The 144179-nt window shown below is 39.9% G+C and overlaps 1 protein-coding gene across 1 annotated transcript; it reads right to left on the minus strand.

The window, feature by feature from the left end:
• Positions 1-25115: 25115 nt before the first annotated feature.
• LOC117755892 (C-C motif chemokine 4-like) lies at positions 25116-27605 on the minus strand. Its single transcript, XM_034576058.1, has 3 exons — positions 27391-27605; positions 26062-26176; positions 25116-25963 (listed from the first exon to the last, which is right to left on the minus strand). Exons 1-3 carry the CDS (start codon positions 27455-27457, stop codon positions 25849-25851), a joined length of 297 nt encoding a protein of 98 aa, XP_034431949.1. The 5' UTR covers positions 27458-27605; the 3' UTR covers positions 25116-25848.
• Between the last annotated feature and the right edge of the window lie 116574 nt (positions 27606-144179).

Here is a 144179-nt window from a genome sequence, read left to right on the forward strand (position 1 = left end):
CCACAGAGTGACAAAGGCAAACACAGAGGAGGGAGGAAGAAAAGAGCGGAACCTGATTCACTCCCAATCAAATCAAAATTGAACTGTTCAATCTGATTGCTGGTTCATGCCAAAGATGTGTCAATACAGCCAAGGGGAAGAAATGCACCTAATTAAGAAACTACAGTTACGGCTTGTAGGACTGTGCACTGAACTCGTACTTTTAAAAGGGATAGTTCACCCTAAAAATGAAAATTCACACATTATCTACTAACCACTATGCCGATAATAGGGTTGGGTCAAGTGTTTCAGTCCACAAAACACTTTTGGAGTTTCAGGCGTAAACAGTGTTGCAGCCAAATCCAATACAATTGGAGTAAATGGTGACTGATTCTTCAAACCTAATGATGTCATTTACACCATGTTTTTAGTCTTAATGTCCGCTGTGATCCACATGCGAACACCGCTCCAGAGGTCGACATCAGAGGACATTTAGGCCCTTAAAGACATGACTAAATGGCACCTTTTCGAGTCGAAGTTGAATGTCGGGGCTTATGGCCGCTTTGATGACAGCACGGGAGCAGTAGGGAGGCATTTTATTTTTTTTGCTGTTTTTTCTGTTTGAAGATAGAACACCATTTACTTCAATTGTGTTGTATTTGGCTGCAATGCTGTTTACCCCTGAAACTCAAACACTTCACCCACCCCTCCATCGGCATAGTGGTGAGGAGATAATGAGTGAATTTTCAGTGTATCTGCATAATAATTGATGCTATTGGCGAGTCGAAAGTGGTCTCAGGTGTTTTTACACTTTTCAAAACAGTGTTTGTGGTCGTAGCTGGTCATAGCAAAACATCTAACGTGATGAGATACCTGGTCAAACATAAAATATATGTAAAACTGAACAGTGTACTGTATTTGATAGCCTGAAAACCAGGAAAAACTAAATTTGAGGCAATTCCCTCAAGACCTTCCAGAGATGACATGATATTAATAATGGGACAGATGCACCCAAAAACATAACGTCTCTGGTAATGGCTGATGTAAAGAAGTAAGTGAAGTGCCATTCCCATGCAGAAGTCGCGTAATTACAGGTTTAATTTGTTATTTGATCGAATTGACAACATTACTTCAAGTATCCGCCTGCAAAATTCTGGGACTTGTAGTATAATGTCCAGGCCAAATAATCTAGGACTAAAATCAGTCATAACTGGACCTATTTGGCCCTTTGGCGGCAATCAGCTGTGGACACAACATTGATATGAATTACACTGTAAAGTTCTTGTGGGTGACATACTTGCATACAGTAACTAATTTCACATGTAAAGTTGTGTGCAAATGAAGCAGATAAAAGTTAGTCAGAATTTACTCTTTTACCTCTGCTTTGGTCTCTACCAACTCCTGAGGGAAATATCTGCCTCTTTAGCTGCTAAACACTCCGCTACGTTCACCAGCTAGTCACTAGCTTTGTTTATGTTTAGTGGTGGGCAGGTGGTGTACAGTTGGTTTGTATGGCTTTTACATTAAAAGCAGTGGTCTGCTGCTACAATAAACAGAATGCAATTAGAATGGAGTTGTGGGCTACAAAATGAAGATAATTAGTTTGGTATGGCCAAAATGCTCTATAGAACAGAACAGAAGAGCTGAGTAAGTTCACTATGAGTGACCCATTGCACAGAACACATTCATTTGATCAATTATAATAAAACATATTGATTATAGTATATAGCTGTAGGCTAGCAAAGGTTTTGACTGCTGAGGTATTCATGATATCATGCCCATGTCTTTTATAAAGCTCTACAAATTGTAAACAGCAAGCTTGCCATTTAAACTTTAGCATTCAACTGCAAATGCTTGTTCTGCACCTAAACCTTCATCAAGAGGAAAACAAACCTGGGGGAAGAGGAAAAGTGTCAGAGTAGAGTTGAGCCATCGGGAGAGTGTTTTATCACATTTTCTCAGTGAAACAACTGGCACACAGGAGATTTCAGGAAATGGATAGGGTGCTGCCAACAAGCCCAGACCTGTCAACACACTCTCTCTCTCTTCTAAGTGACCCTAGAGCCCCATCATGCATACTAACAGTTGTGTGTAGAATCAAGAAATGAGAAATGTTTTCCTTCTGATGACAGTGTGACAAATCACTTAACCTTTAAAGATGTTTTATGCAATTAGAAAATGTTCCTCATACAGAGCAAATTCCAGTGAGTGGAAAAGTGGAACTGATCATAACACGTTGACTCTATACTGGCATGGAACTACTGCTTCAAAACGTGATGTAGCCAAATGAAACCACCAGCTTGTATGTTGAAACAATCCTCTCTCAGTGAGGAGTTGGTAGAGGAGTTTATCTGAATCAAAAAATTCAAAGCAGCTAATTGAATATGAAGAGATTATTAGGTTTTGAGTGTTGCTCAGCCAAAACAATAATTTGAAGAAGTCATGATGTGGCTCACATTGTGATGATTCTTACTTTGTCTCATCTGTCACCTATAATTAGTGCAATTATGATCATAACCACATTTCCCGTGAAACCAACTAATTCCTCCCCAATGAAAATGTTAATTTGGACATCTTCAGCTCCATTTGCGCTGATACAACAGCAGTTAAATGAGTAAATGAATGGTACTTGATATCATATTTGTGCATTGAAAAGAGCTACAGCTGTGTGATCGTCTTCTAATGTTACACTTATCAGTCATAGTTTATCTCCAATCAACACACAGGAAGCATTCTTTTCCATGAATTCAATGGGATTTAAAGCTTATTGCATTTAGTCATGTAGTCCCATAGACTTTCATTGACTGTCCAATCCAAACACAGCCCTTTTATGCTGAAGAACCTGATGGTCATGGTTGCTGTGACCTTGCTAAACTCATTTTTGTCTTGTGAACGCAACATCTCAAAAACACCTTGAGGGCATTCTTCAAATTTGGGGCAAACATTTACTTGGACTCAACGATGAACTGATTAAATTTTGGTGATCAAAGGTCAAAAGTCAAGGTTATGATGACCTCATGTTCTTGTAAAGGTGATATGTCAGGAACACCTATAGGTAATGTCATTACATCTGGCCCAAACATTCACAAGGTCTCAAGGATGACCTGATTAGAATTTGAACATCAATCGTCGAGGTCGCTGTAACCTCTCAGTTTGTTTCTTTGCTTTGTGAACGCGTTACTTTAACACTTTGAGAGATTCCTTTCAAATTTGGCACAAATGTTCATTTAGACTCAGATTAACTCATTAGATTTGGTCAGTCAAAGGTCGCTGTAGCCTCACAAAACATGTTTTCAGCCTCTTGAACATAATATCTCAAGTCCTGCCAAGTCCTACCAGCTGTCACTACGACTCAAAGATGATCTGATTAGATTTCAGTGGTCACCTCAAATTAGTCTGACCAAGAAATGCATTTAGACTGAAACTGCACTGGTTGGCGGAGGCAATAAAACGGATGGCAATATTTCCAGTTTCATTCTGCAGCAAGTTCGATTTTTAGGGAGGAGCACATCAGGGTCTGGCATAGGTTTTGCAGCCACACCCAATTTACTCTATGCTAATAAATAATAATTCAAGTCAAAAGTGTTAACTGACTGCTGAAACCCATGATAATGTGATAGAGGTAGAAGGTCCACAATCAAATTACAAAACCTGGATAAGTAAACCTGGAGCATTAAATGGAGGAGGGGGGAGTTCTAGAAAACATTATCATTAGTTCTTTTATCTATTTGTCTGTGTATGTGTTTGCTGTCATTTTCATTCTGCCTGTGATTGATCTGCTTACCTTTTGTATATTTAAAACACTGTACAAGCCATTCATGAAGGCTGCTCCTTTCCACACTGCAACTCATTACAGTAAAATGTACAGGCAGCCCCAGTTCCATGGGTCATGAATGATTTAAAAAAGTTAATTTCTTGAGATGTGCCTCTCTTCCCTGATCAAATCAAAGATGGCAGCCTGCCAGTCACCTGGATAGGAAAAAGGGCCACAACACGGGAAACAGATTAAACATATATTGTGTTGTGCAGCACACAGATTCTAGTTTTCTTTTGAATGATTGGCTGGATTACATTTCCACTACGCTATAGAAGGATCTGTTCTGTTGCTGAAGGATAGGTTTATCTGATGCCCACAAATAAAATTAAAAGTGTTTCTTTTTATCAGAGAGGTGTCAAAAAGGAAATAGCAGCTCAACTGAGTTGGAGCCTATTTGAACCACAGACCATAAATTACATATGTATAAGGAATTTACAGGCTTGTTTTGCCAGAGGCATAAAGCTTTTCCAAGAAGCGCTTGTCTTATCTGAGCTGTTACTGATAGTTTTATGCTCTGAATGTCAACCAACCAGACACTGTGCATGCTCCTTGTATCAGTGTCTGTTCAGCATTTTTGTCAATATGTAATGTAAATACGCTTTTATGTTTCTTTCAAGAAAAGTTCAAGATAAACAGTTGAAATACTAAATAAAAATAGGTTTTGTGTGATAACAACAGCACCTTCACCTGCACCAGAGGATCAATCAGGGCAGGTGACAGCTGTTAGAGGATTGATCCTCAGGTTGAAAAGGCAGCAGTGGAGCTGCCTCAAAGAGACACACAGAGAGACACACAGAGAGACACACAGAGAGACACACAGGACATAAACGCAGCTCATGGAAGACTGAGACCCGAGAGACACTGAAACTGAGAGACTGAGCTGCAAAGCTAGACATCCAGCAGAAACTGCAGGACTCTTTTAAGTTTGGAGTTTTGAATTTTGTTTCTGTTAATAAAGATGCTGCCAAGCAACAGTTGTGTGGGAGACCAGTTGACCATGCCACCGGGGTCTCCCACACAGCCAGAGTCTGAAGATCTGTTTGAATAATGTCTGAAGATTATCTGGAGTTCAGTGCATGTCTGAAAGCAGCTCTGCAAACAGATATTTAAAAATGTACTTTCTTGTGTCAAATGTTAAGTTTGGTTAATCATGATCCTTCCCTCCATAGTTAGTATTAACAGTTGGATCTTTTGAATTCGTAACTTGAACATTTATCCAAAAGGGACAGAAATTTGCTGCTGCACCAGTTGTTTTTACTTTCCTGTAGAGAATGTGGCTTCTGAGTTCTCACCGACTTTCAGGAAAAAAACAAAGGGGAGCAAGACCTTGTGGGAGAGATGAAGTTGTAGTTTACTGAACGAATGATTCATCTATAAAGAATAATTTCTTAAAACAAAGCTCCAGTGTTATCATGTCTCTCTTTTATCACAGCATACATGCAGTACACCAAAAGATTTTTACTTTTGATGATTAATAAATGTCAACATATTCTAGTAGTAAAAAAATAACTAATTCAATTAAAGCACCAAGGTTTCTGCAGTTGTTAAAATAACTTCTGAGATATCCTGAGTCTGATAAACACAAAGAAGAGGAAAAAGTAGGACAAGTAGCCCTAGTTTCCCCTACCTTTAAAATTGTGTGTCAGCATCAATAAGTTTTCTTTAAAACCAGTATCTTTCAGTTCGTTTCAGGCTGACAAGTGAACGCTGCTGGGAAGAGTTGACGGATGTTCCCACTGCATGGAGAACAGTTTTTATTTAAATAAATATCAAGTTTTGATAGAGTCTTGCACTTTTGATCCGGTTCAGTTACTACTTAGCACCGGTTTTGACCTAAAATGTAACTATTTCCCTGGTATCTTGTTATATTTTTTCGAGGAAACTTGAAAATAGTTTGGAATTGGATTAATACTAGGAAACAGGATTCCCAGGATAAAACATCAGCACTGTGTAAGGGAAGACTGAGGCTGAACTTGGCATCAACCAAAATATCAAGTTGGCACGATGTCACAAAGTCAAGGGTTGACAATAATGGGTTTAGTTCTGACATCTTGTAGAGACACTGAAGACTTAATAGCAATGTGTTTTACCTCTGCACTAAATAATGTAAAGGAAAGGACAAGGAGTAAGATATTATCTCCAGTTTCCAGTATTAGGAAAAGTCCAGTTGTATCATGGAGGACTTACTGAACAAATATGATCAATAAGCCCAAGAGCACAAGAGGTGATAAGGTCTCTGAGTCAGAGCTTTGGTTTGTAAAACACACACAACAAACTCAGAGAAAACATCCTCAAAATATGCACAAGGTAAAACCCAGAAGCAAAATAACTGCAAAGAAATGGAAATGACCATATAAAGAAGCAACAATGACTATGGGGAGACAAAACCAAAACCCAACCACGAAGAAAGGCCAAATGACTACAAGTGAAAACTCCACGGTCACAAAATGACAGACACAAAACACAACAACTAAAAATGATGTGACTTTCATTGGACGTTTTGCTAATATGTGGGTGAGGAGCCTTTTACATGTTATCTCTTCATGTCCTCATTCTCAACACTTAATTGTCCCAGGGTATCAAAGGGTTGACTGGTCCATACCTGATGCTCTTTATTCCTTCGTATGAAAAAATAAATACAGAAAGAGCTTTAGACCCTTTAGAGTTAGCATACAGGGTTGGTAGGTTTTTAGTTCATTTGATAGTAATTGATTACTGGGATCGGTTGGTCCCAAGAAGAACACATTTGTGGGCTGAATTTGAAGGAGACGGCCCCTGAACTGAAAAACAGCTTAAATCTGTTAAACTCTTAATTCTTCTTAACTAGATTCCAAAAATGCTTGACTGGTTTGTAAACAGATTCATCATCTGTGCTTTTCTGTGATGTGTGCTGCTTACTGTTTTATAGTATTCTATTGTAGACTGCAGGAATGGGATCTGTTCTTCGGTTATGTGAACTCAGACCTGACTTAGAAATGTGATAAAAGCAGTAACTTGTATTAATGTTTTGAGACCATGCTTGACAAGTAGCATTTTCAACTGCTAGTAAAATGAGGAAAAAAATGGGATTAAAAAATGGGAGAATGTGAGAGTTATACACTCCCTCTTTAGCCTGACTGCTGTAATCTGTAACATAGTCCAATCTGCTCCACCTGTTTGTCGTCTTTACACATAGTTCCTGTCAGTCCCCAGTCCTATTCTGCTGAAAGTGTCAACGTATTAAATTTCATGTTACAAAGTTACAGTGATTCCCTCCTACGCTTCTTTAAGGAGGCTTCAGTTCTCCGTCTGGGAGCGGAAGGCGTCCCAGCAAAGTAGAAAATTGCTTTGAGGCTGAGAGAAGAAAAAAGTGACAGGCTAGAAATAAAGTAGCACTGGACCACTGTGCATACTGGTATCTACATGAAAACGGTTCCCATTGACTCGGTAAAAATTTTACTTAAGAATTTGAGGAGCAGTTGGGTGCCAAAGAATTTTTTTCTTTATTCTGCAAGTGCTGAAAAAAAACGACAACCATGTATCAGCAGTGAGAAGACACGTTTAGGAGTCTGTCACAACTCACTTCATGCATGGCAATCGAGAGATTCCACCATCAATTCACAGTGCATTGCCCCAACGGGTCGGATCAAATGATCCCAGAGGCCTTACCATTATGACTATACCATAAATCTAGTGTATGAAATGTATCTACTCAATAGAAACAAGCACTAAATGAGATGAGTTTAAGTTAATTGTATTCAAAATACCACATTACAAGCACTTGGGTCGTTTTAAACCGTGCATTTGTTTCTTAAAATGATGTTGATGTAAATGTACATATTAAAGGAATTATTAAACACTGAGGACTGTGCTGCTACACACCTTACAGCTAGTTAGAAGATTGGTAACACTCATGCCTGTATGATGAATATAAGGAGCACTGTCAAAGTTAGGTCTTGCCTACATTTCCATCACTTGATTGTGTCTGAAACAAACCCAGGAGGCCTGTCTAATCTCTTAGTGACAGCGAGTCACTCCAGTCTGCTCTGAAGAAGCAGCACTGTTCATACGGTGTATTATAACCTCTTGTACTGTAAATGCAATGATGGCTTAAAGGGATAGTTCACCCAAAAATGAAAAATCACTCATCTACTCCCCACTTTGCTGTTGGAGGGGTGGGTGAAGTGTTTGAGTCCACAAAACACTTTTTGGAGTATCAGGGGTAAACAGCGTTTCAGCCAAATCAAATACAATTGAAGTAAATTGTGACCACTTCTTCAAAGTTAAAAAAACATTAAATGCCTCCATACTGCACCTGTGGTTTCATCCAAGTGTCCGAAAGCCCCTACATTCAAATTCGACTCGAAACAAGGTAATTTACAAACATTTTTTAGCATAAATTTCCGCTGTGATCCTCCTCTGGAACTGCGTTCAGGAGTGGGTATGAAAGCAACTGTCACCCCCACCTGCTCCAAGAACCAAATCATATTTGGTGGCAGAGAATATTAACAAGTAGCACCTTTAATGTTTTCTTTGACAACAACCCAACCTCCTTCCCAACACAGACTTTCTAGTTCAATAACTTCACCTCACTTCTCCCTGTGCTGCTGTTGCGAGTCTTACAGATACTAGAGGGCTTTGTCATTTAACATAAACATATGATGCCCCTCCAATACAGTCGCAGGGACATTTGCTTATGGGGAAGGACACGCTGTCAATAAAAGATAATTCCTTTCTAAGAAACTGCAACAAAAAGACGGTAAAAGACATATGGCAACTGTGAGATTGCATGAGTCAAATCTTTATCTAAATCATGCAGTTCTCAGTATGTAGGTTGCCAGCTCAGATGTTGCTTTTGTTTCCCCTTGACAATTGCATTTTGAAAGTGGGAACAGGCTGGAAGCAGAAGAAAGGAGAATGCCTGCCTGAATAAGCACTCGACGACAGGCTTATACCCACAGTATATTTCTGGTTAGTCTGCGGTACAATAGAACAGGCAAGATTACTAACTGGCAAAACTGATATTTACCTGGACACCAAAAGCTCCTGCGTCTTTCTTAAATTGCATATACATTCAGGATCTTGCAAGTTTATCTAGTGTTGTCCTTTGTCAAGTAGTACTTTTTTGTTTTGTCTTATTTTGTGCTCAGAGCATGCTAAGGAAACTACTTGAGACACAAAACCTTAGGTACAGTTGTATTTCAGCACAACAGCACAGGTTGATGTGTAAATGGATCAACCAGTGGACCAGCTGCAAATTCATTTAGCCATGACAAATATGTTTTTGGCTCTTTGTGCATCTACCTGCTTGGGGCTCAGAACTGGTGTCTCAATAGACAGGACAATGGTATTAGGACAGGGATGGCGTATGGAGCACACAGTTATGGGGAGAGCCTTTCAGTATCCTGCTGCAGGTACTGCTTGACCAAAAAGCATGTCATGTCAGAGGAGACAAGAAAGCTAGGGCAGGGGTGCTACCACAAAAAAAAATGTATTGCATTGTTCTTTTTCTCACCAACTCAACTAGATTCAGAAGAAGAGGGAATAGGGGCTGTTTAGGTGTTTTTGTGCCTGTATGGGATGTAGTTCCACCCTGTGCTCTCGGAGGCTGGTAATTGGAGAGATACAGAGAAATTGCACACACATGACTCGTTCTAGCTGGGAGCGATGGATCCTTCCTTTCTTTTGAGTCATGTCCACTGGGCAGAGGAGCAGAGAGCAGAGAACAGAGGCTGTTAAATCACAGCCCAATTTCTAGCTGCTCCCACTTAACCAGTCTCAGAGTGAACTGGCTCACAGCTTGCTAGGCTCCAAATTCTTGCAGAAACCATTGTTCACACAACTGTGCCGTTATCTGCAATATATTTTTAACTGCATTTGAGAGGCTGTTCCTTGCTTTTCTGTCAGAGTCAACTGGGTGTGATGCCCCTTCTTGACCCACTAGATCCAGGCACAGAGGAGCCACAGGAACTAAACTTGAAACTTTGTGCACTCCAGTTTTCTTTTCCGACAGCAGAACCATGCATGTTAAACCGACACAATGCGCAGGCTCCCTCTACAGGTGGGATGTAAAATTTGATGTTGTAAATATGAGTTGCAGCCTGAGCGTTCCCATGCACACAGCTGTACATACACATGCTTTTGTTGACAAGGTGACGCAGAAGAAACCGGAAACATCAGAAGCCAAAGAACTGTTGACATGGTAGAGGTTTTACACAAAGCACATTGCTAGTTGTGTCTTATTGCTAGCTGCTAGCTCTGGTAGTTGGTGTGTGACGTATGCCGTAAAGTGGGTGGTAATGTTCCAGCAAGGTAAACCAGAGATACAGAGTGCAGTTCCAGGCCTTCAGGGGGCGCTGTGGCAATGATAGACATGACATTCTCCTTATTATAAGGTTGTGGACCATCTTAATGATATTGAAGCTGTTATCTTAATGTATAAAAACTACCTTGTGTTGTTAAAAAAACGATTTAAGACTTAAGGTAAATGAATGGAAGCAAAGAAGGATGCAGGTATAAAATGTATCCCTGCTCTCTTTAAAAATGTCATAGTTACATAATGGCTGGCTGGATTATGTTCAAAGGTAATGAACTGCCTCCCAGTAACCAGGAGGTGATTTGTACGTTAGATCTTCCACTTGTATGTTCAATATCGATGGCATTTTGCCAAATGTGTTACCCTCGAGCATTTCTTCATTCCAGTTGCAATTCCATTTCCTATGAAACATATTTGCTGTATGCAAACCCAGTCTCAAGAGACTGGGTTTGGGAAAAATGAGACAAGGGCCTATTTCCAAAGTAGACAACCTGCTCAGTGATTAATGGTTATCCATTTCTGCTTTAGTACGTAACACTGACTTTTCATCTCATGATATCAATTGTTTTAGAGTTATTTGCAATTCATGCTCATGGACATATGAGCCCAATTTCATGACAATCCATCACATAGATGTTGAGATATTGCTATAACAACCAAAAAATGTCAGCTGGCTGGTGGCCGGAGGACATGTCAGGGGATCACCAAAGTAATTAGGATACATCACATCGACTACATACAAAACTAGTCCACGCATTTGTTAATTCTAGACTGTACTGGTGCAGTTCCTTCTAATCAAGGTGGTTCCCATAACTATAGAAAGCCTCTGAAATGCTGCAGTGTGTGTACAGGCAGGAACTAGGAAAAGAGGTAACATTTCTACCATATTAGCGTCACTGCACCAGCTCCCTGTAAAATCCAGAATATAATTTAATAGCCACATTTTCCCCTGCAAAGCCCATTAATAGCAAGGCCCCATCATATCTTAAAGAGCTCATTGTACACCATTACCCTCACTAGAGTACTGTTCTCTCAGAACGAAGGCTCTACAAAACGTACATCAGCAGGCAGAGGGAATAAATTTGCCATTTGAAGAAGTTATGGCTGGAGAGAACGTTCTTGTTCACTGTTGGTTAGCTTGTCTTATGGTTAGCATTTTTTATTCTCTAGTTTTACCTGCAGATCTCAAAGTACCAACAAAGAACCATTGGGGATCAGTTGCAAGTAACTGAACTGGCACCAAATTGATTCAAATGTGCTCAGTGCCCAACCCTACTCAACACCCATTGGTTCAGTTATTATTATAAGTCTTTTCACATTATGGTTAACATTAGTATACATGTTTATGTGGAACTTGCATTGAGCTGTTTTGTCTCAGACAATTCCTGTCTTCAGGTGAGTTTCAGAAAGTTTAAGATGGAGGAAAGTTGCAGATGTTCTCTCTGTCTCTCTGTCTCAGAGTGAGTCACCCTGTAGGCTGTAACTCACATCATCCCACACAGCCTTCCAGGAATCTCATTACATTGCCTAAGTGCATGTCTTTGCCTTTTACCTCCCTCCTTCCAACCTGTGGTACTTGACTCAACCTCTATTCCTGTCATCTTCCCCCCACTTTTACATCTCTTTTCCACTGTCTATTACTCCTCTCATGCTCATATCTGTTTCAATCTGCTTTCTTTCTGATACCTCACTGTTCTCTCTCTCCACACCTTTACCTCCCCAATCCTCTATAATCTCTTGCTCTATCTGATGCCGTTACATGGAGACATTTAGCTTGTTTTCTTATTCATTGGAATGGCCACACACAAAAAAAACACAGGGACTTTGCAATATTACTAGTTCGTTGATTTGCAATATCTTTTGCAAAATCTCCTGCAGGATTCATCCTTTGACTCATTTCTCTCTTTCTTTACCCTCTTGCAAAATATTTTGTCTAGTCCTCTCTCTGATTAATGGTGTTACTGTCTGTTCTCTGGAGCCTTGAGGAAAACATCACATACCTTTCAACCTTCATCCTCCTTTCTTCTCTCGTCCCATCATTCCTATTCCCCCTGTTGGAGTTCAATAAAAGCCCAACAAAAACCTTACATAAAGGATTCCCACTTCAAATGATTTGTGTGCCATCTGTGCCACTCAAGTTAAATTTATTTATATTTTGCATTCCATAGGCCGGTCTATGTTGTGTGTATTATGTTTGTATACTTTCTATTTTAGTCTTTTCATTTCTCACTTTTTTTGTGATTTATGAATGAGTTTCCCCATAGGGATTAAAGAAAGTATGCAAATGTATTCTTCCACCTGTATAATGTTAAACAACAGATCTTGGAATCACCACATCTATACAGAGATAACGTATCAGATCGTTCTGTATTTGCAGCCAGTTCTGTAACGTGTTGTGTTCTGTTGTGCGTAATGTGTTGTGTTGTGTTGTCAAACTGATGAAGATGTTTTCTAACTTTGCTTGTTTTGTCCACTTGCATGTGTTTTCTTAAGTCGCAGTGCGTTGAGCTCTCGTACTCTTTCCCTCCTTTCACCTTTTCCTGTCATTACCATGTTTAATTGCCATGAGAGGCCACAAACACAATCTGTTAATCTAAAGGAAAAGTAAATAGTTCCTCTACTTCTGAAAGCAAAAAGTTCAAAGGCTGACGGCGAGCATTAATCACACAGATGAGACTCAGAGGTTCAGAATTACTCATCCTGTCTCAAAGACTCAGCCGCTTTATTTCGTAAATCTCTCTCTCTCACACACACACACAGATGACAGCATGAGATCAATTCTATTTTTTTTTATTACAACTCCAACAATAAATGAAAAAGGCTGTAAACTGCTGTCCCAGTATGAACCCCAGTGACGATCACAGACATAACCACAGTCACACACACAGGCCTCAGTTGTGTATCCTGGTACAGCCACTATAACCAATTAGTGCCAGTGTCTGCTTTGGTCTGACTTCAGTGGGCCTCTGCTGCTGTCGTCCTATTGGTCCCACTGAGCTCTACAAAATCCATCAATTTACCAACCCTGCCGAATCCATTTTCAAATGTCTCCCTCAGTATCCCTTCCCCTCAATCAATCCCTTTCATGTGTGGCCAGTTGAGGGGCTTTATGCCTCTTTGTTAAGATATTCTCGATGAGTGATTAGCGCCATGAAAGGTCACGGTACTGCTACTTCTGAGCTGCCAGGTGGAAACGGTGCAAGATGTTGTTACCGAGTGTCGGTCCCTGGGTGAGAGGGAGGACGAACTGAGTCGAAAGAAAACTGGAGAAAAACAAGTTTCTGTCACGATCGGCTCCTCAGTCCCCCCCCGTCTCCAGCCCCTGTCTGTCCATTCATCTCCCCACACCTGCCCTTTTCCATCCATCCACCACATGTCTGTATACGTTCCCACCTGCTCACATGTTTCTTATCGTCTATCACCTGAGCTCCCCTGCCCACTCCCCTACTGTTCCCCGTTACATCATCAACTCTGCAGCCATTATTTCAACCTGAAATTCAACCTGTCAGTTTGCCATTTTCCTCCAGTATATTTTTTCCACTAACCTGCTACCTGTGTGTGCTTGTCAGACAGTGGGCCTGCAATGGCCGGGTGCCACTGGATACGCAAGCAGTATGTCAGTGCTTCTTGATTTTCATTTAGGCACCCATGCTATCAGGTTGGCCACATGTGAGCTGCGCTGCTCTTTTACAGATCCAGCGTCTATGGTGTCTGCGTACAGCGCATGGTTCACAGCAGAGTAGAAAGTGTCCGTTTTCAGTTTTCAAGAGGGTCGTCTTTTAGTGTGAGAGCAGGATGAGGGTAGTTTCATTCATCATCACCACACCTGCCATTCTATTGGTCGGGTCATTTTGACTGACCTGTGCAAAAAAAATCCCAGCTCGGAAGAAAACAAATTTAAGAGGTCAGGGCAGCAAATACAGGGTTTTAAGTAAAAGCATTACAAAATATGAATATGAAAAACAAGTTCTTCTCTCAAAATGAAAGACCACGCTCTTGAATAAAGATAGGGAAACAGTGAATCAACTTTGACCTCAGTTGTATTGTTTATCTTTCCAATATGTCACAAATACAAATATTTGCAACACTTCCTGTAGCCATTTAAATATAAAAGCACTGAATCCATTTATTTGATTCAAGTATGATTGTCATTGCAAGGTCAGAAGATGCATGGCTTCATACTATAGTGTCCCGGCAAGAGTACATAGGCTACTTTAATTCAAGGAAATGCAGTAGTCTTACCAGAAACATTGCATTGTCTGTAGTAACATAAACGTTGATGCAAAGAATATCAGGTGACGGGCAGTAGGCCATTTCTCCAATAGCCTCTCTCTAGCATTATTATCTGTAAGACATTCAAGGGGGTCGCCAATGCTGATCTCCTTCATGGTAGTAGCATTCATAGAATCACTTCCTTATTAGCAATTTGTCTACAAAGTAAAAGCACAACGTTCATTTTGTTATACTGAGCTAAATTACAGAGCTTTATTTTTAAACTGTGAACCCTTTGGTCTGAACATTGTGTCGAGCTGACAAGCAGTATATGAAAAATAACATCAGTTCAGTAAATAATTAAAAAAGCCACAAGACAGTAATTAAGCAAATCCAGTGTAATTTTGTTAAAAAACGTTGGCTCTAAAATTGTCACTGCAAATAGACCAGGTAGGATGAACACAAAGCTTTCTAACTTCACTATGCATCATAGACTACTCTGCAGACAACGTCCAGCACACAAACAATAAAAAGGGACAGTACATTGTAGAACTGTTTGAGGAGGACTCAGTAGCTCCAGAGCAATAACACAGGACAAGTAAACACTCCGATCCAAACAAAGCAGGTTAAGAATGGCTGCATGAGTTTCATCAATTAGCACAACTTCACTTCATCGGTCTGTCTTTATGTCTGCACCTGCCTGTGCTGCCAGGTTCAAGAGTGACTCAGCAGTTTAACTCTCCAGAGTTTACAGACCCACTCCAATGTACTTTCATGTAATTTCAAACTTCCATAAACTTGAACTACCGTCTCATTTAGAGCCGTAAAAGTTTAGCCTCCGTTGAGTTACAGTATGACAAGCTAAAGGCCCTGTTTGAATGATAGCTCCCCATAACGTTCCAGTGTGGTCTCATATCCAGCCCCCCCCCCCCCCCGTGTTGCTGTCAGTGTCTGTCTGTCCTTTGTTTCCACTTGTCAGCTCTTGGGAGAAAACCAGAGGGAAACAAATTCAGGATGGAGGAGACAAGTGAAACTGAGTGCAGTCTGTCCAAGCTTAAGATATATCTGCGTCAGTCTCCTCCCTCTCGCTGTCACTTTTATTTTCTGTCCCCATCTCTCTTACTTTGTCTCCCTTCTGTCTCTTAAAATGGGGAAAGTTTAGCTCGAGCTAAATTTAAAAGTAGGGACAGTAAAAGGACAGATGATGTTTTTCATGATAAAGCACAATACAGTGTACAAAGTATGAAAAGCTGCTACATATAAACATAGCAGCTTTATTCAAAGTCCACATGAATATGCTGGGATGATTACCCTGGGATCCAAAGAAAGGTGTTGGTGAATATGTTGAATAAAAAGTAATGTTGACATGGTAACAATACAGACACTGAAAATTGGCACAGAATATGATTTTAAAACCAGTGCGAAATGTGTTGATGTCAGGATGAATCATCCTTCCTCTGGTCTTTATGAGCTACAACCTTATTACTGAGCACAGGCTGCAGAACTGGTTATTCTTTTATGTCCCTAAACGCTACCTAAAGTATTTTAGTGTTTGTGCATAGGCAGTAAAATAGGAAATATTGCCTAAATGCCACACAGCAATTAAAGCAAGTGGTTAAATTGTATAGTGTGTAGGTGTATACACACAGGCTCTGCTCCAGTCTTCAGCTGGGCACTGGGACCTGACTCAACCGATGGTGTGTTCCCTGGGTATGTCGAAGAAGTGGGCCTAATGCCCTGTCTGAATTCACCACTTGGCCCTACCCCTTCATTTTGCGTATTGCTGTCAAGGGTAGTGTTGTCCCATTTCTCTATGTGATGTAGGGGTAGTAGCCAGCCAGCCCTTCAAACACCCCTTCAGGTTTAGTGTATTTAGGACCCCCCTAACAACGAAGGGGTAGATAGAAATTCCTGAATGCTTTACGAACGGACGAAGCAAATCAACAAGGTGACCGCTGCGGGTAAAAGTGCTCACATATGTAAGACAGAAATCTTGCAAAATAAGCATGAAAAAATGTTTAAATCCAGCGGAATGTCTTATTTTAATTCATTGAATCGCTGTGACAAGTGTTTCGATAAATTTCTATTTACGCCTTCAAAGCAAGCCCATAAACAGTCTGAGTGAGATAACGAGAATGTTTGTTTCTCCCATGTCCCACATATGAAGTTTGAAAAAAGGTCAAGCCGTTAGGCTCATGTTATAAAGTTTTCAGTGTGGGCTGAAGTTTCTATGGACAGGACTAACGTTTCATTGAAATAACTGATGTAAACATGCTGAGTGTGTATTGATCAATAGATCAATCTCTCCCTGTCCTGCAGTTGTCAGATGTGTCACCATAATGGTGTTGATATAATACGGTTATTTGATAGTGTTTGTCAGTGTAATAAAGTTGGTTGTCTGCTGATGACGTAGGGAGTGGTGTCCCAATTCCTAGGGGAAGATTTCCTTTCCTTGTGTCTGACATCTACATCCACCCTGCACCAACCAGTGTAGTAAAACAGAGTGAGGTGAACTCACTGCAGCATCGAATCAGCAGAACTGCGAGCAACATTTTACTCAAACATCAAACCTAAACCAAAGCTGTTCTTTGTGATTGAAGCTAAGTGTTTAGCAGCGTTGTTCTGTCAATCAGTTTGTCTCCCAGTCCCACCATTTAATCCAGACTGAAGTATCTCAACAGCTATGGCATGGTACAGAGTTAACATTTGGTACACACATTCATGGTGCCCAGAAGATCGATCCTTTGGTGAGTCCTGGATTCTTCCTCTCACATCACAATGGGATTTTAATTGAAATGTCTGAACTACTGGATGCGCATTAAAATCTGGTTGTCACCTTGTTTTTCATTTTTGGTCCTAACTTTATCGTGAGTAAAAAAAAAAAAAGTCAACCCTTTTGATGTATGATCAAATTTCCATTATACCTGCTTAGCATCGGTATGCTGACATCATGTTGACATTTTCACATGTTTGCTGATGTTGCATGGAGCTCAAAGCACCACTGTGCCATCACATATGCTGTGAATTAAATCAGATTGTTCCTCACTAGTGCAGTGCATAAATTCCAACTGGGAAGAGTTGTCCAAAATCAAACTGACTAAAAATCTACACAGCATGTGACCACAATGGTCGCCCACCAATATATCTGCCAGCTGCTTTGCTCACTTGCCTAAAAATTTGAGTTAAACTTTCTTGTGTGGGTCTTTTTTCAGGGGAAGTGGAAGATGCGTAGGTGGTTCCTCCCCTTCTGCTACAAAGTGTCCACCATTTTACATTCAACATTTTCACTGTTTAGAGCGCACCACTCCACTCTGGCATTTACAGTGCTTATGTGTATTGAAACACTGCAATAATCTATTTTACTTTTCTTTCGAGATGTGGCCTACAAACATCTCCAAAGCATTATTTTTTTCTGCACACAAACACAAAAGTAAAACATACAATTTGAGCTTTTACAGAATGTACAGTATATGTTGAAAGTGTTTTTTGGACACAGCTATGCACAATCAGTTGCAGTTTACGCAGAAGTAGCGAAACAATTCCCATTTGCTAACCTCCCATTTTCCATGTGTAAAAATCAAACGTTAAAATTACAAATGTATTCCTCTTACTTGAAACCATGCAAGACATGCAGGCTTCTTTCTGTTGGAGCAGATGAACTCATTACTGAAATCAGCAGGTTGTTAAAATGCCTGCAGACACAGCAGCTGCAAAACAGATTCCATAAAAAGAGAAACGCTACATTATTATTCTATGATCAAGATGTTGTGGTAGAGGACAGAGGTCAACAAGTGTGTTTCTATGTGTGATTCATCCCCTGTTTCTTTAGTAAGTTAAGTTTGGAGAGAACTGGGTCATGGTGTAAGAAACTGTTCTTCATAATCTGTGATGTCCGGGTTCAGTGGTGTAATTGAGAATATGGCGGATAAAATAATCAGGGTCTATCAGAGAGATCCAGGGGGTCCAATCCCGAAATGAGGATTGCTTAAGTTTAATGGTTATTTAATTCAGTCGAAATTATCACTGTGTCCCATGTTGCACCATGCATAAGCTATAGAGAGTTATATAGTTCATTAGAAAACATGTGGCATCTCTGGCACAAAACGAAATGGGGTGAGCAGCTTAATGTGGGTCTGTTTGGAAGTGGGTGATAGAAAAATCAATCATAAATAAACAATGGAAATTTGGCAAATTGCATGGTTTTTAATTAGCCAGTATTTTCTCCGGTAGTGATCCAAACTCTTTCAGGAAGAAACACTAGCATTGTGTCTGTGAACCACAATGTTTGTGAAATCCCTCCACCATGCAGTGATTTTTCAGCAACCATTATTATGTACAACGCATACAGTAGTTATCTAGCTGTAATTACTTATTTAATTATGATAAACTAGCTAACTACGCTATTTTTGTAGGATTACAGGCTACATTAGGTAACCCTTCTTTCTGGAACATCCACTGTGTGGGAGCCATGACGCTGCATTATCAGCTTTCAGAGTAATGTTCACCTAAAATAGAATTGTTATGAGATGCCCCATGAGAGATTATTTATATTTGGTCTCACACACAGTATTATAATCTCACACACACACACACACACACCAGTATACTCTTACACACACACACACTACTATACTCTCTTACATGTACCATCATACTCTCTCACACACAAACCTTCTATACTTTCTAACATGCATCACTATAGGTTCGGACACACACTACTATACTCTCTTACATGTACCACTATGCTCTCACACGCACTACTATACTGTCTTACATGTACCATGCTGGTATACCATGGTGAACCAGGCAGAAGAGGAGGGATCTTTTCTTCTTTACACTCCCCTGATTTATTCTTTGTACAGTCAGGAGGCACAGAGAGAAAATGATAATTACACATAGAGCCTTTAGCCAAAATATTGTCTTGACCTAAAGGGCCTACTAAAATTATCGCAATTTGTGTTTTGTGTTAAGAAATCTTCTCTCATGCGATTAGAGTAAGCCATTAGACTGCTAACAATATATTGCAGACACGAGAGTCTTGGCCTGGGTATCCACTGCACCAGAAGCCGATGTCAATACAAATCTCTATAGTGTCTTCTTTCTAATGCCACCACAAGTAATATTGATAGAGTTTCTAATCTCGAGGTAGGTCTTGGCCCTAATGTTCATCAATATAATTTTTTTTTAACTTGAACAATAGGGAACTGATTGTGTTGACTAATGTGCTTGTTGTTTCCAGCATTGTCCAGTTTACAAGACCTGACAGTTATATTTACAATAAAAGCCAAAGGTTTAGGTTCTAAATTGTATATATTTGATGTTTCTATCGACATCAGAATCTGAGAAATAAATGTTTTAGTAAACAAGTTGCTCAGAAACCCTCAGGTTTTAGGAGGTTGCTTTCAAACTGAGCTTTTAGGTTTTAATGCTTTTCAGAGGATTTCTTAATGAGTTAACTAATCAAGGAAGCGTTAAATCCGTCTCAGCTTCCCGTATTGACATTCTGCCTACAAGACAAATGTTTTTTGTCTAAAGGGTGTTACTGTACAACCATAAATCCATCCTTTGTATAAATTTGATTTCAGTCTGCACTTTCACAGCATTTTTGAAGAGCCAATCCAAGATGTGCTGGTTCCAGAAAATCCAAGCACATACCCCATGTTTTTCTTTTACAAATCCCACACCAGAGAAAAAGGTGTGAATGGCAGTTGTTAACTCGTGTGAGGTCCAGTCTGTTCAGTAGTGTTGTTCCTCTGGTGTGATTCAAAAAATACTATGCTGTGAGCTCAGTGTCTGGCACATTGCATGAAGACAACAATCCCCCACATGTCAGGCTTTTATCCAAAACTGCCTCACAAATCTGTCCTGCCATCCACCCACGCAAAAACACCTGTTTTTCTGTACACACACACACACGCCCAAAAATCACAGATAAATCACGTCAGGAGTAATTCAAACACAATCTTTGTTCTATTGCTGTTGTTTTTCTGAAATGTCAGCAACCTTCTCTTCCTCTGTTCTTTGCCTCTCCGGAGATCTGATGATATTTTCACATACTACAAACATGATTAAGTCAACAAAGTATGCGGTTTGATCAAGATGAATCCAATGGTGGTGTGACATATAGATTGTAGAGTATGTGGACATTATGTCAAACTTAACATAACGTAACATTCCCTGCAGCACAACGGCGATCGACAAAGACGATACTAACTGTTTGAAACATTCATTGATGTGCTGCTCATTTCAAATCGGATTATTCTTCTCTCTGAGTGGATCAATAACTATCAGGTTTTCAGTCGTGGTGTAAGAACAGGTGTGTGTTGGGTGAGCAGGCCTGTGTGAGTACAGCAAAACCTTGATTAAGTGACAGAACACACACAAACACACAATAACATGAAGTGCAATGACGTCTCAGTGTGAAAAACAGGAGTTGTAACATTGATCCAAAACTACAAATAGTGGCTTGTGTGTGTGTGTGTGTGTGTGTGTGTGTGTGTGTGTGTGTGTGTGTGTGTGTGTGTGTGTGTGTGTGTGTGTGTGTGTGTGTGTGTGTGTGTGTGTGTGTGGACAGTGGACAGTGGACAAAAGAAACCGCTTACTGCTGCTGTTGAGAGGCGTATGGATCCTTGAACACTGTCAAGCTACAGTTGACGCAGGTAAGATAAACAATTGAAGACGGCCTGTTGTGTCGTGCACATGATGAAAATAGACTGCTCTCTGTAAAAATTAAATTGAGGATTTTATGGCCCAATAAAATGTTTCAGTTTGTTGAAAGGAAGAGAAAATGATAAGAGACTTTTTATTAATGGAGGTGAATTGATTTGTTTGTTATTTATGGCTGGTGTCATTTTAGCCGGGTCTTGACGCAGCCTCGATGTGCACTGGAGCAATTTACAGAGGTGTTTAAGTTATAAGTTGTCCAGAAGCAAACGATTGTTCTCTCAGGCTCATTACACAAGAAAAAAAACTCCGGTATATAAACAAAGACCAGGATTTTCATCTATCTATGGTGATAAAGCATGGAGGACCAACAGTGTATTTAAAATAAAGGATTTAATTAAGTAATAACTGTACAATAAAACAATCATTGAATATGTGTTAATATATTTATCTATTAAAAGACAAATTACATAAATCACAAAGTACTTTATGTCTTATTTGCATTTAGAGTTTAGCCAGAAAGAATCTGTTTCATTTTGGAATGGATTCAATTGAGGTCTTGGATCCAGGATATTTTCCCCCTATTTCTTTAACATTGCAAGATTTGGTGTTTTACAAGATTTCTTTACAAGTTCTCAAGAAATAATTCAGAGATCTTTATGAAAAAAATAAGCATATGTGAAGTGTTGATATCTATGAACAGGTGAAATTTGGTGAGAATCTTCGATGATTCTTTTGATTTTATTAAAAAAAAATGTAATCTTTATTCAGTTGATACAGTTACAAATATTCCTTTCAACTATATGCAGAAAATGTCAGCGTTCATGGTAGTATATGTATGTGATTTCAATACATGTATACGCAGTATGGTGATAAAGTGGCCAATCAGCCTTGGCTGTCATTCTGGTTTGATATATTTTATGGATAACAGAGAGAAATTATTTATCATTAAAGAGTCAAATAATAAATTGCCTTGTAATTGATTGAATCTATTTAAGTATTGATTAATCAACTAATTTTGTAATAAAAATTATAATGCCAATTTTGACTGCTTTCATTAAATGCTTTATTACCATTTCTGTGACACATTTATTCCCCCTTAGAAAGCTATGAGCTGGCCTATAAACCAAAACAAACTTTACTCTTACACTGGATTTATATTTCTACATTCAAATATAGCTACCGATATACACTGCTTTTAAGGTCTAACAACACGTTGGGGTTACAAACAACACTGATAGATGTCAATAAGAACTGTGACAGATCAGCTGCAGCTGCATGACTTGGTTTTAGATCTTGAAGACGACACTGAAAAGCTGTGACTCTGTGACGCTGTGACACTGTGACTGAATGTAAACTCAACTTCATCACACTACTGTTGAGTCCTGTTGTATCAAACTCAACAACATTCTTATTCTCAGTCACACTGAATAAAAAAGAATGGGTTCTCTGCAGGAGGCCAGTCCTACAGATTTTCCTGTGGTGAAGCTTGAGTGTCAGATTCAAATCTTTGTGGATGACAAGATTTTTTTCCTTTTTAAGGAAACATTTAACAGTCTCCGTGCCCCTCCTCCTCTTAGCTCCTTGAAGTTCGTAGAATTAATCTTAAACCTCATTCAGATTGCATTTATTTCTCTACAGGAGGTTGGGTGACTATAACGCTTATTACATTGGTCGCTGATTTTTCTCCTCCGGGAAACAATTACAGCCACAATAACTTGTTTTTTCCTCCTGTAATTTAAATCACACCAGGAGTGACATCATACGATTTTAACATCGACAAGTGTTATATAATTTTTTCTTTTTTTTTTTCTTTTGTCGGAGTAGAGTTACACGTTTTTTTGCAAGTCTGATATGGAAAATTGTAAAACCAACATATAGGTCAATTTGATGACAGGAAAATAAATATCACAAGATCCAGGGCCTCACGTCTATTTATTTACAATGTGGCAAATTGGCATAATCACATTTTTTTCTAAATTAGCCATTTCCAATACAGAGGAGAAATGAAGTGTGATGGAAATCCGGCAAGCTCTGCACTATCTTGTTTCCTGTGAGGTCTCAGCAGTTCATTTATTTGTGATGGACATTGGAGATAATGATTTCCTCACCAAGTGTAAGTCACACTGAACGATAAACGTGTGATGACCGAGTTGTGGCTCAAGGGATGGAGCGCAATTTTCCACCAAAATCACTGCTCACTCCCTCCTAAATAGACAACATGCATAAACATAAACACTGGTAACCTATTTACACCACACCAAGCATGTACAAAACCCACACACAAACACAATACAGAAATATAGAAATAAAGTGTATTTATACAAGTGCAGTGCCCGCCCTAAACCTGCCTGTTTGTAATGTTCTCTTCTCTTGTGTTACTGCTTTGGAGCTACTTCCGAATGATTCCTTGTCATTAGTGAGTCCTCCTCAAACAGTTCTACAATATACTGTCACTTTTTATTGTTTGTGTGCAGAACTTTTTACAAACAGTCTATGGTGCAGAGTGAAGTAAGAAAACTTTGTGTTCATCCTACCTGTTTTATGTACAGTCGATGTTTTTGATAAAATGAAACTGATCACGTGTGGGGTTTATTTATAAGTTTGAAGACAAATTGCTCAGGAGGAAGTGATTCTATGAATGTTGTTGATATGGCAGACATCAGCACCCACGTGAATTTCTGTCAGTCTGATGTGGTTAAATAAAAAAAATTAACAAATTAATTAAGAAAATAATCTGGTGACGATTTTGACCCTCGGTTTGATCCAGTTGGTGACGACTGCTGTAATAAAAAGGGTGTAGAAGAAGACATGTTCAACTCAGTCCACAGACTGATGGCCCACCCCCACTGACTGCTACCGAGCACTGATCGCCTGTATAGTCACATTTTTATTAGTACTGAACGTATCACATGCCATAAATTTTGCACCACATTTTACACTGCACTTCCCGGGGCCATTAAAAATACATATGCAAAGTGTGAAGCTGATAAGATGAACAGTTCACAAGATATGTGTTTCACATACAGACAGACAGATATTCATGGTATTAGTAGGTTGATATTGCTTTTAACTAGAAGTTTGTTTTATTGCTTTATTCATTGTTTCTTAGATTAACTTTTTCAAGTTTGTATGTATTTTCTGTTTTTATGCTTGTGGTTACATTTCTTAAAAACATTTTAAGAATCCCAATCCCATTTCCCCCCTTGGCCCTACCCCTTAGCTCTTCCCCTTCGTTTTGTGCGTTCAGCTGTAGGGGTAGGGTGTCCCATTACCTGTTGGGACGGAGGGGTAGGGCTTTATAGGCCTCGAAACTGAGGTTTTTCAGACCCTCACTTCAAACCTAGGGGTACCCAGAATGCCTTGCGGTTCACCGGCAAGCTGGGAGAAAGACCCATAAATGTACAACCCCAACTCGTATGGAAAAAGGGAGCAAGCCTAAGCTGACTAGCCGTGCTCACCGATCCCTCAGACGACACTTCATCAAGAACCGTCATTTATCTATCAGCAATATAATCACATGGGCTCAGGATTACTCTGGCAAACCTTTGTCAAGCACTACAATACATCCACAAATGCCAGTTCAAACTTTACTGTTCCAAAAGGAAGCCTTATGTTAACCGTGTCCAGAAGTGCCGTTGACTTGTCTGGGCTCGAAGGCATCTGGGATGGACCATAACACAGTGGGAACATGTATTGTGGTCAGACGAGTCAGTATTTCAGGTCGTTTTTGGAAGAAATGGACGCTGTGTGCTCCAGACCAAAGATGAAAAGGACCATCCAGACTGTTACCAGCAACAAGTCCAAAAGCCAGGGTCTGTCATGGTTTAGGGTTGTATCAGTGCCTGGGTAACTTACACTTCTGTGATGGTACCAATAAATGCCGAAAAGTACATAGAGATTTTGGAGCAACATCTGCTGCCTTCAAGACGACATCTTTTCCAGAGACATCCATGCATAATGCAACAAGACAATGCAAACCCACGGCTGTGGAAGAAGAGGGTGCGGGTGCAAGTCTGGCCTGCGTGCAGACCAGACTTGGCCACAATAGAGAATATGTGGCACATTTTGAAACGCAACAACGACAACGCAGACCCCGCACTGTTGCACACCTTAAGACTTATTTGCAGGAAGAATGGGACAAAATGACCCCTTTTACCTTCCCAACTTTTTTTGAAATATGTTGCAAGATTCAAAATTGTAATAAGTGTTTATTTTGAAAAAACAACACAATTCATGAGGTCAAACATCAAATAATGTGCCTTTGTATTGTTTTTATTGTAATACAGGTCAAAGATAATTTATAAATCACTGTTTTCAGTTTAAATTCTGATTTGGGGTTGTACAAGAGAATCAAATTTGCAGCATAAACACAACAGAAATAAATTATTGTTTTCTTGTCAGAATGGGTTACTTATCTGTACAAGTACCTTGAGTCAAATCACGACTTAAAAAAACCCCACATCATCACTTCATATAAAACAAGTCAAAGAGCTCACAATGGTTCAGTGTAGAAACACAGTGGTTTGGTCTGTAGCTTAGTCAACTGATGACACCATGTGGAGTTGCACCACATTGGTCTTTCAAAGTGAATGGGCTTTGTGTGACTCCGTTCAAACGACAACAGTAGATCACAGTGTAACATGTTATGTTTACATTCTATGTATAGCTCATCCTGGCATATTTTATCAAGACTATGTAATATAATATTAGAAGTATATACCGTTGGCATGTAGTTAAGACCTCATGGTGGAGATAGCGACATACTATAAATGGACAAAACATCTCTTAGTTTAAAAGTTGAGGTTTGAAAAGTTGCAGCATCAAAGTACATCAAGATTTTGTTCACAGAAGACTCTTGTGGTGGGATTGGTTGCCATGGTTACAGGTTGGACGCCTCTCCTGGCTTGGATTTGGCGTTCAGGTTGTTGATGGTCTCTTTCACCCATGAGGCTGATGGTTTGGCACACAGCTGACGACCGTTCTCTGTCTGCAACCTGACTCACACAAACATACAAACCAACAACACAGTCAGGTTTAGTGCATTCATGTTTAGGTGCAATAATGTTAATGCTCCATTTTTCTTTCTCCTTACAAGACGGCTGGGATGGGACACCGCTGGCTAGTCTTCCTGTAGCCGATCACGCGGCCCTCAGGCTGGTTCTTGATGAAACGAAAGCAGCACTTCTTTGGGCCAGAACCACGCAGACCTGCAAACAGTCATCTATGAACAAACAACTAACCAACTTACAACAATCTCACAAACATTGCCTGTTCGTTCCTCCTTTTGTTCCCTTTTTAGTTTCCTGTTGGCCAACGTGACACCAAACCTAATGACTTTATTTTTGTCAGTGCGGAAAGTGTGTCACTGCTCAGTTGTTCCATTGTGATATTGAAAAGCTCTTTGACGTATGTAACTCTGCTGTGAGCTATGAAATAAGGTCTTGTTCTGTTTAGGAAAGAACATTGGTTTTTTTTGACATTTTTATATGTATTTTAGAGCAGATCTTCTCTGATACAACTAGTGTATGCAGTGCTGAAGCCTGACCACCAAGGAGCAGCAGAACTAGATAAAAATAGTTGGTATGGCTAATGTGTTGGCAAACAGTTGTATATTCACACATTCAGCAGAAACATTGCGACATTAGCCTTCATTTGGAGTCATTTGTATGCATTTAAGTCCAATATTCACACTTGTTTCTATTCTGATTTGGTCCACAGCAACTCTATTCTGTTAGCCTGTTGCTGACGCGTTCACATCAGCAACAAATCTTTTGGAGGATTCAGGTGAGGGGTGGTGCAGCAGACAGAGGCAGGATGTTCTGTTTTATACTACTACAGAGATCACATGTTTTTGTGGACATCAACACTTGGCGTCAGCTCTTATCACAGCAAAATCTTTCTTCTACTCGTATGGCTTTTTCATCTTGAGATATTGGTTTTCTTTGATTTTTTGCATCTGTTACATGTGAGAAACATTTGGACTCTCTGCGGACTTTATACTGGAGGGCAACAAGGAGAAAGTCCTCAGAAACTCCAGAGGCTCTCACTCTGAAACTCACAACCAGAGCCACGAGGGAGCTGTCAAACTACCATGTGAAGCTGAGCATGGCTGAGTGTGGAGGAAGCTTTAAAATATGACCATATAATAACTATGCTACAAGTAAAAATAGATAATCATATTTTTTTAATTTACTTCCTTCTTATGGGATGGTATTTGTTTCCCTGTTTCATTTCTATTTTAAAACTAGTATTTTTTTACCAGTACTGCTGACAGATTCACTTCCAATACACATCAGTCAAATAATGAAACAGACTGAATCATAGATGACTGCAGTTGTAGCATTTTAAAGAAGAGTACAGTTATTCACATCTCGCTCACTCAGTGATCGAACACAGTGTTATCAATTAAGCTCGTCCTTACCTTCGCTCAGAGTAATGGCAGCCAGCATCAGCACCAACACCGACAGACACAGACGAGCAGCAGCCATCTTGAAACGTGTGTGTTCTCTTCACAGTGCAGTACGAGGTGAACGTCCGAGTTGAGCCGTTAAGCTGTGTTGTCCTCCACTCCATCAGCTTCCACATTTATAGAGCTGAGCAGCGTCGACCGGAAAGACCGGGACTTAACAATGACGTGTCGGCTTCACCTTTGGGGATTTACCAGCAGTTTCATGTGTAGGGTGAAAGTTAATCTTAGTTCCCTAAAAAAGGTGACTATGACCTATCAACAGGAGAAAAGAAGAAGTATCACCACCTACATGTCACATGTCAATGCTCTCATTCTGACCTCACAGACCTTTTGGTTGATATGTGTGTTGCATTCTGCAGTAGCTTAGTGTAAACCACAGTGTTGCTGAAACAATTATGAAGTGAAGTGACAAATAGAGGGCAGTTTGGGGATTTCTAAGGGTATTCGCAGGAAACTGCACAGCAATGCCAATCCTACCATAAACACAGGGAGGGAGATTTCATCTTGACCGTTTGGACTTTCCCTGTTTCAGCGTTTCCCAACTTGAGGATCAGGACTCCTCTTGGGGTCTCAAGACACATCTGAGAGGTCACCAGGTAAATAAAGGTCCTCCATTTACTTTCTATTGAACTCCCGTAAGCTAGGATTTAAAATTACAATAAAACATTCAATTTCAAAGAATACAACCCACAATCTAAATCGTTTTAAGTTCATTAAACTTAGAAACATGATCTGCCTTGCCACCCAGCAAATAAACAAAACATTTTCTAAATTAAGTTATCTGAACCTGAGTTCAAGAATTATTGTCAAGACGACATCTTTTCCAGAGACATCCATGCATAATGCAACAAGACAATGCAACACCACATTGTGCACACATTACAAAGGCATCGCTGCGGAAGAAGAGGGTGGGGGTGCCGGACTGGCCTGCGTGCAGAAGACCCTGTACTGTTGCACACCTTAAGACTTGTTTGCAGGAAGAATGGTACAAAATGACCCCAGAAATGCTTCATCACTTGGTGTCTTGAGTCCCTAAACGTCTTTAAAGTGTTGTGAAAAGGAATGGCAACATTACAAAGTGGTAAATGCTTTACTGTCCCAACTTTTTTTGAAATATGTTGCAAGAATCAAAATTGAAATAAGTGTTTATTTTGAAAAAACTAAACAATTCATGAGGTCAAACATCAATAGTGTGCTTTTGTATTGTTTTTATTGTAATACAGGTCAAAGATCATTTATAAATCACTGTTTTGTTTTAAACATACCGTCCAAACTTCTTCTGATTTGGGGTGGTAGTATCTTCTCCATTAATAAGGATTTAAAAATTACGATAATGATGGAAATGATACTAAACTAAGTAATGTGGTCGTTTTTTTCACCACAACCTTTAAACAAAAGATTTTTTTGCATGATAATACAGTATTTTCACATAATTTCATATCCCCCCCCAAGACAATGCACTTGATTGAACAAGTGTATAGTAGCGATGTTACTTTAACTTAACTGCTCCTCTAATAACAAAGCATTCTGGCAGGGTTTTATACAGACCACTGCTAGCTGCCTGCTTTTGATTCATACATGAAATAATGCAGAGCATCCAAGCTTTTCAATTTCAAATGTAATTGATTCACCTGCACAGATGTTATTAGGATATTATAGGTTTGTCACTTTAGTAACTGCAAACAATAGCATTGGTTTATTTAAGATCCCAACAATGTTATATACAATCACATCCACGGCAAAACGTTTTGTCTCGTCTGTTAACATCGACGACTACTGATGACGCGTTGAGTTTTCGCGATGACTACTGATGATGTAATGGCTTCTTGAAGGGCTGTCCCAATTCGTAGGGGAAGATTTCAACCACTACCCCTTGTGACTCTGTTTCAAGGGGCAAGATAACCCTCTAGAACAAGGGGTAGGGGTAGAGCCAAGGGGTGAAGTGGGATTGGGCCTAAGTATTCCTGTACTGTACGTCACATTTCCATCTTATTGATTTGATAAACCACAGTTAATGGAGGTGATGCAGTCAGTTTGCAGACAGCACTTTGTAATAGTTGCTGCATAAAAATGCAGCAGCCAGCATTTTCTCTGTGCTCTGGGGGGTTTGGGGTTACGTTGCTCTCTGTACATTCTGTCAGGATAGTAACGTGATCAAAATCAATCCCATGAGTTTGCTCAGTTGAGCAGATGTGTCATCTCTGGGCCAGCGCGCTGCCAGAACACAAACGACTGTGCAGATGCTCCAGTGCTGGTGTTAGTGCCCTGGAAGATTGTGCCGTTTTTCTAAGACCAAGACCATCTTAATGTTGTGCCATAATGCATCAAACGTGATACCATAAAATGGTGTGCCTTTCGGCATTCAATAAATTTGGTTATCAAAATAAAATATTAGATATTAATATTTTATTATTAATATTAAATAATAGCTTTAATTGATTAAAGTTACCTCGGGGCACCACCCTTCAAAGGAAGGGAAAAGATAGCCAATTTATTGATTAAGTCTCATAGATTAAGGTTCTAACTACAAATTTTGGAACTCTGATTAACAATTAAATTAATAACTATAACCAAAATTACCATATAGATAGTTAGCTAAGTTGAAAGATATGGGGTTCTTGACAGTGTAGAGGTTGGCAAAATTCACTTATGCAACATTAATAAAAAACATTTGTGAAAGAAAAACATTTATTATGAATATAATAAAGTATAAAAACACAAATTACTAATGGTCTAATTGCTAAACAAAGATAGGTATGTGTGTATACATGTGTGTGTGTCTGTGTGAGTCAGCGTGCTTTCAAGATGGTGGCTGGCCAAAGAGATAACACCCGTCCCCCACCTATTGGAATGTTTACGACCTGTAGAGCTAATGAGGTGAAGAGTTATGCGTGTGTCTGTGTGTGTGCCAAATTAGAGGAAGTTACTAGATTGGATGCAACGAAAGACTGTGAAGAGCATAACAGACTAACATTACTTTCTCAATAACTTGTACCCAAAATATCACAACACCACAAATCAAACTTATAAACCTCACACAGAATCGAATAAACAGTCTTGCTTAGCCTAGTATAATTATTAAGCCCAGTTGTGTTACCAGTCCGTGGAAAGGGGGAAAAGGAAGTTGCTGTGCAGTTCGCAGTTTTGTGTCGTCTTGCTGGTTTCGGTTGAGCGGTATAGCTCAGTTGCTGGCTGAAGTTTTCCTGCAGGACATCGCATCGCTGCTAGGACGTTGGTAGAGCTTGGAGGGCGAGGAGGTTTCCTTGCTGAGATGAGCTGGAAGCTGCACCTTTGTGCTCCTCTCGAAGAGTTGGATGGGAAGAGAAGATGTGAGCTGGAGAAGAGGCTCCACAGCCTTCCCTCCTGTGGAAGGATCGTAGGAAGAGGCAGGAGAGGCTCGACAGCCTTCTCTCCGTTGAGGGAGTTTAGAAAGAGAGAGATCGAGGCTCAACAGCCTTCTCTCCTTGGAGGGAGTTTAGAGAGAGAGAGATCGAGGCTCAACAGCCTTCTCTCCTTGGAGGGAGTTTAGAGAGAGAGAGATCGAGCACAAGAAGCTGGAGAACCTGGCTTATATTGGCCCGGTGACCTCACAGGTCATGAGGTCCAGAGTGACCAATGGGAGTTGAAACCTGTGTCCCTGGGGGGGGGTTTCCACCCCTCTGTGTGAAGTTGATGCCCTCTGGGACATTGAGTTCCTTGCTCTGGTTTTTAATGGCCCCTGGGAGACGGAGTCCTGGAGGGACATGCTGCTTCCGGCTTTGATGGCACATGTAGGCCGAAGTGTGGTTTCACACAAAACCATGGTCCAACACTGACCTTGAGAATGTTTCCCAGACGTTTCTGTCATATTTAGAATTCTCTCCTGAATAATTCCTCACAATAAAACTTTCGAAGCAGCATGTCTTGTTTCGCTGTGTATTTTAACTGAGCTGCTTTTGATCCAGTTAGCAGAGCTGTCAGATTAGTGCTTGATCTAAGAGCTGCTAAATTAGATGTGTTCCAACAACACCTCTTTTAACGTTGCATTCAAAATACCTGGAGGTAAAGTCGTGAAAAGTGAAAAGCCAGTGGAAGTTATGTGGATGTTAGGTACATGTATGATCACTGGCCGCCTGTGTCGGAAGTAACATCACTGTCACAAAAGTATCAGTGCTGCTACTGAGGTCTTTGCTCATGACTTTACAACTTACATAACTGAACTTGTGTGTGTGTGTGAGCATCTTAGCCCCGTCTCCCAGCACTGTGCACTAAAGGTTGTTTATTTTATTCCTGGGAGAGGCACCCAGGCCAAAACTCAGGGTTCACATTACACTTTATAGCACAAACACACTTACACACACGGTGAAGAAACGATAGGAAAAGTTCATTTTTTCTTTAACTTATCTTTATTCAAGAGCATGGTCTTTCAGTGCGAGAGCAGAACTTCTTGATTTCACATTTAGATTTTGGAATGCTCTCACTCAAATTTACCCTGCTTTTGCAACGTGAGCTTGAGGAGTAGAGATGAATTCACGGATTGAAATTATCGGTCTACATCCCGCAAAAAAATTGGGAACACATATCAGATCTTTATGAACGAATTATTGAAGTTGTAAATGTATAATTTGTTGAGAACAAAAAGACGCAACAACGGTCAATGGAAGCCAAAATCATCAACCCCCCATTGAGGGCTAGATTCAAAACCACACCAAAATCTAAGTAACAAAATTGAAATTACAGGCTGACTCAACTTAGTAGTGTGTATGGCCTCTGCGTGCTTGTATGCACTCCCGACAACGTCTGGACATATTCTGATGAGTCGGCGGATGGTGTCCTGGGGGATCTCCTCCCAGACCTGGATCAGGGCATCAGTGAGCTCCTAGACAGTCTGTCGTGGTACTTGGTGGTGTCGGATACGCCAATACACATCTTTCCATAGCTGCTCGATTGGATTTAATTCACGAAAATGTGGGGGCAAGTCAATTGCATCAATGCCTTCATCATCCAGGAACTGCCTACACACTCTGGCCACATGAGGCCGGGCATTGTCCTGCACCAGGAGGAACCCAGGGATCACTGCACCGAAGTAAAGTCTGACAATCTCTCTAAGGATTTCATCCCGGTACCTAACAGCAGTCAAGATACCGTTGGCTATGACATAGGTCTGTGTGACCCTCCAAGGATATGCCTGCCCAGACCATCACCAACCCAGAACCAAAGCGGTCCTGCTAGATGATGTTACAGGAGCAGATACTGGTCCTGCTGCTGGGTTAATGACTTTCTACGGGCCTTCTTGAGAACACACGTATGGATGTGCCATCCTAGAGGAGCTGGACTACCTGTGCTACCTGATTGGGCTGCAGGTACCTTCTCATGCTACCAGTAGTGACAAGGACACTAGCAAGACACAAAGAATCAGTCAGGAAGGATAAGGAGAGAGCTATTGTCTGTGGCCACCACGTGCAAGACATTTCCCTTTTGGGGGGTAGTCTTGCTTTTGCCTCCGTTGCACCTGTTGTCACTTTAATTTGCACCAGAGCAGGTATAATTGATTCACAATCACTTTTGCTTCCTAAGTGGACAGATTGATAAAGTGGAAGTTTAACTGATTTGGTGTTATACTGTGACGATTAAGTGTTCCCTTCCCTCAGCAGTGTATTTGTGATGTACACTGGAGTTCTTGTTTTCAATGTAGTCTCACTAGTTTCTTAGTAGTTATACATAACATATATACAGTGCATACATCATATATTATATACACGTATAATAAATATTTTCACGCTTTAAGAATAAAACATTAGGTGCAAGTTAGTACGATTTAGAATCATTTAACATTCAGTGATATTGCACAAGGCTTCAAGTTGTGTTGAAAACTTAAGGTTGTGAACTTTGAAGGTACCGTATTGAAGAAAAGCTCTCAATTTCCACACATACACCTGTAGATCTCAGTACACCGACATCCTCTCGGGAGTCTGTAAGCCAACAACCCACATCAGCCCTCACAGTAATCGGATTTGATACCACAGAAGACTCTGCTGTCCGTCCTGATAGTCTGAAAATCCCACATCTGACACGTACAGTGTACAGTGGAGAATGCCGGTGCAGAGTTCACTCTCCAGGGGGGCAGGAGTGAGGCGGGAGAACTAAAAGTGTGTGTGTGTGAGAAAAACAGATGAAAGTAAAATGCTGGGAGAGATATTGATGTAAAGCTGAAAGGATCCTCTGTGTGGCTTCGCATGGGAGAGTGTTACCCAGCGGTGACCTCACAGTTGTCACATTTTATCTGCTTTCAGCAACTAAAAGCAGCGGATCCCACACAAACATGCAAAAATACTGGAGTGACACTGCAACATTAAGCTATTACAGTTGCATGTGTGCCAACATCATGATATTTACGCATTAGAGTGAAGCCTTTTAGACTCAAATGAGCACAGAAACTTGTTAAAAAACATACAAGTAGTCAGAGACCCACACACACACTTCATGCTTCACTACACAATGTTCTGGTGACAGAAAGGGACATTTAAGAAGCAACTTGAAGCCATGTTGTCATCACTGATAAATCTCTCGAGGCAAAGCCTGTATTCATTGTGTGTGTGTGTGTGTGTGTGTGTGTGTGTGTGTGTGTGTGTGTGTGTGTGTGTGTGTGTGTGTGTGTGTGTGTGTGTGTGTGTGTGTGTGTGTGTGTGTGTGTGTGTGTGTGTGTGTGTGTGTGTGTGTGTGTCGGATGAGCTGGCCTATCAAGATAAACACAGAACATAAAGTTAACAAATAACAGAATTGTATATCTGGGGACAAAGCATGGTCACTTGTCAGGAGAATAAGATCTAGCACAATTACGTTGCTAAAAACTAAACATACACAATTATACAGCCACTATTCTAGTCACTAATGAAAAACACACGTCCTGACAAATAATGAAATTCTGTATATTGTTTCCCTTGGTTTCCCAACCAGAGGGTTGGTCAATAATAAACCAAACACTTGCTGATACACATGCAACCATCAGGCTCTTTTACCTAAAAAAGTCCCGTGCTACCTCAGGCGAATATTCACTTGCAGCCTCTGCTACTCCCGTTATGTTTTGTGTCTCCTTGTGGGTTTCTTCATGATTATAACACTTAATTAGTTCAAATGAAGCAGCTTTAATTGCAGACCATTTTGACTTAAGAGTGGCCTTTTCCCCTCAATTATAATTTTGGCTGTTTAAAAATAAATAAATGTTTCTCACTTCATTATTCTTCCCCCACCTGACTCCTTCCTCCATTCTTTTTATGTTCTTTTGATTTGAAAACAGATTGGCTGTAAGAATAAATACTTCCGTTGTGTTACATTTTATTTTTAAGTCGGCTACAAGTAGCTCCCTACGGCTCTGTAAACCCAGACAGTTTAATTTAGTCTATTCAGGCTGTTAGGAAAAGGCCTGTTTCCATCAGAAATGGGCACAGTGAAAAATCACTCCTTGCAAAATAAGATGTTTTGTCACATTCACTTCATATTCTTCAAATCACAGCTACAAGCAGCCAAGTGGGAAAAATGTTCACGCCAGACTCTGACTTGTTATTCCGAATCACACAATTTCTGATATGGTTGATATGTCCCATTTGGCGAAAATATTCTAAATATATATTTTTTTTATTGGGTTAATAGGAGCTAGATTGCCACAAACACAACTGTACAGAAGTGGCTAATTTATTTAGCACTAAGAAATGGGATAATACTAACTTTTGTATTGAAATAATGACTTTATTTATTCTTTTGTTTTCACATTGCAGCTACTTTGTCCGAATGCAGCATTACGCCTGGGCCACATTTGACGGCTGCAACTTTGTGTGACACAGCAGCGTGTCTGATGTGGAGCTGCTGCGTGAGGTTTATGGTATGACAACTGTTTTTCCTTGAATATAGGTAGAGTTATATACTCAAATAAATCTGCCAGGACTCTACGGTATGAAGCTGTGCATCTACCGGTCCTGCAATAACAATAAAAATGCATCCAGTGCAGCGTCAAAGGCCTGGTGACATCAGTAGCTGACTACTCAGTTAGTGACTGACTGTAGCAAATAAGCTTATAGTTAAAATGCTAACAAGCAACATGGCAGCAAGAGTCAATCATTATAAATCTGACTTTCCATTTTCTCTCTACAGGCCTGTTTACTTGCTCTGACACTTTGCTCTCAGTATTTCATCATTTAATTTCATTCAATAACGAGATATTGAAAACAATCTCCGAGCAACTCAGCTTGATGTTAAGTTCAAAAGACATTTGGTCTATTGACTCCTGCCTCACAAATGTCTAAAGACAAATTCGCACAAAAAAAGAAATTTGCAGATTTACTTTGTGGTCACAAAATAAATTCCGACTTTGGATGTTTTCACTGCAATATTCTATCGTTTTAAAAATGAAATGTCAATAACAGTCTGTACAAACCCTGACTGTCGTCTGCACAAGTCACAGTGAGTAAAAACAGTTTTAATTGGATTTAATTTAGATATTTAGATAAACACATGTATATGCTGATGGACATTTTTTTTTTTCACTTTGAACAATAACCCTAAGTCAACATGATGTTAAACTTCAAGCTTCAGGAATAACCACTGGAGTAGAAACACATTTGAGCGTCGTGTGGAAGATTTTCATACCTTACACAATATATTAACACCTATCAATGTGGAACAGATGACTACAGCGCTCTACATACTTGAACTGAAACACATCTAACAAGATTATACGAGGTGCCTACAGTCTAATATTAAATGTACATTGTGCCTCAGGTATCCCAGTGTTCGACTCCGACCAGGCCCCGACAGGCATTCTGTTTATAGTGTCTGAACCTGACCCTGATGTTTTCCCCTGATTACAGACACATGCAGTGTAAAATTAGCCCAGCCAGCGTGACCACACCAGACCCGAACATCATTTCAAATGTGTGGGTCCACGACCAGAGCCTGTCGGGTATCCCCTAGTTCCCAGTCTGCACCAATCTGAGCATGTCAAGTGGTGCTTCAGGATACCCTGAGTAATGCTCGAGGAAGTTGTTAGGCAAAGAATATCTTGAACAACCTGCTCATTCCAGCTACTTTGACTTGGTTCCCCCAATTCATTCATTTCTTATTTAATTCTATTCATGACATTAAAATTGCATCTAATAACAGCAACATTTCTATTCAATTATTATTTCAGGTAAACAGAAAAACTCTCCCCTCCATGGCTGTATGATGAATGCACTGTTTTTCTCTATCTAATCCAAATGTACAGCATGTTGACATAAGTGTGTTAGTGTTAACAGTAATCACAGATACACAAATAAATCCTTCTAGTAACAAATATGCAGCAACAGATGGGGCAATGTGTTGTCTGCATTTGTGTATTTATGAGTTTGCTCTCTCTCTCTCTCTCTCACACACACACACACACACACATAATGAATTGGAGATTGGAAAGTGTTTATCTGTGTGTTGCAGTGTCAACAGTACTTAACACACAGATACCAGAACACACATACTTAGCACACACCACCATCACTCACTGCATGATTCTGTAACAACGTTAACTGATGATGTCATTAGAGCCAGGAAGAGATGGAGGAGCGAGGTTGAAAAGTAAAATGGGAGAAGAGAGAGAGCTGAACAGCTGAAGCACATTGACAAATGAATGACACAATAGGCACAAACACACACACGCACACACAAACACAAACAATGTATTGCACTTTGTGTTCAGCATAGTGGATTGCCTTTTGCAGCTCATGTTTCTGGACTCAGTATTTGAACACAAGTTATTTAAAAACTTTAAATGTAACGTCATTCCATATCTAGTTCTAGATGTAAAATAAATATTTAAAGAATATTCAAATGCTCAGGACATATGTCCTTCAGGTATATTTTGCATAATGCAGAATTTTCTCTCAGAATACCAGGCTAGAGTAAATTGTCTTTTATGCAGAGCAGGATTGGTTGGACTGTTTTCTGTGCTGTTTATTTAGGCAGGACAAAGCATGAGTCAGGAAAATGCTAAATAGTCTGATTTATACAAGTGCGTCCTTATGGAGTTATTATTCTCTTCTGCTAGAACTGAAATGTTGTTTTACTCAGGGTGCTTGCATTCTTGTTGAGTCTGATTTATGATCTACTAAATATTCAGTATCAACCAGAAAGTTACACAAACAAGTATATACACTGACATGCAAATACAAGTTGAATAGTATATTATACACATACACCTGCACACACTGGCTGTGATTCTACCACAACTTTCCACAAAGATTTCCCAAAGTTAGAACATTTAAGAGTATATTGAGAAGAGTTTTATGGATGAATGAAAAGGCTTTTCTTTTTTAATGGGATCTGTCATTTTTCTTAGCTCACGAAGTCGAGATAGTTTAACTTTGTTAAAACAATAAAGGTTCAATTTATGATAGCAAATGCTGTAGCACAATGTCTACAGCTAAATGAAAGTTCATCTTGACACTTGAAGTCCCTTTAACTGCACTTGAAATTAAATTTAAGAGCAAATTGAAAACCAAACACCTTGAGAGAAAATTGTACTTGTTCCAAGTAAACTAATTTAGGTCCACCAGACTCCAGCACCTTGAAAGACTTTCAACACAGTGCAGTTTGCGTCATGAGCATAAGGTACTCATCACTCTGAAGACATGCACTCATTAAACATGCATTTCCCCATGTGAATAAACAAGTTGTCAGGCTAGTAAAGCAGCATCAGTGTAAAAGGTTCCCGATGGAGATCCTGTTCCAAATAATATCAATAAACAGTAATGTCAAGTGAGAACCAGAGCTAACATTAACAGTCTGAGCTGAGCAGCTCCCAGAAAGTGGGAAAGTTCATATTTCTTTAACAAAGAAGTTAAGAGAAGTCATATCAACAATGGTAATCTAAGACCTGAAGACTGAACCTGTCATTCAGCCTCATGATGCCTTTACTGCAGTTGTTCACTGTGGGAAAAACAGTGCAGCAATTAGTCAAAGTACTTCACAGAATTGATAGTTTGCCTGAGCATCAGAAGAGGAGGTACACAGCAATGGAGGAAATGTTCCTCATTATTTATCTGTCCTCAGGGTCTACATTGTCACTGAGGCTTTAATCAGTTAAATACTCACACTTTGATGTTTCAACGCCTCCTCCTGGTTCAACAGAAGTTCACTGTTTCTTCTCTTTGTGTGTGGTCTGGATAAGTACGTGTGTGTGCGTGCGTGTGCACGCGCATGCGTGCATGCGTGTTGTATAGTGCTTGATGTGAATGCCAGAAAAGATGCTGCTTGGAAGTTATCAAAGTCATCTCATTGGATCAGTAACTCTTGCAAACTACTTTTCACATATGCCAGTGTATCAACTGTCATGCACATTACACACATACACAAAGTTAGTTTCATCTCCTCTGAGTTGGTTTTATCCATCTGTTTAGTTATTTGCACCTAAATTTAACATTTGAAAAAGGACAGCAACTCTAGATTAGTTTTCTAGTCCCAAGAGTAGAAAACATTTTGTGTTGCGCTTACGAATTGAGAGATCTGCATTTTAGACACTGTTAAGCACACAAAAGTTCAACTCATAGCAGAATAATGTCAATGTCATTAATGCGTCCAGTCCGATGAATTCAGAGGCGGGTCTTTGGTTGGACACATCAATCAGAGATGGAGAACTTGGGCTGTTATTACAGGTCCAGGTTTGGGTTGAGTAAACACTAACATGATGCAAGACATATCTGAAGAAACTGCTCGACAGCAGATTTTCAGAATTTCATTCACTCATCCTAAAAGCCATAAGCCGACCAGCGTCCACCCATGTTGTGTGATGATGGTGTTGGACAGTGTGATGGAAATCTGGAAATACAAGAGGCTGGAACACCGAATTTGTCTTTGTGTATTTTAATGGGGGCTTTCTGCAGAAAGGATCAACACAGAGAGTCACAAGGATCTCAGAGTGAAGATGCAGGACAGTCAAATGCAAGGATCTTATATAGGAGAACGTAAGGCTGTCTCTCTGAACCAGTTCAGACTGGTTCTGTAGGCGCAGGTTGAGAGAGGAATCTAAACACAGACAACTGATTTACATATGTTTCCTTTGGAGATAGAGCAGACATAAATTCAGTTCTTTGGAGAGTAAATAAGTGATAAAAAGGGTCTGACAGTTTTCAGGTCATACACAGTTCAGACCATAAAACAGTTCAGGTCATAAAGTATTTGGACAGGTTGTATATGTATGTAGATACAGGTCATAAAATTTACTTTTCAACTACAACATAGGTTTCAACCCCACTACAACAGCATGCTCTGAATTTAGTACAAATCTGAAATATTATTACAGATTTTTTTTTAAAATCTGAATAAAGCAGGCAGGAAGTGCATGAGCATCCTCCATTTCACTCTGATTCTCAATAACAGGACAGAATGGTATGAAATATAAAATAATAATTACGGCCATTTCCTGTAATGTGGTGCATTGTGTCGCACATGGTGATCTGTCACGGTGTGTGGGGCAGTTGGACCCAGACGCAGAGTTTAAACTTAAAGTGTAATTTTAATACAAACGAGTCTTTAACGGACAAAACAACTGGGAGCACAAAGGGAGAAAACACAGGAAGCTTACACGGGGGATGCAGAGGTGCAGAGGCTCAGGAGACACGGGATACAGAAATACAGGGAGAGCAGGGCAGGAGATCACAGACGACAGGACAGGAGATCACAGACGACAGACCAGAGAACACAACCGACATACGACAATAGACATACGATGACGATCCGACAAGGACAAAGGGAAGAACCGAGGCTTAAATACAGACACACAGGGAAGGCAGGGGCAATTCGACACAGGTGTAACACATGAGGACTGGTGCAGACAATCACAGACAGGAAATAAAACTAGATATGAGACACAAGAACCCAGACTACAAAATAAAACAGGAAACAGAACCCGGAGTGTGAAAACATGAAACACAGGGATGTACTAATAAACAGAAAACACTTTGGAAACGGAGGAAACTAAACATTGACAAGTACAAAACCCTGACAGTGATCACACAGTTAATTCTTGACACAATGTGAAGACAGCTTCAGCCAAGAGACAGAGGGTTAGAAACTAGAGGCAACTGTCAATACTATCGCTGACCACATCAGTACAAGACTGCAGCAATATTCCCAATGTCTTGTTCTTGTGGTACAAGTGTCCCGAATGAGAGGCAAACCATCTTTAAAGTGCTGCTCTTTGAAGAAATTGAAAACTGGAGCCCAGTAGAGGAATGTAATGCAGCTTACCAGCTTCCCAGATAACAGTTTGCCAACCCGGGGAGTAGTCCATGTGTCACTGAGCCTCTAGCACCACTTACAATATTTTAAAAATGAAACATATTAATGTGGATGTAGGCTTAAGGCCATTTTAGATACAACACGACAACTGCTTTGCTCTAAAACCTATTCAAAGGCCTGCTGTGCACAAGGATGGTTTTTCACTGCGTCAAGCAAAGTACACATGCAGTGCGTCGCTCGACAAGCTTTCAGCCTGTGCCTGGCTTCTAGCACAGAATGCACAATGGAGAAAAAACTGGTATTGTGCATGTCTGAGTTCCCTGAATTATTAGACACAAGTTTGCATGTACATAAAGGCTACAACAAGCAGGCACGTTCGAGTGTTTTAACATAGATCTTGTTTATAGGAAGAGAAAATGTGTAAAAAAAAAAATAAAGAGCTTAATTTGTTTTGAACCATGCAGCCAGTATCGAAAATCACTCTTTATCTGAAAGGGCCTTTAGAGTGCTGAATTCACATCATCATACCAAGCTTACAGTTTCTCACTCTTAATTCATAATCTAAATCCAGATTCTGAGACAAATCAGCATCCACCACAGATATTAGAAATGGAAGCTTATGCAAATTTTAACAAAATTAAGCAACAATTACTCTTTAGCACAGAAAATCTTTAAAAAAAAAAAGAAAAAAGATGCTGTCTATCTAATAAGCTCAGGAGCTCACAGACATCTAGCTAGCTTAAAGAAAGCTTTATTTATGACCTCTTGTTGAATTAAATCAAGTACAATCCTGTCACCAAAATGCTAAGTACATTGTCGCTCATCAGCTTCAGTAGTTCAAAAACTAGCCGTGTGAATGTCAATTTAGCTGCTAACACATTTGTGACAAAGGGAGGAATTTCACAGAGCCACTACCAATACTAATGCAAAGGCAGCAGAGTTAATACATCACTTCCTGCCTCTGTGTGCTGCACCCGGCTGCTCCGCCTCTCGCCTGAATAATGCAAAGGATTTGTTGCTGTTGTGAACGCACCTGTGCACAAAAACCTCCCGCTGTGTTGTGCATGTGTGAAGGGCAAACTGCTGGTAAACTCTGCAGCCAATTCTTTGGATTTTACCCGGAAGTCATGTCGGAAAATGGCTGTAGTGAAACAGGAAAGGCATAGGTGTGTATCAATGGCTCAGCACTATTGGAGTGTCACATAATGAAAAATATCATTGACAGTATTGCCTAGACATGGGCCTTTCATGTCTCAATGTGTCAACTCAAAATGTGTCACAATGACTAATTTACATGATGTTTGCAACATTTTTCTCATCTTCAGTGCACAGGTTTAAAATCATCACAGTGGACAAACCGTCGAAACTCCTGACACTGTGAACACATTCTCCAAACTGATCTCTGATGCAAGCTGCAACACTCGCAGCCTCACCAGCTGTCAGACAATGGCAGTGCCATTAACACTGTCGTGAACATATTGTCAGCAGTTTAACAGTGAACATTATGTTGATGTAAGCGAGTAAGAGAATCATCTCTGCCAACTGCTGTACACTGTAATGAAAAATTAACATTCAAAACACACATAACCTTGTCTTGCCATCCTTTTAGGGACTATTGGGACAGTTGCCTTTTCAGTCCCTTCGAGCAATACAATTTAAATGAGCACCCACGTCAAATATGCATTCCCCTGCAACCTGAGAGCAGCTTTAATGGGACTCACATCATTAAGTGCAATGATTTCATTAATTCTGAAGGCAGAGGAAAAAGGGACATTCACTCTCTAGGACTTCATAATTAACAACTGTGTAGGTGCATGAGGGAGGGTCATTTTTAGATCATGTCAGACGTGTGTGTGTGTGTGTGTGTGTGTGTGTGTGTGTGTGTGTGTGTGTGTGTGTGTGTGTGTGTGTGTGTGTGTGTGTGTGTGTGGTGAGATGAGCATGCACACAACCACAGATTCTCTCCATATTTCTCAGAAGCACAATTTGAGGTTAATTGCAGTCCCATTGAGCAGGCTTATCATTTTCTCTAAATTAACCATGGCATTAATGCAGATTACCTTCCAGGCAGGGAGGCTGCAGCCCGACACAAATTGAATGCAAATATTATCAATTACTCTCAGCTGCCTTACATATAAAGACATAACTTCAAAGTATTGGTTGCCAGTTTAAAGTCACGGTTGTGTTTGTTGTTAGCTCTTCTCTGGCGGTTCATGGTAGATTGTATGTTGTTGAAAACTGTATAATTCACTGACACAGGTCTTTTAAGTTATGTTGCCCAGTTAGACCCCCGCTCAAGATTTTTCCACTGAGAGTGTAAATTGATCTGCCCTAACAGGTGCCAACTAACAAGCAGTTTTCAATGTAACTAATTTAGTGTGGTGATGTCACATAATAAAGCCCCCAATTTCAATCCCACTGAACATCTAATTAGCCAAGATTAGGGGTGTGCAGTGTCTTTAATTGTCAGTTATTACATGCTGTAAACTGTTACAATAATTGTTTGAGGCTAAATCCATACAACAGCATTTTCAAACGATCTGTGTCCACACAAGCATTTTCCCACCTCCTCCATGTTAGTGGATGGGAAAAGGGGCAACACTAAAAAGTCCAAGTGCACATCAAGTACAACATTTCTGTTCTTGTTTCTGATAAATTTTGGTTTTAATAATTTTATGCTATCGGGATTGACTGCCAAGACTGACCCATGATCAGTCAAGTGCATGTATTGGCAGAGCCTGCTAACACCACTCCATCTCCAAATTGCCACTGTGCAATGCAGCGGGGGCGTCACTTCTTCTGCAACAATGAAGTTAAAACCCAGCAATGCGTCACACTCTGTGGGAAGTACTTCTCTCCTGACGATCACATTTATTTAGTTATTAATGGATGGTGTTGGGTCATGAATCCGGATCGTTCCGGTCACTTTAACCCTGATGCCCTGGCTGTGCACGTCACATTATGTCTCATGTTATATGCGAACTGTGTGCGTGCAAAATGTGGGACTTTTTTTCAATGTATTTAAATACGTGTCTCCTAAACTTTAGAACAAATCTAACAAACACAAAGTAAACTCCTGTAGCCTATGTGTCCTAATAACTTCCGATTAGAGTTGGTGGTTATTGTTAACGTGTTAAGTGAGTGCGGGGCAGTGAGGAGGGAGGACATGGAGCAAGGTGATAAGGCACCGAAGGTAGCGAAAACGCAACAGAATCCATTGGGGAAAGTATTAATTGAATTAACAGAAATAAGCAAAATACGGTTGGTTAGAGGCTATAAATGTCGGCTTCGATACAGTTTTCGGTTAACTGCCCAGCCCTACTCCTTAGTGACACTCGATACGAACACCAGTACTCAACACTGCAACAGTTAAAGGTTAAATGGTTTGTATACCTGGAGCTGGTAGCAAGTTAGCTTAGCTACCAAGTAACATCTGCCTTCCACCACCACTAATTAACATGTAATATCTTGATTTTATTTCATCCAAAAGTGTTAAAACAGCAATGCTGCTTTATGGAGGGAGGGGTCATCAACAGACAGCTGACAGAGTCTCTAGTGGTTGTAAGGGGGCTCAATCTTCTCATTTAACTCTCAGCAAATTAAGCTTATAAATGTATTAACCAAAATACCACATATTCCTTTATTAAAGCATAGGACAAAGTTCACTTCTGCACAAGCACAAACAAGAAATTTCTTAAGAGACACCAACCATAAAAACTAAATTGTACGTGTTTTTAAACCAATTCATAGACTACTGTTGTACAGATATAAATTTCTGTTCTAAAATACTGTTTTTTTTCTTCTTTTATTACACAGGATCCACGTGTGAATATGGAAAGAATCGTATGGTGATGCCACTGGTGGGGGAGGAAGGGATTTATGGATAAGGAGTTAAAGATTCATTCCAAGATCGTTGTAAATCTCTTACCCATACAAAGACATAATATATTATAATGCTCATATTTGTCCTCTCTATACTGGCTCTGGTTAATGCACCATGCAGTTAAATGCTTTAGTAATCGCTGAAACATTTTATAGGTCAACACAGACTTATAGTATGAGGCCGATACAATCCTACTTTATCCTCCAGACTCCAGATAAAAGTCAGCTGCTTCTATCTCACATCATTCCCTTCTAAATTCATCTTTCATCACTAAAACCACTGCTCGACATGAGCAAAGATGAGAGGGGAGGCGCGGTTGTGGGAAAGGAGGAGCGGAGACAGTGACGAGTACAGCAATGATAGACCTCCATTCCACCACATATTAACCTGCACCATGCACGACTGGGTTGCAAATGGTTAGAGTTAAAAAAAAAAACATGCTGCACACAGAAAACATTGAATGAATCTACCGTGTCCATGCATCACTTTGGGGACACTGAAATATCAATATAGTGTAATATAATTAACAATACAAACATTGTGTGTTTAATAAGACTGCCTACATCCATTATTAATATTACATGTAATTGTGAAAATGAGATTTTCCTAAATTAAAGTTTCACCTAAAGGGATAATTCCCGACTGCTTATGGGATAGATTTATTTCGTAGCTGGTCGGCCCGGTTCAAGGCTTAAAACGTACTAAAGCCTTTCGGAAACGTCGATGGAGAAAATCAATGGGAAATTTACTTCAGGAACCAGAGCCGTTCTAAAAGTGGGTGGTCACTGTTACAATATTCCTGCACAAGAATCTGCTTCTCAGTTCAGGCAAATGAGATGAGATTTTCCATCAAAGCTACAGTTTGTGATTTAGGCTGATAAGACGACTGCACTTATTTAAATCTAGGTTAGTGTGGCTTTACTGTTAAGTGTACCTGGGGTCATATTGTATGAGAAATGCATGTCAGCAGCAGGTGGAGAGGCGACGAAAGAGGAGAGGAAGATGGATGATCAAACACGATAGATTGATGGAACGGACTGAGGGTTAGATGCGGGTGGGTGCACATGTGAGAGGGAGGGAGGGAGGGAAAGAATGTGAGAGCTGGTAGCTAATGGTGGGAAAACATTTTACTGGCAGGCAGCAGGATAGTGCAGTCAAGTGGTGGACAAAAAAGATGGAGAAGCAGGAGGATAAAGAGAGGAACGGTGAGGGGATGGAGAATATATGAAGATAAGTGGAGGGCGTGCAGAGGGAACAAAAGTAAGAATAGACAAACCAAAGTGAAAAGGTTGAGGTGATAGAAAGAGACAAATGGAGGGAATGAAGAAGAAGACGAGGGCCAGGCGGAGAGGAGAAAACGGGATTACCGAGCAGTGAAGAAGAAATGGATGGATGAAGAATACATTTGGAGGGAGAGTGGATGACAACATGATGAAGTAGGAAGGAGGATGTAATGAAAGAAAACAGAATGAAGAAATAAGAGGAGAGATGTGGTGGATTAGACAGTAAAAATAAAAACAGGTGAAAGACTGAGCCGATTTCCAGCTGATGGATCTCGTCCATAGCTTCGACATCGACACACACACACACACACACTCTCAGATTGCACGGAGGGACAGAGAGAAATTAAGTAAAGCTGTTTCTACCCCAAGGAGCCCATTTTATCTTCTATGGAACATCAATTCACACACACACACAACAGGCCACAGGGAAGAAATGTCGGTGAGGGAGAGTGTGTGTCCATGTGTGTCGGTGTGTATTTAGTGCCGTCTTTCCCTGGAGAGAAAGAAAATCCTCCAACTGTCTCACTAGGGACACCCAACAAAAAAGTATGCAGAGTGACAAATAATTCTAAGTTATGTGTTTTCATATTCATCCTTGACTTTTGGATTTAACATAAAGTGAGTCCGTAAAATGATCCTTGACAAGTTTCTAATACTGTGCACTGAACCAAGGATTTATTTAATTTTCCCGCTTCCAAATGCATAATTAGTATTTTTAGAGTGTTTCAGTTATCGCATCTTCTGCAATGAATGTACAGCCATATGTTCCCTGGTTGAGTTTCTTCACCCCATGGCAACAGAAAAACAGATGTTTGAGTAAAGACTGGCCAGCTGTTTAAACTACTAAGAACCTTTCTAAAGCTGTGGATGATGTTGGACTTTCACACTCAGAAATATACACGTGTAAAGAAAGCATGCAAGAAATTCAGCTCTGTAAAGACAGTTACTGTAAATACGTGGATATCACTCATCACTGGCTGCATGACTGATGACTTCATACGTGCCGAGGGCCACACATCAGTGGGTGGGTTTGTGAAATTCCATTTCTCGGCCAAAGGTGGGGCCGAGAGAGATGGTAAGTGCTCCGTCTTCATTGTGTCACAGTGGTGCCAAAGGGCCAAAGCCTTTCACCCACATACTTTATATCTGGACATACACACGAGGCCTCACCTGTCGAGAGCAGCCATTTATTTCAATTACATGTCCGGTTTTTCAATTCATTCTCCCCCCCCCCTCTCTCTTGCTCACAAACACACACACACACACACACAGACCATGAGGTTGTCATACAGAGGTGATCTATTGCCCTCATCCGCAGTGTTGTGTAATAATCATGGTTCAGCTTGTGATCTGCTGTAGAAAAAAAAATTATTGTGTACACTTTTTTGTATTCAAGCTTAATACAGAAAAAAACCCACATTGTAAATGAAATAACTGTCGCAAAAGTTATTTCTTAGCCTTTGGCATTATTAGTTTTAAGTCTTAATCTTAAAGGTAAATAATCCCTTCAAGACATGTTTAAAAGATACATAGAAATATTAGGAAGAATGTGTCAAATATCATTTCTTCTTATTCTTATTATCTATTATAGGAAAAGGAGTTTAAAAGAGGGTTAGGGATGGTATGTTTAATGTTTAATGTTACTTTTCTCATACTGTTCATTGCTCCTCTTTTGAGCCTCTGTCTGAAACACTTGGTTTTGGCTCCCGTCTCTTTAAGCCCCTCCCAATAGCCAATTCTGTTCTGATTGGTCAACCAGTTTCAGCAAGTGTAGGAAATGTCGGCCTCTGCTTTTGTTTTATCTGGCTTTGTTAGCCGCTTGCAGTGCATTATGCAAATGTAGGCCGTTATGACATCAAGATGTTGCGAAAGAAATCGCCTGGACTACTGACGAGGTTTACGGAGCCTCAGGGATTTCAGTCACTGAGTCCAGTTGACATATTGTACACAGAAAACAGCAGCGAAAAACACAGAAATACTGAAACGGCAACAGTACATTCAACAGAAATAAGTTCATATCTCCCAGCTCCTCCACTGGGATCTGTCAGTTTGTAAAAATCAACACTGAAGGGCACAGAACCTTGGTGACAGCGTCAGGCAATGTTATCCTAAGCAAGTCAGTTGGTCACAACAAAAACACAAAGTACTCTGGGGAAAAAAAGAGTGGCAGTCACAACTGTACTGAAAACCACTGACAAAAAATAAAGATTTAGTGTTTCTATAAAGAGGAGTGGAAGCTCCAACACCATCAGTACAAAGGGGCGTGTGAGATAACCACACAGGGACCTTTATTGTGCTGGGTTTTTGACAAACGACAGGGCAGTTTGAGTTGTATGAGGGAGTTGCGGGTGTTCCATTAGATTCTAGTGTGCGTGATGACCACACGTGTGTCTGTGAGGGTGGTCGAGCAGGCACTGGCTCAGTGGGTGATGAAGCCATACAGAGGTCAGAAACCTTTGCATAGGGCAGAGACCCGAGGGGCCAGCGCAGAATAAAAGGGCCAAGAAAGAGCGAGCGAGGGTTCGGGAGAGAAAGAGTGAGAGATGCTGTAGAAGACGAGGAGTTGCAGAGAAGCTCCCTGAAGAAGTGACCTGCTGATTTCCAGCACCCAGGGACTGTGTTTTTATCAGTTTTCTCTGTACTTCACTCACAAAGACAGACTTGTAGTGTTCTGCTGCATGAGTAGAGGGAGCAAAGCACTGTTAAAAAAAACACAGATTACTGTGTTATCAACCTATTCGGGGCAACTTTTAAAAACCACATTAACCACATTTACTCAAAACCTGATCATACCATATAAGATAACAACATGAATGTATACATTTGTATTCATTTGGCATCCGGATGAATTAAAAGAACTGTATCACATGTCTATGTCTTTCCCAAACTTCACATGCATTTGACCTGATTTTTGTGTTAGTGATGCCGATCTGCAGATGAGCCTGAAGCAGCTTTGAGGCTTTTTTTCTTGTTTGTGCTTTAAAAGAAAAAGCAAATGAGGCCTCATTCAAAGAGACACACGGTTAGACTTATCAAACCTAAATCTCTTTAAGACAGCACAACGTCCAACAAGTTGTCCAACCTGAACAACTATTTGGGAAGTTTGCCCATACCCTTGGCTATAGGGCACCACACCTTTGTAACTATGGTCACTAGTATAAAGACAGTCGGGCTTATGAAACAGGTTCTGTTTGTTAAGATTGTGGTTGGGAGGAAAATAGGCTACTTAAGATAACAGGGCGATCATTTGTATAAAAAATGTGGTTATGGTTGTGGAATGGTCATGATAAACGAAAACAGATGAACAACCGTCTCTTGTGCGAATCTCCTTTGTTTAGTTGACCCATTCATCCATCCCAACCACCTCTAACATGGACTGTATGTCACTTCCTCCTTTGTGCTTTATAAACAAATATATAGGACGTTGTGTATGATATGAAATATCATATGACAATATTGATGATATTGATCCCAAACTAACAATTTAGTGGCACTTACTTATAGCACATTGTAGCTTGGCTTTTTTGAAGAAATAGTACTTTCTTGATTCTTGTTGTTCTGGGTTTGTACCCTCATGGTTGGATGCACTTATTGTAAGTCGTTTTGGATAAAAGCGTCAGCTAAATGAAATGTAATGTAATTCAACTGAGAGTGAGACTAACTTGTTTCATATTCATTAAACAATATAAGAACCTTATGGGAGCGGGTCCTCTCTTCGGAGGCCGCCATGTTTTTTACAGTAGCCCAGACTGGACAAACTAAACACCTTTTGAGTTTTTATGACAACTGAAGGTGTCCACAGGTTCTCTTTCATGTTTGGAAGGGGAGGGTGAGGTGAGGGGTGTTCAGCTGCAACATACAACTTCACCACTAGATGTCACTCAATTCTACAAACTGAACCTTTAAACTGCTGTTAAAAATCTGATGTTTGACTGAGGAAATAAAATAATATGTAAAAAAGACTGCATGGGAGTAAATAACAGTTACTAATTACATTTCTAGATGCTTAAGGCAACACAAATGTCTAATTTATTTTCATAAATTAACAAGTTTGGGTTTCCTGTTGTGCACGATAACAGGTTTTTTGGATAAAAAATGATCTAGAGCCATAGCTGCACAGTGACTGGCATTACTGATAATATTTTTTAACTGCAAATGGTTTCTCTTCTCCTGCTCACACGCACACTAATTCAAACCTTTTACCCACAGCCCATGCTGTCAAAACTGGGCCCAAAACTTCAAACTGCACATTCTCATGCAATCCAAATACAACTAGAACACACACATACAGTACACATACTCCCACATCTGTCAGAGTCAAATCTCCACCCAAGTTCAAATTTGCACACACAGCTGCATAAATTGTTCCCCAATTGCATTCATTCACAGCCAATAATGTGAGCTGTCAGAGAAGCAGGCAGTCAGGCACGCATGTGTGTATATGGCTGTAAACACCCACACACTCATACAACACTCGCTCAAACCTAAAATTCATGGACCATTCTACAATATCTGGCTTCCATTGATGAGGAGGGCATCTGTGCGTGTGTGTGTGTTAGAATAGTAAATATCTGAGGAAATGAACTGACCAGCCACGACAATCTGGCCATCTGACTGTCTCCCACAGCACAAACAGAGAAATATATCAGGGACGGAGATGAGATGGAGAAACGAGAGCAGGGATGAAGCTTGGATGTGGAGAAAGAAGAGAGGGAGAGACTGATGAAATTAGATGGAGAAATGAGAACCTCAATGAAAATGAAGCTTCTAAAAAGGTATATTTCAAAGTCTTTTCAATGTAGGCTAGATGTAATAAAAAATTTTGAGTCCAAAACAATTTGTTTATATAAGTATTTGTCAAATAAGTTTTCAAACTGCTTCAATTCATTTTTTAACAGTATTTACGACGCAACCAAATATTTGTAAAGATATATATATTTTCCTCCAATTCATTTTAAGTGAAATCTTTGGCAAGTAACCCTTAGAGTGTCTACACTGATAACCCATTAGTATTTTATGGTTGTTTCATATTTATAATAATTTAAGGGTTTTGCATTCTCTTGGCCAGGTATTCAATATTTTAATCATCCAAATTTACTAATGCCACCATTACAAAAACTATTTACATTATATTTATCAACCATTTGTTGCACCACCTGAGGATTATCAGTCATATTGAGAGGTACAGCAGACTACAAAGAGATTTACACAATTTAAAACCCAGTGATGATTGGACAAGGCTGTTTCTGTCAGAGGCCATCAAATACACAAAACACTTTTATGCCCGTGGAAAATAAAGCACATGGTGGGATTTACACTTTTATTACTGCAACACTGAACAGGGCAGTAAAGAAAAACAAAATCCTACCTGTTGTTCTTCTGGGAAGGAGATAAACAGATGTTACTGTTCTGTAGGTCAGCAGATCCACTGGAGAGCTGACTGTGTGAGGTTTAAAACAGCAACAGACTAGCACAAGAGGGTGGTAATGGTTAGCTAGGGACTGTTATCAGGCTATCGAGCTAATGTTATCGGAATGCAAAGCTGCTATCAATCAAGGGCACATGAGCGAAAGGCTTTTCGCGTTTGTCAAACACAGAAAGGCATAGGTAAACCTAATTTAGCCTTTATAGTCTATTATAGCAGACAACAAAATGCTTTCCTGTATCAGTCGTAGCAGGGAAATCACAGGTCAAATTAACACCACGATGGCTGCATTTTTTATTACCTCCATCAAGGAGGTCTGGTTTTCACCTCTGTCAGTTTGTTGGTTAGTTTGTTTGAGGATGGCACCATGGGTCCAGAAAGAACCTAGTAAGTTAAAGTGTGGATCAATTGTTTTTTGTTACATTTCCACTCATTTTCAAGGAAATAATACATGGATCTTAATTAAATAAATAAATAAACATTTTATTTTAAAAAAATATTAGTGGTTTTCTATTTCTATGAATTTAGTGGGATTTGATTGGATTTAAAGGGACGGCCATTTTAAAGAGAAACTATTTGGCGCCACTTCTCCTTTGCCTGACTGACTAGGTTAGGGTTAAGACTGAACACATGAAAATCATCACCCTTTGGTCTCTTGAAGGGCGCTTGTTTTATATTTGAAGGAACCTTTTGATCAATTGAAGCATAGATTATTAACAATGAGGCTGCCAAAGACGAAGCGAAGACGAAGCATGATGTCGGCGCATCTCTGCTGATATTTGACCTTTCAAGGGGGCGATGGCTGCATCCCATGTAGGTGTTGGCGTTCTGCCCACTGTGTAGGCTTGATAACTGCTATATCTGCATTTTTACTGAACAAGCCTTGAGTTGTTTGGATTCTGCATGACTTTAAATTAATTTACAAATTTTGGGGTGTTTTGAGTTGTGTACATTTAACAGGACTTTAGTGGTGATGGGGAACCTTCCACTGCTGTGACAACATATAGAGCAGCTCCACATTTTGTTTAGCAGTGAACTCCCCCGAGCTTCTCTTTTCCTTCACCAAAATAGAGCTTGGAGATCCCTGGAGGTCGAGTTTAAAATCTGATTGAATGAGCTATGATACAGAGAAGAAAATGCATTGCCTTGTTTCTGTTGGTATTAATATTTTCAGTCAAGACTCAATGTTTTGAAACCAGAGCAACTCTTCAACAAGACTGGTGAACTTACCAGGACATATCTTTTGAACTCAGTTTCTAGATTGAATGAAGGAATGACTCATTTAGGTCTTCCTAGAAAAAAAGAATACTAATCTCAGCGGGACTGGTTAAATCGAGGTTAAAGAAAGTAAATCAATATCAGTTCTATTCTGGTTTGGGGTGGATTTCTCTTTTCATAGCCTCAGAGGTCCCAAGAGCTCCTCTGGAAACCCAGTTTATCAGCCCTGTAGCAGTCACAGAGGTGCAACTGGCTCCCCCGAGACCCAAAATGTCAGCACACCATTTTTATGGAAAACACTATTCACAGGCTCGGAGGACACAGCTTTTGTTAATTTAACCTCAAAGCGGCTGTGTGTCTTTAACAGGAAATTCCTCTGAAGCATTTCTGACAGTATTAGCCATTATCAATGTTGTGTTTAACTGCAGGAGTAAAGCACTGCACCAGTCAATCAAAGGACTTCTCCACTTAAAAACTGTGGAAAACCACAAAAATATCTCAGTAAACCATACCACATTCTTGCATCCTTGCACATTGGAAAGTTTAATACCTTAGTTTATATTAACAATGATGACACTTGGAAAGCATTGGAATCTCAAACTTAGCCAAAGAAGAGCTAACTGGAAACTTGCAGGAAATGTTTTTGATTGACAAATACGGTCATACTTTGCACCCTTTACTGCAGCAGTATGAAAGGTAGGACAGCATAGTGGGAATTTGAGGTGTTACAATATGAGATACTCTCAATGGGAAACTTAGGCATAGTGCAGACGATAGGCAACAGAAAATCATACATGTCTCAAGGCAGAAGAAGATAAGTGGAAAGCACAGCAATAAAGTACAATGTGTATCAATGTGACTGTGGAGGTGAGGGGGCTGGGAGAGCACCCTCACCTGCTCATAGAGGATCAATCAGCGCAGGTGAGAGCTGTTAGCTGATTGGTCCTCGTGCTTAAAAGGCAGCGTCGGTGCTGCCTCAGGAGGAACTCAGAGACTGGAGAGACGCCCTGACTGAGCTGGAAAGCCAGTCTGATTTATGTTTGATTGAAGTTAATGTTTGGAACGTTAATAAAAGATGCGTAAAAGCAACGCGTGTGTCTCTGGCTGTGTGTGGGAGAGCCCCGTGGCAAGGAAGATTGCCACACTGGCGCCCAACGTGGGGCTCCACACAGCCACAGACGTGGACCAGCAGGCGGTGTGGGAACTGGTTCCGAGGATGGAGGACCTGGTGATGGCGTACCGGGAGGAGAGAGCGAGGACCAGACGGGGGATGGAAGCACTCCTGAGGCAGGTGGAGAGGGAGGCAATGCGGACGGGGCGTCAGCCGGCCCGGTTGGGACCCGCTCCGGTTCCAGCCTGCCACACCGCGCTGAAGGAGGCGGTGAGCGCGGCCCCAATTTCGCGGCCGCGGGCGGCGACCAGCGTGCCGCCGATTCCGCGTCCCCGCACAGCTCCGGTGAAGCCAGCGTCCCCTGTCCCTGCACCAAGGCTGGCGGTGCAGGGACAGGGACAGGGACCTCCATAGCTACATCAATGATCATCACCTTAATTTTCCCTAAGTTTAAAGTTGAGGGGTTTTCGTCGCACCAATTAACAAATCTATCTTTTGGTAAGAAACTGTAGACGGTTGTCTTTAGGAGACAGCCAAGTAAAGATTAACACTCATCGCAACACAGTGTACTATATATAAATGTATTTCAGACCATGACATGGTTGCAGAGAACACACTTTTAGGTTTAGAACTTAATAAAAACTAAATGCCTTTGTTTTGTATGTTTTAATGAGGTTTTTAAAGCCCCATCAAACCATATTAAAGTGTGTGGATGAGTTTGTTCACATCAAAAGCTTATCTTCCCTTTGATTCTCAAAAACCCCAATAAAAAAAATGAACTTTTAGCTGTCTCATTTTGGGCTTGGTTCAAAGTGTCACAATGCAAGGAGAGTTACGTATCAGAGTAATCCCTATTTTGTCTTTTTTACAGGAATAAATAAGCTTGTTTTTGGTGTCCAGCATATGTGCACACATGTAAATCTTCACCTATGTGTGATACCTTAAGGCTGCACTGCTGATGATCTGTAACAATCAATAGTGACAAACCTGCAGGTAACATAAATACACACAAAATAATGTTATCTGGGTTAACAACTATTTTCAATCAGTGTAACAGACTCAGACTTTGCTCCATTAGCTCGTTCAGCACTAGCACTATTAGTATTGGTGATATCTGCTGTCTGGTCACACTTTCATTCAGCAGTTCTGCTGTGAGTACTGTACTTTACCTACAGGCCATATGTAAATGGAGAGCGACACAGAATCACAAGGTACCTATGCCACAGAGTGCTGTTTTGAAGTGGAGGACCTTTCCCCTCCAAAATCCCCTGAAGTGGGCATTAGTGTGGTGGAGGACGGTGGTCCCGAGCTGGATCTGGTGCAGCCGTTGGCTCCATCCCCAGTTACGCCTGAAGTCAGAGCTCTAAGAGCAGAAGCAGTGCAAGTCTGAGGGGAGCAGTCTGAGTGATAATATAATATTAGTAGAAGGATAATGTTGGCAAACCTTCAAATGAGTTTTAAATCTATGTAATTCGACCCAATGGAGCCAATCCCAGCTGACATATAGAGACAAACTCATAGATTTTCACTGAGTAAAATAATGACTTTAAACTTGTGAGCATTTTGCATTCCAATACTGTAGTAATAAAACACAGCCCTGACTTTGTCCATTATGTAAAATGTCTTCATCATACACAGTAAGGAGCAAATCATTGGGACACTATCTCTTGCAGTAGTATAGTTTAATATCGCTCAAGTAACCATTGTTGGGGACATGGGAAGCAAATGTCAATTGAGATAATTTTATCTGCAGAATGAATACATTACAATATACAGATAAAACACACCTGCTTTCAAAACCACCCAACACAAATTTTCATGACAATAATATCAATTATATAAGTCCATTCAAGAAGTAAATAAAACTGGCCCAGTACACTGGCACGTTAGTATTATTTTATTATTTACTTCACTTCTCTTATTCTCATCCTTCCCTTTTGGAAAATACTGTTTCCCTTTTCAAATGTTCTCTAATGACCAGCACGACATATTTAAGATAGATGGAGTATGTCACTGTTGGTAGTTCACTCCATCTCTGATTTTTCCGCCCCCAAACCCTTTTCCACTCTCTCTCTCTCACACACACACATGCACACACTCTTTCCTGATGATGACTGATGGAGTAGACCAGTGCCTATACTACTCTCCTGCTCTGTCACTCATTAGTATCCCCTCACTACTTTGTATCTCCATTTCCCTCACGTTAAGATAGATGGGTCAGGGCAGAGCAGCTGCTGGCTAATCAGTCTGCCTGTCAGTAAAACGTGGAATTGCTCTCAGCTGTGAGGTGCATACACCGCTGTGTGTGTAGGGATATGTGTGAGTGTGTGTGACGTCCACAGGAATAGAGAGAAGTATTAATGAGTAAAATCTTAAAGGCGCATCGCTTCATTTCTTAAATTATGAATACAATGGACTGGGTTTGTCATATATTCCCTTTGAACACTGAGCATTGCAGATTGGGAAGTTTTACACCCAAATGAGTTACTCTTTATTTCATTTACGCTGTAAAAGTTATTATGGGTGGGTTGTGACAATTTGCACTAGATTTTGCACCATTTGTGGTCTTTTCCACAAGAAAAAATAGGTTACTCCTCTCACCTAAGTTGTGACATTAACAGGACACTGATTATCATTTCTAACTTCGGAAAAACCAAATGTAATTTTACTTTATTTCAACTAAGTAAACATTTTTTCCCAATCACATCTCTTTCATAGCTGTAACTGTGTTAAGACATGTAAGTTGCTTAGATCTGTATATAGGAAAACACCTGTAATGTTTAATGGACCACGACTTAAAATATTTACTGTATTTAATGTTCTCTATTATTAAGCAGTATGAAGATAAATGAAATCAAAACGATATCACTAATTTGTTTGAATCACATCACAATTCGCTACAAACAAACGGGCTACTTTTTTATGAATGGGTGAGTGATAGATTTTCATCGGGTGACTTTTTGTCATTCCATCCTGGCAACTTTACAAACACTCCACACAGTTCACTCCTCATTTTTAGCTGATAATATTGGATTTTGACATCTGAAATAATGTGTCACTACAACATTTTAGTTTGCTACAGCTAGCAAGATTTGGTAGATTCTAAAATGTTTCTAGGGGATTGGTTTTAAGTTGAGAATCCTACAAGTTGGTCTTGAATATGCATGATGGCTAATACTTGATTTGATACTAAAATACTGAGGTTAAAACTACATATCCTGAAAAAAAAAGGCTACAGCATTCTCATTAGTTCATGATGCTGGAAACTAATGGAGCCCTACTACACCACTACGTGACTCATAGTAAACAGTAACATAATCAACAGTCTGATTGTACCTTAAGCATTTGGTGATTTATAATATTGGACAATAAGCCACACAGAGGCCAGACTGGACAATAACTGAGAGGAGGAATAACCGATGATTGTCAGAGAACATAATGCTCTGTAATGCAAGTGTGGCTGCAACTATAAAAAAAAAGGGTGGACGATGAAATTCTGAGCAGGTTACAACTGAATGCCTCCGTGCTTTCATTTGTACTCAAGATGAATTGATTTGAGAGGTCAAAGGTCAAGGTCACTGTGACCTCACAAACCCTATTTTGCCGTGTGAATGTGTTTTTAAAAACACCTCGAGAGAATGCTCTCTCAGACTCATGGGGTTAACTCATTATATTTGGGTGGTCAAAGGTCAGCTGCAGTCGGTCTTTAGGGAATTTCTTCAAATTTTGACTCAAAGATTAACTGGTTTTAATGGTCAAAGGTAATGTGTGACCCTTATATTATTGCGAATATCCATATGTCAGGAACACCTGGAGGGACTGCAACTACAAAGGCGGAGGCATACAACCTCAGGGGGGTATTTTGTAAAACATCACAATTTGCTAATGTCATGCCCCTTGCTTTTGGAAATAATGCAAGGTTACTGTAGGTAGTTAAAAGCTAATTACTCAGCCAAGTTCAAGCTGATAAAAACGTAGTTTAATCCTCTCCTGGCAGTCTTCTTATGTGTTGAGGTTTTTGAAGGCTAAAAGTATACACCCCTCTCCAGAAACTGTAGATATATAATATCTCTTTTTATAGGCCCATTTGGATGTGGAGAAATCCAAACCTTTAATGGTCTGCCATGTCTGGTTATAACTGCTAAACCAAGACTGAGCAGTCGTTGTTTGGGGGCAACAGTTGACCAGACCAAATATATAATCAAATTCATAAATATAATCTGCAAGTTTAAGGGTCTGTATTCATTTAGCGCTCTTCGAGTCTCATCAACAAGTGATTAACCCATTAAGCGCTTTTTCCATCATTCATACACTATCTGCACAGCTGTCGGGCAATTTGGGGTTTTCAGTGTCTTGCCTACTTCGAAATGTCGACAGGGGGAACTGGACAACCCGCCATACCTCCTGATCTGTGAATTATATAGTGTTAAGAGAAAAATATGAAGAAATATATGTATTGTATATATGTACTGTAAAAGGAATAAATTGATTTTTATAAATATCTGTGTAGCATATTGATGTTGCTCCCTGATGATAGAAGAGAAGCTTTATTCATTCACACCGCAACATTTTCCTGAGACCTGAAGTCACTTAGTAGGGTAAGGTTTGGCCTGGAGAAAGATAAATGTAGTCGGTCCATAACACTGAATGTTTTTATATACCAATATTCAGGATTTAATATTGCAATCGTGTGTACTTTAATCCAAGGCAAGAAGTCATATAGAGGCCCATTTAATAGGACAGAAGATTGATATGCTTACCAACAATTTGTGACTACACCGTACACAAGGTTATTCTGACATAAATCCGAAGGACCTTCGAAAAGGCAGCATCATTCACACCCAACCTAAATGTTACAGGGATATGTGAACAACTGGAGCCGTCAAGTCAGGACTGCCTATCACAGATGTTTGGATGAATTAGACCCACAACACCTCCAGGAGGCAGGAGCTCATTTCTGAACCTGCAGAACAAAAGTAATCTTTTTACTAGATGTACAATTACGCTTATCCCTAGTGTCAGCATTGCTTTCTGTTTTCTTCAGCCCTGGGTGATTTCAACAGTAACAGACCGATGAGAAGGCTGACACTCGCTGGTGGCCTCAAACATCATCAGCATCCTATATTGACACTTTCAAGCACCACAAGTCATAAGCTGCTGTATCAGCAACCAAGTGTATTAACCTTCTAAAGACTGAACATCCCTCCTACTGTGTATTTTTGCTGACAAACAGGCAGAGCTATCACACTCCTAATGCTGCAAAATCCAGCTGCTGGTTGAAGAGGCTGGCCACATATGTCATGATCTGGTTGTGTAACTGGACTTTTGGGAATGGTGATGGAGCCTTAAAAGGGACATAGCATGCAAATTCCACTTTGTTAGTGCTTCTACAGGTTAATGTGGGTATCTGGCATGTCTACCAACCCAAAAACTCTGGGAAAAAAAACACTTGCGCGTTTTGTTATAGTTCCTCTAAGTCAGAAACGTCATGCTTGAGCGACTCGATTGAGCTTCCTGGGTTTTGTGTCGTAACAAGGCACTGGAAGTCTCCCTACAGGGTCTTGGCCCACCTCATCCCCCCCCCGTCCCCCCACACTCATTACGCCGGGTTTACACCGGAGGCAGCGAGGCTGCGAGGCAGCGCAGCGCCGTTCCCAAGCGCGCAGCCGCCTGGCTGTTCACACGGGACGAGCATTTCTCCGCTGGTCAGCCCGCGATTCACTCACATGTGGCATTTGTCTGGATCGTTGGGACTGGGAGGCTGCAGCAGTTGCTCGGGCGCGACTGCTTGCTCTCCCATGCGTGAGCTGGAATTTGTGTCAGCGCCACACAGCCAGCAGTGTGGAAGACTTCCGCAGTGTTCAGCTCTACTGTACGCCGGGTTACAGTAGTTACGCCGGGTTACAGTAGTTACGCCGGGGTACACCGGACGCGGAAGCGCCGCTGCGAGGCAGCGCAGCGCCGTTCTCCAGCACGCAGCCGCCTGGCTGTTCACACGGGACGAGCATTTCTCCGCTGGTCAGCCCCATAGACTGTATATATAAGGTCAGCCCGCGATTCTGCTTTCTCCGCTTGTTGTTGTACCCGTTGAATGTCGGGGTTCGGGGGTAAATGATGGTCTTCATAGCCCCCCCCCCACCCCTCTCTTTCTCTCTCTGTCTGTCTGCTTGTGTGCTTGTAGTGGATGGGCAGAGGGGGACATTTAATTATGTGATTGGGAAAATTAAAACTCCAGGACAACAGAAGGGGAATACAAAGTATGGGATGCATATTTGATAATTTATATCATATAAAATATGTAATTTATATCGTTTAAAATCATGGGGGGAGAGGGGGGAGCTGGCTCATTAGCATTTAAAGGAACAGGCACTCAAAACAGGTCACTCTGTGGAGGGCTGTTTTATACAGGGTAAAAAGGGTGCTGTTTTAAATGATCCTTGTGGTATTTTGACCAAAGTATGTTACAGACATTTCATTAAGACCCCAAGGAACCATATCAACTTGTGGTAAAATGGGCATGCTATGTCCCCTTTAAAAGGGATAGTTCACCCAGAAATGAAAATTCACTCATTATCTACTCACCCCTATGCATATGGAGTGGTGGGGGAGGTCTTTGAGTCCACAAAACACTTTTGGAGTTTCAGGGGTAAACAGTGTAGCAACCAAATCCAATACAATTGCAGACATTAGTGACCTATCCTCGGACGTAATAAAACAGAAAAAACATAACATGCCTGCATACTGAAGATAGTTTACTAATCTCATGTAACACTGTTTACCCCTGAAACTCCAAAAGTGTTTTGTGGACTCAAACACTTCCCCCACCCCTCCATGGGCATAGGGGTGAGTAGATCATGAGTGGATTTTTATTTCTGGGTGATCTATCCCTTTAAAAAGCAAATTCTGATACTTTTCAACCTGGGCCCTATGTTTATAAATGTGAGTGTGTAAATGAATAGTATTTGTGACATGTGTAATGTAATGTAATGTGTCTCTTAGCAAAGATGCAGAATAACCAATCATGGCCGACTGCGGAGGTGCTCTACTAGACAGATGCTCTTGTAAGTATCATTCATTTACACATCCGCATTTACAAATATAGGTCCCAGATTGAAAAATACCCAAATTCCTCTTTAAGTGTTGAAATCATGATTTTCATCAGAATCATCAGATTTTAAGTACATTTCTCACATTTTACCACCTGTTTCATTTAATCAAGTAACTTTAAATCTACACTGGTAACATTTTCAGTCCTGTAGTGGCAGCATTTTACTCCAGAGTTGCCAGTTGCATCTTTTCTATTAACTAATGATTTCCCCAATGGGTCTAGTGATGGCAGCATTAGTCTGTCTGTTCGTAGGTTGGTTGTGTACAAACTATAGACTGTGTATAAAGATGGATGACGCCTTCCCATCCCACCCACTATAGAGTAGTGAAGCAAAAACATTGCGGCTACTAACGCTGCCATCTCAGCGCATTTGGAGCCAGAGCCTGCTCAGTAGCGGACGAGGGATGGAGCCACGGTATCAAGGTCACACACTCGACCAATTGTGAGTCAGTCTCAGCTGTCAATCATGAAATTTAATCCCATTTTATAGCAGTAAATAACTAATCAAAACCAAACGTACCAGAAAAATGAGCACTTGAACATACATCAGTGTGATAAAAACTAGCTAAAATGTCACAAACCATCCCCCAGAAAAATGTATTTGACATAAATTTTTGTCCATGTCCAAATCACCAACACTGAGGTGGGATTTATTACCCATACTGCAGACAGCCACAGGGGGCAATCGAGACGATTTGGCCTCACTTTTGGGGAGCATCAATGTCTTCCATCTTTATAAACAGTGTATGGTACAAACATTCATTACCCCCAAAGAATCTCTTCTTCTGTTATGATTGTACATTGTAGAAACACATGAATCCAGTATTTCTCTTTCTGTCTCTCGATCATTTATTTCTTAACATGACAGCATTTAGCAAACGGGATGAATTATTGGGAGTGACCATTGAAAGAGAGGAAAATACTGCATTGATTAACAATAGGGAGAATATAGACCGAATGAATGGCTGTGGAGGAATAATAGAAGCATGCAAGGTGAGCCTGGGCAAAGTGTCCTTCCTGGATGATCTTTCACTATAGCTTCATGACCTCCTTTCCTGTAGATTTATAGAAGAGCTGTCCCGCACTCTCTTCTCAATGTCGGCTTCAATTCAGTGCAATTTATTGTTATGAATAAATCATTCGGCTGCATACATTTTTTTAAGGAGTAATATGAAGTCATTCAACAGGTACAGTCGACAATCATTCGCGTGACAGTTGGCTGCACGGTGATTCTAGCTCTGAAGTGTCGTTATGATGTTCAGTGCATTCATTCATTCAAAGAAACCTGCCTTCTAAAGAGTGGATCAATGGAGGCATAAGGCAAAGCCATTTTTTTGTATTTTCAGCACATCATGGAATCAGTGGCGAGGCCCTGAGAGCAGGGTTCAATTACAGGGGAGCTAAGGAAAAGGACACAGGCTCCTCTGGAAGCCTTCCCTGACACGTTTAGGGGAAGCTCGAACAAAATGGCAACTTTTGTCTCACCGATTTTATTTTATCTCAAGGTTCCTGGAATAAAAAAAAAATTATAATAGTAAATATTTCAATGTTGTGTTTATTCACACATTCCATTTACGAACATCTGTCTCCGCTAAATAACACAATTCTGTGTCCAAGCCTGCAGTGGTCATCCATGCGTTGCGACGCTGCATTCAGATCTCTAGGTTTATCCAGTCACCTGAACTTCTCAACACTTAGCTGGTGCCCAATATTTGAATTGACTGTAAAACAAGCAGTGATTTTATTCAGTATTTTGGGCAATTTATGGATGAGTCAGCATGTCAAAACGGAAAACAAACAATCCACAGAGAACTTGGATTCACTAAATAAACTAAAACAATGAGTGATGACAACAGTAGTCCTGCTGTCAGTGACAGCTCCACTTCGGAGGGAGATGCTTCTGCGGCGCCAGATACCAATGCCGCCACTGAACCTGGTTCTGAACCTGGTGATAATTCACTGCCTTTCAATTGGACAAAGAAGCAATGGAGTGAGTGGAAAAACAGGAATACATGGCTCTTCACTCTTCTTTTTGTTGCAATCCAAAGACAGAAGTGAAACATCGGGAAAGTGACAGTCAACGACAGAGAGGGAGAGAGAGGGAGCTGCAAGCCGCAGACAGACGTTTTATTTTGTTTTAAACAAGTTTGCTAAATAATGCTCAGAATGTTTTGTTCAAGTGATGTGTTGTTCTTGAAGGGATGTGTATGAGAAGCAGAGAGGTGTTTCCTGTGTCCCCCAGCTTTTGTGATTTTGTGTTTTGTTTGCTTTGATTAGGCAATTAATATATTCCTTGATTCTTATGTTGTTGTTATTTAGCCTCTTTGAAATGTGATTGATGGTATTAACTGCCTGTAGTTATAACAGTAGAATGATTTGTACTGTAACCCTGCAATTGACTGCACTGCGTGCATTCGTATGTATGCATGCACATGCATGTGACATGTTGAGTACTGGACTGAAGCGCACCAGGAAATAAGGCTCCCCTGAAAGCCAGTGTGTAATTCGGACCCTGCCTGAGAGTGTGGTCATGGCCATACATCCTGCTACTTAAAATAACTCAACTAGCAGTTCACACGTGTATGAGTGTGTGTGAGCGACAGCCCAGGGGCAGGAGAGGATTGGGGGCTTCTCTGAATGGTAGACGATGTGGTGGCTTATGGGCTCAGTTCCTGCATAGATTTGAAAATGAGCGCAGCTTTCCATATTCCCATTCATGAGCGATTGCTGGTGGCCTCTCACCTTTGATTAGAGGGTGTTAACCTTTTTATACATATACATAAGTGTCATGACGTATAGACGACACAAACAGTAGACTCTATGAAAGCAATGGCCCCAAAAGGTCCAAAACTGTCTAAAACACGAGTTATTTGTTATTTATAATCCCTCATTATGTGCATCATGGATCATAAAAGCATGTTTAAACATATTCAGAGTATCACTGTATAGTGCTAATATGTCAGTTTTTACAAGCAGGAGATGTGGATATTTACAGTGAGCAGGGATTAAAAGCAAATGACCTGAAAAGTGTTTGGAAAAGCAATACAATAAAAGTTTTAACAAGGCTACAGGTGGTTAAATAAAGAACAGGTTACAGCCTGGGATCTTTTGCACCTAAACAAAGGTATAAACGATTTAAGTTGGGAGGCAGTGGCTTGACATTAAACAGGGGATAATATAACAGTAGTAAAAGGGCAAATGTTACTGCACAAAAATAAATGCTCTGCAAAGTGTTTGAGTGAGATTGTGAATGTTGTGTGTGTATGAGTTATGTATAAACATAAATTGAGGGTCTTATTTAAACCGGTTCTCCCGTGTGTGTGTGTGTGTGTGTGTGTGTGTGTGTGTGTGTAATTAACCTCTGGCACTGGTTTATCTCCCTCTCTCCTCTCTTCGGTGACCTTATTGTGTGTGTTGCACCTGCCAAATACATGAAGAGTAAGAGTAACTCCCAAATTAATTTACAATACACGGATGAATAAAAAATCTAAACAATTTAAATTTTTCCAATTTTTTAAATTGATTATTTTCTTAATGAATGCTGCTGTGTTACATATATTCTCCTTCCTGAGGACAGATTAGCATTAATCAGCAAATTAGCATTACATGACATCACTAATTACAGTCCATATGGTGCTTGTATCCGACAAACTTCATTGCTACAGTGATTTTCTTGGCAAATTACTAATTATCAGTTAACTAATAAGGATTTGGGCAGATGTAATTCAGCATTTCGCTGCCAACATGACAAAAAAAGATCCTAATTATCTTTTCAGGACATTAAGTTTCTGATTTTAACAAAAGGTTTAAGGTTGTTTTTGAAGTCAGACAAATGTTCTTGTTATTACTGTATAGAAAATAATTTATCTTTTACAGTAAGAATAAATGAATGTTGTAGAAAACTATATTTATGAATGTTGTAGAAAACTATATTTATGACTGGTTGGCTTGTAGTTGTAACATGACCCATAGAGGCACTGTGGCCAATTGACTGATCAGTGTTATAACATGACTTACTCACACACGAGGTAGGATGTGTTTGTATGTATATCATGGCTGTGGACTAGGTTTATTCTGTTACGTGCACTCATGCATAAATATTCTACTTGAGTTTAAGACTGTTTAGGCGCCAGCTCCCACTGTGACTCTCAAAGGATAGTGGTAGGTCTACAGATAATGGATGGATGGATTAATGATTGACAAGTCTCTTAAAACCAAATAAATTGGTTTCAAATAAGAAAATACGTAAACGCAACAACAAATATGAAAACACGACAGCAAATAAGAAAGCACAATGGCAAATAACCATAACCTATCGGTCCCTATTTTTAAACAAACCCAATTTAATCTCAAAACCCAGTCTCACTACACAGAAATAATTTGTTTTCCTCGAGATACAAATTAGTTTTTTTTTATATTTGTTATGTTAGTTATATTCCAGTGGTGCTTTCATGTTCCTGAAAGTTTTGTGTGGTGTTTACTCACTTTGTCCATCCCCTTAAAGGTCAAACAGGTAAAGTAGGAGAACCAGACAATGAAGGAGAGGAAGAAAGACGAAAGATAACAAGAAAATGGCGAAAAACAAGCGCAGCAGGGGAGGGAAAAAAATAAGGCCAGTGAGTGAAAGAGAGAGAAAGCAGCAGAGAGGCATAGAGAGTCAAATTAAAGGGATTAGACAGCTCATTCCCCTCTAATTCCCTTATCACTTCCTCCCACAGTGGATTGGGTTGCCACGGCAATGTTTACATGACCCCATATCCTGCCGCAGCCAAAACAGGCATGGCCCACATTATGTTAAATCCCCGTTTACCTGGCATAATCCCTCCCAGACAAACACTCGGCAGCCTGGTACCTGAAAGTCAGCCTGAAAGGGTTGTGGACCATTTAATGGTGGAGAGGAGGACCCAGTCTCTTTTTAACTCATAGCTGAGGAAAGAAATACTTGTGCTTGCTGTACCATGAGTGGGTCAACACATCTGATCTCCTATGTGTCCCTGCTCCCGAACAAGGCTTTACACGACTCTGATTTACGCTTTGGTTTGGTGTGAAAGGTGAACACAGGCCACCATAATGACTTTAAGGTTACAAGGGCTATAGGGTTTAGAGTAGCACTGGTTTTCTAGCTGTGTGCTACTGAGCTGCTGCTGTTGTGACGGAATAAATGGATTTATAAATAAAATAAGGCACATTAGATGCATGATTAGACTGTTTAACATCAGGCTTTTGGATATATTGGATTGCAACAAGGTAAATGCATCAGCCCTCTTAAGTGCATAGACTGTAGATAAAGATAGACGACATGACTGCTCTCCCAAACTGAAACCAAAGTGACTTATTTGCCCCCTGGTGGCTGGCTGCAGTAAAAGTCAAAAATCCAGATTCCTCCATATTAATGGATGGGACATAGACCAAACTAAAAAGTCAAAGTAGACGTCAAATAGATTATTCTCAACTATAGTTCTACTCACACTGATGCATGTTCATGTGCTAATTTTTTCCGTAAGGTAAAGCTGAACATGACATGTAATTGGTTGAGTGTGTGTATCGATGGGACCTTGATATCACGGCTCCATCCCCTAACCACTACTGTGCAGACTCTGGCTACAAATGTGCAAGATGGCAGTTTGTATCCACAATATTCCAGCCTCATTTCTGGATAGAAGGAGGAAGTGGAGACACATTGTCCATCTTTGTAAACCTATGCAGTATGATACATACACATACAAAAGGCCTGTATCTATCAAACTTCTCAGAATCACACTAACGCCTTGGCCACACTGGACGCAGAACGGCTGGGACACTGTTCTGGTGCATGTCGCAGTTGTGTACCTGTCACACCAGACGCGGTTCAGCAGCGAAGCGTCTATACTGCCAGCTACGCTATGTTGTTAGATAGGGTTTGCCTTGAAAATAGCTATTATCAGAATTTAAAAGATCATTTTCAATGTTAATTCTGCTAAGAACAGTGCACGGAACGCGGGAAAAAAACGGCGAGACCTCTATCCTCTTGAAGAGCAGCGCGACTTCCACGGCTGAACAACGGCTGAGCAGCAGAAGGTGTGGCAGGTCTAATCTGTTAACATCGGCGCTGAAATGAAAACCAAGCCGTTTCGTGGCTGTTCCACGACCAGTGTGGCCCGGGTGTTAGGATTGTTCTTAGGAGCTAACTTAGAAGTGGAAAAAGTGAGGTAAAAAAACAGAAAAGGCCTTACATGTTACTCACCAAACTAAATTGTCTCTATTCATGTGATAAATGCATGTCCTGCCTCATAAAGCCGCCAATGCTATAAGCATTTGAAACATAGCATCGTTTACATCCATATTTGACAGCAATCTGTTTTCTTCTTTGCAGCCGTAGCTGAAACTGCAGAATATTTTGGAGCGTTATCACCACCACCTGTTGATCAGAGCAATGATCAGTGCATGGACCTGCATGTGGAAAAACTAAATGGAACTCCAATCCTAGAATAACAGCACCATCATTGTACCTGACGTCAAAAACTCCACAGAGATCCATTGATGCATAACCTTAAAAGGTTAGACTAGGATGTACAAGGATTTACCCTCCACCTGTCATAATGTTTATCCTTTTATAGAAATCTTGACATTTTACCCTTTGATATTTTCTTAAAAGTCTGTTCTATTTGTGTGAAATCCTTAATATAAATCATATATATTAATATGTTAATGAATGAAAGTAATCTCTATTTCAATCAAGAATTTGAAGTTTTCATCCACGTGACATTTTCACATTTGATGCACTTCACATGTCTGTCTTATGTTCCTCTCAGGGTCTCTATTGATTTGCTCCAGCATGGCCCTCAGATAGAGGTGATGATGGAAATTATTGAGGATGTATTTAATGGTGACTAATGGTCAGTAACATTATTGTTTTCCAGGAGGAGCTAAACCAACCAGTCTCCCCACCCATAGCTCCCTCCTCTCAGGCCTCTCAGAGAAGTCCTGTAACTGGAAAATTCAGACTGCATAATGGTGCTAAATGCTGCATGCCATGTTCTGTCTCTCACTGTGCAGGATGTAGGTGACAGTGATCGGGGGGCAGAATAAACACCCGCTTGAGCTGTGAATGTGAGGAGAAAAGTTACAAATTAAAATGGAAAATGGAAATGTAAAAACTGGGTCATTAGAAAAGGTATTTCCATAAATTAGCCAATGTTTGATCAGTATGATACTGCCGTTTTGCTGACACACACACACACACAACTTACATACAAGCAAATCGTGCCTTGATGAACCCAAATGTTATGTCTATCCTGCAGCAAGCCATATTGTATTTTCTTTGTTCCATTGTTTTAAGGTCAGGATTGAGGTCACCAGGTACCACAAACATGGGTATGCTCTGTCAAAATGCCATGAATGATCGGGGGGGGAAAAAAGCATTACAGCATGTGTATAATATAGGCTGGTGTTTGTCTTACTTAGTTAATATTTGGCCAAGGCTGGATTCGTCCCTTGCCGACTCTCCCTTACTCCCAACATTACTGCAATGGTGGATTCCTGAAAAATGTGCAAGTCATGAACTGACCCATTTTATTATATCATTGTAACAAAATCTCCACCTAATGTGTCTTTACTTCTCCTGAATATAAATACAAGAAATTGAATACAGTATAAGTATATCAAGATGGATGACATGACTGCTCTCAAAAGTAAAGCCAAAGCATCTTGATCATCCCCTGGTGGTGGGCTGTAGTATAGGTCATAAACCTTGTCTACTCCATGTAAATAGATGGGACATGCACCAAACTAAAAAGTCAAAATACATGTTAAATACATTTTTCTCATTTTAGGTAGTTCTAATCACACTGGTGTTTGGCTTAGTGGTCATTTATGTGACACATTTTGTTTTATTTGGTCATTTGACGTAAACATTGGTTGAAACATCTTGATTGACAGCTAAGACTGACTTATCGGTGGTTGAACATTCGTGTTGACGGTACCACGCTACTGCAGCACCATTCCCCAATCACTAGTGGCTCCAAATGTGCATTTGCAAACTGGATATTTTTGCTTCACTTCTAAATTGTGGGAGGAAGTAGAGATGTGTCCTCCATCTTTATATACAGTCATGGTTCAGACCTTTGCTAAGAACGGTGTGGGCGTATACAGACTGAGCTTGACAGACATCTGACCTTCCTGCTCGTTTTGATGCACTCGACAGTGACACATTCATCATTCTTATTGGTTCTGATAGTGCAGTAAATCCAGCATAAATCGACCAATCTCTTACCTGAGCAGAGTGAGCGGATTATGCACAACACAAAGAGATGGAAGGAGACGTGAGGGAGGAAGTACAAAAAAAAAGGAAACATGCATAAATACGTCAAGGGGCTATTAACAATTCAATCAGGGAAGACAGGGGAGGTTATGTGCAAAATGTGATGTTTATCAACATACACAAGACAGCAGTTTTGACATTTACCCTGTTGCTGCAATGATTAAAAGGAGCAATCCTTATGAATAAATCCGATGTTTAAGATTCCCCCTGGGCATCCATGGAAGAGGGCTTGGTGGAGCAGAGAAGCAGACAAACTGAAATGACGGCAAGGAGCCAAGAGAGGCTGAGAGCCTGAGCTGATAACAAGTGGAACAAAGTGGAACTTGTGCTAGACAGAAGGAAGGTGTGAAGATGGGGACAGGGAGATAATAGATGAGGTGGAATTTGATAGGAAAAGAAAATGTATTTGGGTTAGAAGAAAAAGAAAGACATTGTAAAAACTAGACTGGCACTCAGTGGAATGCATGCCACCAATAACCTATTATGGGGATTTTGTCATTTTTTACATCTAGATCATTTTCATCACTTACTGAGAAATTGAAGCAAATATGGAATAATACCTCATCATGCAATGTTAAGAAAGTTGCTTTGATCCACCTGTTTAATGCCCCATTTCACCACTGCAATTTGTGCAGCTCATCTTTGTATTTTTTGCATAATCCTGCTACCATTTATTCTGTCTCAAAATTGCCCTTGTAAAAGTCACACCCACGCATATGACACAAGTGCACAGAACAGTATCTTTGAGCAGAAAGGCATACGAATGATTATTTCTGCTCTGGGTGCAGAACTATAGTTCTGCCATCTCGGGGCTGAGAGTGTGAACTCACCCATTGCAACAGCTCAGCACCACCCGAAAGTCTATCACTCATCAAGTTGTGCATGCAGAGCAGAGATGCTATCTCTCAAGTTTGCCTTTCTACAGGTATGAGTTTTACATACGCACATTCTGACAATTAATTAAACACATAAGAAGAGCCTCCTTAGTAGAGGTCATAAACCATGTGTGCAGGAACTCACAATAGACATGACTTGAGAGATGGAGGAATGGGAAAGTAGATGACTTGTGTATGATGAGTATTCAGGTGCATTTTGCCCTAAATGTTACTTTATAAGCACAGATACATGAGGATGTGTTATGTATAGCACAGCAAGATCAGAGAGACGTCAATCAAGCAGCGTCTGCTCACATCGTCAGTGGAGGTTTAATAAGGAAGGAAGTAGAAGCACCTGAGCAGGTAAACAACAGGTGAGCCGGGCCTTTAAAATAGTTTAATGTAGTCCAAAATATCTGTCTTCAGTTTTATTTATATATTGGAGATATGAAGAAAAGAAACTCACTTATTTCTCCAGAATAAAAGTCCTCATGTAAGTTTCTGTAAAACTGTAAAACTCCATGTTAAATCTTCACATGGGCAACCACACAAAATGGTCACAGGGAGAAGAGACACTCCACAACCACAAAGAGTTCTGAAGATACAGAAGAAAAACAAACAGACTCAACAAATAAACAGAGATGGAAAACCACTGCAAAGGAAATGGCAGCTACTGAAGAGTAACTTGAAAAAAGACAATAACCACAGAGATGCAAACTGGGTATAAAAAGATGCAGAATGATCGTCTCTGGGTTGTGTCTTGCTCTTATATGTGAGCGATGAGGTGTTTGAAATGCACCAACGAGCAAAACACAGATTCAGGAGACTCGGAGAAGCGTGAAACTTTTTTATTTACAATATTATATAGACTGGCTGAGGAGACTGGAGAAGGGGGGAGAATCACGGAGACGGAGAATGAAGCAGACTGTGTGCTGGACTGAAGGTAAGGAATGGTAGTTGAGTCCAAAGCTTATTGTTATGGGTGGTATGGGGTGAAGGCAGATGAAGGCAGGTGAAGATGATCCTGAGCAGAGAGACAACAGCATGTCGCAAAGAGCAGGCAGCAAACGTGAGGAATCAAAAAGCTAAATATACTGAAGATACATATCTACTGGTAGCTGATAACAACAAGCTGGGGATGAGTGAGTGAAGAGCCAGTGTTCTTTTACTGCTGCTGATGAGTGGCAAGTGTGCAGGTTGGGAGGAGCAGCCCAGCGGATCAGAGAGTGATTAATGGACTGGGTCTTCAGAAGTGGGGCCACACCTACAAACACTATCCCATGCACCCATTCACAAAGAGAGACAGGGGGAAACCCACAGAGCACACTAGGAAACGGAGGCTCAAAGCCAGGATCAGGACATGAGCAGCCTTTTGCATGTAGATATTCAGGAACCTGTTGTTTTGATGCCTATAAGCTATTTGAAGACACAAATAGCACCTTTTAAATGATCTTGTGTAATGATGCAACTATAAAAAATTTAACAATTTATTATTGCAAAGACCCATCACTGTCACTTTGAGTCTGAGACACACTCATATATAATCTTCACACAAATATCCCCCTTCTTTGAACATGTGCCTTATGGTGTCATGTTTACTCGTGCGAGTTTGGGCGCAGGATCATTTGTGTTGAGTAAATCAAAACACAACCCAGGAATACGATCAGCTGAAGCAGTGAGACACCCCTGCTGCACAAGGTAAAATATAGAGCACAGACACCAAATTAATTAATCTACACTGCTGCATTGTACCGGCTTTGGAAATCAGGTAATTTCACAGTTTTCTCCAAGAGATGAGTCTAACAGCTGACATCCCGTCACACACATTCTTCGATCGAGTTCAGATATTTCAACTTTTCGCAGATTTAAAGCGAATAACGTCTTTCACGAAGCCGGCACGAATAGACATTAATTTTGGGTAACTCGTCCTTGTGTTGACTCTACATCTAATCTCATTGCACAAAATAGTTTGCTTCGCGTTTGGCGTGAAGTGTAGTCCAATAATTGAAACGTTTCTAAACAGTCATATTTAAATCAGCCAATGAGAGGAAAGATCTCACCCTTACATTTGTTGAAAATAAACTCAGTTCAGTGAGACACACACACACACTTAATTTTCTTAGAGTGCCAGATATAATCCAAAATCTGGTCACAGCCTATTTCCAAAACCAGCAAATATGCTTCACAGCACAGGAGTGGCTGGAAATTAGTTCATGTCAAGTTGCCCAGTCGGCCCAGTCTGCCCATCCAATCCTTTTAGTGGTAATCAGAATATCAGAGGCTGCTCAGGAGATAGGAAGAGGCTAGAATGCAAACCCCCCAAAAGTTAAACAGTCTTTAAGGGAAGAAATGATAAGAGACTTAACAGTTCAAAGAGAGGGCAGTGTTTCTAAAAAATAAACAAGGCTGATGTAGCTTTAGACAAAGTCTATGTGTTAACACATAACACATGCATCGGCCAATTGGCTTGCTGCTCCCTCACTGCGAGGGACACTTAGCCACTCAACAATATCACGACTGTTTGCTGTCCTGGCTCCAAAATGGTAGAATAAACTGCCCATTGACATGAGGACAGCAGAAAGTCTACACATCTTCCACCCCAGGCTCAAGACACATCTCTTCCAACTACACATTGGTTAAGAAGATGATGTCTAATAACCATCGTCAACTCACCCCCAAAAAATGTAATAAAATAAATCATCATCACTATAAACAGAATAATGATCAACATTATTTTCAAGGGAAGACAATTAGTCTACATTTTATTTGATGGGGGAATAATAAAATGTTTTATAATAATAATAATAAAGTTTGACACCAGTGGAGCCAAACAAATAAATGCAAACCTCATACTGACAAACACTTGTTGCTCACTGCACATCTAGTGTGTAACAGTATGAAGTGAAGGCGGCTTCGCCTTTACACACACACACACACACACTGGTGTCTGTTGTAAACATCCACAGCACATCTGCATAACTGAGAGATTCACGTGGCAGGGAAAGATGGAAGGAGATGTGAGCAGAATAATGATCATGTTATGTTGTATAGAAAGAAAGCACACACAGAGAAGGGAGTGGGTGAGAGTGGAAGCAGCAAGCGGTGTGATGAGAATATTAATTTGCCCAAACACTGTGGGTACGTAAGTCCATTACTGCTGGAGAGCCGTCATAAAACCATTAATGAGAACATGATGGAGAGGCTGAGGAAAAGGAGCGAAACTGCGCAGGATGAGTGAGGGAATGGAGGGAGAAAAAGAAAGGGTCATGTTCCTGATTTGTTGTGGTAATATAATCTCGAGGCCGGGAAGCGCACAGAGAATTAACAACGCAATTAAAACCAGATTAACAGAGAACCAGACTACCAGGAGAGAGAGAGAGAGTGAGAGAGAGAGGAAGAGGTGAGGTAGAATGCCAATAAGCTACAGAAGAGAAGATGTTGAGTAACACTGGAAAAATGAAAGCCGAAGAGTAGAATAAACCCTGGTCCAGATGGAGGAGGGTAATGTATGGAACCTTAAGGCCAACTGGAGCGAATGCACCTGCTGTTCAATGCTAATGCGTTTGGAGCTAATGTTTGCTAATTACAAGGTGGTGGGGAAAGACGCATACAGCAGAATACAACCTTGTTCGGTAATGTTTATCAGCTCCAGATAAAATCCATACTAGTGTTTCTACAATTTCTCAGAGTAACAGAGACACTGTTTTTTATGGCAACATGTCTCGTGATTCACTGTTTGTTGACCGGCAAAAAACATGTGGATTAACTGGAATCTAACAACATGGGGTGTATTGACTGCAGGTGCCATGAGTCCCACACACATAATGATTTGCACTGTCCTCGCACAACATAACACCCACAACACAACAACATACATCAACACATGGGCGCATAGCTCCACTAACTGGCCACTGTATCGAAATATTGCAAATACATGTATTGAGATTAGATACATACACCATGAACACAGAAATGTCCTGCAAACTGTTTACATTAATTACAGGTCAAATATAAATTCTATGATATAATTGAAAAGAACAAACCTAAAGATTAGAACATTATGGTCACCTATTTATGTCAAAATTTCCATTTCTGAGTCACACGACTAATCTAGAGTCATAGATTTCAGCTATGTCGTTTTTCGTGCAATGTACAGAGGGACAACTCATTGGACAGATGTCAGAAATATTTGTTGGCCGCCTTAGTCACTGGGAGATTCCCCCGAACTGCGTCTGTGCGAACTGGCAAAACACAATAGTAGGAAATAGTTTATGGCTGGAAGCAACTGCACAGCATGAAGGGAAATTTGATAAAGGTTTTCTTATGGTAATGTAATTAGAGTGTAGCTAATCATCAATTAACAATATAGTCGCCTCAAATGTAGTTTGCCTTCTTTCTCCAAAATTGCCAAACCAAAATACCTTTGTCTTCCAAGCCACCTGGGTGTCTGTCTTTTTTTCCCCGGCATAGAATGGCACATATGTTCAAGGCAGCATGTTTCGCCCTTATTAGCATTGTTAGCAGACAAACGTTGACTTTTTCGACATAATCACCAGCCTGGAGCTGGAGCTAACACAATTCACAAAAATGCCCAAATTCAAAGGGTTCTTCCTTAGCCCATAACCCAACCTTCATTTCAATTCATTAGTTTTTGCTTCATCCTGCTAACAACTAGTTTCGACGCCTCAACAGGGTAAGTTGGAGCTAGTGCTACAACAAAGTATTTTATCCTGGTGTTTTTGGCAGTGATACAGATCAATTTACACTGATTCAAAGTGCCTCCGGGTAGTACTTCTATGCTCACACTATAAAGTCCCTCTATTCACAAACTAACTGCACGTCAGTTATACGAAAGAATTACAATCTTATAAATAGTGGCTAAAAACTTGTTTCACAGAGGTCACAAGTGAGCTTCTTCTTGATTGAGAAGAACCCCTACACTCACCCTCTGTAGTATATAACCACCTGTCAGATTACTTCTGCCAAACCTTGAACTACAGGAATAACCCTTTGAACCCTTTTGAACAGATTCATATTTTGTTTCTTTGCACTTTCTGATACTTCCTGTCAGTGGTGGATAAAGTACTTGAAAGCCATACTTGAGTAAAAGTACAGATATCTTACCTGAAAGTGACTCCGGTAAAAGTTAAAGTCACCCTAAGAAAATGACTTGAGTCAAAGTCTTAAAGTAGCTCATATTAAATGTACTTAAGTATCAGGTGTTGAAATGTACTTAAGTATCAAAAGTAAAAGTACCAAAATTATAAATGCAAAGTGCTTTTTATAGTAGGCCTATACAGACACAAAACAACCCAAAATTTATCTCTTCAGACATTATTTCAGCTGACTGAAAAATTTAAACTAAAATATACACATACTGTATCATTTTATAAAATTATATATAGTAATGGACTAGTGCATCTGAACTTCTAGGGACAACAAAGAACCAATGCAACAGAATAAACAAGTGCCTCTTGTGTCTGCCTAAGAACACTAATAGACCACAGAATAACCACTAAAAGAAATTATGTAAATATCACTAAACATGGACCTTTCACTTTCTAAATCAGTAGCAGGAATGATACACAATGCCCCTTATGATAACTCAGCAAAAGGAAACAAGTTCTAAGCTCACAAAATATGATAGTTTTCCTCTTTTGTTAACAACCTGGACAGTGCTAGTACAGAGAAGAAAAATCACTGGACACAGTCTAGTTTTGCTGCCAAATTTCAGACAGAATAATAAAGACTGAACTGAACCGAGCTCCTGCATGAGTACCTGGTTAATTCTTAAGGGAATAAATGGATGGGGAATGTGCTCGCGTTGATTAAGTCCCTGCCCTTTGTACACACATCGCTACTACCCATTGGATGGTTTAGTGAGGTCCTCGGATCGGCCCCGCCCGAGTCGGTAACGGCCCTGGCGGAGCGCAGAGAAGACGATCAAACTTGACTATCTAGAGGAAGTCAAACTCTTAACAAAGTTTCTGAAGGTGAACCTGCGGAGGGATCATTAACGGTACAGCCTGCTCGACCCCGGTCGACCAAGGCAGCCCGACCAACCTCCGGACGCTTAGGGTCTCGCGCTGCTCCCCTGACGGCACACACGCCGCCGGGCCTGCGCATCTCCCGAGGCAGGTGGCACGCGAGTGAGCGAGAGAGAGAGGTGCACCGTGCGTAAAAGCGCGAGTTGCTCCAACCTCCGTCACTCAAGTAACTAGCCAATTTTGAGAATATTACAAGTAGAAAGTACAGAAATTTGTGTTCAAATGTAGCGAGTAAAAGTAAAAAGTCGTCAGGAAAATAAATACTCAAGTAAAGTACAGATATGTGAAAAATCTACTTAAGTACAGTAACAAAGTATTTGTACTTCGTTACTTCCCACCACTGCTTCCTGTTATATTTTCTCATCTTGATTTTCCAACTCGTATGACTTCCTGTCTTTGTCTTGTTCCCTGCTTCTGTGACTGGCAGTGTCCGAAATCATTTACTAAATCACTATATAGCTAGTAGCTACGCTCCAGCTCTGGTTGTTGGTATGTGACGTATGCCGAAAAGCAAATTGTAATGTTCCAGCTTGGTACACCAGAGTTACATAGTGCTGTTCCAGACCTCCAGTGAGCGCTTTGGCAACGACAGACATGCCATTCTCCATATTATAAGTTTGTGTACTATCATTTCAAATCTTTATTTTAGGGTATAAAAATTACCCATTAGTGCGGTTAGTTTAGTCCCCTGTTGATGCAAGTTCTCTTTACTTTCTTTCTGTCCACTTCCTGGCTGCTCCTTAATGAGTCTTTTTTGAGTTTGGATTGGTCTCCCTGTCTACTGGTCTTCCGGAGCCTCTGTTCGCCTTTTGTCTTATTGTTTCATTAAAGCGTCACTGCACCTACCTGCCTGCATTTGGGTTGTGTTTTACAAAAGGCATTCCACAGACCAGGGGAAGCTTGACTACACATTTTATCAGATCTCTTTGTGAGACAACATGTTGAATGACATTCATGAATTTGTCACCTCTATACTAACTTTGATGGAAGCTGCAGTTGCATGATGGGATGGGAGCAGAGACTGTCTAGAAATCCATGACTGTATACTGGTAGAATATTTCTCTGTACATATATTGTTCCATTTGAGATATATATTCAATTAAAGTAAAATACTGACAATGAATCTGCAGTTTAAGTTTTGAAGGTAATATCAAGTTAACTGAATTTTGAACAAACGAGGTAGAGCAAGAAAAGAGCACCATCACTCAAAGCTGAACTTGACTGACTCTTTGTATTTTAAACTCCTGCCTCAGCTCTCATATCATCCATTATCTGCAATGCTATTAATACTTTTCATTCTTTATTGAATATGAAACAGCATAGAAATGTCTGTAAAATTTAATTTGGCCTTTCTTTATTGGCTTCTGAGAAATGAAAGTTAAGGGTAAAAAGCTGACAAATAGCTCAGAATTCCTGTAAATGTCAACTAGGCCCTCAGTACCTGTTGCTATCCTGTAATATCAAAGAAACTCACATGCAAGTGCTTTTCTGCTATTTTTTAAATTTCATTTGAGCCATTTGCAGCTCTCACCCTGAGAATCAGTGTAATAACAAATATTTGCTCTCTTGTCAAGTGGCAAGTCTCTTGAGCTTGTTAGGATCTCTGTTTGAAGCCCATTATTTTGGTCAATAAACCCCCAGAGGCTTCCTCTCACCTCAGCTTTTCGTCAACCTTCCAGTTATCTCTCTTTGTCCGTTTTTCCTTTTCTCGTCTCTTTCTGTTTTTTCTAGGTCATAACAGAGCTATTGTGCAGGGTGGAGGCTTTTGACCTGAGGGCTCTGTGCACAAAGTATCAAGTTCCAATTAATGTTGATAGGTGTGATCCTATTGTTCAATTGCAGATGTTGTCTAAACACAAATCATTTGCTTATGCTGTTGTCGTATTGAACACTGGAATATGGTCATTTATATTCGTCTATATAGCTATTTTATTGTGTGACCTGTTACTGATTTGGCCTGGGTAAATTTACCCATTAATTTTACCCTTGCAGTGTCTGCTGGGAAATCTGGGACCCTTATTTTGGAAAGGGGCTCCCTTGTCTGCACAAGTAATGCCAACCCTTTTTTATTCTATTTACATGTAATTTTCAGCACATTTACATCACACACACGTGTGGTTTGCTGGAGTCTAAGATATACCAGCAGACACTGTGTTAACACGTGTAAACTAACTTATATTAGTTTATATATATTTATATGTATGTATAAGTATATGCATGTGTCCTCTCTGTATCTGTCAGATAATTTATTACTAACACACCTTTTAACACCTCTGATATTATGTATGACTTATTATGTTATGCCTAACCCTACAAGTGGTTGATCTAAGAGGTGTGAAGGCCTTCAGATAACAGGTTTTATGTTTTGTGTTGGGAGTTGCCATCCTGTGAGAACCATGTGTGATGCTGTTAGTTAGCTTCATGCCAGTGTTGATGATGAACTTGATATGATACATTGATCCTGCTGTTACCTATGTTCTTTTTAAAGCTCTGACTGTGAATCTTTTCTCCTTTATTATATTTAACTTTCATCACACAGACCAAAACATAACATCGACACCCTCACAAAACATACAATACAAAAACACAAAAAAATTGTGTTGCCTGTTAATTGGGCCCCTGGTGTTCTCTAATTTTTCATTAAAACCTTGCGTGTTGCTCGAAAAGCCTCACAATATGTATCCCTTAAACTAGTTCCATTCACCATCTGGAGAAACAAGGAGCACTGGTAGCTTTCCATTCACTGAGTATTATTCTCTTTGCAACTAACATACCAAACAAGAGGGGCTGCTTTACGTTATGTTGCAGTGCAGCCGAACAGGGCCACCAGTGCATCAGGTTCAATCTGTAGATCGTACATTTTAGAATACTATTTCAAAATATCATGCCAGACGGGGACAATCTTAGGACAAAGCCAAATGTTGTGGCCTAGAGTGACTTTTGAAGATTTACATTTGTCACTAATAAAGCTCTGACATTTGAATATGCTGCATTTAACACCAGTATAAATTAAAATTTTAGTGTAGAACCTTCTAACGGAGCTACTTCACCTGGTTGGAAAAATAAAAGTTTAGCCTGTGCAGAAGAGTGTATGTACACATCCACAGCGTTGTCACAAAGACGGTTTTAGATTAAAGTAATTTGATTGTTCTTTAATTCAAATAATATAACACAATGTTCAGACAAAACAATGACGCCATTATTGCATCTTCTATCTTCAGCAACACAGTATTGTTGTGTTATTCAATGTTTTAAACATGCTCCAATAATCAAATACTCCAGTGTTTATGGTCTGCATACATTTCCATTCCTCTCAAAAAGGTGCCCTCAGATGATCTTCCAGATCTGAATAGCAGTGCAGGGATACTTAAGTTTTCATTTCACAAGCCACCAGACAGAAGCACATTGCACCATTAGTCAGAGTGAAACACACGGGACCATTTTGTTGTTGATTCAGCTTTGAATCATATAATTGCTTCCACAAAGACAACATGGTGAGGGTGAAATTCTTTGACACACTAAGAGGGAAAATTTCTTGTAAATTTCATTACAGTGAAATTAAACCAGTGATCATTTTGTTGTGAAACACCCCTCTGGAACCTCAACATGATTGGATGATCCAAATGCATGTTAGTTATACCACTTACCTGAACCTCTCTGGTCTTTGCCACTTGCTGAAATCTGCCCTCAAATCCTGCAGTAAGACCATGACGCAAATAGTATTCTTCCCAAAGTCAACGTTCCATAACCTGGAGCTTCACGTAATGTGACTCTGGTGAAATCACGGGAGGTTCAATGTTCTAGGTTAATTTTAGGCATAACATTGTTCTTCCAGCATTAATCATGAGATTGTTATTCTGACCATGATAACAAAGATTCCCTAACCTAATTTTAACCCAACCAATTATTCTTCCCTGAAGTCGAAAGCCTGTTGCCCGCTGGAGGATAATCGGCTGAAATTTGGGTCAGAACCAGTCCTATCAAGGATTGCAGGCAAATTACAGATTTGAAGCTGAACATATTATCTGGCCAAATATCCTGTATTCTGCTCCACCAGTGCCTCTCCATCGTGTACTGTGTACAGACCAAACAAGTGTCCCATATGCTTCAATGAAGGTGTATAGCTGCTAAGTTTTTGGGAAATCTGCAGGCATGTATAACAGAAGATTTATTTTCTCTAAAAATTGAGGTACTTTTGAGCAATGAGACAATCCTTTTATTATTCTTCCAGTCACTGTCATATAATATGGGGACACCTACTGTCGTCTGTTGAGCTTTAGCTGTTTAAATTCCTCCTAATCTGCTCACACATTACGATTCAAGTGTCTGACTCTTGTTTTCAAGCTGCACATATACAACAGTGTTGTGTAATATTATGTTGTTGCTTCGACCAGCATGTAAAGCAGCATCTAAAAGAAAGTGTATTTGTCTTCATTGTGCAGGAACGCTCGTCTAACTGAACGTATACACAGAAAGAAAGTAGCTGAGGCCACCATTAAAACTGCATGTGGAGCTATACCAGGGAGACCTGTTGATATGTTTCCATGTGATAATGGTTTAATACTCATAATTGAATCTATTTTGACTGTAACTCACTATTACAAAACCTTTTAAGAGGATTTATTTTTGTAATTGATATTTTTTGTTACCTTTTTATATTTTATTAACACCTGTATCTTTCGAAACAAATTGTGCCACTATACGATCACTGTATGTCTCAGTAGGAAACGATCTCACGCTGTAGTTCGAGCAGGAACAGACTTTTGACCGACTTGCCATCAATTCTGCACAACTGTGTGTTTGTCCAATGTGTTGCAGAATAAATCAGTCCAACTGCTCCAGACAATATCCTGACTCCTGTGAAGTGCATTCAAATAGCAGCAGAGCAATATAGAGAACGTCACAGATGCATGGCAGTATGTGGACAGTGACAATTACGGACAAATCTATTTTTGTACATTAAGGTCTGCATAAATTAGTTTAGTAAAAAAGATATTGATTATGCAGTTTTCATTGACTAATGCTATTGCCGCTTATAAGACTCCAGTTGTGGCAAAACACACTAAATACTGAGGTAAGATAAGTTTTATTTGTGTTTGATTGGCTTGATTGATTTGATTCCCCCCCCCCCCTGTGGATAATAGTCTAACATTGTTTTATCAGCTACCCTTGTAATGTCAGATCATAATGGGTCGAGGAAATGCTACTGTTTATGGCTAATGGTTTACAGACACTGTAATTGTTCGTTTATACCTTACATGGGGGGGAACTGTGTGTTTGGTCAGGCTGACTTCTGCAGTTTCTTTCATCCAATTTGTTGCAGTTACACAGCAGGAATTACTCTCACATACTTTCTAAGTCTGGCATCAAAATCTCTCACTCTGTTTGTTTTCCTCTGCTGCCTGTGGAGAACAGTGGGTACAGGAACCACTAATTTCCTGAGGTACGTTGCTTTTTTCTGCCTTCATTCTTTAAGTGTCGTTTTTGTATTTGCTTTAGCTCCTTGTCTGTTTACTGCCATGTGATCATCCAAATAATAGTTCACAGGATAATCTGCCATTGCTTTTTGAGTTTTCCGTAGAAGACAGTTTTGCAGTTAGTAGTTATGGTCATTTCAGGTGGCTTATTTATGTGTTTACTTTTTGTTGGACTGAGAACTTTTTGTTGGACTGAGAATATGTTGATTTGATTAATATTTTGAGAAGTACACAATGTGATTGAACAAGTAACAATCAACATAAATTAAATAATGTGGGTTTTGCTTAAAGTCAACAAGAAATGACTTATATTTGGACCTCACGGCATCAGGAGCTGTGCATGGATGTTGGATGTATAATTGGTCCCTCTGTGTAAATTTTGGCCCCCTTATGGTCCCTGATTTAGAAAAATCCTAGATTCACCACTGCTTGAAATTGTTTGTGCGTGTAATTTGAACTGGAGCTCTATGGGGCTTGTCCCAATTTACAACAGGTATAGGGGTGACCGTAAGCACAGTCACAGTCATAGGCGGGTTGTGCAATTTTAAGATTCCACAAAAAATAAACACATTTGGAGCATATCATGCCAAACATACCAAAACTATCAAAATATTAAAACTGAAAAAGCCAAAATGTACCCAAGATGCCCCAAGGGTACCTTGTTATTAGTACATGTATTAATTGTAGGTAGTTCTTACCACACTGATGTATGTCCACGTGTTCATTTTCCAGTAAGTTTGGTTTTAATTTCTTATTTGGCGTTTGGTTTATAAAAACATGGTGAAATATCATGTTTCACATGATTGACAGCTGAGACTGACTTGTGATTGGTAAAGCGAGTGTATGGGCGGGACCTTGCCGCCATGGCTCTTTGGTCATTACTACGCAGACTCTGACCCCAAACGACTTCGGGCAAGATTCTGAATAGTGGTAGGGAGTAGAGACATGTCGGCCATATTTACATACAGTCAATCACAAAACAATCACTTACCCGTACCTTAACAACTCCCTAACATTATATTCTCTAATTCCTTTATCCATACAACAACCAATATGTAAAAATTAAAATTTGTGATTTTGGCCTGGAGATGGTAGGTGATTAGATAAGGTTAATATATAGAGCCATGCTAATTGTTTCCATATTTCTGTACGTTAATGTCTAGCAGATAAATATGAAAAGTGGTATCAATCTTCTCATTAAGCATATTTTCAATAATGTTGCCTTTTAACATTAAATCCGAACTTCTGTCATTTTACAAAGCTGAATGGCAACTTGAAAACTGAGTCCACGTATCCCTTTGACTCTTCTCCCACTGATTTAGACAGTTTTGTCTGAAAGCCCCTGAAGGATGGATAGATGTCTGATAAAGATGAGGTGGGTATATTCCTCCCAGACGGTCTCTGTGGTCAGTGTTTCCTGGAAAAAGATATTACATAAAGCAGAAAGCATCCCAGTAATATATACAAGCCCTCCATTGATCAGTCAGGTTGGGTTTCTCTGCAAGTCTCTCCCTCTGTCCTTCCCTTCATCACACTCTCCCCCACAGTTCTTTAGAAACTGACATTTTCATACTGGAGAACAAAGGTTATTAGAGTACTGACATGTTAATAAAGAGAATTGGCTCTATAGGTTGCTACCTAAAATACCAAATTGGGGTCCTGATGAAATTTAATATATCCCTTTTTTTTTTACGGCGTGTTTGCACACGATGCCTGATAAGTTTGGCTTATCATTGTCCTTCAAATGTCCCATCTGTCTCATCAGTTAACAGTGTTATCTGACTAACAGAAAATAACAAAACAAATAACATGCCTCCATACTGCTCGTGTGGTGTCACCTAAGTGTACGCAAGCCCCGACATTGAAATTCAAGTCAAAACGAGGCCATTTACACACTGTTTTAAGCCTGAATATCCACTGATATCTTCCGACGAGGTGCATTAAGGGACCGTCGGAAATGCTAACGTCCGCTAGCTTAGCCACTTCTGGTGGACTTTTAAGCTTAAAACAGTGTAAATAACCTCATTTCAAGTCAAATTTGAATATAATGTTATCGTAGATGACTACAGCTTAGAGATTAGAGCAGGGATCACTAATAGGGCGGACCGCAGTCTGGATCTGGACATCAACATTAGGGTTTAAAGTCACGGAAATCTCAAAATTACAACTGAAAGATTAAATTTCCCTGTTGGCTGATCAGCAATTAAGTTGTTTTGAAAACATCACTACATTTTGTATGTTTCTATTCACTATAGTGTGACAGGTAACTGCAGAAAACTAAGGGGACAGAAGTAGAGACGATGGGAGGGAGCGAGACAAGAGATCAGACGTACAATCTTCCCTAAAGATTCACTAGATTAGAGACTCCTTGAGTTACGAAAGAGACACGTCATATCTAACACCTAACAACAGTCTGACAGGAACAAAGCTACATTATGCAGATGAAAGAAAATTATATTTTAAACAAAAAGTGTTACATCCACAATCTGACCTTTTCCTGTATACACAAGCTCAAATGAAAGTAGGTGCTGCAGCTCGGCTGGGTTTTTGTAAATCATCACTGGTGAGTACAGTGAGAGAGACAGAGACATTTTGCTCCCCTCTTGGGAATACAGTAAAAATCATGTTGCACACAATGCAAATTGGTCACACTCCATTGTTCTTCCACTGCCGATACCACGACATGAAAAGTGGAGTTCTGTAATGTTAATGAATCCCCCTGGCTCATGTCATTAGTCAGGTCTGGGGTCAGCTCGGTGTCAATGGCGTCTCTGTTCCTCCCTCCCAACCACTTTCGCTTATGTCCCTTGCTCCTTTTCTCCTCATTGGCCCAGTGACCTGACTGTTCATTCACCCTTCAACCAGCATAATCCATACTGGCTAGAAAAAGGCAGCAAAGGCTATACATTAAAGGTTCCAGATTACATGATTTCACAGTGTTAATTGTGCAGCGTGCAACAGAGACCACCACTGGGTCTGCACTCTTCACTTTAGAGAAACACAGTGTGGTATTGTAACGCTGACAGCTAATCAAACAAGTCCTCTCACAGTCAGACAGAACACAGCGGACTCTGATATCACCACTGAGCTGTTTGCTCTGGTAAAGTGGTATTTGTGTCAGGTGAACAGAGGATTTGCTGTCACTTGATTCAGCTTGTTTGGTGATTCACACTAAAAGGTGACTGGGTCAAACATGTTGCCCAAATAATGTGTCTAGAAAGTCCTCTGCAGCAGCTTTGACTCCGGCTTGTGGCCCTTTGCTGCATCTTCCCCGCCATGACTTAAAATGTATGGATTCTGTCAACAGAAACAAGTGCTTTTACTTTGAAACATGTACAGTAAATGTAGCAAACATTTATGTTGCAACATATTCCACAGATTGTCAGGGTTTTGTCAGAAGCAGGTGGACCCAAGTTGCAGAGACAGGGATGTTTCAACAAAAGTGTCCTTTATTGGCAAAATCAAACAACACAGAAAAAACAACTACAAGGAGATCTCAAAAAGCCTAAACTGAAAAACATCTGGGGATCACACTGGGGAAAACACTAGGAGCTCATGAGAGAAGGCGAGAGGGTGAGGACGCAGAGGAATGACAAGCATGAATGATGAACCAAAAAGGACAAAGGGAAGCACAGAGACTTATATACACAGGGAAGACAGGGGCAATTGAGCACAGGTGGAACACATGAGGACTGGTGCAGACAATCACAAGGGCAGGAAACAGGAACAAGACAGGAAGTGAAGATGGAAAACACAAGGAGCAGAAACTACAAAATAAAACATGGAAGAGAACACAGGGAGAAAACATAAATCTAAACACAGAAAGAAACAGAGTGGGAAACGGAGTGGGACACCATGAAACACAGGTACTGGTCGAATGCAAACAAACACAGGGATAGACACGAAACACAAGGAGGTCATAATCAAAACTGAAAACACTCTTCATTAAAGAGGCGGGAATAAATAGTCCGGAGTCATAACCATGACACAGATAAACATTGAAACTAAGGTGAAAGATCATTTTCAATGTCTACTTTGCGATAATTGCAGAAAAAAGCGAGACCTCGGCTGAGACACACAGACAGTGAGTCTGCTCTAACATGAAAACATGGGCGACGTTTTGCGATGCCATTGTGCCACTCACATATCCAGTGCAGCCTGGACCTAATGATTAGTGGATGTTTTCAATGCAACATCTTGATCTTCCTCATTCATTAATTAGTTTTTTTTTATATTAAGACTTAATTAAATCTTAGCCTACATTTTTACGGTACCCAGTAATATAATAAAATCTATTGACAGCATTTATTTCTGCTATAGAAGAAAACAATGTCTGTCAGGTCGTCGACAGGGTTAATAAAATGCATTTGGCTCTCATGTGACATCACTGACAAGCATTATGATGAATGATTAGAAAAGTAGATGTTGTCAGAGACAAATGGACAGTCATTTTCTTGTTTAAGTAAAAGACAAGCCAGTGTTGACAAAGGCCAGTTTTTAGCAGCTCGAATCATGCAGCCGAACTTAATGAGTTTAACGAGAAATTATCTTCGTTCAGCTGAGCTGTGTCCAACCAGCAGCTTTCACATCATCACATTCCGAGAGAGACAATGTTACACAGGCAGGTTTTGCGGTGAGTGAGCTAAGGCTAAAAAGCCGAAACCTCATTCAGACGAAATTGTGAAGGAACCTTGCTAACAATAAAAAATCCTCATATTTATGAACCCTAACAGTTTAATGACAGCTGTGATGTTGCAGTTCCACACACTCAATACATCTTTATTTAATTGTCCTATCCAAATGCATACAGTAAGTCACACTGAGCCATTGAGATTTTTATAAGTCTCTGAATAGTGGTCTTACAAGATTTAAACCTAATGTCTTCAGGGAAAAATATAGTTTTCACTTAAAGCCAAAATTCTACTCTTCCATCAGATAACTATGAAATGTGGCTTATCTGCTATTATATCTGTCTCACAGCCACAGTATCAGGGTGAGTAGTTTATTATGTTACAGTGAGTGGGCTGCAACCACTCACTACAGTTGTCATGTATGCTGGAAGCGGATGTTGATAGGAAACCATATGAAGTTAATGTACTTCCTTTGTCAGCAAAATGTGACACTTAGAGGTCTGTATAACCTGTGAGCTCTGTGCTTCTGCAGTATGTGACTGTATGGAAATCACCAACAGTGGTGCAACTAAACGTTTACGTCTGTTTTGAAGGTGAAAAAAATGAAATGCAGAATTTTAAGCATTATTCAAAGAATTGCAGCAGTATCATTTGTCATTTCACATGCACAGCGTCTGTTTTAGCTCATCATCTTCCATATTCAAAGTTAGATTTTTTTTTTATCTCAGGTCATTTCAGTTATTTCAAGGTTGCTAATTTTGCTAGGTGCTGTGTTGTGCTGTTGAAGTGGCAATTTTTCAGCAGATCAGCTCCAGTTTGCACTTGTGGCTATTGTGGCTTGCATTGACATTTATGAAATTGTGTCTGGTGTACTGAACGACACAAAAAAGAACATGGAGCTTTCTGAAGAAAAGTTGAATGTGTGTATTTATTGTGTTTTCTTCGTTCTGATTTATTTACTTGAAGCATCTTCATGGGTTGAATATTTTTGACATTTCAAAATTTAAATAAAAAATTCCTCTGGACCATAAAGTATATTTTTGTCTACTTTGTCTTTCTTATGTAAATGTATTCATTTCCTATCCTTTTTAAATTGTGTATTGCTATTCAAAAAATATCTAGATAGATATAATAACCTAAATGATAACTCAACCTCCTACTGGCTGTTATTTCTGGTGTATTGATTATTTTTTTCTTTTCCCACAGGTATTCGGAAATCCAGTGTATTGCATCCTTACTGCACATTCGATATGTCTCAGTGCCTAAGCCTTACAGTTGCAGTGATCTATATTTTAAATCAACAATGGATCACATGCGTACTTATAAGAGAAAGGCTTTGCTCACAGTAAAAAAAAAACAAATTGTCAACTCTAAATGGAGCTTTTCTAGTCTTGATAACCACTTTACAGTACAGGTTTTTGCAATTCACCCATTCACACACAAATTCATACCGTGAATTCTTTGTATGAGAATGGCAAGGCCATCAGGCAATTTGGGGGTAGTATCTTGCCCTCGGCATGCGGAATTGGGAAGACTGGGATCGAACTGCCTACCCTCTGGTTGGAGGAAGAAGAAGAACCTCTTTCTGCTGGATGTACAGGCAAAGCTTGTACATTTAATGTAAAGGGCAACAGAATTCCAGTGTTGTTGTTAGTTGATTAATTATGTAGTGTAACCATAGACTGAACATAAAGATGGACGACACGTCTCCACCTCCCACCTAATCAGAAATGAAGCCAAAAATATCCTGGATAAAAACGCTGCCATCTTGCGCATTTGGAATGGAACTGCTGTAGCAAGCTCCCGCTGATACGTGCACTTGACCAATAACAAGTCAGTCTCAGCTCAAATAAACCAAACGTGCCCCAAAAATGAGCACTTGAGCATACAAGCGTGTGGTAATGTAAAATGACAGAAAAAAAATGTGTGTGATCTTTGACTTACTAGTTTGGTCCACTGTCCCCTCCACTAACATGGAGGGGACAGTATTTTTAAAAAATGCACTGCACCCAGCCACCAGGTGGATATTGAGAATCATTGGCCGCCATGTCGTCCATCTTTATATATAGTCTATGAGTGTAAGAGTCTCAGTTAACAGGGACTTCTTCAGATGTTGTCGTGACAAAGAGGTTGTGAGGTTTAGAGCCACCAAGCCTGTGCTCAGCTTATATTTGGCAAACCATTCTATATATAAATAAACATAAATACAGACCATTTACATCAGGAGACGTTGCATAGACGCAATGGGTGGTTAGTCAAACTGTTATTTGTGTTGTTTCTGAACAACACAAATTATTGTGTGTATGTGTTAAACAAGTGAGACACAACAGACAGTTCGACAAACTTGTTTTCATTCTTTAAACAAAGCTTGATTAACCATGGCCATAAGAAAAAAAGTATTTCCCGAAATTCTGTTATGTTTCTGGATAACTTTATCTGTATTTACCAACATGGAATTTTAGCTTTTTACCAAAATACACATTTGCCATTAAACAGCTAATGACGTATACGATTTTGTACAGTCACAGGTTATAGACCCTTCATCTTGAGCTTAGTTTATTTGCCAGACTCTCAAACAGCCTCCACCACAGGACCAGCCGCATGACAGAAATAAGAGCTCCCTGTGTCCTTTCAGGCATTCACAATTACTAAGTCACTGCTGTGTGTGTGTCTGTGTGTATGAAGGTATTGTAATTCTGTTCCGTCTCTCCAATCTCGTCTCATGAATACACAGCTGGCAGATAAAGGACACACTGATAATGCCCTCAATCCATTATGCATGTGTTTGTGAGTCTGCATCCAGGACTGTGTGGTTTCATGTGAGTCTTTAGTGTACATATTGAAACACATTCAGATCAGTGGTGTATTTTTCATGGTAATGGTTCTGTTCCATGGCCATCAGACATATAACATCTTAACAGACAGATTTCCTCTGACAAATAACATGCTTTAATTGGCCTTTTTGTGTTTGACTTGTAATTCTGTGTAAGTAACAGATTCTCACAAGGCTGGAAATCCCGTCGTAGGTGCTTTTATTGATCTAAAGCAAAACGTAACAATGGTAGCCACTGGAAATCATGTCCACACCTTCAGTATTTCAACAGTTCGCCCCAGTAATTAATGTTACTGTCACAATTTATACTTTCACAGCAATACTAGGGCTGCAAACAAATTGCTAGCTCACTTAGATTATCGAATAACTATTTGGTGTTGGCCAGTTAGGGTAAAAAAATCTGAAAGAATACATTATCACTCTTTATAAATTGTTTTATTAGAGGTTTTGGTAACGTCAACACTAAAATCACATTTTGACCATTTATGGTCAGTGTTTTCCACAGTGGATAATTTATGAAACTTAATTCATTTTTATAAAATAGTCATATACCTACTAATTTCACAAACATCTGTCCGTATGTGGAATGCATATCTCACAAATTGATTTTCTTATCGGCTTCACACTTGGCATGTGTATAGCTAACGGCTCCAGGAAGTGCAGTGTTGAATGTTGTGCAATTTGGACATGTGATACTTTTAATAGAAATACATTTTAAATAAACAAGCGACCAGCGCTCTGTAGCAGTCAGTTGGTGGGGGGGACTGACACGGACATTCACGGGTGGTGGGTGCTGATCTCGGTCATGGCTTGGATTCACAGAATCACTGCTTCTTTAGCCACTTTTCCAAGTAAAGTAAAACCGCAATTCACCGCAATGCATTTTGTTGCTGCAATGGTTTGTATAAAGCTGAATTACAGAGCTTATATTTTGAAAAATTGTGAACTTGGGTTTGAAGGTTGTGAAGGTTGCTTAACAGACTTCTGAAATAGCCTTCATGTAATATATGAAATATCAGTATTTAACTCAATCATTTAAACAAAACCACACATGAACAGTAATAAACCAAATTCCGTTTCACTTTAATAAAGTGTGCAATTGATGGACTACAGAGCTGGTAAAAATCTCTCTGTAATCTTTATCCTGCCTTGTTAGCATTGATGCCTTAATCTAAATACAACAATTTTTGCTTAGTATGATTTTTTCAAATCTTTTTAAGTGTCCGTTCACCAATGAAGAGAACAAATTGTTACAAATCAAAAGTGTGCTGAGCTTCTTTGGCTCCAAAATTGCATCACCACCATCTCTCCTCCCACGAGGAACAAGGTGAGTCATCAAAATACCAAACAGGAGCAGCTGAGGAAATAATCTCAGCTGGCCCCAAGAAAATACCTGTTTTCTGATGCAACGCTATGATCCGCTGTGTTCCCTGCACCAATACAAAAATAGAGCCCGAGGGCCCAGGTGGTTGTACTTCCTGTTTTTAATGACGTTACTGGTAGAGACTCATTCTTTACATTCATTCTACATACTTAATAAATTTGGGAAATGTAGACACCTCAAGTGAACTGTAGAAAACTAGAATGACCTAAACGGATCATTCATTTGTGTGACTTACATTATAAAATTGGGCACAAAAAGTAATTTAGCTTTGTTTTAGATTATTTCACACAACATAAATACAAACATGCATCAATGAAATGTAAAAACCTGTGTGGGGTGTGGCAGAAAACAGTAATGGCTTATATGAAAACCACACCCAAATATAACCTTCTATAGTCCAGTGATAGATTCGTATAAAAGAGAAAATTGGACATATGTTAGTATTACAGAAATAATACAGACGGAAGAATATATCCTTTTTTTCTTTGTATATGTAACAGATGTGGATTGGGCATAGGAACGAACGACTCAGGGGTTTTTTTCCCAGCTTTTTATTTGCTTCCTCTGTAGAAAACAACGCACATTGTTTTGCTGTGATTATTTTCTCCTCTTGCTGCACCTCCGTTCCTCAGCAATGCAACACAACACTGTCATTCATACTTTTCACAACAGTATGTAGTAGACACAGTCTACCACACAGACTTTTGCAGGGAGCAATTACAATTGTCCGAAAAACATTTAACTTAAATTACAACAAATATCCTCAAAACTACAAAAGAATTATATACAACAGTGACACATTGTTGGGTGAAATAGAAAGGTGCCTTGGTTATTAAACAGCTACATCAAAAATGTAGTTTCAAAAAGGAAAACCACATACCTGTAGAAAACAACACACATTGTTTTGCTGTGATTATTTTCTCCTCTTGCTGCACTTCCGTTCTTAAACATACAAAATAAAATAATTTAATTTCAAAGGGCTGCCGAAATCCCCGCGACGCTACTAAACAAAATGGCGCTCCACCGTCGTGCAAAATGTATCGCCGTGAAAGTTAAATGATAAACTTTTACAAGACATATTAACACTCAAAACAGCAGGGCAGTGTACTTGTATTTACAATATGCAACTTAAACCTTTCATTTTTCAAAGAAAATTATAAAATAGCGCGGAGCATTTCCGCAGGTGACCTACCCTCAGCAATGCAAAACAACACTGAGGGGGGAGGGGTCGACAGGAAGTATGAACTTTCGGAGGAACACAAAAGGTGATGCACAGCAAGGTCATTTCCGCAGGTAACGTTAATAAAGTAAAATAACTAATAAAATTCACAAATACAAATTATAAATAAGAATAAATAAAGTACATTTCTAACTCTGTTACATATACTTTCAATTTCTTTTGAATTTTCAAATTTATTACAATACAAATGATTGTAGGACTAGACATTATTTTGGGGTGCTTTTCTTTTCACACTACCTGTAAAGACTGCACTGGAAGAAATTGAATATTGCTCAGTCACAAACACACACACACACACACAAATAAACACACACACCAGCATTCCTTCAATCTGCATTTTCACTTTCCTTCCTATCCTTCACCTTTCCCTCTCCTCCTCTCCCCTCAGCGACTTTTTCTACTCTCAATTCTCTCTCTCCTTCGCTCTCTATCCCCTGCCTCTCTTCCTGTCCTTATTTCTCTGGTTTGTTTTCCTTTTGATTTATGACTACCAGCCATGCTCATATGCTCATATTGTCTTGAGGCAGAAAGAAAGGATAGTATTTCATCTGAGGGTTTGGAGGTTGTACAAAGAGACAAACACACACAAAAACACACATTGTTCTCATATGCATCATGCCACTACAAATTCAAACATGAATTAGTAAATGTACTCTCTTATGGATAACTATCAATTAGATTCTATTTCAAATTGGCTGATAAATACTTGCTTTCACACTTTCACACTCACAAATATGCAAATTTATATTGCATGAATCATACACTACACCCACACAAACATATAATATCATTACTTAAAAACAAACTTCTCAACACAAACAAATGGGTCACTGTGTAGAGTAAAAACACATTTGATTCATTGTGAAACTAGTTTATCAGAGTATGTTCGCTGAGTAGTAGCTGAGAGTCCTTCATATGTGGCCCTGGACACGTTTTAGTTCACACAGCGGAAATAAAGTGGCCAAATGTTCATTTTGTTCAGACGAGTTTGTTCATGTTCTTAACACTGACAACTACTGACCACAACTCAGATCACTCAGGTCGCATTTTAATACCGGGTCTGAATGGGGTCTTTGTTACTTTGCACAATGGCGCAAAAAAAAACAATCTTTAAAGCCACTTTAAACTAAATATCTGTGTTAAAGGAAAATGTCTTTATATTTCCATATAAATGTTTTGTGCTGTTCTCTTTTCGTTTGTATTTTTAATGCATCACTTAAAGCCTTTTGCATTGCATTCACGTATGAATTGTTCTATACACATGAAATGGCCTTAAACCACATCTGTGCTTCTCTCTGCAGATTAACCTTAACTACTTTCACCTTATTTTTATTCCATCTTACCCGACATGTTTGCACACAGTACCAGGTACATCCCTACCGATCTTGTATGCATGACCTACTGTAGCACTTTGCATTGCTGAGATACAAGCATGATTCTTTTACCTTCTGTTTCACACTCCTTAATTTATCCAGAAAATATCCAAACTATGAATATGTCAGAGAAGAAGCTTCCTGACATGTGCCATTGTTATCATGCAGGCATGGTGGCAACCTGGCAGAGCACTTTGACTGATTTGACATTTGAATGGCAGATAAGACAGTTTTTAAAACTTCTCTGTAAACAGGGAGGTGCTGAGGGATGATCCTTGGCATTAACTACCAACCAGTCCCTTCTGCCCTGTGTGGGTGAGTTTCATCATAAAACTGGACAGTTTCCAAACTGCAGCTAATATTAAGTGACTTCTGCTGCAATGCATGTGCTGGATATGTAATGCAGGATAAAGACATTTGACACAGCGTGTAAAGCTCAATCTTTGCAGTTCTCCAGTTAACTGCAAACTGGAGATGTAGAGTTTGTAACTATTCTTCTGCTGAAAATAACATACGTGTGCCCCAAGTGCATTTGTTTTTCCCTACATTTCTGAAGTGACTTGCTTCTACAACCTGTCTGTGTGCAGGCGACACGTTTCCTTATCAGTGGTGCCAGCGTCGCCACAGTTTGTAGACACGCAGCTCAGTTACAAAGGCACGGTTTGAAACGTAAAGTGAAAAATGAATAAAGCCTCAAAAATGCCAAAAAGATAAAAAGATGCTACTGTGATTTGACTGCAGCAAGAGATCTGATTAAAAGAGGAAGGAGAATGAATAACACAGTCACTGCAGCAAAGAAAAAATGATGCCCTCATGCGGGATATTTTGAGACTCCTAAAAAAGGAATCTAGCCAATTATGCATAACGTCTAAACAACATTCTACCCTTTAAAACGTTATTGTACCAAAAAAAGCCATGTAAATTGCACACACTAAATAATCAGCTCGAGATGACTGATTAGCTGATTAAATTCAGTTTAAAAATATGAAAAACACTGATTATAAAGTTAGTGCAAAAAACCCATATCCAGTTGATCACACTTACAATTTCAGGTAAAGAAAGCTGCAACCAGCATTAACATAGTCCAAGCAAACAGCACTAGTTCACAGATAAAAGAACTGACCATCAATCTAAGACAATGTATTATGTTTTATGGCATTTTTGCACTTTGTACTAAAGAAATTGTATATTTTAAGAGTATTTAGGTTTCTTGTTAATGTTGGGAATTGTAGTGTAATATTTTGTCATTGTCAACATTAATAACATAGTAATAATGTCTGAGTAAGTATACTGTGTTTAAACTGAACAGTATATCTGTTAATTACTGACAATGCGTGTGGTTTATATTTAAGTTTGAATTATTCCATTTACTACTGTTTCAAACATTGCATGTCGGCTGTTTCAGAGCTCTGTTAAACAACTGACACAATCTTCAGACCTAAGTTCACCACCTACACCAACATAAAAGCCCTTAAATTAATTTCAATGTACAGTATTGCAGCAACAAAATAAATCGTGTGCTTTTACTATCTAGAGCAGCCATTCCCAAACTGAAGAAGGCCGCGGCCCAATTTGAAAACTGAAAAATTTGTGCGGCCCAGCCACACCTTTAATCACAATATGATCCACACACAAGACTAGAATCAATTATTTCTATACATATTATTTATTTCATAGCCAGAATAATTGTATATGAACATGGGCATATGCAGTGCAAATCCAATAACGGGACAAACAAAGCGCTGTCTCAAAAGTAAAAAAAATTGTCCATAATAATCCATCCACATTAGCGGAACAATTTGCAAAGCAACAAATGTAAAACATTAAGTGCAAATAGTGGATTGTTAAACATATATTATTGCTGTTTGTGTAACAGAGCACTTACACATTACCTTTCACAAAAATAATAGCAGGAAGAAGAAAAACACATTTACGGCGTAACCAAATATACTTGAGGCGTTTAAGGCCCCCCGGAAAATAACCACTCACTCTCACATGTCCATAAACTGACATTAACGATGGATTTCCTCCAGTCTGAGACATCAAGTAGTTTATCTCAATATAGTGCATATTGAATCCCACATCGCTCAAACGTTTTTTCACCTGTAACTCACCTAATGAGAGGGGTGATGTTGCCGCATAGCGGCTGTCAAAGTTTTGATGTCCGGCTGAATGGAAGTCAACTTCAGTCGGAGATCAGGCCCAACATCCAGTCTGTTCCTGTACTTTGTCTTTAAAGCCACAAGTGCTGAAAATCCAGTCTCACACAGATAAGTTGTGGCAAAAGGCAATGAGAAACATCAACGCCTTCGTAGACAGATCAGTATATTCCGAGTACACATGCATCCAGAAATGTGTCAGCTTCAAAGCAGTATCACAAGATAAATCCACAAGTCTATCCTGCTCCCTGGAACTGAGGCCTGCAATAACATCCTCGTTATGGGAGGCAAATGGGTTCTGGATCCAGCTATTCTGCTCGCTGAGTGCAGGGAAATATATCCGGAGCTGCCTTGATGACACCTGCCACGGAGGTCGGGATCTGCCTCTCTTTGTTGAGAAACTGGTTGTCAAAGGACTCGTAGTTTTTCTGGACCACTCTTCTGTCCCATAGCTCAAGCTTCCTTATCGTGGCCTCTATCTTTCCGTGGACATGAAACATGGTAAAGGCTTTTCCTTGGAGGGATAGATTGAGGCCATTTAAGTAGCTGAAAATGTCGGCCAAGTACGCCAACTTACACAGCCAATCGAAGTCACAGAATCGATCTGACAGATCAAACCGGGAGTCCACAAGAAATGTCCGGACCTCGTCACGCAGTTCAAAAAGTCGAGTGAGCACCTTACCGCGCGACAGCCACCGCACTTCAGTGTGCAGGAAAAGCTGTCTGTGGTCGCTCCCCATCTCCGCGCATAATATGGCAAAGAGGCGTCACTGCAGAGGGCGACTTTTGAGGAAATTTACTGTTCTCAATGCTTCATCCAAGTAGGTCTTTAAATCCGCAGACATCGTTTTTGTGGCAGCATAAATAACACAAATCAGATCAACATTGTCACTGATATAATGCTACAACTTTCTCAAAAAGAGCCACCATGTCGTATGTCTGTAGTGCAACGAAGTTTTCAACTGACATACCCAAGGAAACTAGCCTGTTTTCTCACCTGAAGAAAATTACCATCTGCCCCATTCTCCCAGTATTATGAAATAATAATAGAACTCAGAAATGTACTTGTGTAAACTTTGAACATGGATGAAACAAACTTTTGAACATGGATGAAACTAACTGAGCTGTGGGAGTGCTCACTCACAAATACGAGTCATGGCATGTGCCTCAATTCAGTTGCTTTGGTTTCCAACAACTTTTCAGTTTGCACCAGCTCAGTGCGTTTTTCCTTGTGCCTTCTCCTGAGGGTGTTTGACTTTGTTATCAGCTGAGCCATTAGCGATCCAGACTGTAGAACTTGAAGCGGCGGCAACTGAGTTAATGTTAGCAACGCTAGCAGTAACGTTAACGTTACTAGCTTCAGCTGTCATACTCGTACTGGGCGGTGTAACAACGTTAGCCGAGGAAGGTGTTGCCCAATGCTCGATTGACAACCGCTGTCTGCATGCCGCAACGGCTTTGTGGCTAGCGCCTTGCATATGTGACCGGAGAGCATTGATCCCCATTGAAGTTACACTCATTTTCTTTTTACAGACCGAACAGTAAGCTTGACCAGGGCTTGAACTGCTCGTGTTCCAACCACGACTCTGCGAATTTACACTTCCCCATTGCCTATTCCTTTGCAGCCATATAAAGAATTAATAGTGTAATATTTGCAGCAAGCCGTCCTCTACGTGGAAGATTCGACAATGACTAGCGCTATTCGCGCCGCGGTCTCGCGCTCTGAGACAAACGTTGCCTAGCAACGCCGCTCGAGCCCCGTCCCCGGTTGAACGCCAGGTATTTTTTTGTTGCACCATCTCTTTGGCGGCAGGCAGTTTTCCAGTCTTCCCAGTTTTCGCTATCATCTTAGCTACGCGGTATGACGCCTCCACTGCCTTGGCATTTTCACTCCCAGTGACACATGTGGATTCGATTGATTTCCTTTGGCTCAGATACTCTCTAAGCTTATTTTCAAAAAATTCTCGCGGCTTGGATAAATATTGTCCATGTTTAGTTTGTAAATGGCGGCGCAGTTTGCATGGTTTCAGGGCCTCGTTAGCTAGCATCTCAGAGCATAGCACACATACAGGCTTCGGGTTGTCTTCTGAGCCAGCACTCGTAAATCCCAGCGACAGGTACTCACTTGAGTACTTTCTGCAAGTCCTCTTTTTTGATTTGAATGATTCAGTTTGATTTTCTGATTCCCCTTCTTCATTAACGGCTTGTCTCTTTTGCCCTGACAACCACTGCTCCATCTTGCTCGACCCAGCACATCTCAAAGTTTTCCCTCACTTATGATTCCCCGCCAATGATGCATGATGCGTTCAGGTGTTAATGTGACGGTCATCAAAAACAATGACACCTGTTATATAGGTCAGATAAAATAAGAATGGAATTTAAATTAATTGGAATTTAAATCGCATGGCTTTGTTTCCCTACCTGTGATGATTTTAGTTTTTAAAATCAATCATAAATATTTTGTGGTAATTTAATGCTTACTTACAAATCTGAAACTTCTTTATTTATGCAATGTTTGATGACCTCTCACGGCCCACCTGCAGTGGCTTCACGGCCCACCAGGGGGCCGCGGCCCACACTTTGGGAATGACTGATCTAGAGACATTGTTAAAGAGGAAATTATTCTATGAATTTAGTTGCCATTATGGAGATCTGCAACCACGACACCCGTGAATGTCTGTGTCAGTAAACAAAGAGACATTTGTGGAATTAGTAGGTGGATTTGTAGATAAATAAAATGCTAAATGATTGAAAATTCTGGGGAGTTTGGAGACTGTTCAGCACAGACCAATGTTTACAATCTTCCTCACAAGCTGCATATACAGCCCTAACAACCTCCACCAAGAAGCTAGCACGGCCTCTATGTGTAATGATATGCCCCTTGAGTGAGTTTAATACTACTTTTGTAGTATTGTTCCTCTGTCCTCTTCGTCAGCTCATCTCCCAGTGTACTCTGTGTCTGTTTGCAGACCCTGGTCCTGCTTGTATTCCACTTCTCAGTACTGCTTGTCAAGATCTGTACTCATGGTAAGAACTGAAGGCAATGCGTAACATGTCTGTCTGTATAATTTCTGTCAAGATGCAGAAGGATGTGATTTTATACGTAATCATTAAACTGAATATTTGACCTAAAACTAATTCCAAAAAAGTCTGATTTATTTATGTATTTTAATTAGTTCTCACCTTCAATGGTTCGGATTAGTACCTGGCGATTGTTACATCAATGGAAATATCACTGTTGGTCTAACACTGCTGTGAAGTGGATTTTAGCTTAACAAGAGGAAGGATCAGCTTAAGACTGAATTGATTCTGAATAAAAGTGTGCTAATTATGTGGTTGACAAGTGTCTGGTTAAACACGGGCCACAGCTGACAGCTTTCTGAGGCTGGAATCACGTCACATGGGGGGGGACTGTCAGAGCAACTCGACAGCTCAAGGCAACAACAAACTCATATTGTTCAGTATGAAGCTGTCACGATGGTGATCATTTCCGCTCGTTACCACGCATGCATTACTATGAGTGATACATTAGGGTGCAAATTAAAACCAGTAAACTTTGATGAACATCATGTGGGATAAAATCTCTTTAGCGCCACTTTGTTGTAGGAAATAATGTACCACGTAAAACAGACCTTGGTTAATTGTTGTAAAAGCTACATTTACAATAGATATACTCCTGTCACGACTTTATTGACTTTAATTGACATCAAGTTAAAGCAAATGCCCATATATCTGCTAACAGTGTTTCAGCATGATCAGGACCTCATTTATAACCGCTGCTTACACTCAAAACAGGGTCAGAAAGACGCGTACTCCACTTCTTACGCAGCTATAGTTGGGATCTTTAAAAAGAAACTTGCACACTTGTACACCAACTCTGACCCAAGCATGTACACATTTTGGAGGTGAGGTTATGAATCAAAGTCAGATTACAGATCCACTTTATCATAAATATTAAACCATCAGACATAATTGTTCCATAAGAACCTAGTAAAGTATGGCATTACAGATTTGCCGAATATTTCTAATATTTTTTAGACTTAGTGAAACCTTAGTTTTCATATAGTTAATTATTGTGTAAAATTGTTGCAGTTACCATGACTGTGCTGTCAGTTGCACAAAGTTAATTAAATTATTTCCACGTCGCCACTTTGTGCATTTTCTCTTGTTCGTAATGCCACTGCTGTGGATGCTGCTACGGTTGTTGGAAAATTCGTATTAAATGTTTTAAATATCGTGTCACATGTTTTTAAATATGAGAGCATTTTATTCAAACTAACAATGTGGATGCAGTTTAAGGATCATCTAGCGTTGCTCCTCTTTTTTGAATTGAAAAACCCCAAAAGCACACATGTCCTTCAAGAACATGTGACAGATCTTCAAAAGGCGACCGTCTTGTCTTCAAATTGTGGAAAAATGTAGTGTAACCGAGTCTGTCTGCAGGGATGTACACCATTGCCAGGTGTTCTTCAATCCTGTTCTAGAGACAAAGAGAGAGAGAGGAACCATACAAATTAAACGGTCACTCTACAGATGATGGAAGAAGGAAAACAGATGAACCTGATGAAGTTGAGAAAGTGTTTCTTCATTCAAAGGAGGACAGGACGCATTTTCAAGAGCAATAAGCCCAGCACGTGAATGCAGTGGTCAGAAACCCTAATAACACTGCCATGGTTATGACTCCGGACCGTGTATTCTCGCCTCTTTATTCTTCTATGAAGAGTGTTTTCAGTTTGATTATTACCTCCTTGTGTTTCATGTCTATCCCTGTGTTTATGTTTGTATTTGACCTGTTCCTGTGTTTCATGATTTCCCACTCTGTGTTTCATTCTGTATTTAGATTTGTTTTCTCCCTGTGTTCTGTTTCCTGTTTTATTTTGTAGTTTCTGCTCCTTGTGTGTTTTCCATCTTCACTTCCTGTCTTTGTCCTGTTTCCTGCCCTTGTGATTGTCTGCACCAGTCCTCATGTGTTCCACCTGTGTTCAATTGCCCCTGCCTTCCCTGTGTATATAAGTCTCTGTGCTTCCCCTTGTCGGTTTGTTGTCGTCAATGCCTCGTCTCTTGTGCTTGTCATTCCGCTGTGTCATCGCCATCTCTTGTGAGTTCCTAGTGTATTCCCAAGTGTGTTCTATATTTTTTCAGTTTAGACTTTTTGATATCCTATTGTAGTTATTTTCCTGTTTAGTAGATTTTTGCCATTTAAAGGACACTATTTGTTGAAACATCTGCCTCTGCATCTTGGGTCCACCTGCTCCACAAACCCTGACACAGCCAGTGTAAAGACACTAAAAGCGACTAATGTGATCTCTTTTTCTATTTCTCGTTAAAACCCTGGCTGCTGAATTTTGTACAAATTGTAGTCGATCAATGGATTTTTTTCGGTAGTCCTGAATATAGCGCATTACAGTAGTTCAGGTGAGAAAGTATAAAAGCATTAGTCACCTTTTTGGCATCTTCCAGAGTGAGGTACTGTCTGGATGCAGATGTACAGTGTACACTCGAAAGTAAATACTTGATGCAGTTGATTGCTGTTGTGATTCTATCTTAAACTCTGTTTACTCCTGCAATAAAATCTCACATTCATATTTTATTTGAGTCATATTCCTACAGTTTCCCTTTTTTAATATGCAAACAACTACTGCAATTTTGTGCGCCTGCCTCTTATTCATAGTTTGTCATCTTTTGTATTTAGTCTCCTTTTTTTTATAGGCATATTCGTTCTATTATATTTAGTGTTTTATTTACTTTGGGAGTATGTACAGTTTTTAGTACATTTTATGTTTATTACATTATATTGAGTTATTTTAATTCTTCGTATCTGTTTTTATTGCTACTTGGCTCTATGTGCAATGCTGCTGTAATGCAAGATTTCCCAATTTGGGATCAATAAAGTACATCTATTTGTGTCAGTCAAATCACAATAATCTTATCTTTCCAACAATGAGTCACGTAAGTACCTTCCAAAAATAGTATTAGTGTACTTAAATTGAGTTTATCCTCCATTAATACTTAGTGAGTTCCCTGCTAAGATATAAAAACTAGATGTGTGTGTGAAATTGGACCTCACAAGAGTGGAATGCTAGAAACAGAACCCCATAAGTGACCAAAAAACTTGTGTGGAGACAAAAGTATTGAATTTTGTAAAACTGAAGTGATATTTGTGATAAGGAACTGCTCTTTATTTTCCCAGATTTTTTACAAAGCTGCTGAAGCACTGGAAAGGGTGGACCCCGTATTAGGGCAAAAACAGGATGGTCCTCTGAAACCAAAATTCACAAACACCATCATTTATCCAAATACTATATTGTATATTTGTATTTGCTACTGCAAAACAAAAAAGTAGAGTTCCCACTGCTTTACTTTTTAAATAGAAAGCAGAAATTAGTCTTATCCCAGCAGTTAAAATCTAAAACACAGACTAATGCTATGACACATGTCACTGGAGAACCATTTCAGGCACAGGCAGCGATTAGAAGTTCATTTTATCACTTGACAGACCTCATGCCTTCAGGTTGTACTCAGTTCATTAGATATCAAGTGTCACATTTATGGGAATTTCTGTGACTAAGTTGGAAACTTTTCATGACCTAAAAATGTCAAACCATCCCACACAAGTACAGATTTTTTGGAACACTAATGCAGTTTACACATATATATTACATGCTCAGAATTAAACACTGTGGCAACTGGAGTTATCAGCTCTTAAAATATTTATAACAGTGAGCAACACTGTATTTTATTGTACATCAGCTCTGCTTTTGCTTACGTGAACATGTTTGTAATCATCTACCTGCAGTTCTGCTTTGGATTTTACATAAAACTTCACTGACTACACGTAACAGGGAACTCCCATGTTGAAAAAAATGCATGAAACGTAACATTAAAAGGTTGATGTTAATGAGTAAACCCCATAGTTTTATCATTAGCTGTGAAAAATAATTACTATATTTGTGCGATAACTTAGCCTTAGCCCTTTTGTTTGATGTATGATCAATAATTGAAACAACCCACAAATGGGCCATAGAGGAAAAAGTCATCCTGTCATCCCCGTTTCCTAGATAGACACATATTCACATTGTGTAAGACACACAGGCTCTTATCTTACACACAGAATCACCAGGTACATTCCCATGTTCATGGTCCTATTGTGTTCAAGGTTTGACACCTCTTCTGATTAATGTAGATTTCCCGCGGAGCTGTTTGCTTCCCTGTTGTGCCAATCCTCACTACACTGTGCGCACTTTGTGTGTTTCCTTGTGTGTGCCTATGAAAAGGGTGGGCTAGATCTTTACTATTTTTCTATCTGAACACTTCATTCAATTCAGCTCCTGTTGGAAGCACTGCCATTACTTGCCTGCTGATGGAAGCAAAACAGTTGGAGATACCTGACTGTCTGTGGTGCCGACAGCTGTGTGTGTGTGTGTGTGTGTGTGTGTGTGTGTGTGTGTGTGTGTGTGTGTGTGTGTGTGTGTGTGTGTGTGTGTGTGTGTGTGTGTGTGTGTGTGTGTGTGTGTGTGTGTGTGTGTGTGTGTGTGTGTGTGTGTGTACACACTTCTGGGTATTCTACCTCTATCATTAGGAGTACAGATAGGAAAAATTAGGACATCTCTCTTGATCGTGTGTGTGTCTCAATGTTGGTCATTTACCTGATAGATGTTCAGGTGTAATAGCAACATGTTATATCTTAGTAGGTTAATTCATGGTTACTCAGAGCCATTTTGGGTAAATTAGGGGGTCCTGTGGGTGAGACACAGGGGGGCACGTGCGTCATTCAGTTTCTGTTGGGTTTCTATATAAATTTCAAGGTCTTGACCTTATTATGTTATGATTTGGCTCTTAACATTAAACTGAATTAATAGCTTTTTATTATAATTCATTCTTCTTTATGCCATGGATTTTTTTGGTGAAGCAATTTGTACACTGTAAAAAAGGATTTGGGGTTTTAGCTACCTCAGCTCATTTTCCTTAGTCAGTTCAACTCAAATGTGGGATGTACTTGAAATATTAAGTTTAACTGTGCCCAACTAATCAGTTTTCAGGCAACTTAGATTTCTTAGTTGACTCAGTTATGCATGTGTGGCCCCTGCATAAGCAACCCCACACAGCCAACAAGGGCCATCCATCTCCTACAGCACCATGTGCCACAAGAAACCTCCATTTTGGATCAGGAGTTCCCAAGGTAAGAAGAAACTTTTAGCCTGCCAGTATTTATCAAAATACCTAAATCCAAACATTTTTTTATGGACAATTTCACAACTTTTGTAATTTTTTGCAAGCTAGTTAACATATCTTAACTATGATTTTATATTTTTGCCCTACTTCGAAGTGCGTGATTTTGAGCACAGAAAATTGTATGTAGTAAATATCATGAGAAACGATCTAGCTAGACTGTGCACATAATTCTTTTTCAGCCTGGTAGCTGTATGTTAATATTGGATGAATCTTCAATGCCGAGCCTTATCTGCAGATAGCGAGTACGATCCCAAACTTAATTTGCTTTACTTAAATGTTGATTAGTTTAGGAAGTTTAATTTATGCCTGTCATCAAGGTACTGACATAATTAACATTAATTAGTGACAGCTGATATGACATACTATTTTAACCACCAGAAAGCAACTCAGTGCTGGCTAAAATGAGAAGCTGAATATTTTCTTGATTGCTTTGCTAATGATTATTAGCGCTGGAACTTGGTGAATCTGTGTATATTCCAACTTCATCGTCTTAACTCTGACACTCACAGCTGTACCCAATTACTATTACATTTTAGTACATTTGTCAGTCTATCCTCTTTTGTTGTTGTTCTTGTGTGTTGAGATTTCAAACCAGAAGAGAAGAGCAGCTGTTTTGCTTGGACTTCCATATCCTAGAAGCAGTATAAACACAGAACTGTGTCCTGAGCTTACTCAATCCAACACAGAGCTTCTTCAGAGATGGCTGAAAGTTTTTGATATTTAGGTAAACTGATTTGTTGTTATGCAGAAATGATCCTAATGCTGGCTTTGTTGTCATTGTCTTTCCTGAAATAGGTTAGTAAATGAAGTTTCATATAGTGCTTTATTACTGAACACCATAATGTTCTTTAGGGTTCCAGTTTGGACGAGGAGGCTACAAAATGAGTGCCAATGGCCTTCTCATAGTTGTAAAGGGAGGAGGAAGCAAGCGAGAGTTGCTGGCAAAAGACATTGTCGGTGTTGCTTTTGGGCATCGGCAGTGGCAATTATTCAGACAAAATGCTTCAGGCAAAGTGTAGTGGCAAGTTGACCAAGTTATCACTGTTTCTAAAGCTACATCACACACAATCTCACACCACCATTTCCACATCAACATCACATTGTTTGAACACGCAACACAAGGCCTATGATAAAAAGAAAAAGGCCTGTAAAAGTCACAGAAATAACTTAATGCAGATGTTCTAAAAATGTTCTTACATAGAATATTGTAGTACATTATATATTCAGAGATATGCTGCTACTTAAAAGTTTGTGTATTTAACTACAGCACTTTAAGCTTAGCAGTGAGCTTTTATGTTTCACCATTTCTGATTTTATACCTTGTCAGATGTTCTTGTAATGTAAAGGCACAGTTCCAATGCTATTTTGCATAAAGTTTTATGAGATAAATGTTAATAGCTAGAGAAATGTGTTGAAACATTAAATATGTGGCAATTTTCAGAATATTCAGCTATGCACACTTTTTAAATAAAATAAAATAGCATTCTGAATGTTCAGTTTACTTTTTTGAATGAATTTAACTTTGCAATTAAGATGAACTGTTCCTGAAAAACTAACTTGGCTGCCTTTCAAAAGATAAGTTAATTCAACTAGATGTTTAGTTGAACCAACTTTTATTTTCATGTTTGTACAACTCAAGATATTAATACAAGTTTGATGGTTTAATTAATCATTCTATGTTGTGTCAACTAGAATTAAGGTTTGTACAACTTGAAATGTCTTGTTGGTATCAATAAACAAATTGATGATTAAACTTCAAGTATAAAGTTGGTGGGACTGATTTGTCAGCATAATTTGTCACCCCAACTATTGGTTCTAAGTTTAAGGAACTCAGATATATGTGCTAACAGCTGAAGTTTCTTAGCTTGCCTAACTCAAAGTTTTAAGGCAGCCAGGTTACAAATTATTTTAAGTTGAACCAGCTTGTTCTTAACCTTGCTTAGATAAGTGCTATACAAATAAAGTTATAATTATTGTTATTACAATGCAGATTACACAGAGAATGGATAAATCAGTAACTCAAGCAATTTAAAGAGACAATTGATAAACCCAATGATGACCTATTTGAGTCATAAGATGCTCTTAATCTGTTAACCTCCCTTTTCCATATAGTTAATATTACATGTGTAATATAATTTTAAGAATGACTGCTTCTTTGATACGCTCTGAGGTCTGCTGCAGTATATCCCTTTGGTGAGTAGGCATTAGTGAGCCCTCCTCAAACAGTTCTACAATATACTGTCAGTTTCTATTGTTTGTGTGCTAGCAGACAGATTTCTAGAATTGTTATATGTACAGGCATACAATCCTTCACTTTCTCGTGCACTGAAAGCTTTCTCCTCTGTCTCACTGGCTGCAGGGGTGAATGGATCTATTTTACCAATGGCAGGAGAATGACTCTCTGCAGGATAGTAGATTAACCCCATGCTGTACGACTGTAGAATCAATAATAACGCTTTAGAGTTAGATGGACATGCTGGACATGTCTAATCAACTAATTACATTCACATCAAGTAAAATCTATTCCACTATACTTTTTAAGTTAGGTCATCTGAATTCAATTCCCCCTCTGGCTCCTGCAGTATAAGTTGATTGATCACCAGTAATTTCTAAAATAATTTTTCTGTCAATGTGTTAGCATTAGTTGGTGCTAAAATATCTTGACTAGTGACAGCTTTGAGCTGTCCTTATGTTAATAGTTAGCTTCAAGTTGCTCCACCAGCAGCCATAGTTGGATGCAATGTCAGCAACATTGAAGACATTCACATGAAGAGACAAATACATTGCCATCTGCTGTCCGCTGCCAGTTTTACTCAAAGAATTTTGAATTGAATTGCATTCTCAAACTTCAAATATGCCTCATTTAGAATTGTAGTTATGTACAGTATCAAAATAGTAATTGTGGAGGCAGGATTTCAGTTTTATATTATGCTATACTATAGTATTACTGTTGCAGATTACTGTAAATACAAGTTTATAAATTTACTGCATCTCAGTATATTGATAATTAAGAGACAATTTTGTACATATACATTATAAAGTAATGCATTTAATGTTTTCAGAAATCTCCCTGAGACCTGGCTGCATCCCGATGAATGTCAGCCTAAATTATATAAATACCCCAGTCATATAAATACACATTCCCCGAGTCTTTAGCTGAGGAGGTGGAGTTGCTGCTATATTTAACTCCAGTCTATCAATTAATCCTAAACCTCAACTAAGCTACAACTCATTTGAAAGTATTGTTCTTAGTCTTCCACACCCTTCCAAGAAATCACAACAGCCAATCATATTTGGTGTAGTTTACCGTGCTCCGGGGGCTTATTCTGAATTTTTAACGGAATTCCCTCAGTTTTTATCAAACCTGGTCATAAAAAACGATAAAGTTATTATTGTCAGTGACTTTAATATTCATGTTGATGATAATAATGATAGCCTTAGCGTAGCATTTATTTCAGTACTAGACTCAATTGGTTTCAGTCAGTATGTACACCAACTTACTCATTGTTGTAACCACACACTTGACCTTGTATTATCATACGGTGTCAAAATTGAACATCTAATAGCACTTCCACATCCGATTCTATCAGACCATTATTTAATAACCTTCAATTTCTTATCAGAATACTTGCCACTTATAAAAAATTCATTTTCGAGATGTCTATCTTATAGTGCTGTAGCTAAATTTAAGGAAATAATTCCAATTGCATTTAACCCCGTATTATCCGTCGATATAACCAACGAATTATTTTAAAACCCTAGCTCCACGGAGATTGGTCATCTTGTCGTTAGCTCTGTAAAGTCATTACGATTAACATTAGACTCCATAGCGCAGGGGCGGCTCCTGGCATAGGCGACATAAGCGGTTGCCTAGGGCGCAAAATGCCAAGAGGCCACCACAAGAGTGGTGTGATATACATGCAATGTTAACCAATGCAGTAACGTCACACCGTCGTCCTCTCACCCCGGAGGCAGAAGCGCCACGAAAAGCTGTCCGCCTCCTTTCCGCGCCAATGTTAATCAATTGGGTGCTCACACCGGCAGCGAAGCGCCGGGAATCGCAAACTGCAGCGATGGTTTCAGGATCTGTTCTATTTTTTCAAATAGAATTTCAATTTCCCCATCTTTAATTATTTATTTATTCCACACATGTCAGTTGTGTCTAAACAGACACACAATCTCTTGTGGGGGGGTGGCGGCTATAGGCTTGCGTAGGACAGTCACCAGTTAAGACCAGCATCATTTACCCCCGAACCGACGCGGAGAAATGCCCTTCCTGTTTGAACAGCCAGGAGGCTGTTCGCACGAGAATTGGCGCTTCCGCCTCCGCTGTGTCCCTGACATTCACGCTGCGGGGTTAGACTGCGGCTACAGTAAAAAAACGAGTCAAAAACGTATAAAATTATCTGGTGCACAATTTAGAAAGCGCTGCAAAGAAGAGAAGAAAGAACAGCATAGAGGTAAGAGTCACCACAATTGTGCACATCATTAGTGTTTATTTTTGTCGACATGAATAGCTAGCTAGCTAGCTATTCATGTCTCTCTGATAATGTTGGGACAGAATTAATCATCAGAGGACCTTATAAGGTTGAGAGGGATTATATTTTCCCTAAAAGAAAGGATGGACGGAGTTGCCATCGTCATTACTTTCACTCAACATTAGTTAGTGGTGAGAAAGTCAATAGAAGCTGGCTTATCTACTCCAAGAAAAAAAGAAGTCTGTTTTGCTTTTGCTGCAAGTTGTTCTCACAGAAGGATTTTAAACTGGTTAGTGAAGGACTTAATGATTAGAAGAATGCCACCCAGGTTTTAAAATCCCATGAAAATAGCCCTGAGCATCACCAATGTATGAAGATGTGGAAAGATTTGGAGATTCGCCTTGAAACTGGACAAGCAATAGACAACCAGGCAATGGCACTCATTGAAACAGAGAGGAAGAGGTGGCGTGAAGTGCTGAAAAGGATAGTGGCGATAATCCAGTCCCTTGCCGAGAGAAATATGGCCCTGAGAGGATCCACAGACACACTACAAACACAACAATGGCAACTTCTTGAAAGAAGTGGAGCTAATGGCCAAATTTGATCCAGTTTTAAAACAGCTTTTACAGATGCTTGAGAGTGGAGTAGGGAGCATGGCAACTTACCTCGGAAAAAACATACAAAATGAATTGATAAGTGCCATTAGTGGGAAGATCATGGAGGCAATTGTAGGGGAGATCAAACTCAGCAAGTATTTCTCAATAATACTGGATTGCACCCCAGACATAAGCCATACCGAGCAACTCTCAGTTATCAGGATTGTGTCCGCGGAGAACAAGCCACAGGTGAAGGAGCACTTCATGGGCTTCCTTGAAGCTGAAGCTTCCACAGGAGAAGGGCTATCGGCTCTCATCTTGAAGAGGCTGGAAGAACTGAACATACCTTTTGATGACTGCAGAGGGCAGTCATATGATAATGGTGCAAATATGAAGGGTAAAAGGAAAGGTGTACAGGCCAGATTACTGGCAATCAACCCCAGAGCTTTATTTGTGCCATGTGCAGCTCACACATTAAACCTGGTGGTGGCAGATGCTGCACGAAGCTCACAAGAGGCGATTGGTTATTTTGGCTATTTACATAAGATGGGGATACATGACAGATGAAGCTTCTCTTCCCAGCTTCTCCTTCCTCTTCTCCCTCCTTATCACATCAAAGAAATGAATATCTCATCAATACATGTTACTGGCTTGACTTCTTCCCCGGAGTCCCTATGCCTTATCGCATGCAGATCCAGGGCCGCAGCCACATTGTGGATCGCGAATCAGAGATCGTGATCATAATGGCAGATACTGTATCGTGCTGACTACGACCACGACTGAGGTGGCAGCTGATGGTGGATCCTGATTGTGGACTATGCTGGCATCTGATTGTGATGTTGGATCATGATCGTGGTGGCTGCTGACCATGGATTATGATTACAACTAAGACTGCTTGATATACAATATGTCTACTCAGATATTCTACCATTACTGACAATAATCCATCAATTAATTTACCTTTCATTATGCTACAAACTGATTATTCTAACCAATGCTGTAAATACTCCTATCTTTTTGATGTTCTCCATTACACATGACATCTATTGCACTACTGTCCATCCTGGGAGATGGATCCCTCACATGTGGCTCTCTCTGAGGTTTCTACGTTCTTTTTAATTTATTTTTTCTTACTCTTGTTGAGGGTTAAGGGCAGAGGATGTCACACCTTGTTAAAGTCCTATGAGACAAATTGTGATTTGTGAATATGGACTATACAAATAAAATTTTATTGAAATTTGTAAGGTAACTCATTGCTTAATCTGTCAAATAAACAAAGGAGTAGAAATATGTGTAGCTACAATTTATACAAGCTACAATACAAACCTAAAAAGCTCATGTAAATCATAACCATCCCAAAAGAGCCAATGTTATTGAATTATTTTATGATATTTTAGGTCAAACTATGGTTGAAGTAACTTTGGTTCTTACACTCATCAATTTATTCACTGCTTTCCTTTGTTTTTTCACATTAGATGATATTACATTTTTTCTAGACATGTAATGATGTTTGACTCTGGGTGTGCACTGTTTTCTGATGTTTTATAAGCCAAACAATTACTGAAGTGTTTGACAATAAACTGCAAATTAATATGAAAATAATCGTTATTGGCAGCACAAGTGAGGGTAGCAGGGTTACACTTCCACTGCTCTATGGAAGGAATTGTTCTGTTGCTGAAGTTATCTGACTTGTCAAATGCCCACACATATAATGAAAGATGAATTTTATCAGGGAGGTGTTGTCGTATATTTAAGCAGCAGTGATGTTGAAGATGATGATGAAGGAATCTCCGCGGACACCGTTCTTGCTTGTATAATAAGGTTTATTACACAGAAGTTACAGGTCAGGACGGGTACCGGCACACCCGGAGACGTTCTCGGCCAATTCAGAAGTCTCCCTCGCCGGTGCCGGACAAGCCTTCATATAGGGAAGTTGTTTCCGCCCAGGAAATAAGACAAAATGACGTCATACATAGGGGCCTCTAATACAAAACATGCTTCCTACTTAAAGATGGAAACCCCTCTATCCACTTCCTACTTAAAGATGGAAACCCCTCTATCTAACAGGTCAAAGAGAGTTTCTCCGGGTCACAGAGAACTTAACAAGTATCATATCGAATAATAATTAGATTCCTCTGAGAGTCAGGAAACGAGGGGCCCCCTAATTATGAACATGTCATTAACAATCTATGTTAGCTGAATATACCACAGTGTCAAACTGAGTTGTAGACTTTTTGAACCACAGACTATACATTACATATTTATAAGGAATTACAGGCTTGTGTTACCAGAGGCATTAAGCTTTTCCAAGAAGTGCCTGTCTGAGCTGTTCTGGAGTGTTTTCTGCTCTGAATGACAACCAACCAACACTGTGCATGCTCCTTATGTTTGAGTCTCAGTACATTTGCATTTTCCATTAAGTATGTATCAATCCAAAGTCTGTATGTGAATTAGCATGTTGCATGTCCACATATTTGTGTTCACCCCTGCATAGGTATAGTCTGTATGTCACCACATGTTTGTCATTGCATCTGTGGGTAGTATTCCCTGCTTCCCACCCGGTGCTTTAATTAGTTCTCCTGTGGTAATCGAACTGTGCACATCTGATTAGTCTGATCATGGCAGCACTCCAGGGTACCAACAAGCCTGAGATGATGGGAGGTGTTCAGCTCTGCTGATCAGACGACTCCTCAGCTATGACAAAGTATTTCAAATGGAACAGGTGCACCATGACCAGTGGCTGAAAGGCCCCAATCCTCAACTTGCAGTTCTTTAATAGAACCAGGCATTTTATTTGAATCCTGATGAGTTAATTTTGTCCAGCATTTTTGTCAGTATTCGAAGGTTTTACATTTCTCTCATGAATCCGCTAATAAAGAGAGGTTTGGTGTGACAGAATTGCAATGCAACTTCAGAAAAAATGAAAACGGGCTTTGGCTATTCTGTACTGACTTTATAGAAACTAAAACAAAGCACGTTATGAATGCTAATGCATATAAATGAGCCTGCTGATCAATGGATTTTTACAGTGAATCATGGCACAAAGGCCTAGACTAAGAAGTGCAACTGTGCAGATACAGAAATGAAGGTGCTTGTGAGTGAGATGAAGGTTAGAAAAGCAATATTGTTTTGTGGCTAAAGCACTGGCAATACTAAAGGGAGAAAATGGATAGCATTGTGTTACTGCTGCGGTGAATGCAGTAAGTGCAACAGAGAGGATCGAGGTTTAAGTGGTCAGATTTAAAGGTGCACAGCAAAATCAGCATACCCAAATGAACTCTGAAGTGTCTCTAAAGGTCCAAACCACAAAGTGTACATTTAATTATTTTTGCAGAGTTAGTACTGGAACAAGACTTTAGTGTAATTGACTCTTTTCGGAGTTTAACACTTCTTCACTTTAACCGGAGTCAGTTTTTCTCAACACTAGTATGTACGGCGATACCTAAACTCTGTCAAATTATAATTTGTTAACCACACAAGTGTTACCCCAATATCAACTCTTATAGGTGTAAAGATCTTCTTAATGACTAAAAATTTGTTTTATAAGTTAGCTAAAATAAATTGGTCATGTTTGGTTAAAACACATTTATTTTTGAAGCATCACATTAAGGAACAATATATGCTCTTTCACTGTCATTACAGTATTGATTATCAAACAGTCTAAAATAAGTGAGCTGGTTAATGCAAATTAAAAAATATTCATTTCCTTCCTCTGTACAGTATAACTGAAAGTGTTCATCAAAGTACAGTGTGTCATAATAATCTATAGCCTAGATTTTGTTACCAATCCAGGTTTGTCAAGGAAATGAGGAAAGACATCCAAGAGTGTAGATATTGCATCCGGGTTATGAACCAGCTTCTGTCTGTACTCAAAGGTGGCTCGCATCATCTATATAACCGTGGATTTGTGTGGGGCGTCATAGTATAGAAAGAGCTTCCCTGCACACCTCACTGAAGAGCTGTCCACCAATTAAGTTCGATTCTTGTTGGGTAATTGGGCTTTAGTCTCCAAACGAGAGCCAGTTTTGGCCTCAGGATCATCAAGTTTTCCTGCTCACACATGCATGCACACATGAACAAACACACACACAGCAAAAACATGATCAGAAACATTACAAATATGACACTAAAAACACTTGCTTGGGGGGAATTCCAAAGTAAATTAAAACTTGCATGTCTATTTCTTGAGTATGGATTTTAGAGAAATGGAAAAATATCCAGTATCAATCTTCCGGAAAAAGATTATATTTCTTAAAGGCAGATGCAGCTGTAACGTTTCGTTAACTGCATAATTGTCTTGCAAACTAAGTAACATCACACCATCGTTAACAATGTGAATGTGCCAGTGGTTAGGGTGGCTACTGGGTGGCGACATGGCTCACCGTTTTTAATTATTTGGCATACTTTGGGGGGATTGTTAAGAAGCCTGCCACCTGAGGCATCTAGACACCGCTATGCGCATTTGAGCAGCCCAATGGCACACTCTACAACTGAGCGTGCTCAAGTGTGCATATCATTGTTTGTTTTTTGGGCTCTGCAGGTTTGGGAAAAGGGTGAGGAGCCAGTCATTGTACATCAGGGTTGAATGATTAGATTTAATACATTTCGCTATTTATTAACTTATCTAGAAGCCAGCCATCACAAACTGCCCCTGCACATAGTTTTTTCCCCACACTGTCATGAGTTGAGTCAGGTCAGGTCATTGTGCCACCAACTTCGTCAGGAACAAGTTTGAGTCACATATGCCTTGGATGTTTATTGTGTGTTTTATGTTGACATACACAAACTAACTTTGAGATGGAGCCCTTATAGCAATGTGAGTGCAGTCAATTGTGCCGATTACATTTGGGAAATCTGATGTTGCTGACCACTTAACACAGGTTAATAATTCCATCAAAAACTGCAGGCGTTATTACACTCAAGGACGGCTGTGATATCACCAACCCGCGGAGTTTAACAGAATTATATCATTCCCAAAAGGGGCTTTTTATAGTTTTAATCATCAAACATATACCTGTCAGCTAATTCCCACTGGTAAGAGCCGGTTGTAGTTGCAAGTATTTGCGTTTTTCAAGGGATTGAATGGTTAGGTCTGTCTCTCTAATACTGAAAACGAGTCCGGCACATAGATCCAAGAGCACTGCTCTGTCACTAAATGGTCTGATTAGCCAGTCATCATCATGGGCCAAGAGATCTTCACGGCCCCTGAACACCTGTTCTCTTCTAACTCGCCCATTCACAGTCCTCTGACAGTGCCACTGCATCCGTCATCCATCATAGTGCATGACTTCTGTAAACCTATAAATATTGCGGTGAAAGTTGGACTGATTGATCACACCTTGCCAAATTGATCTCCACAATCAGTGGTATCCTAACCTCCACCCTGTAATATTTATTGAAAATAAGCTTCACTTCAGCACTTTTACAAACAAACTATATGAATACTATTAATTAGAAATATTCTGAAACCCTGTAATGACATTTTATGGTAGTATATGAGAGTAATTTGCTTTCAGCTGTTTTAAATCTTTTATTTAAATTGAAGGTTCTTATGGAACAGTTATGTTGGGTGAGAACAAGTAACACTTCTGGTTTGATTTAATGATAAAGTGGATCAATAATCTGTCTTCAATTCACCACCTCACATCTGCATCGCCACTTTCCCGTGTCCAAGATCTTCGTACACAAGAATTAACGTACAAGTGTGCACATTCTCCACCGTCAAGTTTGTTTATATAGCTCCATACATTTGCGCAAGAGTCGGCGTACGCACAAAATGGGGTCTAAAAGATGTGTATACAACGGTTATAAATGAGACTCTAATAACTCTTTCTCTGAAGTGAAAGTGGATTTAACGGTAATATAGAATTATCAGCCTACTTAATATAAGGTAAGGTCAAATGTATTATTAGACCTTTTTGACTCTAACATAACCTTTCTTGGCAGCCTGGCTCACCAACTTGTTTAGGAAGATGAGTGTTCGTCCCTTTTGATGGTTAATTAATGTCAAAAAAATCTTATTCAACTCAAACTCAAAAATAACTTCTGAGATATCCTGAGTCTGATAAACACACCTGAACACAAAGAAGAGGAAAAAGTGGGCCACCAGCCCTAGTTTCCTTACCTTACAATTATGTGTCAGCATCAATAAGTTTCTTCAAAACCAGTGTGTTTCTGTAAGTTCAGGCTGACAAGTTAACAAGCCTGCAAGGAGTTGATAGATGTTCCCACTACATGGAAAAAGGTTTTTATTTTCAATAAATATCCAGTTTTGAGAGTCTTGCAATTTTGCTCCGTTCTACACACGTCTCTACTGGTGTGGTTCGAGGGATGGTGGTATTGGTCGGTCGATGTCTTTGGTCTAGTTATTAAATATCTCAAAAGCTATTAAGTGATTGACATTTACTCCACGAGTTGGAGTATATATTTCTATTGCCCACAGGATTATTCATTATTTCCTGTTTTACTTTGCAACTTCTTCCCTTCATTTATTTCCTGCTTTTGTCTGAGTTTCCTGCTCCTGTGTCACACCAGAGTTCAATCATTCCTGTTTCATTTGTGTATGTACTCTCTGTGCTCCTCTGTTTATTTGTTAACATCCATGGATTCCCTCATGCTAAAGTTTTGGTTACAGTTTTTCCTAGTGTCTGTTTTTATCCCGTGTTTTTTTTGGTTTGGTTCATTCGTATTTTTTGGAGTTGTTTGAGTTTGGATCTTTTAGTTGGTTTCTCTACCTGCCTTGAAATTAATTCACTTCCTGGGTCATCCCAGAAAGGGACTCGGATATTAGCATAGTATATGTGGTTCTCCACAATATTGTTGTGATGAGCGCACTGGCCTTCTGCACCAGATTTCCTTCAAGTGCAAATGCAGTACAGTCAATAAAATAATCCACCGGTGGGAACCCCACCCACCCACTTACCCAATATCTGCCACTCCTGATCAGGTTCTTTTGCACCTGCAACACTTGCAAAAAATTGAGTTGAGTTGAGGAAGTCAATAATCGGGAGTATTGATAAAATGTGACAATTTGCAATGAAATCAGAAAAAAAAAAAAAAATCTGAAAGAGAGGACTACTGGTTGAAGCGACTACATTTGCTGCGTTGTACATGTTGTGGAAACACTGGGGGAAGCCAGGAGAAGAGAGGTAGTGGCTGAAGTAACTACAACTACTGCGGTGGTGTCTTGTGGAGCCAGAGCCGTTGTGTGTGTGGGTCGACAACCCACAGGGCACACAGCTCGGGGGTTTTGCACTTGACATGCTTTTGTAAAACAATAATTTCCCAAATTGGGATCAATAAAGTACATCTATCCATCTATCCATCTCTCTATCTATCTATCTATCTATCTAGGAATTGTGTCTGGATCGTTTCCAGCGCTACCTGAGGTGGAGCAGTGGTCGATTTTACAACCCTCTAGCTTGGGTCAGTGCCAGGACTTAAGTCCATTGAGTTTCATTCTCTGCGCTGATTGACTGAGTTCAAATATTTCAACCAGAGCTTTTGACGCGAATGACATGATAGACATGGAATATGCATCCAGCGCGCCATCTACATTGCCTGGGGTGAGAGGCGAAGGTAAGAAGTGTTGCGTCTTATCGTCTTTTTCTGTATGTCATCTCAACAATATTGCATCACGTTCGGTGTGAACGCACCAGAAGGCACAGACATAAGTCACTTACAGACTGATCTCTTAAGTAGACTATGTAAGGGTACTTAAATAGAGGAATTAGAGCATTGTGTTTGATTGGAGCAGAATTAACCTTAATACTGCTGTATACTATATCCTAGATGTAAAGGTTCTCACCAGTGCTTATAAGAAACCCAGAGTCAGCTGTGTTAGGCTCTGTTGTTCCACTAAAACTGTAAACTTAATTGATTTGGTTGACCTATCTAATTGAACTGTTTTTAAGGTATTAAATACAAAATTATAATAAAGAATGAAAGTACTTCATTTTGGTTATGATTATTACATTGATAGATAATGCTTTTTGTTGTATGACTATCTGTTTGTTTCATCGTGTTCTAATGGGACTCTTCCTATGAAGATAAATTACTTTCAGCAGAGCAGCAGCTAAAAGGTAGTTTGGGGCCCCAACTGGCACATAGACTTCTTGACGATTAAACCCAAACAATTACAGAGTGAAATTCAAATTTTATGTCTCACCTGGAGTCGTGTAGTTTGTGCTCATGATTTATCGATTCAGTTCATTTGTTAATTTTCCACTCTTTATTTCAGGCATTATAGTGCTCACAGAGATCTAAGACATGGTTGTAAATATTAGTATTTAGTTTAGGTTTATCCTTACTGACTTCATACACCACCCAGAATCTGTGCTGTTTTTTCTTAATCTTTAAGCTTTACTGAAAGAGGTGTAGGTTTGTCGAACTCATGTATTCTTGCAGGAGCAGTGTGCTCTACATACAGAGTAACACATTCACGCCTGAGGCTCTCATAAATCAAATGTGCATCTTTTCCTATTTATTTTCAGAAACGTGTCTGACGTGGACTCAAGAGAAATATGTTATTCATCCAAGAGACTTAAAAAATAAAAAAGATCAATGTTTACTGTTGCAGAGATGAGATGTTATTTCATAAACCTACATTCATAACTACATTAACACATGCTTGGTTGCAAGATACCTTGATGAAATAAAAAGTTAGTTATTATTGCATAAATGCACTTGGGTCCTTAAGGACAAAAGGTTTTGCAAAATGAATGTAAGTATATGTAAGTTTGGGCAAGGACAACAAGCCGAACAGTCAGATTAGCGGAGCTGACATGTCATTTTTTGACATGGTCAAATAGAACAGATTTATAGAGAAATAGATTAGTGTTTATTTTTTGTGTATGGCATATTTGGATACACCTTTCCAGTACTTAGATAATCCAATGTGACTGAAAACTCTTCATAGTCTTGTGCCTCACTGACAGATGATTGAAAACTATGCCCTTAAATACTGAATTTGCACGTATAGCCACATGTCCCTGTTAGACACATTCCTCTTTGCAATGACTCAGTGCTTCCTCTCAAAACATCCCACACTTGACAACAGTGAATCACACATCTTACCTACAGCTGCTGTGAGATATCAAAGAATGCCCCTGCAGGCTTGGAGTTGGGGCTATGGAACCCTTCAACACACCCACTGATTCTGTCCTGATCCATGAATACCATTTCCTGTCTGCATTGTTTTACAAAGCATGAAAGTACACTCTACAGACATGCTGGCAAACGACTGGTAGTTTATCCTGCTAACTTTCTTTGTACGTGTGTGTACTTTTTGTCCCTAATCTCATCTGTGCACAAATAGCATTCTGACTACCTTTACAGAGGCTGGGTGTTCAAAACATGTAGGTTGCCATCGACCAAGGTTCCAGTTTTAGATAGATACCAGTTAATGAGCTGGTTTCTGCAAAAGGACCAAAGAAAGCCAGTGGGATGCTCTATTTCCATTACTGGTTGTGGCATCTTTCCACGAGACAGGGAAGAAATCTGCAAGGCTGACATGGGATGTCTGTGATGATGTTTCTGAAACATTCACAAAACTCAGTCACTGCCCAACAGAATTTTCTGATAATCATCTGCTGAAGCTGGAGAAATTTGTTGTCATTGCTGGATCTCTTTGCCCGAGGTCAAATGATATAAGTCCACTAAAATGATATAATGGCCCTAAAAGATCATGCAAAACGTGCTGCCTATCAGACAACAACATCCAATCAAGAATTCAGTCCTGCTTAGTGGGGATGGTCTTAGGAGAAACATTACAGATTTGTTGGATAACGATACCACCAATTACAGCAAGCTGTCTTAAACTGAAGAAGACTGTCTGCACAAAATTTCACATTGGTTAAGTTATTCAAGATGCATAGGACATTAGCAATACAGCTATTAGCGTTAACTGTACTGAAAAGTGCTCTACAAATACTATTATTATTATTAATGTTAATCAAGTTCCACAGTTGCGTAACTCTCAGTTTAGGCACAACAGAAATCACTTAAAAGAACAAAGTGGTGTGTGTGTGTCCAGAGTCTGAACTATTGATTTCAGATGTTAGTCAAAAGAAAAAATACAAGACGGAGCTCCTGGTGGCCTGTTGCCACGGTAATGAGGCGAGTCTGCATTATGAGATAACTAAGTCTGTGGTCCACACACGCACAAAATTGTCTCACACACACACACATAGTTGTGTATTACTTAGAAGTCCTCAACGTGGAGCTTGAAAACGTCCACAGAGGCCATTTATATAGTCATATTTATCACATACTAAACATAAAACACTTGAATGTTACAATATATAATACTGAGACATAATAGGACACTTAACCTTTCGAAATAGTCAGGTTATAATTACAAAATATGTACTCTCCCGCAGAATAAGGCTGCAACACTAATGCATTTAAACAAGCTTATGGAGATGAACCATATGTTTACCTTTTTATGAAAAATGGCTGAAATGTAACCTCATGTGCTGTGAGCATAAAAGATCTTTGCAAGTCAATTGACCCTAACAGTTAAGTTACTATGTATCTCCAATTTTTCATTATTATAAGCAGTACTGGCATAATTATAATTTTACTGCAAGAAAAGCACAATAGTTCTGCCAGTTTCCTCTAAATATTCCATAAAATGGTAAAGGTTAACTAGCAGGGACCCTGAACAGAGTGTTTTAGAAAACGAGTGGATGCTAAAGGTTACTGAGTGCTGGAGAAATGTGTTTACTAATGTCAGAGACACAGAGAGAGTCAGAGAGGGGAGAAGTCATTAAGGAATGAGACAGTGGCATTTCCAGTGTGGGTAATATCGACCAATGGCACATTGACTTACTTAAGTGCAACATGCCGTGGTGCTAAATCACGACGGGTGATCCTGTGCACACCATATTTAACATCACAGACATGTTGGCTCAGTGTGCGACACTGATTCTGCCGGGGTCCTGTGGAGTTAAGTGGTGCTGACAAAGTGTTTGCTTGTTGACACAGTGGGGCGCGTTCAAGTTAGTGAGTCTGACCTTCACAACAGTTTCATTGTTAAATGGCGGCTATTGCAGAAAGCTGTTAGCTGTTACATAAACTTAGTTTTTTGTACCCCCACACACATACGGATAGATTATGAGATAATGGGCCCTTGAGAACAAACATGTAAAAGTCCCTCGGTCTCTTTGTAAAACTTTTTTCTACCACAGAACCAAGGAGGTCGTGAAGCTAAGCACAAGATCAATCAGGAGGACTTTCTCTATGTGTCATTCATTCACAATTCTCTTTGACTCTCCCCTCCTCTTCTTATCAGCAGACTGTTAGGTGATTACAGTAATCCCATCACCATGATCTCAATCAGACATTCATGGCGTTGCTGTTGAACTATAAACCTGTTATCCTTCCACTCACTGTTAGCTGTCACTTCACTGATTCACTGTGACCCTCCTCCACCCCAGTCGCCTCCAGTCTCCATATCCCTGGTCAAGCCCAGCGAAGTCATCTCATATGTGTCATATGAAGCCTCACCCCTTTTAACCTTGATGATGTCACAGGGGGTTTCAGCACCAAATAGACTCACATTCCAATCACATCACTTTCATTTTGTTGTGCAATACATTTTTTGCTGTGGATCCAGGTCTGGGGATAGATGCAGGAATTTTCGTGGATTTTTCATTGATCTTGATGATAGGAACTAATATTTCTGAGTGTGTGCAATTTGGTGCAGATCCAGTATTCCTCTGGTGGAATGTGCTCTGATGCTCTGTGGGGGGTCCATCCCTGAGGAGAGATAAGCCTGTGAAACAGCCTCACGCCGGGTTTACACCGGACGCGGAAGCGCCGCGCAGCACCATTCTCAAGCGCTTCTGTTCACACCGGAGGCGCATTTCTCCGCGCCGGTCAGCCTGCGATTCTGCTTTCTCCACTTGTTGTTGTATGTAACCCATTCAATGTCGGGGTTCGGGGGTAAATGATGATGGTCTTCATAGCCCCCCCACCCCTCCCTTTCTCTCTCTGTCTGTCTGCTTGTCTGCTTGTGTGCTTGTAGTGGATGGGCAGATGGGGAAATTTAATAATGAGAGGGGGAAGATCGGGGAAATTGAAACTCCAGGACAACAGAAGGGAAATGCAAAGTATGGGATGCATATTTGATCATTTATATCGTTTAAAATCATTTTTCAGTGTGTTTCCTGGCGCGGTACACTCGCGGCGAGCGGAAATTGGTGCAGGGCGCAAAAATGGGAGCCGATCGCCCGGTCTCAGTCCAATTTATACGAGGTGAGGCTCATTTATACAGGGGTGGGGCCCACAACAGGTGGCCGTGGACTAAAGTCTTTTCAGTGCTGCGCATGCGCGCAGGGGATAAACCCACTAGTGATAGCCTTAAAGGTTGAAGCCTATACAACATAGAAGAAGCTGACGCACCTTGAATCACTGACAGGACAGAGCAGAACAAAGTAAAATAAAAACCACGTTGTATTCTCTAATGGTATATAACCATTTAACAGGTATCACAGATAATTAGGTTGTTGTCTGGTGGGTTTTCACTTCTTTTACAAAATGTTGTCAGTGTTGCATTTGAATTTTAAAACAGTTTAAACCAACAGAAGGTTGTGCTTTAAAATAATGAATACTTTGTTTAAAAACAACAATAACTAACTGGCTAATAAACCTGCTCTCTCTGAATTGAAATTCGGTTCGCATTTTTACTTAAATGCAACTGCACAGGTGTTCTTTTTGCATGTAGACCCAAAAACTACATCACGAAAACACACGAGAAGCGACACCATGAGTCCGAATGATCCTCCTCCTCTACTGTGGATGGACGGTTGTGATGGGGTCTGGGACACGCCGGCAAGCCTCTCTAATCCTGTTTTTACATAACATGTCTTTTAGCTGGCACTTTTGTCCAAAGTGACTTCCAATTAGTGCATTCAATGTATGATGGGCCATTCGGGGTTCAACATCTTGCCCAAAGACACTCCGGCATGCAGATGGGGAAGACTGGGATCGAACCGCCGACCTTCTGATTGGAGGACGAGTTCTCTCCCCCACAGCCGTTTTTTTTAGGAGTTCACACCTTACGTGTGTCTGCAACATGAAAAAGTAATTGGCAAATGGCAAATCAGGCTGAAATTTGTGTAGTGTGAACCAGGTTTAACCTCTCTCCAGTGTGCATGTCTTTGGACTGTGGAAGGAAGCCAGAGAAAAAACCCACACAAACATGGAGACAACACGCAAACTCCAGACAGAGAGACCCTGGCTTTCTTGCTGTGAGAACCACTGCACTACCCCTACAAGAAAAGTTCATACTACTAGATAAATTATTAAAACTGGATACAAAACAATATTAATATTCAAATGTGACACGTTAAAGTAATATACGTATTGCTAGTTACAGTTTAGTTAACAGTAAATTCATTATGCTAAAATCTAAGGTAAAATCTGTGCGATAAAGATGCAGAGGTATCAAAATCTGTAGACTTAAAAAGTTAACTACATTCATCGATGCATTCATGGAGTGTGATAAAGTAATGTGAAAAGCACTTCAATAGTAAACAACATTCATATGTTTCAAAACGGGTTCAAATGTTTAAAAGATGTTTCGTTTACATTGTTCGTACCGTTGTAACACTAGCTAAACCTGTTGTCATTTTTCCATGTACTTGATGATTCTGTCATGTATATGATGTGATGTGTATATTTCTAAACTAACTGACTCGAGTAAAGTTACCTTAGTGGAAACACTAGCTAAACCTCATGTGGTTATTTCTCCACGTCTTTCAGGGACGTGAAACACAGGTTTCTTCGAGAGCACCACAAACTACATTCTCCAAAATGATCATACAGTCGAATCAACAACTCTATGTGCACAATGCTGTCCAAAAGCCACCTTCACATTCACCCCCCCCCCCCCCCCCCCCCCCCCCGCCCCAACTGTACAGTATTCTTATATTTGTAGATATAGTGCATCATTACTGCATTGATTGTTCTGGTTTTGAAGACAGTGAGTCAGCCAGAGCATTCGCCACACCAGAGCGATGTTTTTTTAAAGAGCACTTGAGAACAAAAAAGGTCCAATTGGTGCAAAGTTTGTCTTACCTTTCACAGGATGCATGGAAAGACACTGAGTCAGCCAAAACAGCAGGAGATACCAGGGGAACCTTTCATTAGCCCCTGTCACATTGAAAGTAATACTTTGTTATGATGTATTTCTGGCGTTATTATGTGATTTTGCCTTGTATCATTTTTTTCCATTTTCTTGTCCTGGTTATCAAACTGAGTCAGCTAAAATACTGACAGTGCCACAGGGGCCATTTCAGAGAGGTATTATAAATAGTAGGAGTAGTCACTGTTACTGTACTCTATTTCACTGAGGCTGTGTACATCATTATAGTATCTGTTTTTTCAGGGGGGGGTTTTGTGTATGTGTGCAGAAATGGTTTGTGAGGCAGTGTTTGTGCAGCCAGTGCATCGGTGACACCTGGGGAAGCGTTGTAGAAAAGTGTTGTCTGTTTAAATTTTTTTAAATGAATGAAGCTGGGGACCGTTGCACCACCTGCTAGATGAAGTCAAAATGTTGAGCGTCAGCTGCATACATATTTATGTTTTGAACCTTACAAAACTACAGCGAGGCACAGGTAAGCCTGCTTTGATGATGTGCATTCACAGTGATGCTTTATTTTTTTAATGAATCGGTGGAGTTGGTGAGCCCATAAGAAACTGGTGAACTCATAAATAAAAAAATATGTGTGCCACCCTGAGGAAAAATTCTTTAACACAGACGAGTAATAATCCGAGGTATTTGGGTTATTTATACTAAGAAGCAGGAGAGACGGTTTTGTCCATCAATAAATCGTTATTGACACAGAAAGACAAATAAAACATTCATTAAATACATCAGACCCATCTGGTAGGATGGGGCGGGGGAAGGAGGGAAGGGACGTATCACAGTAAAGACCCTGAATCACACAAGCAGACACAGCTGAAATGGTGAGGGGTCAAGGTCAGGGGTGCCGGGCTGCAATTGACAAATTCAACAAACCAAAAGATTAATTTAGTCAATCCGTGTGTCATTAGTTCTTTTAATATTCAATTAGAAAACCAAAATCGAATCTGATACCAAAAAAACGTATAGCGGTTTGTTTTTTCGTAGTTTGGATTTTTTGCTCAGATCGAACATAGGAAATGAAAAAATGGGTCAAGGGCCAAACTTGATTTTGATATTTAATTTGTATGATTTGTTTTTTACCCCCCGAAATCAAGTTCGGCCCATGACCCGTTTTTTCATTTCCTATTTTCGATCTGAGCAAACAATCTAAACAACGAAAAACAAACAGTTGAATAACTAAATATTGACTTGTTTTTTAATTTTCTGATTTTGGTTTTCTAATTGAATATGAAAAAAACATGATATACAGATTTTTCGTGACCATTTTTAAAAAATTCTATTTTCGATCTGAGCCAAAAATCCAAACTACGAAAAGCAAACCGTTAATCGTTTTTTGGTATCAGATTCAAAAATGAATTATGAAACAATTAATTGTTTTTAATATATTATTAATTATTTATTCTTATTGAATACGATAAGAACGAAATATACACAGATTTTTGTCAGAATCTGATTATGAGGCCTGTGTAATGTCTAAAAATGGTCAATTGTGAAATGGTTGCACACTTAATGGCAACTATTTAACAAAATCTTAATGTTAGCATTCGTCTCCAACTAAGTTGACTTGATTTTTGTGACATTGATATGACATCAGTTTAAGTTGATACAATGAAATTGCAAGTAAACAGTTGTGTTTACACGTCCAGCAGTTATGGAGCAACATTACACTTTATTTAAAGTTGTGTTTCTTGCTATGTAATATATACTGTATATAGCCACTCTACTTGTAGCTCTGTTTTTGGTCTCCACCAACTCCTGAGGGAAATATCTGGCCCTTTAGTTGCTATGGTCACCAGCTTGTCTATCTGATGTTTTCTAGTTTACAATGGGTTAATTAAACCTATTCTCTGAGAATAACTGAGCTCAAACTCACGATAAAGCTCTGTAAAGCTGTGGGTAACTGTTGATTCAGGTAATAATTATCCTTATGTTCTTCACTAAAGCGGTGTGCCACGTTTTACATTGTCTTTGGGTAAATTGCTCTTATAAGAACATTGATAAAGGCCGCTTTAAGAAAAATGAACCCACAACCTCTAAATTCCCTGTTGGTAATGGATGTGTTCTAGATTTTTGGTTTTCAATGCAATGGTTCGTACCATTCATGTGAGATAAGACTATATTTTCTAATTGGAACATTGTCACTGCATGAAATCCAGCACTCGATGAAAAACCCGAGGTTCTGGTGATTTAAGTTTTTTTTTCCATCAAATACAGAAGTTCTCAAGTTTTTTTCCTCTTCAAACTGCTGCACTGACAACCATCATTACCATCCTTTCCAGCATGTCTAAAAAAGCTGCTCTTCTTTTCAGTCTTACAATCAGAACTAGTTGAGTTGACCTGATTTTTTTATGAAAGTTTATCAAAAAGTTGCATAGCAGTTATGTAGCAAGATTAGCTTTCATTTAAAGTTCCATTTGGCTATGTGGATGTATGAATATAGTTCAATGGTCCTTTTAGTTCTGTTTTTGCTCTCCAAATCGCTGAGTGAAATATCTGTCTGTTTTGTGTGTGCACAGCTTTTGATTCAGTCTCGGAACAATCTCATGAGCTTGATATGCATGAATTTTATGAAAGGAGGATCTTGATGTTTTTACTCTCTGTGGTCTATTTGTTTTCTTTGGCGTTAGTCACAGAAAAGCAAAGGGAAGGACAGGGGAGACAGAAGGAGGGGAGGGGAGGCAACGACATTATTAGTACAGGATGCGTACCTTTGTCCGGTGGCCAAAACGACACCCTGATCAACAGTTAACCTTTTTGCACTGAAGCAAAGTCAAACAGAAAAATATGGTGTTATTCTCTAAGCCGGGCTTGTTGCCGAACAGCTCTAAAAACACACAGGTTCCATTTAAAGTCTGAGCCAGGTTGAGGCTGAAAGGTCACAGCGCAGAAACACAACAGGATACTCGCACGATCACACATTGTCACACAAACAAACAAACAGAGTAACATTGCGTAGGAGTAAGAGGGCAGCAATCTACGGATTTTTCAGTTTTATAAAACATGTTTTTTATGTGTGTTTGGGCGAGAAAGAAACTGCACTTTATCTAGGTTGCTGTATCTTGACTATATACTGGGAAATTTCTAAACCTTATAGACATTGACTAAGATGTTGGTCTCTGTTTATCGGCCAACTCTAGCTCTCCTCCAACCCTCCAAACCTTTGGTTAACTGCTGACAAACACGCAGGTCATCATGTAATTTGACTATTTTTCCTAACCAGATGGCGACACAGCTGGCTCCTGGACACTGAAGCCCTATTAAACACATGTCATTAGTGTTGCTTGACAAATTATGCAACATCTCATGAGCTCAAACACCAGTGCTGGGGCTGTAGTATCAAAGATACATGGGACACATTCTGGCACACTTTCATCTGCACAGACAGTTGTTTATGCTACACTACACGTTATGAAGCCATAATACAGGTCATACATTTAACCAATACCAGTAGTATTTTAAAAGTAATTTTTTCTAACGTCACAACTAGAAGACAAAACAGGAAAGTGGACAGCCAGTGCACTTAATGTGGCCTGAAAAAGTAGCTTGGAGGCTAGCGTTAGTAAGCTCCCTTATTTTACAACGTAATTATTGTAAAAACTGAAGTTAATAAATATTGTACTAAATTATTATAAAACTAATATCTGCTAATGTGATAGATTGTTAAAAGGATAAGGATTTCCACCTAGATGAGCTAATCTGTACTCGACTGGTATAGCCTGTTTGAGAGGTGACATTTGGTGATTGATTAGTCATACCTGCAGAGGCCGGATAGGGGAGCTCTCAGCCATGGTGCCATTCTCAATGAAGCTGCCAGAGAGGAAACACCGTGTCCGAGCAACTTTATTGATATCTCCCCTTTTCAGGTATAAAATGAACGTTTATGCTCTGTGAACATTGGAACATGTTTGCTAAGTTGTTTTGTTACCATTTTTTTGATTGTTGGATCCATAATTGTATACTGTCATGCAGCTAGCTAAACTCCGTTCTTCCAGTGGCCGGCATGGAGCGGCACGCGGTTAGCGTAAGTGCAACAGATGTTGTGAGCATTGTGACCGTGTTTAGTTTAGTAAGACACACAAACCGAGTATGAGGTTGTTAATGTGTATGTGTGTGGTTCATTTTCACTATGTTTATGGGTGTGAATAAGTGCAAATGTATTTGTGGATTCATTTGTACAGTAACTGTAAATAATAAGAAAAGTGAATGGAAAGAAAAGGCATAACATTGTTTAAATATTGTATACTGAAAGAACTGTTGTAAATTACTACTTCTTAAAATTATAAAGATTCTCAATGAAGCTGCCAGAGAGGAAACACCGTGTCCGAGCAACTTTATTGATATCTCCCCTTTTCAGGGCGCAACACAAATACATCTGAAAAATCGTTTTGGTTAATAGAAGAGATAACTGCGCACTCTCTAAGCTGTGGCTGCCACCTACTGGCAAAGATTGATTTTGCCAGTAGGTGGTTAATAACAGTTATAACACTGTTATAACCAAATCTAGTGCTGTGTCTGTTCTAAACCTTCCTTTTTGGAATGGGCTGTTTACGTGGCCCTGCATGAGAACGTTGTGTAAGGGGCACGGTGTGAGCATCCAGTTGATCACCCAAACCACGATGGGCCAATGGGGGGATTGTGACGTGGCTATTTGCTCAAGTTCAAAGTTCGTTCAAATAGATGTTTGAGGTTGGTGGCAGAGAGCAAAAGAAGAACAATAAATACTATTTTAATATGAAGTACTTTGCGCAATGGCGCAGCAGATGCAACTTAAAGGTTATTGCACAGACAAGTAAAATTAAAAGCATTGAAAAAGAGAATTTATTTATTTGACGTAATCGTGATTTGATGCAGCACTAATGTTAGTCGCATGATGACAGTAAAATATTGTTAGCTTAGCCTGCTTGCAGTGTGTGTGTGTGTGGAAAACTGACCACAGTACATTACCACTGGTGCCTCTTACCCAGAAAAACTGAATCTGTGGCTAAAAAGCTGATCAAAATCAGCAATATCTCTCTCACAAGTGTATACAGTAGGTGACACGCACGCTGACTGCTTCCCTTGGAGGTCACATTAGTCTTCTAAAGGGCCTGGTGGAGCTGAAAGGCCTCCTCCTCCTCGGGGAAATAAGATTTGGATCTGCTTCTGCCTCATGGAAGCAGTGTGAGGACCTGCTGAGATTCAATAAGTTGGTGGACACTAAGAATGAGAGAACACCAGAGAATAACTGGGTGGAAGGAAGCGTAAAGGTTTGAGCATCACTAAGTCACCGCTCAGACCAGGTATCAACATCCATCCTGAGTGATCCAATCACAAGTGGTCGATGCTACAATACAGATCTGGATGCACCTGTATCCATTCAGATCCGCTCACTCAAACACATTTGGAGGTGGTCTGGGATGTATGTGGCTTTTTTGCGCAAATGCATCCTGGGCCATATATGAAGAGGAGCCTACTCAGCTGACGTCCTCTGACCTGCAACACAATGTATTTCACTCTTTAGTGAGCATATGTTGATTTGTGTTTTGTCATTGCCACATCAATACCCCATAATTATCTCCATAGATGAAAATCTCTCTCTCTCATTAACACACCACTATCACTCATTTGTGGGGCAGGTTGTTGTGCCGTGTGATGCCCAAAGACATCAACGTTCAAACTGGAGGAGCCAGGGATCGAACCACCAACCATCTCATGACTGGGGAAACCACTCTACCTCCTATACCACAACTGCACACAAAATGTGTCAATAAAATGTTCCTGCATGTAATTCAGCATTAGCCACTGCTACCAGTATAGAACGCTATGCATAATTAATTTCAAGTATTACTGACTGTGTCTTTGCCAACAGCTGTTGTCCAGTTGAATTTTGTATTTCACAACGATACAACTTCTTAAATGCCTAAGAGACAAAACATTATTCTTACGACCAAAAGCTTCCGTTTCCCGAGAGGTTACCGGCAGCCGGCTCAGTGTGGGGGATGTGTGTGTAACAGTTACGGCAGAGTTACAGACTCTGAGACAGACTGTTTAAAGGATATACTGCTCTTCTGTGGAAGATGTTTGTGTTTTATTCCAAAACATTCCACATTATTAACAGCACACATTCTCCCCCCCCCCCACAAGTCATTGGCGTCGTCCCTGCTTCTTGGGAGGTTCCTCCGGGGGGTTGGACCAGGAGCAGGCCTGCCGCCGACTCTTGTTTCCCCATCACGGTGCCTGCCGGAGGGGGAAGAGATGCTGCCACAGGACGTCTCGTTCTCTGATGCTGAGGATCTTGGCGGTCTCACCGGTGATCCTGTGATCGGTTGGACCGGGACATGTGCCTCCGGATCTTGTCCGCCTCATCCGCAGTCTTCTGCATGTGCTCCAATGCAATCTGGAGTATGGAGGCACTCAGGGACAACAGCGCGCTGGAGGCCTTTGCCAGCTCCTCTGCTCGATCGGGCAGGAGGTCAGGCTCGATGGCCATTGAGTTCATCCAGTGGGCTAGAAGCGCCACGTTGTTCGCCGCTGCTGACGACTGGACGGCACACTGATGCGAGCGGTCCGACAGTCACGCGATCATCTGGCTCGAGGGGGAGGGTGTCGGGGTTGGTGAGGCAGATGGACCCAGAGTTTAAACTAAAGAGTCTTTTTAATGAAAAGTCTTTAACAGAAAAAATAACAAACGCCAGAATCTCAAAAGGTAAAACTGAAGAAACAAAAGCACACGGGAGAAAACACAGGAGGCTTACACAGGAGCTCAGGATACAAAAAAAACACTGGAGAACAGGACAGGACAACGATCCGACAAGGACAAAGGGGAGCACAGAGACTTATATACACACACAGGGAAGGCAGAGGCAATTGGACACAGATGGACTGGTGCAGACATTCACAGACAGGAAGTGAAGAAAGAAAACACACAAGCAACAGCGACCACAAAATAAAACAGGAAACAGAACACGAAGTGTGAAAACATGAAACACGAGGAGATACTAAATAAACTGAAAACACTTTGGAAACGGTGGAAACTAAACACTGGAAAATACCAAACCATGACAGAGGGTGGTGTAGGCCGCCATCCCTTGAGGGGGTTCACCCTGACTCCGAACACGGCAGCCAGGCTCGGCTCCAGAGGAGGAACTGGAGGGTTACAAGTGTTGCCGCAGAGAGGGTGTTCTCCACCGCTGGAGACATAGTTACAGCTCAGAGGAGTGCTCTGAAACCTGAGCATGTGGATCAACTGGTGTTTCTGCACAAAAATCTAAAAACATGTTAAGCCTTAGCTGCCAGTACAAGGCTAATTTTACGTTTGTTAAAACAGATTTGTTTTTTTTTTTATGATAATTTTGTCTTTATAAAAGAACTGATTTGCTGTGGACATTCTTACAGCAAGTAGAAGTGCACTTAAAGTCAAGTGAAACCAGAATATTATGGCTATTTTAAGTTTAAAAGCTAAGGAATATTTTATTTGCATTTATTAATTACTCAGAGTTGGAGGAGAATTATTTTATTGATCCTTAAGGCTTTGCCTTTGTTGTTATATGGAATAATAAAAAACAGCTGTTGTAGTAAATTCTGTGCAGGACATGGTCATTATTCAAAAGCAATCTGTATCGTGATACGTATCGTATCTTGGCCTCCGTATCGTGATACGTATCATATCATGAGGTTGTAGGCAATACCCAGCCCTAGTGTGAAGCTGATAAGATGAACAGTTGTGGAGATATGCGAGCCACATACAGACAAACAAATAGAGATTTCTGAAATCAGTAGATTTTAAATAAGAATTATATAAAAAAAATGATGACAGCTCAAGTATCTACAATACACAGCTGTCTCATCAGTGCAGCCAATAACTACTTTTAGATATTACAATTATATTTAAATGATGTATATTTCGCTAACATAATATTCTAGTTAATGTAGGATACATACATTTGTGTCATTGTGCAGATCTGTAACACTTCATGAGAACAGTGTGTAAAAGACATTTGCTAGTTCTGAATTACTCAGGCATGTTGTTCCACTGGACAAGGGTTTTTTGAAAAGTTGCAAATTAAACTCCAGAGCTAAAAATCACATCACTGCAGACCTCACCGACATTGTTCACATCTATTCACAAATGATCGAAAAGAGACTTTTATATTTGCATTAATGTCACATTAGAGAGGTGCAACAAGTTTCTGTTTTCTCTCCACGACTTAGGGCGCTTTCACATCTAGTTTGGTCCGGAACCTTCACACTTTTTCCGAAACAAGCTAACAGGCGTGAAAGGTGCCTCGAACTTACAAACCAAAATTCCGTTGGACTAAATGAGGTGGTCTCGGCCCAGATCAAACTGAACAAGGGTTCCGATCATTTTCTGTGTGAAGAAATTTGGGGGGATGGTTTGGAATTCTGGACTAACTGCAGGAGGTTGAGACAGAATCAAAAAATAGAAGAAGCTCTTCGCAGGATTGCTTGTAGTCTTTACCTCAAACCATTTAATGTTTGAACGATGAGGACGTTAATTTTGCTGGTAGTAATACTGTAAGGATATTATTGTGGCAGTGCAGCTAATGAACTAAACCTTTTAATTAATTTTCTTCATTCAAACGTAAAAACTTTTTTTCGAGTTAGGGAATACAATAGTTGTCAGATGCACGTCAGTCTACAAACCAATCGTTGTCAGGTATAGGTATAAACTGCCCACACAGGTGATAATGGCAGAACATACATATGTCATATAAAAGTCTATTGTCTGATCCCTAAATTACAATGTGAAACCAAACTAATCACATTGAATGCAAACCATATAGCAAAGACGTGAACCTTTGTTCGTACCATGTTTCAGAGGAGAAAACTTCTTTGTTTATTTGGAAACACAATTTCTCTCTCACTCTCTGTGTAGATCTCATCACTTCATCATTTCCTGTGGAGAATCAATGACTTAAAAAGTCTTCATCTGCAGTAGTGAGACCACACTTATTTAGTGTTGGCTGAGATGGTGGGTTTTCACATAACAGTGTCATACTCAGCTTTAAATTGATGATATCTTTCTCCAACGCAAAATATAAAAGTCTCTCTAATCTCTCATCCCATTTCTGTATCAGTCTTGTCAGTCCAGTCTGAAGAAGTTTCACTTTTTCTACAAGTTCTCCAGGTAGAAAAATCTGTTTTATCTGTTTTATCATTCATTGTTCCTTTCATGCTTCTTTTCCCCTCTGTATCCTTTTCTAACTTTTCTTTCGTGTGCCTATTCTCCCTTTGTCTGACAAGTGGGTACTCTGAAGTGACGCTGACATTTCAGCTCAGAGAGATAGGCAGTTTAAAGTACACACACATACACACTACACAACTGACCATTTCAGACCGCCGACTCAGGTTCGGTTTGCCTGAGAGGTGTGAGTGGAAAAGTCCCTGATGGGCCACTAGAAGTGACTGAGGCGCAGCGAAAGAGATGGTGGGTGGGTATAGGGGGATAGAGGTGAAAAGACAGAGGGAACATGAGAGAGAGAGAAAAAAAGCTCCAGGTTTCTCAATATCTTCATTGTTTTCTTTCCTTCTTTAGTCCTTAGTCGTCACTCCTTATTACGAGTTGTTATGCATGCATTTACATTGTGCAAACTAAAATGGCATCTATATGTCAGTCCTGCATTAGTCGTGACCTGTCCAGGGTCTTACCTATTGCCGAATTTTAGCTGGGATTGGCTTCAGTGCCCCCACAACCCCTAAAAGGATAAACAGTGAAGATAATAGTTATGGATGGAAACTAAATAGGCTGGTTTTGAGGCATTTGTAAGTTCCTGCACATTATTACTCTCGTGTTGTGAGAAGTAAAACAATAAAGCTGTAGTTACAGTGTTCAAAGGTTCGGTGGTTCAATCCCCGGCTCTTCCGGTCTGTGTGTCGAAGACTGGACCAAATTGCCCCTGATGGCTGTACCGTTATATGCACTGCATATAGAAGTGTGTGTGAGTAAGTGAATGTGACTTGGAGTGTAAAGTGCTTTAAGTGATTGATAAGACTGGAAAAGCACAAAATGAATGCAGTCATTTATAGGATTTTAAGTTACAGAACAAAAACAGATACACTTGAACCCCACCCCAAAGGTCATGGAAGAAAAAAGAAGACAACAAAAGTAAGAAATAATAATCTGCAGTGATGTTTGAGATAAAAACATCACTGTTTGCGAGCAAAGGGGATGATGGGAAATTTATCTCTGCTTAAATACACCGCCTGATAAGGTGGGTGTGTATTATAGATGGTGGTGGAGAGTGAGGTATGTCACATGTTGTACGTCCCATGATTGGAGCAGCGCAGCTCGAGTTGGCTGCCTGAACTAGCTCGCAGGCGTCGCTCCATGTATTTCACAGTGATCTACAAATCGTCTCCCTCTGGTCGTGGGGCCTCTCTGTGCCAACCTGTCCGAAATTCCAGCAAGATGCCTCTGAGTCAAAAACATGATGTATGCTTAGTTATTTGCGTTGGACTGACCACGTGTCCATACATGGAGCCTTTTTATCTACCAATCAATGGATTGGACAGCAGTCTGCATGGTGAATGATCAGAGACCAATTGGTTTGAAGCACTTGGTTTCCGGAAATGCTGTATAAGCAATATGTAACCTTTCTTCTATGAGACGCTTGACTGACTTAGCTGTGGTAAGATTGTCTCCATATATTGTATCCAATATATTCTACTTTAACCCTTCAGTGTTTTGTGCCTATTTGTGTCTGCATTTATTGAGTGGCTCAGATCCATTTCCAGCACAGTGGCGTTATGATTCTAACGGAATCATGGAGAGCACTTCTCCACCCATAGTTTAAATGAGGTTGAAAAGATTAAAAACACTTCGTTCACTTGTAAGTGCAGCATTAAAAATAAAAAGTACTGCCCTCTAACTGAATCAATCTGACCATAAAAATGTCCTGTTAATCAAAAGTTTGACACGACATTTCAACACACCCATATTTCATTCTGTGGCATTCTATTTATCACAGTTTATGTTTTAATAATAGACTGTCAAAACTCTCAGCATGATGGTAAAATAGTTTTAAACCAAACTATTTGCATAATCGCAGAAATATTCTAATTCAATGGGTTTTTAATTTCGTATGAAGAAGGTCAGCTGCTGTCCTGCTCAGTGGCAACTCGGCTTCCTTAAGCAAAAATGCTTGATGCACCACTGGAAATATCAGCAGACACACACACACACACACACGAAACTCAGATACTATTGACACTGACATGGCTGAGTGCACAACAATAACTGAACTTGAAGTTAATGTACTGAGGCTGGAAACTCAGTGATCACATAAGTGTTTTCTTGTATCCTGTAGTTTGATGGGTTACACTTAGTTAGAATGTTAAATCAACAGAAAGAAAGTAAATGGTTTTACATTTATTTTATGAAATTAAAAATAATTCACAGCTGCTCTGCAGGAAAATGATGGATTTTTGTTTCCGCTCTGTTCAGTCAGTTGCTAAATGGTTATGGAGTGATGGTTATATATTGTTTTATATTTCAGACTGAAGGTGTGTGTGTGTGCGCGCGCATGCACGTGTGTGTCAGGGCTCAGCAATGATCCAGTTTATCAACCACGCTAAATTAGACAGGACATTCAATCACTGAACACTCGCAACGTAATGTAGTGATGAAAGACCAGCTGTTTTCCTCTCAACCCACAGACTGAAGGTACACGCACACACACACAATAAAAATCTGGTTTATGACAAATTAATGTAGGTCAATGACTGACTAACTAACCGGCTCACTCACTGCTGCCAAAGTGTGCGTGTGACAGACACACAAACAACCAAAACAGCGCGCGCACACATATTCACAAAACAAGTGTAATTTTGATGGTTGTTTTACTTTTTCTAGTATCTTTGGAAATATTGCCCGCCTGAGATTAATTAGTTTTGTGCAAAATGATGCCTAATCTACCATTTAATCAAACAAATACACACTACAATGGTCATTAGTCAGGTTTTATGAATTAACTGAATATCTGCACAGTTATTGCATTATGGCAGCATTCAAACATCTGGACAAGCCTTGTAGTTAATGTTAACATTTTTTGTAGTCCACTAAAGAAACAGACCATGACTGCCAACAAAAGCTCCACTCAACTGATCTTGTTATAGAACATGTTCATTTTGATGAAAAAATTCATCGTGCATGTCTTTTTCTGTGAAGTACTTCACAATTACTAATTCATTTTTGACTCAGTCATCTCAAGCTTGAACATGAAGTCAGTAACAAGCACAACAGCAAACATTACAAAGCATAGTCTCGAACAAATGCCTGTCTACATACTTAAATGCAATAATATCATACACACTGCAAGGGGCAAACTGGTAAAGATAGACATTAAAAAACAAGTCATACCCAATTCTTCATTTCATGTTCTGTGTGCGAGTCCTCTTCTGCCTCGTTGTGACTTTATTCTAACAACAGCACCAAAAACAAGTTTTTCAATGCACAGCTCAAGCCGTGTTTGCCAATCATCACATCTTTAACGGGGTTTCTTTTTTAAATAAACATTGTTTTTTCCTCAAAGGTTTGAATAAAAAGGTAGGTTTGTTATATTTCAGAACAATAAATGGATTCAGTCATACAGCAGTGGGTCTCTTTGGATGTTTTCCAGTGTAATTACAGTGGTACTCTGAAATATGTCAGAGAAAATAATGATGTGTTGAATGAGAGTGAGAGAGGAAGTGACCTGCTACAGTAACATGACTGATTCGTGGCCACTGGGAAAGAGAGCTGTCTACAGATGTCCAACAGAACAAAAGTTGGACATTTTGGTAACTTTTGGTTATTTTTGTCAGACCCGCTACTGTATATGAGGATGAGAAAACTGCTGTTCAAAACCATTCACTATCAATCTTGTTTTACCAGTTAGTTTATATGGTACACAGTATGATCAGTCACATTATTGTGAGAGACACCTAAGGCCTCCAGAAGCTGAGAGGAAATCCTGTTTAACCTTTCTTTATATGAATTTATTCCAGCGATAGTTATATATCCATGGGTACATTGCAAAAAAAAAAAATGTTGATGTTTCCAATTTGAAAAATGTTAACAGATGCAAAACCCAATTACAGTGGCACTCAGTAGAGGATATATCTCTGTTAAGGGCCAAGCTGCACCACTTTGAACTCACCTAGATCTTTTTATCAAGGTCTATCAATTACTTTCTTGCAAAATGGTAAAAGAAAAATTAAAAACAGAACATTATGCAAGATTAAAGAAGGTGAAAGAAAATCTAATGGTTTCTTCACTCACAGATGCCACATCCTCCCACCAAGTTTCATGGTAATCTGTTCATGTCGTGATTCTTCCCGTAGTTAAGTTAACGTTAACATTTTGTGATTGGACTCTTCACCTGCTTGTGTTTGGGCTTATTGGTTTTCAGATTTGCCATTTGAGTGTCATTTCCCGTTTTTATTTTTAAACTTTGTTCCTTGTGAGTTACTTTGTCTACTTTGTCTGTCTTTGTCCTGTTTCCCACTTGTGTACACCTGTCTATTGTTCCCTTTTGTGTTACTCAGGTCGTCTGCTCATGTTTCCAGGTTTGTGCTCCCAGTTTTTCAGTTTGGGGTTTTCAGTTTAACTTTTTTTTGTGTGTGTTGCTGCACTTCCTGCTAAGTCTGTCACTTGCATTTTGGTCCTGGAATTACCAACATCTGTTCAGTTTCTAGTGACATACTAGCTGTCGACAGAGTGTGGAAGGAGCTAATTGGTCGTTGGGATTAACCAGTCATTGGTTGTCTTTACTTGCAATGAAATGTTATCGTCTGTCTACTGAGGCAGATTTTCCACAAAAATAATATGGTAGCTTTGTGTCATTAGGTTTCCTCTTTATATCACCCAAATTCTGTACTTCTGCACTCTCTAGAGGCCTCCTCAAGTACCACAGCTGGTACATAGGCAAGAATCGATTACATTTATGACAACTGATTGTCCATGCAAAAGCTTGATAAAAAATAAATCACCAGCCTGAGGCTCAGAATGTCCCATTAACATTGTTCTGACAGGATCTCTGCCCAACCCACAATCTAGTTTATCTCATTCTCATATTTGTGTGAGCAAAAACCGTACATTGCTGTTTGTCATATCCACACAATTACACTACTGTGCTGGGACATTGGTCATGTCAGCATTTCCATCCAGTCATTTATTATCTCTACCGTTTATCCCGTAAAAGCTGTGGGTAGCTGTAGCCTGTCCCAGCAGACATTGGGCGAGAAGTGGGGTACAGTGCGGACAGGTCCCCATGTGTATCTCGGCGCCAACATATAGAGACAACAAAGCATTTACTCTTATGCTCACATTCAGATTCAATTTAGAAAACCCACACAGACACGTGGAGAATGTGCAAATGCCACATAGAAAGACCCCTGGCCAATGTGGGATTCAAGCTGTGAATCTGTGAGGCGACAGTGCTGACCACTGCCCCACCATGCTGCCCATGTCAGTATTGATGGTGATTAAAAACCCATGACAACATTGGATAAATATGTTATAGTGAGAATGTGAGTGATTGAATACAAATGTATGACTGATGGACAATTTTCTGCAGGACACTGACACAGGTCACAAATTAAACCATCATGTGGGCACACACTCCATTTCCACCGTCTGAAGCAAAGTTATAAAACTGACAGTGGCACTCTGACTGGATGGATGAGAGAGAGGGGAGGAACGAGGGAGCAAAGTAAGAAGGAAAAGGAAAGAGTATTTTATTTCAAAGTAAGGGGAGATGGCTGACAGAGAGAAATGGGCCCGACGGATATACAGTAACTCTTGTCATCACACTACACAGAGCTTGTCTGCTGCAACACAACACTAACTTCATGATACTTTCTATTTTCACACTCAGTCAAACGCATCCCACAATCTCTATACTTCTAACTTCACTCGGCCACAGACACTGAGAAATATCCACGTACAGGCCATTAGTGGAGAGCTGAGATGTAAAGCCTTATTCTGTTTCAAACTACTGGGGGGAAAAGTGCCAGTGGGGAAATCCCATTTGTTTCCACAGCATTTCCATTTGTTTCATATTATGGGTTAGATTATGGATTTTTTTTTTTTATCTGTCACTTCTTTTAAATGTGCGGCCTCCTCTTTTCACCACCATTATATTTTTTGTTTTCCTGTCAGGAACACAAGTCGTTTCATCCTCTCCTCCTCATCTTTTACCATTTTCATTTCAATTCTAGAAAAAGGGAAGTTAATCAGTATGCAAAAAAGGAGCAAAAAGGTAAATTGAAATGTCATTTTATATTCATCAGCACACAGGGTGGTGGTGTATGTGTCTGCTTGTGGTTTTGCATCTATGCCTGTTTGTGTATGCGTATGTTGCTGATGCACATTGGCAGTGTGTGTGTTCTCGGTGCCTGTGTGTGATGCTGTGTATCTATTTCAGGGCAAATTAGTCTTGACAGTCTAAGCTCCTATATGAGGCCTTCAGAGGATTTTCTTATTTTCTAGCACAGATTTGTCCAAACACACACAGACAAATTCATTTTTCAGGAAATGACGGAGAAAGCAGTTTCTCCAGTGTCTCAGTCAAAATAAATTTCAGAATATGATAATAAACTCCTCCCTTATTATTCTCCTATTAAAGGCCACCTCATGCTTTCCTATTAACGTAGCCAAAACATTGTTTTTGCATTAAAGTAGTAAGAATAAAAACATAATTGTGGCTCTTTTTTTTTGTTGCTATAAACAGTTAGAATGAAAGGATGAGTTATCATGTTGTGGAGTGTGCATCACCTTGTGTTTCAGAGACATGTAGATAAATTAGATGCAGAGGATGAATTCTCATCTTCTTGACAACGAACCAAAGATTAGAAAAGGGAGAACAAGAAGTGAAGAAATATATTTTTAAAAATCGAATCGATAAATCTATAAACATTTCAGCTTCTATAAAGTTGTCATATGAATGTTGAGGACTGATCATGGCATAGGACGCAGAGCATGAACATGAGGTTCTAATCCATCTCCAACCACATCCCCTGGGCTAGTAAACAAAGTGGTTGTGCCTTGAAATAAATTGGCCATGGTTTACCTAATTAGAGATCTTTATTGATTTAGAGGTTGTAGCTCGATAACAGCTTCGACTGAGTGACTTAACGACAGGCTGGGTGCCAAGCAAGGTAAAAAGAACAAAAAACAGTTAGACAGGAGGGCAGACCCGTAGGCGTCATGGCCCTGGATAAGTCAGCACAGGAAGTCATTGGGTGCATTCAAAAATCCAAAATAATCTCCTTTCCGAACCACTAGTCCTTGACCCCGATGGAAAACATCACAAAGTGAAGAAAAGATGTGAAGGAGGCATAATGAGTTAGGAAAGGAGAACCATGGTACAGAGAAACTCCTTTTTCAGTGTTTAAAAAAAAAAAAGTTTTATTTATAACAGAAGGTATGCACACAATGTACTATGTGCTGTAGGCTGTGAACTCACAGTTATAATAAAGTTGCCTGCCCGAAGCAGGAAAGTTTTCAGTTCATACAGAGGAAACATTTAGCCATCAGTTACTTACAGGAAATAACAACAAAATAGATTTTATTGAAATGAGAATACAACAAACAGGCATGAAATGTAGAAATGATATTATAATGTCAGGGATATATGTGGAGAACAACCGTATATATGTTTATGTTTGCGTGTAGTAGTGATGCTAGTCTTACCCGTTTTCTTACACATTTTCCCCTTGAACTGATTTCCTTGGGCAAATTAGTTACCAACAAAATAATATAAGTGCAATAATTGTTGCATTTCTGATAATGTGCTCCACAGATATTTGTAACACTGGGATGAGTATATTAAATCCCAAATCATAGTGTCAATAGCCAAATAGGTGGACCAAGGTGAAGGATAAGTTCAGGATAAAACACCAAGTAAGTGTGTTTTGTCTTCAAATTGGCTCAACATAAATTTACTCTTGAAATTTCATTTTCTTGCTAATTTCTCCTTACTAAATGTCCCACCACTGTCATTTATCTCCTGGAATACATATGTGATTGTCTTGTAGTTGCTAAAAGCATTTTGGTCTTCTTTCTGAAATGGAAAAGTGCCAAGTTCTTCATAGATCGATCTTTGTCTCATGCATCACCACCACTGACATTACTCATGTAACACATTATCAGCAGTCTGACCGCCATCAATCTCCTTTTCTTGAGTACATCATCTCATGTCAATATTGGTGTGCAAGAAGGTTGGGCTTTGGCTTTGAATAATTGTTTTCTGCAAAGATTATTTAGGTTTTCTTTACATTCCTCCAACAGTTCTAAGACATAAATTAATTTGACTAAAGGTGTGAATGTGAGAGTGAATGGCTGTTTTTCTCTGTATGTCTCAAACACTGTCAGCTGGGATTTGGATCCCTTTTGTCTATCTTCAGCTGAAGATGTACTTCTATGATTTCAGAGAATGTGTGATTTAGAAGCTTTCTCACATACCTTGGACTGGATCTTCAGACTTTTCAGTCTAGACAGGGGTTAGGGTTAGTAACAGATGTGAAAGTTGCCCTGAACCACAGTGCGGACCAGTGGACTAAATTTAGACAGAACATAAGATGGAGTCTGGATCAAACTGCACCATGGTTTGGTTCTTTTGCAGAGTCAAAACACTTTTGGGCTATTCCTGACTTTTTGACCAATTGCAGCATTTAACAATAGAAGAAGAAAAAGAAATGGAAGGGGCTCGCAGGATCGTAGTCTTCACCTCAGACCAAAGACTGTTTCAAATAGTCCCTGCACCTGAAGTTGGGCATGTAGGTAGGAAAACCATGATGATATTACAGTGGCAACCATAATGAACTTGTTAAGGTACTGATTTAGTTTGGACCCCAAAGCAGAGACTGAAATACCGGATTAGATAAAGGAAGAGTTTATTGCTCAACAAGGCAGAGAAGAGCAGGCAGTGGAGGGCAGAGAGCTGGCTGGCTGGAACAATCCAAGGGGGGGCATGAGTGCTGAGCACAAGGAAGGGAAAAACACTGCACTGAAGACAAACGCCGGCGAGCAGCAAGGCACACAGGACACCTGGACAAAGCGGAGGAAAAACACGGGTAAGTCCCTTTTAACAAAACAAGAACACCAAAAGATCACAAGGAAACGCACTACCGAACTAGACGGAATTATCTGGCAGAGCAGTGGAGTCAAGACCAGGCTTTTATGGGGAGGTTGATAATGAGTGAGAGCAGGTGTGCCTTGTCTGCTGTAGAGGAGAAGCCAGCCACACCCCCTGCCACACACATGACCTGCAGGGGAAGAACAGAAAGGGGAGGGGGAGAGAGAGAACACAGAATACAACAAAACCGAAATAAACACAGAATCATCACAGAACTGGGTCATTAATTTCCTCCATTTAAACAGAGGACTAACTGAACTGTCAACACGCCAACGTCAGACGCACTCTACAAACCTGGGTCAAGTGCAGGTAGATGCAGCCAACGTAGGCGATGACGACCGGACGTACGTATGTCTTACTTTAGTGCGCTAATTACAAGGTGAAACCAAAACAAACTCGTGCAAATGCAAATAATGTAACAAAGACTCATGCGCCTTATGATAAAAGATAACCCACACTATTGAACCCACATTGTGGTCTAACAGGGTACACTAGCTCTCTTTCTGAGTTTGATGTTTCATGTCTAAGTCGCATTGGGAATAAGATGTTGTTGCTCACCCTCACAGGATACTACTAAACAAAACCCACACTTAACCCAAACAAGGCCTCGTTGGATATATTTTGTAAAACATGCCCCTTTTCTAGATGTCAATTTCTCAGCACAACTCATAACGACCCTCAAACAACACAACAACCCCTGAGAGAGAAAAAACGATGCAAGACCCCCCTGTTTGAAATGATCCCACAGGTCTGTGCAAGCACCTTAAAAAAAAGTCAGGTGACGTAGCATTAGGAGTCACTCTAGTGTCATAGGATTAAAGAACATGCAAAGTTATTTGGGCCTAGAATTGCTTGATACATCACCTATGCCTGTAAAGTACTGGTTTACTGTCGCAAACACGAGCAAACATTTACATGCATCAAAACACAGATTTACACACACATGCATGAATGGTGGAGATAACTCAGCAGAGGCCTTGAGTTGCCTCAGGGAGGTTTGATGGTCGACTGCTTTTACTGACACTGAGGCTTTAAATCTCACCAGAGAGGAAGTCAATGAGTCGAGTTAAAATGAGGGTTATGAGGTCAGGTGTGAAATAACAGACTGAAGAGCTGTCGAACACAACTACAAAGGAAAGGAGGAGAACAGAGAATAGAAGTGGGAAAAAACTTGTGGGAAAGCTGCATTTCAAACACCATGTTAGGTTTTGTTTGATTCATATCAAACAAAACCTAATTCACTTTTCTCTTAATAGTTAACGTGCACTGAAGTCTGGACATTTTCCTGAAATTTTCCAGCAAGTTGGCGTGTTTACAACATTTCTAACATGCAACGGACAAAAAAAAAAAGAACACAAATATCTCAGGATGAAAAAGAGGTGTCATTCACATAGAAAACGCTGACAAAAACGTGTCCTTTCCACAGTGCATTGTCCTGCCTCCTGCTTGTTCAACCCAGGGGCCCCACCTCTGTGACTCCATTCTTCCTAGAAGAAGCAAGCTCCAACTGCTATTCTCTGCCGGATCGTTGTATCTTTTTCTTTTGGGGACCCAACTTTCCAGACATTTCCAGAGTTCATGCCTGAAAACGGCTCCAAATTCCATGTACACGGGTCAGTCAAGAGTTAGTGTGAACTAAACAATCATTCACGTTCATCATATGTAAACTGATTCGTTCAGTTCATTTTTAACATAAAATATGAACATGTTCTCCTCTCGTTAGCCATGAACGTGACAGTGGCGAGATCACATCGGGATTGGACCACCAAGGTGCAAGTGCAACAGCTTACGCGTGACAAAAACAAGTAAGTGCATGCCCTCCTGGAAGCCACAGAGATTGCATTGCAGTGCCTGCAGTTTGAAAAAAAAACGTCTTAGTATTAAAGTCTATCAAAGTGATGTGGGCGATTTTCAAACAGCCTGAATCGCCCTGTCCTCTATTGAACAGGGCTTAACGCTGCAGCTGATTGGACAGTGATATTCAGAGTCAGCAGGCAGGACAAGCTGTCTTGAGAATTTGTATAATTTAATATATTTTAAAAATAATAATGATTACTGTCATCTTTTTTTCTTTTGATCTAGACTCTTTGCTTTCAGTTTTTTAATGGTGAAAAGTAATTAATTTCCTGTTCCCACACATCAAAATGTTGCTGTTGTTATTATACTAGTGTGTAGAAGCTGATGCAGGAGCTTACCTACAGCCAATGTTTAGCGTCTCCTCAAACCCAACATTGACAAGCACTGAGACGCTGCTGAAGCACTCTTTTAACCCCAATGTCCTGTACACATACACACATACAGTGCAGTACACACTCCGTTGAGAACTCATTTACTGTATCACAACCATTAATACTATCCATAAAAATATCTGACAGTGTCCTTCTGAGTCACTCCTTATAGGTTGTGTGTGTGTGTGTGTGTGACAGCGAGACAGGTAGTAATGATAAAGCGACCTTGGGTTGTTCAGCGAGATCTCATGCTGGAAACTAATCAGATGGAAGTCAACCTGTAGCTTTACCCTGCCCATTTCATTTAGCCTCTCTATGACACCTTTGGCCTTATGCTGGTAAGATGAGGTAAACCAATGCAAATTAGCCAAGGGCTGTAACAACATCAGACCCCACATGGGAGGTGACCAATCAAATCACGTTAATGCAAATGTCAGAATGAGGCTGCAGGGAGGGAGCAGAGGCAGCTGGTGAACTTGAGTTGTGTATTAACCCTGTGCTGTTTGTGCGTTTGTAAGCAAGATGACACAAAAACAACTGAATGCATTCCATGCATCAGACTCTGTTAATCCTGAAAGTAAACAAAATATTAGGGAGACCCTGCTGCACTCTTTCTCCTGATGTGTCCCACCTTCCATCTCCCCTACAGTGACATCCAGTAAATTAAAAAATCCCCAAATAATTATCTTTTCCTTAAAAATAAAATAAAAAAGAATAATATAATCAGTTTTGTGGGAGTCCTGGCATACGGTGGGTCTGAAGAGACAGCGCTGCAGTGTTAGCAGACTCATAATAGCACACACCGATCTCCCCTGGGAAAACCTGAACTCTTGTAGTGCAATCAATTACAGTGAAGATTAAATCATGTGTTATCGAAACACACCGAAACCTGAAAAACTGTGAAACACCTGTTTTTTTCACTCTCTCTCTCTCTCTCTCTCTCTCTCTCTCTCTCTCTCTCTCTCTCTCTCACACACACACAGACACACACACACTTCGAGCCAGTGGCCTTGTTACAGGCTCGTTAATAGAAACAATATTTGCTCCCTGGTTTAATCCCGACATTCCACTGGGATTAGTGGTTTTAATTTGGCTTGGCTTTCCAATCTTGGCTTTCTAATTGGGAGATTGTGTGAAATAATGAGATATAGTGGAAGCCATTATATCTTAATTATTTAAATCTCATATGGGTTAAAAGTCCGAGGCTATGATTACACATATAATGACTGTGTGCTTAATTAGATAAAGGAATCCATAGCTGCGATCACTAAAATATCTTAATCAGTCAAGTCTCTAAAGGGATTAGTCATATGCACTTATATGTAGCTTAGACAGTACTGACATGTTACCA

This window comes from Hippoglossus hippoglossus, chromosome 22 (genome assembly GCF_009819705.1).
Source record: "Hippoglossus hippoglossus isolate fHipHip1 chromosome 22, fHipHip1.pri, whole genome shotgun sequence".
Lineage (NCBI taxonomy): Eukaryota > Metazoa > Chordata > Actinopteri > Pleuronectiformes > Pleuronectidae > Hippoglossus > Hippoglossus hippoglossus.

Coding starts and splice junctions, on each gene's coding strand:
- LOC117755892 (XM_034576058.1), bottom strand. CDS start 27,457: ATGGCTGCTGCTCGTCTGTGTCTGTCGGTGTTGGTGCTGATGCTGGCT. Junction 26,177..27,390: donor TGCCATTACTCTGAGCGAAG/GTAAGGACGAGC, acceptor GACTGTTTGCAG/GTCTGCGTGGTTCTGGCCCA. Junction 25,964..26,061: donor TGTCCCATCCCAGCCGTCTT/GTAAGGAGAAAG, acceptor TGTGTGAGTCAG/GTTGCAGACAGAGAACGGTC.